The sequence below is a fragment of the Capra hircus genome, chromosome 3 (assembly GCF_001704415.2).
Source record: "Capra hircus breed San Clemente chromosome 3, ASM170441v1, whole genome shotgun sequence".
Lineage (NCBI taxonomy): Eukaryota > Metazoa > Chordata > Mammalia > Artiodactyla > Bovidae > Capra > Capra hircus.
Window position 1 is genome coordinate 12373712 of NC_030810.1, and position 138702 is coordinate 12512413.

The 138702-nt window shown below is 47.2% G+C and overlaps 5 protein-coding genes across 9 annotated transcripts; 2 read left to right on the plus strand and 3 right to left on the minus strand.

Annotated features, from left to right (window-relative positions):
- On the plus strand, window positions 23458-33835 carry ZC3H12A (zinc finger CCCH-type containing 12A). 3 transcript variants are annotated; one of them, XM_018041783.1, is made up of 6 exons: window positions 23458-23780; window positions 25367-25841; window positions 29906-30045; window positions 30971-31205; window positions 31705-31811; window positions 32215-33835. In XM_018041783.1, exons 2-6 carry the CDS (start codon window positions 25447-25449, stop codon window positions 33087-33089), a joined length of 1752 nt encoding a protein of 583 aa, XP_017897272.1. In that variant the 5' UTR covers window positions 23458-23780; window positions 25367-25446; the 3' UTR covers window positions 33090-33835. The 3 variants fall into 3 exon arrangements, with proteins under 3 accessions (XP_017897272.1, XP_017897262.1, XP_017897278.1); XM_018041773.1 differs by lacking the exon at window positions 23458-23780 and adding an exon at window positions 24362-24520; XM_018041789.1 differs by lacking the exon at window positions 23458-23780 and adding an exon at window positions 25133-25246.
- MEAF6 (MYST/Esa1 associated factor 6) lies at window positions 42161-66830 on the minus strand. Of its 2 annotated transcripts, XM_018041803.1 has the most exons (8): window positions 66692-66830; window positions 65380-65495; window positions 61859-61946; window positions 61625-61670; window positions 48759-48951; window positions 45120-45149; window positions 44301-44334; window positions 42161-43802 (listed from the first exon to the last, which is right to left on the minus strand). In XM_018041803.1, the coding sequence occupies exons 1-8, from the start codon at window positions 66779-66781 to the stop codon at window positions 43794-43796; spliced, it is 606 nt and encodes a 201-aa protein (XP_017897292.1). In that variant the 5' UTR covers window positions 66782-66830; the 3' UTR covers window positions 42161-43793. The 2 variants fall into 2 exon arrangements, with proteins under 2 accessions (XP_017897292.1, XP_017897294.1); XM_018041805.1 differs by lacking the exon at window positions 45120-45149.
- Window positions 80055-96063, minus strand: SNIP1 (Smad nuclear interacting protein 1). Its single transcript, XM_005678684.3, has 4 exons — window positions 95780-96063; window positions 93701-93803; window positions 81964-82568; window positions 80055-80853 (listed from the first exon to the last, which is right to left on the minus strand). Exons 1-4 carry the CDS (start codon window positions 96004-96006, stop codon window positions 80589-80591), a joined length of 1200 nt encoding a protein of 399 aa, XP_005678741.1. The 5' UTR covers window positions 96007-96063; the 3' UTR covers window positions 80055-80588.
- DNALI1 (dynein axonemal light intermediate chain 1) lies at window positions 97158-105815 on the plus strand. The gene is given in 7 exon segments (XM_005678683.3): window positions 97158-97186; window positions 97188-97302; window positions 97824-97969; window positions 100172-100341; window positions 101500-101678; window positions 101997-102161; window positions 104040-105815. Coding segments are annotated over 7 exon segments (840 nt in total). The 3' UTR covers window positions 104076-105815.
- On the minus strand, window positions 105777-129935 carry GNL2 (G protein nucleolar 2). 2 transcript variants are annotated; one of them, XM_005678681.3, is made up of 16 exons: window positions 129714-129935; window positions 127941-128025; window positions 126670-126764; window positions 124983-125122; window positions 121805-121989; window positions 118670-118736; window positions 117598-117756; window positions 116949-117062; window positions 113628-113756; window positions 112792-112896; window positions 111860-112018; window positions 111533-111646; window positions 108241-108695; window positions 107827-107912; window positions 106651-106736; window positions 105777-105969 (listed from the first exon to the last, which is right to left on the minus strand). In XM_005678681.3, the coding sequence occupies exons 1-16, from the start codon at window positions 129775-129777 to the stop codon at window positions 105817-105819; spliced, it is 2196 nt and encodes a 731-aa protein (XP_005678738.1). In that variant the 5' UTR covers window positions 129778-129935; the 3' UTR covers window positions 105777-105816. The 2 variants fall into 2 exon arrangements, with proteins under 2 accessions (XP_005678738.1, XP_017897302.1); XM_018041813.1 differs by lacking the exons at window positions 124983-125122; window positions 127941-128025; window positions 129714-129935 and having other exon boundaries at window positions 126670-126756.

Consider the following 138702-nt stretch of genomic DNA (forward strand, 5'->3'; position numbering starts at 1 on the left):
TTTGATTCCAATATCTCACAAAACTCTTTTATTTGTCATAGTTAATTGTTTTGAGTTAATTTTACCGGGTTTTCTAGCGATCAAATTGGGTTTTTGGCAAACGATGTTAATTTTCCCATAGCTGAGTTTTGTAATCATGCTTCCTGTCTCATCGCATTGGCTGTAACGTGTGTTCTTTGCTATGATTAAAGGTTTTGAGCAGCTATCAAGAAAAATGTGCTGGCAAGCAGGAAGGCTAGTGACTAAGTGGCTGAACAACAACAACAAAAACCACAATGGTGGTAATTAAAATGTGAGGTGATGGGACAAGGCCTGGGCCAGTATCATGCCTGCCAAAGGAGAGAGAATTTAGAGGCTGAAACAGCAATGAAGGCAGAAACTGAACACAACTCCAGGTCTGCATGCCTGAAGCCCAGGGGTCCACCTGAGTGGCCAGGTATGGTGGGTGCCCCTTCCACCTTCTCATGTCCCACAGTGATTGCTTTAGGGATGGACACTTGATCCAAACCTATGCCAAAGAGGCCCTGGCATTCCCCGCCCCCATGACCCAAGTTAGTCCAAACAGACATGATGCTCAGGAAATTGGTTGGATGGTTGGCCAAAAGGATGCCCCTTTCTCTCCCAAGATTTGGAGGAAGAGACCTAGAAAGTACCAGTATCCAACACGGAGAAACAGGCCTCAGCATCAGGATTAACAAACCCTGAATCAAACTCATCTTGAGGTTTGTGATACCTTTGGACTTTCACATCACATAAAAAATTACCCATTCCTTTTATTGGGTGCGCTGGCTTGCTCTGGGCCTTCTGTTGTTGTTTAGTCATTAAGTCGTGTCCAACTCTTTTGCGACCCCATGGAATGTAGCCTGCCAGGCTCCTCTGTCCATGGGATTCTCCAGACAAAAATACTGGAGTGGGTTGCCATTTCCTTCTCCAGGGGATCTTCCTGACCCAGGGATCAAACCTGCATCTCCTGAATTGACAGGCAAATTCTTTACCACTGAGCCGGCAGGGAAGCCTTGCTTGTTAACTTTCAAGAGTTACAAAGAGTTACATTGTTAACTCTGAGTATAAAGAGTTATATTCTGTTAACTTAATATAAAGAGTTCCAACTGATCTACCAGGAAATTGACAATATTTTTAATAGCTACTATAACTCTCTTACAGTGTATTCATCTGAAAAGAGGTGTGAGGGAGAAAAGTAATTAGCGTTCTCAGTTTACAAACATTGCATAAAATGTGAATTCAAGAGAGAAATTAGCAGATACTTTAATTGTCTACTCCATCGCCACATTCTCACACTTAATCTACCTACTCTCTAAATATATTAATTAACATTTTCACAAATACTTCCCAGTTTACAAAGCAACTTCACACACTCCGAGCCATTTGGTTCCCACGACAAATAAGAAAGCCGGGTGGTAACAGCAAGGCCTCTTTTTGTGTAGCACTCAATGGTTTGCAAGGCCCTCTCTCTTCCTTCAGGCTTTCTTTGGTGGCTTAGATGGTAAAGAATCTGCCCGCCATGCAGGAGACCCGGGTTCCATCCCTGGAAGGTTACCTGGAGAAGGGAACGGCTACCCACTAGGACAGAGGAGACTGGCAAGCTGTAGTCCATGGGAGTGCAAAGAGTCGGACACAGCTGAGCGACCAACACTCACTTTCTCTCTCACTTTATTTTGTTTGATACTTGGATGGCTAGCTCTTGCAAGTTCTTGACTCCAGGGAAACTGGTATATTTGTAGTTCTCTTGGCCCACAGAAAACTGTTCCACGTTTCTATGTCTCCACCAGTGTCACTCAGTCAATTCGGTCCTTCCCACCTTGTTCAGTAGGTGAGCTCCTATTCATACTTAAAAGCCCATTTCAGATAGGGCACACAGTGTCACTCTCCCCAGGAAGACGGCAGGTGCTGTGGTCCTCAAGAAGTGTGTTGCCTTTGCCAGATTGGTCAAGATCAGCCAGCTGCTTATTGGGATAGAATGGGGGTTCTGGTCACCTGTTTTTGTGGTTTGGGATAAATTGCATCCATCACCAAAGGAAAGGCATCAGCCTCTCCACCAGCCCCTGGGCCATAAGAACTCCCTGCAGTCTTGGCCAGATTTACTCTCTTTGTTCAATTCAGTCGCTCAGTCGTGTCCAACTCTTTGCGACCCCATGAATCGCAGCACACCAGGCCTCCCTGTCCATCACCAACTCCCGGAGTTCACTCAGACTCACGTCCATCGAGTCAGTGATGCCATCCAGCCATCTCATCCTCGGTCGTCCCCTTCTCCTCCTAACCTTCCTTCCAAGGAGTAAGCGTCTTTTAATTTCATGGAGGGAAAAGGGTCAATGTCACCCTTAGCCTCAGGCTGTTTTTATTGGTTTTACACGACTAACCTTCAGGCCAACCCAGTCTTTAGGCCTTCAGACAGCCTTCAAAGAGACTTGCAAATAAACCTCAGACTTCTCAGATTGATCTCAAAGGGACCCTCACCAGGATCCTCAGACTGGCCTCAGCGGGACCCTTCAATGGGCACAGATCAGAACAACACAGACCTGCATAAGGAAGCCATTTCCTCCAACCTCAGTGCTTAGTTGCCCAGTCATGTCCAAGTCTTTGCGACCCCATGGACTGTAGCCCACCAGGATCCTCTGTCCATGGGAATTCTCCAGGCAAGAATACTGGAGTGGGTCGCCATGCCCACCTCCAGGGGCTCTTCCCAACCCAGGGATTGAACCCAGGTCTCCACATTGCAAGCGGATTCTTTACCATCTGAGCCACCAGGAAAGTCCATGAATACTGGAGTGGGTAGCCTATCCCTTCTTCAGGGGAATCTTCTAACCCAGGAATTGAACTGGAGTCTCCTGCCTTGCAGGCGGAGAGGTTCCTTCAAAGACACTCTCCCTAGAGCCAGGACCCAGCCCCCACTGTCCACATGCCTGCTGGAAGTCTGTCTGGGGCCTGCAGAACTCTGTCTGGGAGAGCATTTGCGGGTCCAAAGGCCTAACTGGGGAAGACTAAGGATGCTGGTGGTGGCCATAGCAACCAGCTACATGTCCTGGCTCAGAGCAGGTGGGACACTCAGCTTTCCCTACCTTATCGCCACTCTGGGGATTCTAGTAACCAGAATGACTCTCTCCACAGAATCGGGGATCAGAGGGCAGAAAGGGTGGGGAGAAAGCTGTCCCAGTGTAGGACAGAAGGAGTCTCTGGGGAAGAGGGGGATGGTGGGGGGGCGGGGAATGGAAATGAAGGGAACCGGAGAGGTGGCCCAGGCCCTTTCTCTGAAGCTATGAGGCTTGTTTTCCCCAGGGGCCCCTAGGGGCTACAGCATCAAGGCCAGGAATTTACAGAATCGGGTTGTAAATGTCAGTGTGAAGTCTACCTCCTGTGTCTTCAGCACAGTCAGGTCCATGCCTGGGGGGTGGGCTGGCATTACCACACTAAATACCCCCAGTCTCCCCACCTGTTCCTCCTCCAGGGCTCCCCAGCTCAGAGGAGGGCCCCACCAGCCCCTTGACTCCCCAGCCTGAGGTCCTCAGCTCAACCTGAACCAATGCCAACCCAGCCAGCCTGGACTTTTCCTTTCCCTCCCACCAGCCTCCGGAATCAAGTCTCCCAGAAACCACCTCTGAGCTTTTGGAACCTGCAAGGGCTCCCCACTGCCCACGAGGCAAAGTCAAAGCTCCAACTCTTCACACCCTGGCGGCCTGTGACCTCCCCAGAGTCCTCTGCTTGCACACACCCTACTTTCTGGCCAGATTCAGCCGTGCCCAGCTCTCACTCCCAGACCTTTGGTCCTGCCACACCCCCGCCCCCACCAGCCTGCTGTCTTCTGCCTGGAGGAATTCATTCCATTCACGCCTTTGCTGGTATCATAAAGCCATTCTCCCTCGGTAGTGCCACCACAACGCCCCCTCCTGCCTGGGATCCTGTGGCATTTTCACCATTGCTAACAACAAAAAGAGTCCTGTGCTGGGCGATAAGCACTCTGAGTGATTCACTGTTGAGTTCCATTAATAGTGTTTGCCCAAATGAAGTCATCCGTGCAGTCACCGTGCATTCGTGGGGCGCCTACACCACTCCTGGCTGTCTGGGCCCTGGGGCACAGCTGTGGGTGAAGACAGGACTGGACTCCTGCTGTCCCGGGGGCGTTAATTCTCGAGTGGCCTTTCCGGACACCTTAACTACTTTCAAGGACACCTGTCCAGACTTGGTGTCCAGGACCCCAGGAATCCAAAGCAGCCATTCCCCAGCCCCGTCTGCTCATCCACACACTCGCCGGTCATGTGAATGCCCAGAGCAGGTGCGCACACAGGCGCCTGGGCATGGGGTGCTGGCGGCAGGGGCTGGGGGCTGAGGGCTGCGTGCAGACGTGTGCAGGCCCATCCAGGGAGCACAGGGGTCCCGGGTGGCCACCGCCCTCCACGCTGCCTGTCAGCACGTCTCCCCCGGCCCCCACCCTAACGGTTCCCAGCACACCGTGCTCCTGCTGCTTAATTTTGCTGAACACCGAGTCCCAACCCAGTGTTAATTGGTTTTACTCCAGCCTTTTGTGCCTCTCATTAAGTGAGGAAATGCCACCCATAAAATTTTAATTTTAAAAGCCAACTTGTTTGTTTTATATTGAAATTCCCCAGGCAGCTCCAGCAGAGGGAAACAGACACATTTTCATTTCATTAAAGCAACTTGAGTGAAGATAAAAAAGAAGCTGAAAAATTAGATTTAAAAACAGAGCAAGACACATTTAAAGAAAATGAATGAAAATGAGCCACCGCAGAGTGCGGAGGAGATCAGGCTCCACCTCTGCCCACCTTCTCCCTCTGCAGGGAGATGGCGGAGCAGAAGGAGGAATCAGTGAACACCTTTGGCTGGCACCCCCAGAAGGCTGGACCATGGACTCTCCCCCTCCCTGAAAGTTGTAAAGTGTTGCTCCCTGTCTGATGAGTACCATTAGGAGGTCAGTGACATCTGCTTCAGCCACCAACACAGAATTTCCAAGTTCTAAAACCTAGAGGAAGCAGGCTGGAGGGACTTCACCACTGGGCCAGCAGCTTCCTCTTCCTCAGGGGCAAACTGCATGATGATTAAGCCAACTGGGTGGCCCTGGCACACCAACTATGTAATGGAGGGCAAGGGGCCTCAGTTTTCTCATCTGTAAAATGGGAATCATAATGTTACTTAGTTCATAGGGTGGTTGTGAAGATGAAACAGGCTCATAAACTGAGAACACTTGAAACAGAGTCTGGCATGCAGTAAGTGCTTATTTAATGTTAGCTTTGGGACTTCCCTGATGGTCCAGTAGTTAAAACTCCATGCTTCCACTGCAGAGGGCACAGGTTCAAACCCTGTTTGGGGAAATAAGGTCCTGCCTGCCATGAGATGCAGCCCAAAAAAATGTCAGCTTTTACTATACTCATTTTGCCACTATGTTTCCACTCCCAGTTGATTATCCTTGTCCACCCAGCCCCTCATCACTCCAAGGTCCTTTTAATGATGTCCTTGAGCTAAAGACAGCTTAGGGAAATGGGGGGTGGGGGGAGAGGTCTGATGAAAGATGGAGGAACACCCACTCCCTGGCAATTCTTGTGGGCCAAATCAATTCATTAAAATGTTACTATCAATAGAATCTTCTCAAAGTAAGCCAGACTCCTCATGTTCAAATCCCAGCTCCATCACTTACCAGTTGTTTGTTTGGGGGCAAGAGTCTTCTGGGCCTCAGTCTCTCAATTAATAAAATGGGAACAATAAGTGGATCAGCCACAAGTTTTCATGGAGATCTAATGAAATAAGCTCTAAGGAGCACCCAGTGAATGGCCGCCATTCTGCTTCAGGTCTGGAGGTCTGAGGCTGTGAAGACGAAGAAGAGGCTGGGCAGGAGGTCCCATAATAGTGACCTCAGCTCCCTGTTCAGCGCTGCTGCCGTGAAGTCACTATTAACAGTGCTCCCTTTCATTCTCAAAAGTGTTCTAATCTGGATGACTAATTATGTGATCATCCTACTCCAAACCCCCACTCCAGTGAGGGGGCCTTGGAGCTTGCCCCTGGGGTTTTGGGAAACAGGTCCTCACTCTCGACCTGTTTTCTGCCCGATCACAGAATCCTACGTCTAAGCCCTAACCTCACGCTTGGCTCAGGCTGCTGCTGCTGCTGCTGCTAAATCGCTTCAGTCGTGTCCTAAAGAAGCTCATTACCTCAATAAGTGTGATAAAGAGACGGGGTGGGGAGAGGCCTGGGAAAGGCCAACAGTGCCCGGAAGGTACTGGGAATGGAGTCTGGGATCCCAGGCCTCCTCTCTGCCGCTGGGGCAATTTACGCAACTCCCGATCCTCAACTTCCTCTTCTCTCCGGAGACGGTGGGGGAGGAGGGATTAGCCACAGCACTATCTACCAACGGCGGCAGAGATCAGATCAAACCCACGACTGGATGTGAAACCATTTTGCAAACGGTAAAGTGTTGCTCACGGTGTGATGAGAACCATCGGGAGGTCACTGACATCTGCTTAAGCCACCGAAGTAGAATTTTCTGGTTCTCTTCCCGGAGGTGACCAGAGATGGGGACACAGAGGGTCACAGAGGGGCACAGGCAGGGAAGGGGGCGGTCGGGCCTGTACCTCCTCACACAGAGGTGGTGTAACTCACAGTCCCTGTCCTGCAGACCCTGATCCACCTCCCACAGGCCCCCAATACCTGCAGGGGTCCCTTCAGCCCCCTCAGAGGCCCATCCCCCAGGCAACAGCAAAACGGCTGGCCCCCAAGCTCCACCCTCCCATTGGCAGAAGCCACCTTCTCAGAAAAGCTCAGAGAGGACATCTAAGAAGCTGCAAAGAGACATCCTTTTTATTTTAGGCAGAATTCTTCCAGTATTTCCCAAATTGTACACCAAGAAACAGTCTCCCCCACCTCAGGATTTAATGACAGTTCCAAGAGTGGGACCAAGTGGGTGAGGCTCCAGAGCGGCTCTATTTTATATATTCTTTCCAAGGTTTTGCTTGCACAAAAATTTCCATTGTTAAAATACTTTTTCTGCTCCTTCTCTTCTCTTCTGTCCTTCCTGAACCTTTCGGTCCTAAAACCATCAGCAGCAGCAGAGCAGGGCAGATTCCAGCATAGGGGTGGGGGAAACACGGTGGACGAGAAGGGGCTTCACAGCAGAGCAAGGAGGGGTCCATGTAGGAGGGGCAGCCTGGTTCAGAGAGCGTCTGTCACAGAGGGACAGCCAGGCCTTGAGTGTTGGAGCACAAATGGGGTAAGGGGGCTCCACACACAGGGCAGCCCAGTGGGGGTGTCAGCAGCTGAGCAGAGGAAGGGAGGGGTCAGTCACGTGGAGGGGATGGGCCCAGGGTGGGAAATGAGAGGCCAAGCTGGATGAGGAGGGGGCCAGGCTGGGCGCCTAAGGTGGCATGAGGATGGGCTCTACTGGAGGGAGAGGGTAACCCTGCCTGAGAAATCAGGCTCTGAAACAGGGCCCTCCAGAGAGAGGACGGACAGCCCAGATCACTACCTCTCAAGCCTCCTCTTCTGCCTTCCCAAATCTAGTCTAAAGCCAAGGAGGAACTGGGGCCCTTCTCAAATCAACTGAAGTCATCAGGTATTCACTGAGTGCCAACCATGCGCTGGGCAGCATGCTGGGTGCTGGGAGAGAGGCGGGAGGGAGCACAACAGCCCGGCGGGGAGGACAGCCTGGAGCCGCCATCGCAGGAGAGGAGTGAGGGGAGCACCAGGGGGACTGGGGTGGGCGGGGCAGGCAGTGGGGCCTCTCCCGGAACTGTCTGGGGAAGAGGCAAGTTGAGTGGTGAAGGAAGATAACTTTGTCAAGTGGGGCAGCAGGGGGTCAGCAATGACTCTAAACCTTGATTTCTCCCCCAGCCCATTCTCACCTGCCCAGGTCCATCCTATCCCCAAGGGTGAGAATCACCAAGGACCTCATTAGAGGCCTTTCTACTCTGGGCCCCCAAGGACTTCACCCTAGGCACAGGCCCCTCAGACAGAGAGGTAGTTTCAGGGGCGCCACCTACTTTTGTCTGGACCCCACTTCACCTGGGGGCTTGCCTCCACGGTAAGGTCCGCCCCACCCACCCCTGCTTCTAATTCTGACGTTCAGCATCTCTCATCATTGTGACATTCTGCCTGGGGTTTAACGAGTCCCTCTTGCTTGCTTTATGAAGAAAAATGCCTCACTGAAGACCCTCCCCAATACTGCTGAGACACTGATAAAATCTGTCCCAGGAGACGGGGCAGAAGCAGACCAGGTCAGTGAGTTGGGGGCTGCACCAAATCCCTCCCTCAGGCACAGGCTCCCTTCCTAGTCCTTTTTTTCCTTTTTCTCAAAAGCCCTAAGCTACAATCCTTCCTTTGGGGCCCCTCCGTCCTTCCCTCAGCCCAGCTGAGATCTTCACTCATGCACCGCCCCCTCACCATCCCCCCCCAATACCTCCACCCCTCGTACCCACCCCCTCACCTTCGCACCCGCCCAGCACAATAATGCTTAGCCTGGCTCCCCAAAAGCCTCTTTCAGCAGAGACATGCTGGCGGGGTCCTCCTCCAGGTGGTTCCTTTAATTGGGGCCTCAAGGTGGTCGCCAGCCTAGCCTGGCAACGGGACTATTGAGCTCCCTATGACCTTTCTTCTTGCAAACGCCCCCCCCCCCGCCACGCCCCGCCCCCGGGAGAGGTCGAGGCTGGACCCCAGAAAGGACTTCCTTTGGTTGAAATGTGGCAATGACGTCTTCCGTGCACCGCCTCCCTGCCGTTACCGGGAGGGGGCGCCACAGCCCGGCCCAAGGGCCTTGTGATTAGAAGTCGGGCTGTGTTAGCCGAGGAGCCCCGAGGGTCTGGAGGGCCCCGGGGGGCTCTGGGGCGCGCGGACCTAGAGAGAGCTGCTGCGGGAGCCGGAACCACCTGGTCGGAGGCGACACCCCCGCGCAGAGCGGCCGGGACGCGGGAAAGGGAGTGGCGACGGGTTCTGCCTAGTCATCGCCTGCGAAGGCTCGCGTCATCTCTGATCTCAGGGCTTCCAGGGGCTTCTTTCCAGTTCTAGGCTCCAGGAAGGAGCGTCGCAGGGCGCGAGGTTACACAACTTCCCCCAAGGGCGCTGTGGAAGGGAGCCGCAGAGCCGGGATTCAAACCCGCGTCGGCGGGCGTGTGTCCGCCTGGGTGGTCCACAGGTGGCCCGGCTCGGCGTAGCATCCTTCCCAAACTTCCAGCACAGCCCGCGCCGGCCTTGACCTGACTTCCTTCTTTCTAGCCTCTCAAATGGTCTTTCATGGTGATATATCCTTGGCAGATTTTTTTTTTTTTTTTTTAAAGAGAGCCTCCTGAAACCACAAATGTTTTTAAATGAATTCAGGTCCCAAATTCCCGGAGTAGGGTGGGGAGGTAGAAGATGATGGAGAGGCTTTCAGTGTGAAAGTTAGTCAAGGGCGCGGGGGCCCTCCTGGACCTCCAGAGCTGGCGCTGCGGAGACACGAGGGCCCCCCCGCGCGCCTCCGCAAGTGTCTCCTTTTGAAAAAGCACCGATCCTTATGTCTGAGTGTTTTGAGTCCGATCCATTATGAGAAAAATCTCCTTTTGAGGATGGACATATTCAAATCCAGATGTTGTCCTCGCAGAACAAAAAGCTCCCTCCAAACTCCCTTTATGATGAAATAGTTTCTCATCCTTTGAAGGGATAACATCTCTTGATAAGTGGAATTTTTTTCCCCTAGCCAAGAACCTTCTGTTCTGAATCTGTTAAAAGCCGATTTAATAGCCTGTCTCACTTCCATTTCTGATGCCAGGATGGCAGCAACAAGGTAGAATGTCACCTGCTGCTGGATTCAATACATTTGAGTATGGCTTCACTAAGAAAGTTGGATTTTTTTTTTTTTCGTACACATCATTTATTTAGATAGATTTCTGTAAAGTCAAGACATGCATTCTAATAGGGCAAATGTAAGATGAAATACAGATTGTCAGAACAACTTCCCAAAGTGCACACTTCATTTTGCTGATTCAAAAAAGCTTAAATAACAACCTTTCAAAAAGAAGGATGCATTGTGCATGAAGCGTACACACTGATTTAAGACAGTCCCAGTTTCAGAAATATTCATTTTATAAAGTACACCTTAAAACAGGGAAAATATGGATTACATATTTGTTGACTATAATATGTATATATATAGCCAACAAAGGGTGGTTTTATCAGTACGGCCTAGTATTTTTGCTGAAACTAGGAGCTCAAAGCAGGAATCCTTTCCTCACTCCACTTGCATACTACCAGTGATGGGGTGCTCACTGCCTCCGAACACAGTCACTTTCACTGTGGGAGTTGGTTCTCAGTGCTTTGTCATCTCCACGTTCTGCCCTTGGAGCCAGGCAGGGTTACTATTGCTCCCACCTCTGCCCCTCTGAGTCTCTTCTTCAAAGTCATTATCTCCCATTCCTCACTATCCTTTGCTCTTGTCCAGTCGCTAAGTCATGTGCAACACTTTTGTGACTCTATGAACTGTAGCCCACCAGGCTCTTCTGTCCATGGGATTTCTCAGGCAAGAATATTGGAACGGGTTGCCATTTCCTTCTCCATGGGCTCTTCCCGATGCGGGGATCGAATCCATGTCTCCCGTACTCGAAGGCAGACTCTTTACCACTGAGCTACCTGGCATGCCTCTCGCTATCCTTTGCCCCTCCACAAACTGCACTCTGGTCTCTCCTGTACCCTCGAAAGTACGGCAACCAGAATTGAACCCAGCCTTCCAGTTGTCACCTCTCTCATCCTCAATCTGTACCACCAGAGATGCTGCCTGAGGTCACATTAGATTGGGGGCAGCCATCTTAACATGGGATTGTACTGAAACTTCAGCCAAAACCTTTTTCATGCAAAATCTTTTCATTTTACATCCACCCCTATTCTGTTTTACTTCAGGGGGTTTAGTCTTTCCTTTCATCTGCTTTAGGTGCTTTTGAACCCTGCTGCTGCTGCTAAGTCGCTTCAGTCGTGTCCGACTCTGTGCGACCCCATAGACGGCAGCCTACCAGGCTCCTCCATCCCTGGGATTCTCCAGGCAAGAACACTGGAGTGGGTTGCCATTTTCTTCTCCAGTGCATGAAAGTGAAAAGTGAAAGGGATGTCACTCAGTGGTGTCCGACTCTTCAAGACCCCAAGGACTGCAGCCTACCAGGCTCCTCCATCCATGGGATTCTCCAGGCAAGAGTACTGAACTGGGGTGTTATTGCCTTCTCCATTTGAACCCTACTATGGTCATTTAAAATACCAGCCACTGGAACTTCTTTGGTGACCCAGTGGCTAAGACTCTGCACTCCCAATACAGGGGGCCCACCTTCTATCTCTGTCAGGGAACTGGATCCCATGCGCCACAACTAAGATCCACCTCAAATAAATAAATGTTAAAAAAAAGAAAAAAAAACAGCTCCCGGACCTAGTTTTAAGTCATTTGCAAATCGAATAAGCATGCTTTCTGCACCATTACCCCACTGTTTACAGAATGCTGCATGGTGACCTCACCCAGCCAGCCAGTGGCTCTGGGACTGAGTTACCTCATCTACTAATGAAAAGTGAAGAGGCGATCTCTAGCACTAGAGTTTGTGTACAGTGTGGGAGATGCTATGCCAAGCCTTTAACCTTAATTAACCTCGATGTTGATGACTCACCAATTCTGTGAGGGAAACATTATCATCCTCCCCATTCTGCAGATGAGAAAAACAAGGCTTTGCCGGATTTGAACCTGGTTCTGTCTGGGACCCAGTCCAGTGCTCTCAGCCCCAGTGGTGCATTGCCTCTTCAGAGAGCTGGACCTTTGATATGATGCAGAATAGAGCCATTTGGGCCCCCAACAGCGGTCTTCTTATAAGTTATTAAACAGCACTCCTAGGGCACCCCTCCAAGATCCCCAAGTCCCACGCATGGATCAGAAGCAATATAGAGTTGAAAGTTGAAGGGGAATTCAGCAAGGAATAGCAGATGCTTCAGTTAGGACATGTGTGTATCTATGAGTCTGTAAGGGTGTCTGTGGAGGTATCTGTGTGGGTACCGATGATCAAAGACAAATGATGGTCACAGAAAAATAGTCCCCTCCCCCTCCTCTTTCAATATGCCTTCAGAGTGAGGTGGAGTAAAAGCTTCAAGAATGACTGACTGAAATGAAGGTGTTTGTCAGCTTGGTGGAATCGGGACGCTTGGCGTCAGAACTTCAGGCAGGTTTTTGTAAGTAAATAAAGTGATGCTTCTTACACACCTGAGTTGGTCTGGGAGTCAGGCCCACCATGCCCCAGAACCAGAGCTACATGGCCTCATTCCATATTTCCAACAGCCCTTGGAAAAGATGCTATTTTCAGAGATCTGCTGTGAAGCTAAAAGGTTTTAATCTGCAAGTGAGAGGCTCCCCCCAGAACCTACAGGGACAATGCTTCACTTCACATTTGTAGTTTCTAAGGGGTGCCCCCGCCTAAACTGCAGAAACTTCAGGCCCTACCGAACCTCCTCTTTTTGTTTTCCCCATTTTGTAGATGAAGAAAAATGTGGCAGAGAGATGTCAAGCAAGTTACCCAAGGTGTCAGGGCCGGAAGTCAGTGAGTCAGGATTTAAACTCTTAACCCCCTCAGATGAATCAACCAGGGCTTGAGTTTTCCCAGGGGATTCGTGTCTTTAAATGCAATACTAGCTTCTGTTTCAGGTTTTGTATTTTAATCGACTAAGGAATCGTTTGTAGGGACTTCCACTGACTCAGTGGCTAAGACATCATGCTTCCAATGCAGGGGTCCAGGTTCAACCTCTGGTCAGGGAGCTAGATCCTGCATGCCGAAACTAAGGCCCGGTGCAGCCAAATAAACATTAAAAGAAAGAAAGAAAGAGTTTGTATTGTTTAAAGGGAATGGCTTGAGTGACAAGAGGGTTTGTCAAATAGTGACTTGCAGTTATTCAGTCCTCTTATCACTTGGCTGAACACAGACAGCTCCTGGTGTAGCTTTACCTATGAAACGATTTTAAATTGTTTTTATTACAACAAAAAATTTATAGACTATACCCATGAGAGAAATCACTGGTTAAAGACAAAAATCCTAAAAAACAAAATTTGATGCTTAAATAGAAATAAAAGTTAATAGGGAAAAACTATTAATGAAATATTTCTGGGACCAGTGGTTAACATTCCAGCTCCCAATGCAGGGAGCATGGGTTCCCTGGTCAGGGAACTAGATCCCACATGCCTGCAGCTAAAGACCCTGGCATAAAAGATAAATAAATGAAAAAGAAAATATGTCTACAAATTCCTCTTGTCTACACAATGCTTACATCTGATCACAATTCTCAACTGTTATTTGGTAAACACTGTTGGGACCACTAAGTATCCATCATGATAACGAAATTGGGCCCCTACCTTACACCTGCACCAAAACTAATTCCAAAACATTTTTTTAAAAACTATATATGTGGGAATTTCCTGGCAGTCTAGTGGGTAGAACTGCACACTTCTTCTGATGGAGGTCCGAGTTCGATCTCTAGTTAGGGAAATAAGATCCTGCAAGAAGTACCACTTGGCCAAAATAAATTTAAAAAAATAAAAAATTTAAATAAAAGTATATATATATATATATATATATATATATATATATATAAATGTGTTAGAAAAATGGGCAAATTTGTGTCATAATCTTAGAGTGGAAAAGGCCTTCTTAGGTATCACAGAAAACCCCTAAACCATAAAAGAAAATGATCTGTTTCTCTACACAAAATTGAAAAAGTTTTCCTGAGTTAAGGAAAAAAGAAACACATATACAAAGTCAAATGACAACTGACTAATGGGAAAGGAAAATATTTGAAATCTATTACAAAGAGCTAATTTTCCTTATCTGTATGTAAAGCGCTCCTATGAATCAATAAGGATAAAAGACCAATAATTCAATAGAAAAATAGGCAAAGGATGTAAACGACTGGCCACCCCTCAAAGTCCAAATCCGCCTTAAATGTAAGAAAAGAGAACCTTCGTCTTCACTTACAAATAAGTGAAACACAATGAGGTACTATTTTGCATCTACTAGGCTAGCAAAGATCAAATGTCTGGTGACCATGCTGGGACAAGGATATGGTGACATGGGCCATTTTCATCCTTGCCAGTGGGAGGGCAATGGTACAGTATATATGAAGAGCAATTTAGCAATATTTTTCTAAAGGTCAGTGCTCACACACCCTTTGTTATGGGCTGACTTGTTTCCCCCACCACCAAATTTACATGCTGAAGTCCTAATCCTCAGGACCTCAGAATATGACACTGTTTGGAAACTGGGACATTACAGATGGAATTAAGATGAGATCATACCAGGTGGAGGAGGCTTCTCATCCAATATGACTGTTCCTCTTATAAAAAGGAGAGATTTGAACACAGACATACGCACACAGGAAGAATGCCATGTGAACATCAAGGCAGGAATGAGGCGATGCAGCTGCAAGCCGAGGGACACCTAAAAGTGTCAGCAAGCCACCGGGAACCACAGGAGCGACCTGGAACAGACGTCCCCGACAGCTCTCAGGAGGAGCCAAAAAGTGTCAGCAAGCCACCGGGAACCACAGGAGCGACCTGGAACAGACGTCCCCGACAGCTCTCAGGAGGAGCCAAAAAGTGTCAGCAAGCCACCGGGAACCACAGGAGCGACCTGGAACAGACGTCCCCGACAGCTCTCAGGAGCCACCCCGCCCCTATCTGATCGCAAACATCCTGCCTCCTGAACTGTGAAATACATTTCTCCTGCTTGAGAAATGTAGTACTTTGTTGCAGGAGCCTAGCACACTAAAGCACTCATTTTATTTTATTTTATCTACTTATGTTTGGCTCCCCTGGGTCTTCGTTGCTGTGTGCGGGCTTTCTAGTTGCGGAAAGTGGAGGCTACACTGTAGTTTCAGCGCTCCAGCTTCTCATTGCGGTGGCTTCTCTTCTTGTGGAGCACCGTTCTCGGGCAGGGGCGCTTCAGTAGTTGCGTCTCTCGGGCTTAGCTGTCCTGAGGCATTTGGAAGCTTCCCAGTGAAAGTGAAAATGAAGCTACTCAGTCGTGTCCGACTCTTTGTGACCCATGGACTGTAGCCTATCAGGCTCCGCTGTCCATAGAATTTTCCAGGCAAGAAGACTGGAGCGGGTTGCCATTTCCTGCTCCAGGGGAGCTTCCCGACCCAGGGATCGAACCTGGGTCTCCCTCACTGCAGGCAGGCCCTTTAACGTCTGAGCTACAAGGTAGTTGGGAGCCTCCCAGACCAGAGGTCAAACCCGTGTACCCTGCACTCGCAAGCAGATTCTTAACCACTGGGCTACCAGGGAAGGCCCTAAGACAATTCTTTGACCCAATAAGATGAATTCATCCTGCTTTGTATTTGCACAGTTGCAACGTGGTGAGCAGATGGCTGTCTACTTGCTGTGCTGTTTGTATAGCTAAAGGTCAGAAACCACCTAAATGTCTATCAGTCACATATAGCCAAATAAAGGATGGCACATTCTTACAATGGAAGCTTCTTCAGCTGAAAATTTTTTAGTAATGAGGCAGCATAACACATACTGATTGGAATTATCTCAAAGGTCTATTAGGAAGTAAAAAAAAAAAAAAACAAGGTGCAGTTGGTTATAGAGAGGGCCTCTTCTGTATAAAAATAAAGAGAAACAAAGTAGAAGGTATGTGAGCAAATATATGCTTGTAGCTACACAGATTCTATCTGGAAAGATACATAAGGAATTGCTAACTTCAGCTGTTCCTAGAGAATGGAATCACTTTAAGGACCATGGAAAGGAGATTTGGGTTCTACTCAAAACACACCTGTACCAGGACTTCCCTGGTGGTCCAGTGGCAAAGACTCCAAGCTCCCAATGCAGGGGGTAAGGGTTTGATCCCTGGCTAGGGAACTAGATCCCACATGAGCAATGAGAGATTCTGCATGCCACAACTAAGACCCAGCACAACCAAAATAAATAGATAAACATGTTATTTTTTAAAAGTAAAATGTCTCATTAAAAAAAAGCACACCTGTACGTTTTGAATCTTTTACACTGTTTATGTAACACCTGTTCAAACAAACAAACAAAATAATCTATGTACAACATCAAGATGCCTCTAATACTTCAAAAACCACAGGAAAAAGAGAAAATATAGCCATTTTAGCTTTTCATCTTTCAAAATAACAGCTATTCATACCTGAAATGGTTTATTTGAGGAGATGATATCTTCTCTCTTATCTCTTCATTTGGAAACAAGGCATAAAATGTGTTTTGAAAATAACCAAACAGATCACAAAAATTGAAGCACAAGATGCAAAAATTCTAAACTCCTCTGTATTGAAAACAAATATAGTTTTTAATTCATAGCACGTAGTTAAATTTCAATATATAATGACAATTTCAGCATACAGTCAGTCTCCAAACCAAGACTAACAAGATATTTTCAATGCATTTGTCTGTAAATCTCAATTTTTCCCCACAAAATTAATTTAAATTCTATTAAACAGTTGGCATCATTTATTAAATAGGAAAGGATCCAAAGTAGCCTTTAAAATAACAAATCTTGTTAAATATAAACTTTCTAATGCAATCTTTAGAATCAGATTGATCTAAAATAAATTTTCTCAAAATATCTCTTCATCTTGCAGAAAAATGAAATTATCTTCTTTATTCAAAAAAGGGTTTGCGAGTTCACTGATCACTATGAAACAATTTGAGTGTTCAAAAATGTTGAGAAATGTAACCTGGGCTCATTGTGTATGGTTGTGTAAGCTGCGAACTGGACAACTCCAGGAGATGCCATTCAGATCATAATTCAAATTGTGCAGTGCACTGCCTGTGCAACTGGGCATATCAATCCTGTGGCTACTGAAAACGATGGGGACCATGGAAGGCTTTCGAGGAAGGAATTGTAGGTGTCAGAGCTGTGGTCACATAGATTGGGAGGCCAGAAACTCATGCATGCAACCTCCCATCTCTCCAGACTAGCCTCCCTTTTGGAAGCTCTGGCAACAGAAATAACCGAAGTTTTCTCTGAGCCTCAGAGCCTTGGTTTTCCTAAGGTTGGGTGGGGAGGACCATCTGCCTGGGTTGAGAATCACCTCCTTCAAATATACAACTCAAAGTCTTCTTTAATCACTTTGCAGCTTAGAAGCAAGGCTAGAAGAAGGGGCCCCTTCATGCCCTTCATTTCACTCCTACCCTAAAGGAGGCAGAGGTGACTAGCACAAGGGGACAGATGGAAGCAGCTGACCCTGAGTGACATTCAGGACATTTGGCTTCTGGGACTAGTTCTACCCCCGCCTTTCTGCGTGATCTTGGCAAATCTTTAAGCTTCTGGGCTTCTGCCTCCTTATTTACAGCATGAAGAGGACTACTGCCATTCTTTCTCTGCCTTTTGGAAAAACAGAAAAAAAGGAAAAACATAAAGTCATGATTTCACAGGAAATGCACAGAAATTCAAGGATTCCAATTATTATCATTAAACATCAAGAATGAGTCTGGAGGCTCTACCAAGCAGCTATAAAACCTCAAGCAAATCTCATGACCTCCCTGGGCCTTCGTTTTACCATGTGCCAAGGAAATCAACCCTGAATATTCACTGGAAGGACTGATGCTGAAGCTGAAGTTCCAATACTTTGGCCACCTGACTCAAAGGGCCGACTCATTGGAAAAGACCCTGATGGTGGGAAAGATTGATGGTAAGATGAGAAGGGGATAACAAAGGATGAGATGGTTGGATGGCATCACTGATTCAACAGACATGAGTCTGAGCAAACTCCAGGAGATGGTGAAGGACAGGGAAGCCTGGCACATGTGCCGCAGTTCATGGGGTCACAAAGAGTCAGACACAACTGAGCGACGGAACAACAAATAGCAGAGGTTGAATTGGATCAGCAGTTTGCTGACCTTTTCACCACCATTTTATTATTTCCAAACCACCCCCACAGACCTCATACTTTGTAAGATTTTATCCCCTAAGCTGTATTTGAAGTGAAGTGAAGTGAGTCACACAGTCCTGTCCGACTCTTTGCAATCCCATGGACCATAGAGTCCATGGATGGAATACTGGCGTGGATAGCCTTTCCCTTCTACAGGGGATCTTCCCAACCCAGGGATCGAACCCAGGTCTCCCGCATTGCAGGTGGATTCTTTACCAGCTGAGCCACAAGGAAAGCCCAAGAATACTGGGGTGGGTAGCCTATCCCTTCTCCAACGGATCCTCCCGACTCAAGAATTGAACAGAGGTCTCCTGCATTCCAGGCAGATTCTTTGCCAACTGAGCTATCAGGGAAACCCCAAGCTGTATTTAGATAATTGTTATATACTTAAGAGCTATTAAGCAATTATTGTTACCATCATAAAGGATATTTTTGGTTGAGATTGACAGAATTTATGGATTTATACAGATAAAAAGTCTAGAACTTAGAATAGCTTCAGGCAAGGCTTGATCCAGCAGCTATTACTAAGGACCAGGTTCTTCCAGTCTCTTGTCTCTGCCTCCTCTGAAGTGTCACAAGGTGGCTTTCAGAAACTCTTGGGACTACTTGCTTTTATCATGTGTGACCGGTAAGAAACAGAGAGCCTGCTGCCCAGTTAACACAAAGAAAAGACACAGGATTGAGATTCATTATCCTGGTTGGCCTGATTTGGGTCACGTGACCTTTCCTGACCAATTACCATAGTCTAGAGGATAAGATACATTGATTTGCTTAAGCCAGTTAGGACCTGCTGCTGGAATGGGGCCTTTTGTTTGTTTGTTTTTAATAATTTTTTATTCAGCTTTTTATTTTGTTTTGGAGTATGGTCAATTAACAATGTTGTGATAGTTTCAGGTGGACAGCAAAAGGATTCAGCCACACATGTACATGTCTCCATTCTCTCCCAAACTGCCCTCCCATCTAGGCTGCCACATAACATTGGTCAGAGTTTGCTGTGTTATATATAGTAGGTCTTTGTTAGTTATCTGGAATGGGGTCATTTCTAACCAGATCACATGGCTGGGAAATTCCCAGCACTATTAGGAAGGGGGAATCGGGCAAAGTGTGCTGGAGAGACACCAGCCAGTTTCCTGTGGCAAGTTTATAAACCAGCGATATCTCAAACAGCCCATTAGAACTTCTGACCAGCATGTGAGCTGCACATTAGTGACTTCCAGGGCCTTGTGAACTGGTCTCAACGACAACCCCATAAGTGGGTGCCCACACTGGCCACGTGAACAGACGTCAACCTAGCTGTGGTTAGACCTGGCCCAAATGCAAATTCATCTTTGAAACTTCTAGTTCTCTACTCCCACCCAGACCTTCAGAGATGGCTCAGCTGGAGGCCCAGGTGAACCCCAGACTCCCCAGTCTATGCCTGCTTTTTTCAGATACAAGGGGACATCCATGAGCTGGACTTGACAAAGAGGATGAAACAGTGATGTCCACAGCAAAACATGCCCAGAAGTACCCCGGTTGCCTGGCTCACTGACTCACCACAGGTTTACCAACATCTGTGCCAGGAACTGTCCCAGGGACCTGTCAGTGGGGTGGGAGGCAGTGGCGCCCCAGAGTATTATGGTTCGGTATGCAAACACAGTGAGGTGGACAGCAAAGGACAGGAACAGGCCCTCCCCAGCCCGGGCCACAGGGCATGAATGTCCACACAGCAGGGTAAGCACCAGGACCCCTCAGCCTAGCCCGGCCTCTCCTGGCCTGAGGGAAGCTAGTTCTGGTATCTTCAAGAATACCACCAAAGTTGTCCCCCCCACCCCGGAAAAGACTGGGGAGGGTTCAACCACAGGACTGGAGACCCAAGCCTCTGCACACCGTCAGGGCCTTACAGGATTCTCTCTGGCCCTTTCCCTGCAATGGCTCTGGTGTCGGGGAAGAGTAGGCAGCGGGGAGGGGGGACAAGCCAGATCACGCTTTTTGCCTACCTTCAGCTCCGTCTCTTTCTGGAACTTCAAAACCAGGGAGGATTCACTGGTTAAGGGAGCACATGATGAGGCCAAAGGAGTCCCCCGCAACAGCTCCCTCCAACAGACACCTGAACAAGACCACTCCTTTGAACAAGACATTGCCCTTATCGGGTCCTTAAGTAAGTCACCAGTACTTCTGAGCACCTGTGTAGGTCTGACCTCCATTGTGTCTGGCAAAGGGGCCCAGGGATGCCTGGAATGGAGAAAGCCTGGCAGCCTTTCTCAGCTTTGCCGAAATTAACCTGCCATGTGGCCAGATGCAAATCTCTTTCCTGCTTTGTCTTTCCATCTATAAAACCAAGATTCTGGGCTAACCAGTCTCTTTGGGGCTTTCCAGCTCTAACAGTCCAGAATGCGAGCATTCAAGGTTCAGAAAAGAGGGAGCAGGGGGTGGCTGAAGTGGGGGAAGAGGGGTGGCAGGGGAACGGTCTGGCCAGGGCCTCATTGACCAAAGGGCTCTATGTTTAGACTTTGGAGGCTATCTCCAAATGATAATACTCAACCACAGGAGAGATAGACAGACAGACAAACAGACAAACAGATACCAACAGACGTGAACAAACCCTTCTGAACTTCTTACCAAAACAGACCACCTACAGTACCCGTGAAATTAGGGGGTTTTTTTTTAAATAAATTTTTAATTTCAGATTTAATTTTCAATTTACAGAAGAACTGCAAAGATAGTACACAGAGTTCCCTCATCTCACACCACTGTGGTACATTTGTCAAAGCCAGAAAAAAAAACCAACATTGGTACATCTCTATTAACTAAAATCCAGACCCTGGGACTTCCTTTGTGGTCCAGTGGTTGACACTCTACACTTCCAGTGCTATGAGTTCAATCCCTAGTCAAGGAAACGAGATGCTGCATCCCATGTGGTACAGCCGGAACAAAAACAAAAATGTCCAGACCTTACTTGGATTTTACCAGCTTTTCCATTAATGCACTCCCTGTTCCAGGATCCAACCAGGAGCCACCCTGCATCCATCTGGGGTGTCTCCTTGTGTTCTCCGACCTGTGCCTGCTTCTGTCTCTCCGAGCTTTTTGAGATCGTTTCCAGTTTTGAGGAGTCCTGGTCAAGTATTTTGCATAATGTCCTTCAATCAGCGTTTGAGGGCTTCCTTGTTGGCACAGTGGTTAAGAACCTGCCTGCCAGTGCAAGAGACATAAGAGACGTGGGTTCAACCCCTGGGTTGGGAAGATCCCCTGGAGGAGGGCATGGCAACCCACTCCAGTATTCTTGCCTGGAGAATCCCATGGACAGGGGAGCCTGGCAGGCTACCGTCCATACAGTTGCCAAGAGTGGGACATGACTGAAGCAACTGAGCTCACACGCATCTCATCACCTACTGACGGGGGCACATGATAGGGGGGTAACTTCCATCCCTCGGTCGAGGTGGTATCTGCCAGGTGTCTCCACTGTAAACTTACTATTGTTTCCTCTCCTAACTCTATTATTTAGAAGTCACCAAGCCCAGTGTGGGGTTTCCCAGGCGGAGCTAGTGGTAAAGAACCCTGTCAATGCAGCAGACATAAGAGATGCAGGTTTGATCCCTGCTTTGGGAAGATCCCGTGGAGGAGGGCATGGCAACCCACTCCAGTATTCTAGCCTGGAGAATCCCTTGGACAGAGGAACCCAGTGGGCTACAGTCCATAGGGTCGCCAAGAGTCAGACATGGCTGAAGTGACTTAGCACCCATGCATGCAAGCCCAGTGTACATTCAAGCGAAGAGGAAGGGACAATTAACCTGGAGGAGTGAGAACCTCCACATGTTATTTGGAAGATTTGTCTCTCCTCCTCCATTTAATTATTTATCCAATAATTTATTTCTATCAGTGCTAACTCAGAGATATGGATTTTTATACTCTGGGTTACAACCAAACACTCAGTTACCCATTTTATTGCTCTAATTGTTGCAGCTTTGGCCATTGGGAGCTTCAAGCTCCTGAGGCCCTGTGACACACCCTTATCCTTTTGAGTTTGGACCACTTCCTAACTCTGGCACCACAGGATGCTCCAAGCTCACTTTTTTCCCTGTCCCAGCCCGAAAATCAGCCATTTCTCCAAGGAAATAATACATTTTTAAAGACAAATCCTCCAATTGTCTTGTCAGTCATCCAAATACATTGCACTGAATTTGAACAGGTGATGAAAGAGTTAATTTGCTCAATGAAATGTTAAAACATACTTCAATTTTTACAGCTCGAGTGTGACAAGTCTTTTTAAAGTATATTAGGAGCCTCAAAACACTGGAGGGAACTGGCCCTTTCTGCATTTCCAGGAGGCCCTGTGGAACTGAACCTCTGCAGCCCACTGCCAAGGCTTCGTAGCAGCCTGCCCACCCTTCCTAGAGCATTGATCTAGCTCCTATGTCATTCCCAGACGGAGCTGCCCAGTGAGCTTCCAAGAAAAAAAAAAAATCATATTTGGTCCAGCCTCTCTTCTTCATCTCGGGTGGGCTCAGTTGCTCAGTCGTGTCCAACTCCTCGTGACCTCATGGACTGTAGCCCACCAGGCGCCTCTGTCCATGGGATTTCCCAGGAAAGAATATTGGAGTGGGTTGCCATTTCCTCCTTTAGGGGATCTTCCCAAACCAGGGATCCAAACCTCAGACTCCTGTGTCTCCCACATTGCAGGCAGGTTCTTTACCCGCTGAGCCATTGTGGGGGAAAGTTTCCAAAGGCCAAGGTAATTCCTGGGACCTTTCCCTCTCCAGCCTCTCCTCGTCCCCCACCCATGGGTGACCAGTCCTGAACCTCTGCAGACCCCACCCAGGCTGGCCAGGTGGCAGGAGAGCAAGAAGGCTCCAGGAAGGAAGTTGGCAAGATAGGTGTGCAAAGAATGGTTGGGGGAGGGAGAAAAGCTGGGCACATTAGATCCAGAGGGCTCCTGGGGATTGAGGCCATTCCAGCTACAACTGGAGCAGGGTTTCCCCAGGAGCAGTCCTGGGTTCTGCAGAACAGAGTCAGCTTCTTGGGAAAGAGCTGCCTTCATGAGCCGGAAGAGAGCGAGACTGCGGCTCACTCTGGGAGGACACAGAGCTGCGTGACTCATCGCCGCCCAGTACTGCCGGCTCCCTCTGGCACAGTGCTGGGGAGCACGGGCCCAGGAGTACAGGCGGAGTCCCATCCCAGTCCTGGCCCAGAAGGCGGTCCCTGGCCAGCGATTACAATCCAGCACGTAGGGACAGAGGCAGGATGCTGTGGGGGCACCGAGGAGGAAGCAACTCAGCACCAAAAGAGTCTGGGCAGGCCTCACAGAGGAGGTGACATCATCAAAAAGAGGAATAGAATTGGTCAGGCAGCAGCAGGGAGGGAAGAAGGGGAGGGCACTGCTGGCCAAGATAGGAGATGCAAAGGCACGGAAGTGTCTGCACAGCGTTGGCACAGTGCCCACCACCCAGTGAGTACTCCATAAATGCCAGGCATTATCGCTGTGGTTGGTTTATCTTCATTATGGTTATTAACCTGGACTCATTACTTAATATTTTTACTACCATAAAGGAGTTACTACAATGAATAAATGTCTAACTATACTGCACTTTTCACTGAACTTTTCTCAACTATAAAAGGGGCTGTTGTGAAGATTAGGTCTAAGGCACACACAGCACCGGGCAGGAGCGGTGGTGAGCAACATCAGAGGCGGCTTCATTTTCTCCCTCCCTTGGAGGCCAGCCCCTGGGGTTGCTGTGCCTGGGAGGCACAGAAGAAGAGGTATTTGGGGGGGTTTTAAAGATGACCAGTCAACAAAGCAGGGACTTGGCTAGGTGGAGTCATTGGGGGTTTCAAAAGCGACAAAGGTGTCACCTGGAGCCCTGGAATAGGAGATCCTGGCCCTGGATGCAAGTCTTTTCAGCTGGAACAAGGTAGGTTGTACCTGCCTTTCTATTCTGACAAGGTCCTGATTTCAGAAAAAAACTGTACCTGGCCCTGGGTGGGGCCCCAGTTCTGTGTGTACCTGTTCCAGTCACGCTGTACCTGTTGAGTGTTCCTGATTCTCAATGTGAAAAGTTACTTGCCTGGGTGTACCTGTCTTGATAACTATGGCTCTGCCTCCAACCGTGTGTGAACCAAACTGTATACCCAGTTCACTCGATCGTCCCGGACTGTACCTCCTGCACACTTAGGTCTGAACGTACGCGGACCTGTGCCTGCGTAGCCGTACACTTGGTCCGCCCGTGACTGACTCGATGTGCGTACTTGCTTTAGCCCGGGCTTACCTCACGCCTTGCGAGCCGTGCACTCCTGCCCTGCAGATCTCCCCACCGCCAGGGCCCAGAGGTTCAGAGGAAGGGGCTGCGGCCCACGCCCACGCCCCCGCCCCCATTCCAGGCCGGGCCGGCGGCTCTGGGGCAGCGGGGGCGGGGCCGGAGGCCAGGGCGGGGCGGGGCGGAGCGGCGCGGGGGCGGAGCAGGAAGGGGCGGTGGCCGCTCCGCCCCTCGCCGCCCGAGCCGGCTCTCGGCTCTCGCCTCCCCTGCCCGGCTTCCGCGTCACGGTCCCGGGCGCCACCTGCCCGCCCACTCGCCCCGTATAAAGTCGCTGGCGGCCTGGCCCCCGGGACTCGGCCCCATGGAGACGCCGCCGGCCGCGGCTGGCGCACGGCAGGGTGAGGCGCTCGCGGCTGGGAGGGGGAGCAGGCCTCCGGGGCGGGGGGAGGAGGGGGTGGGAAGGGCTCGAGCTGAGACCGGCCGGAGCGGGAGGGACGTGGGGCCAGTCCTCTCCGGCCTTGCCGATCCCCGGGGCCTCCTCCAACTTTGCCCAAGTCGGAGGATCCTGGGAGACCGAGGTCCGGAGTGGGAATCGGGCGAGAGCGAGGTTCTGGGCCGGGACGCCCTCCGCGTCACCGAGCCCGGAGGCCAACCAGAGTTTCCCAGCAACTTTTCTCGCTGGTGGGTCGCCCTGGAAACTTCCCCTCCCCCGGCCCGGGAGTCCGGCCACGGGCCCCGCGCCTCCCGGCCTGGGCTTCGAGCAGTGGGCAGACGGACGCGAGGAGGCGATGGCTTCAACGGGGAAGCCCCCGCCACCCCCTTCCAGCGCACTTCCAACCCAGCGGGTTTCCACATGAGAGCCCCGCCCCGTTTGCCGTGGGGGCGCGGTCAGGTCCTCGGAGGCCTCCCACGATTTCTGGGTCCCCTGGTTGGCGGGTGTCGGGGGTGGGTGCTGGGGATGGGATGGGAGGAGGGGTAAGACTGCCCAAGTTCAAATCCTTGCGTCACCAGCTAACAGCTGGATGACCTTGAGTATGTTCTTAATGTCTGTAGCTGAACTTTCCTCCTTCATAAGATGGGAGTGATGCTCTCTAGCTGGGAAGGCTTTTGAGAGGATAATACAGGTAAAAGGCCAAGATGGCTTTGCATACTGCCACCCATATTGTTGGATGGAGAGGGAGGGACAGGAAAGGAGGTGAGCAGGAAATCCAGTCCCATCCCTAACCCTCCTGGTTGTCCTACAGGAGCTGTGAAAAGTGCCTTCCACCAATCTGAGCTGTGAGTGGCCAGTGAAGAGAGGCCCAGGCAGGAAGCCAGCCCCACCATGAGCCTGTGGGAACTTGAAGACCGCCGCAGCTGCCAGGGGACCCCCAGGCCGGCCCAGGAGCCCACAGCCGAGGAGGCAACGACTGCAGAGCTGCAGATGAAGGTTGACTTCTTCAGAAAGCTGGGCTACTCATCTGCTGAGATCCACAGTGTCCTGCAGAAGCTGGGCGTCCAGGCAGACACCAACACAGTGCTGGGGGAGCTGGTAAAACATGGGTCAGCGGCCGAGCGGGAGCGCCAGGCATCGCCGGATCCCTGCCCTCAGCTGCCTCTGGTCCCCCGGGGTGGGGGCACCCCCAAGGCTCCCACCGTGGAGACTTCTCCACCCGAGGAAGACAAGGAGGGCAGTGACCTGAGACCCATAGTCATCGATGGGAGCAACGTGGCCATGAGGTACATGTCACTTCTGTGTCCAAGACTGTGGCCTCTGGCCGGGATTGGTGGCCATGTCTCTACCCCTCTTGTAGAGGGGACTTCAGGAAGGAGTTTGGTCTCTTCTCTAGACTGGTCTAGAGGAAGGGAAAGCCCTTTATGGAGGTCCTACTGTGTGCCAGGAGTCTTCCTTAATCCTCACAGCTTCTTGGAAGTGGGTTTTAGGGCTGTTTGAGGGGGCTTAAAGAGTTACTCTGGGGCCCACTTCTCATAAGTGCCGTTGCAAGGATTCAAACTCAGATCCTTCTGACTCCAGAGCTGATCCATGAGGGATCAGACTGTGGGCTCCAGCTTATTCACATAGGAGCCTTCTTCCTCCTCTATGAGATGGGGCTCACCACCCTTCAGGTGGTGCTTGTGAGGAATGAATGCCTGGAACCTGGAGAGAAGGGAATTGGTAGTTGTTGTTATCGTTACTGTTATTCAGGGTCTGGGACTGCTGGGGCCTTGTTGTCTCAGGCCTGGGCTCGCGTGGAAGCCGGCCCAGCTACTGAGGCCTTTGCAGCTGTGACCAAGAGTAACCTTGAGGATCTGGCGACATCAGGGGTGTGGGCGGGTGGCTTGATGCTTTGGCTCCAGGGGCTTGATGACTTGGGTCGCCTCTGCTTCTGCTGGAGCCACCTAGGCTAGACTGGGCTCTCAGGGTCCCCCAGGGACCAGAGCTAGGCCTGGGCCCCAGTAGCCATCCCCACCTCTTCCCCTATGCAGGCTCTCATGGAGGGGGGGGGTGGGGGGGGCGCTGCTGCTGACTCCAGAGAACCCAGACCTCCCTTCCATTCATCCCTGCCCTCTGGCCTCACTTTCTCCCTGTCCTTTCAAGGCAGGCTGGTGAGTCAGGGCTGGGTGTCTAGTTCATAAGGAAAAGTTCCTGCAGGTGCGGATGGGGAGACCCCAGACATGGGTGTGGAGTGGGAAGGACTCCTTCCCCTGCCTCCCTGAGGGCTCTCCCAGGTGGGCTTCATGAGGCCTCTGTCCTCTTCCTGCCCCCCATCTGCCCCTCTCATACCTGGCCGAGCTCAGCGGTCTGCCTGGGCCCGGCCTAGCTCAGTAGATATGCAGGTGGCCCTCCTCCAGCCACTTCTGGGTCTGTTTTCCCATCTCTGAAATGGTTTGAGCCTAGGTGGAAACTGAGGCAAGCTGGCATCCACAGGCCCACGGTAGCTGGTCACCCTACGTGCTTTGAGAGTTGGGGGACCCCTCTCGGGCTGCAGTAGCAGTTGACTGGGTCAGGAGTTGGGATCCCTTAGCGACTCCCTCCTCTTGGGGGCGTGGGCCGGAAGGCTGAGCCCCGGGGGCAGCCATGTGCAGTGTGTGTTTGTATCCTGGCCGGAGGAGGAGGAGCCGGGCAGGGGGAGGGGCAGGTGGTGGAAGGCCTGGCCAGAGGCCGAGCCGCTCGGGGTTTTCTGAGCTGGGGCAGTAGCAAAAGGGGAATTCCAGCCTCTAGCTTCCTGTCTCAGCTGCTGCTGGGTTCCTACCCTCCTGCCCCCTCCCGCCCCAGGGCAGGCGGGCCAGCCCCTACCATATGCAAATTGTGGGGAAATTCACCTCTTGTTTCCTTCTAAGGGAATTTTTCTCCACTTGCTGGGCCCAGCCCAGGCAGATCTTTTCACCTGGGTAGCCCTGCCCTCTACCCAGGGTGGGAGTCTGGAGTCTCCAGCAGAAGCACACGTCGTCCAGTGTCTCCTTAGGCTGAGGGGCCCTGACTTTCTGGGCCAGCAGGATTGCGGTGAGGGTGAGAGGATGTCTGTTTCTCCTCTGCCAGCAGAGCTTCCTCCCAGGCAGTGAGGACTGAGGTTAGCTGCAGACAGGCGCTCCTGGCTTGGGAGGGCAGGATCTGGGCTTGACTCAAGGGACCGCCACACGTGCTCGACTTCTGCCAAGAGTAAGGCTCTGTTCGCCTGCTTAAGGAATATCCTGGGGGCTGGGACGACTGAGAGCAGACTTGTCCCCAGCTAAGGTTTCTGATTCCCAGAAGCAGTGCTCTGTCCCGGAAGCCCCAGTGGACCCCGAAGTCCCAGGGCTTGTGGGTGCTGGCCTGGGAGGGGGCGTGTGCAGGTACACACATGTGCACAGAAGGCGGCAGGTAGATGGGGAGCTGTCAGGACACCCCACCTGGGGTCCTGACACAGGAGCAGGAGTTTGCCAGATGCATAATTTTCCCGATTCCCAGCCTGCCCCACCCACTGAACCCTTTTGTTCAAACTCAAGTTTGGAAGTTGTTGGGCTTTTTTTTTTTTCCCTCTCCTAAAGAACCTTAGCTCTCCTGTTAGGGGTCCGAAGGCAGTCCGATGTGGGTTCCAGTTCGACCTCTTACCAGTAGCCAGGGAACTTTAGATGCATCTCAGAGCCTTGTAAGGATGAAGCCAAGGAGCTATGCCATGCACCTGGGCTCGGTGCCTATGCATTCAGGCCTGCTGTGAGGGCTGTCACTTGTCTTTGTATGATCGGGCATCAGCACCCGTAGGGGTTAAGAGCACAGCCTCTGGGTGTGCACCCCTGTTTGACCATCGCTGCTTGTGATGCTGGCAACTGGTTGCCCTCTGTGGACCAGTTTCCTCACCTGAATAAAAGGGCAAAGGTCCTCTCATGACAGTCCCCTCCTCAGAGGCTTACTGATGATTCAGTACTGAGCACAGGGATCAGGGCCTGGCTCACAGCTCTCAGTAAATGTTAACTTTTATTATTACAAGTGGGCCGGCGGATGGCAGTGAGGAGGCCCCACCTGGCAGGGATGAGCTCTGCCTTCAGGTTGGACTTTGCCTCACTTACAATTTACAGAGACCTTCAGCCCTGGGAGCCCCAGCCTCACTCCTCGACAGTCTCCATGCCCGCCCCACCTCCCTTTCTATTTCTCTTGGGGCTCTAGCTGTCGCCCGCCGCCACCCCCCCCCCCAAACCCACCCACAGGATGTGGTCGGCCATGGAGTTGCCTCTTTTGCGTAATGCTTATTCTGTTTTATTTGCCAAATATGAGTCTGAGTTGTTCACTGAGGGGCAGGGGCTGTTGGGGAGGGAGGCCCATCTGGCCCCTTCCCATCCCCTCGCCTGGTCCTGGAGCCCTGCCATGACACCCGGTATTACCTGGGAGGCCCCATCCCTTCCCGTGAAGCCAGATGGAACCTCCACTTTGTTGGACTGTCTTTGGCCTCAAGCAGACAGGACCATTGTCCCACTGACAGAGGGCCCTTCTGAAGGAGGCTGCGGTCCCTCAGGCCCATTTTTCAGGTAGAGAAACTGAGCCAGAGCCACCTCAGGGCTTGCTTCTGGATCCAGCCGCGTTTGGACGGGCTGAGGTCTGGTCCACAGCCCATGGCAGTGGGGGAGGGTGTCCCCTCTCCCAGCTCGGCTGCTGGCAGAGTCCCCAGAGGCTTCCAGACCCATCTTTTGGCCTCGGGTCACGCCCTCCTGGGAGGGGTGAGGCGCTCGGTCTAGGGAATCAGGGCAGTGGGAGGGAAAGCATTCTCCCTTCACTTTCACACTGAAGGGCCCTGTGGCCGCCTCCTGCCCCGAACTGAAGGTTGACTCGAGGCTCCCCGCTCACCCTCCTCAGTCGCACTCCCGGCCGTTTGAGCAGGCCTGAACTCTAATCCAGCTTTAATCCAGAGCAACCTGGCTTCTCCTCCCCAGCTCCCACCCACAGCCCTGCGAGCCGGCAGGGGAGGGGTGGTGACTCAGTCCGCCTGTGGACATCTGGGTCCCTGTGGTCCCAGCGCCTTTCCCCCACCCCCAGGTGTGTTGTAAGCGGCCTGACCCTGCCCCACATGGGGAGCAGGTGCTGCCAGATTCCTGGGCGTCTCCTTGCTGTCTGTTGGGAGAGGAACCTCGGGGAAAAAAAAGCCCCAGGTCTGGTCATCACAGCCTGTGTGAGAAACAGCAGTGAATACAGGCGCTGGAGCTCCAGCCAGAGGGCGGGGGGCCAAGCCCAGCGGCTCCACCAGCCAGGACAGGGGCTGGAGGGCAGCCTGCCTCCCTCCTGTGCAGGCCAAAGCAACAGCAGGCTGACCCTGCCCTCCTCTCCTCCCCAGCCATGGGAACAAGGAGGTCTTCTCCTGCCGGGGGATCCTCCTGGCGGTGAATTGGTTCCTGGAGCGGGGCCACACAGATATCACCGTGTTTGTGCCGTCCTGGAGGAAAGAGCAGCCTCGCCCAGATGTGCCCATCACTGGTGAGTGGCACCTGGGATGGGGCGCGGTCTCACTGCTGCGGTTCTCCTCCAGAGAGACCCTCTAGGTGTGAGCAACAGCTTCCAGGCCCCAAGCAGGAACCAGCATTTCTTTCCCTGGCTTTTGCTGTCTTCAGCATCCCTGCTCTGAACAGTGGTCCTTGGTGGTCACCCTGGGCAGCCTCTACCTTTGGGTAATGGGCACCTCCCTCACCTAATGGTGGCTGGCTCGCGCCATATCCCCCGTGGCACAGGGTCGGGTGATATAGCGGCCAAGTCCCTGGCCTCTGTAACCCCGGCTCAGTCCCTTCTGGCTAGGCCACTTGCCCCTCATCTGAGACACGGGATGGGGTGAGGGCTAGATAACTTTGCGGGGTGGGTATCAGCATCACAGCAGTTAATCTGCCTAAGTGCTCAGCAGAGCGCCTGGCACATAGCGGATGCCAGCTGCTGGCACGTAACGGATTCCGGCTGCTACCATTGCTCCTACACGAGCTCCTGACCTTTGTGGGGAGAGCCCAGGTTTGTTTCTCTGGACGTCTTGATGTGGGGGCAGGCTGGCTAGGGTCGCCCGTTCCAGGAAAAGAGGCCCCTTCTGGGTGGGTCCGTCAGTCCTGGCTGAGACACTCATCTGGCCTCAGCTCAAGCCGGAACTCGTTGCCAGATACCCCTAGGACAGGCTGGGCATGACCAGGGCTGGCGTCCATGGGGGAGAAGGCAGCCCAGCTTCTTTGGCCAGCCTGTTCTTGGGGGTTCGAAACGAGGCGCCAGGCCCAGCAAGCTGCGGGGGTTGTTGGCCTCCACAGAGCCCCTTCCTGCTCCCGTGACCCTGGGGTTGAGAGCCTGGCTACTGGGCTCAGGGAGCCATGAGGGCTGGCTGCGAGTCCAGGCTGGGCCCTGACCTGCGTGCACCCCTGCTGCCTCCCAGACCAGCACATCCTGCGGGACCTGGAAAAGAAGAAGATCTTGGTGTTCACGCCGTCACGGCGGGTGGGTGGCAAGCGGGTGGTCTGCTACGATGACCGCTTCATCGTGAAGCTGGCCTTTGAGTCGGATGGCATCGTGGTCTCCAACGACACGTACCGGGACCTGCAGGGCGAGCGGCAGGAGTGGAAGCGCTTCATCGAGGAGCGGCTGCTCATGTACTCCTTCGTCAACGACAAGTATGTCCCCCCACTGCCGGAGGGGCTCAGGGGAGGCACCAGGCCGGGGCGGCTCTGTGGCTGAGCCGTGTGGCCTTGGGCCTGGGCAGCTCCGAGCGCAAGATTGGCAGGACCCCACAGGGGAGCAGCCGGGCTGGGAGAGGGCTAGGCTTTCTGGCTTAGGGGCTGGGTCAGGAGCCTTTGGGACAGGATGTGGTCAGTGCTTCAAGACAGTCTCTCCAGTTCCCAGCCCCGAGGCTCTGACCAGAGGCCAGTGGATGCAGCCTTAGATCCAGACTTCAGGCCTCAGCGAGCTCCCAGCAAGAGAGTCACCCCTGACTGTGGCCCTCTGGACTGGGACCTCCTCCCTGCCTCGGGACAATCCCCCCAGAGCCTGGGGGACCCTACTGGGTGGACACTAGTTTTCGGAGCTGCCCCCTCTTCGTCCGAGTGAGGCTCCCTGTCCAGCCCCTCCCCAGCACTGGGAAGTCCCCCATCACCTCTCCCCCGTCCTCTGCAGGTTCATGCCCCCTGATGACCCTTTGGGCCGTCACGGGCCGAGCCTGGACAACTTCCTGCGTAAGAAGCCACTCACGGCAGAGCACAGGAGGCAGCCGTGTCCCTATGGTAAGAGCCTGGGCCCCAGCCTCCCGGGCCATTCTCACAGCATCCCCTGATCTCGCCCAAATCAGCCTGTACCTGTGTTCTTTCTCTCAGGGATCCCCTACCCCCAACCCACGTTTCTTGGACTGGCCCTTCGGTCTTCCACCCCCTGGTTCTAGGTGAAGGTGAAGCTGAAGTTGCTCAGTCGTGTCCGACTCTTTGCGACCCCATGGACTGTAGCCTACCAGGCTCCTCAGTCCATGGAATTTTTCAGGCAAGAGTACTGGAGTGGGTTGCCATTTCCTTCTCCAGGAGATCTTCCTGACCCAGGGACCGAACCCGGGTCTCCTGCATTGCAGGCAGACACTTTACCGCCTGAGCCGCCAGGGAAGCCCTGGTTCTAGATCCCCCCTGAATTCTCTCCCAGGGAGGAAATGCACCTACGGGATCAAGTGCCGATTCTTCCACCCTGAGCGGCCAAGCCGGCCCCAGCGCTCCGTGGCCGACGAGCTCCGCGCCAACGCCCTGCTGCCGCCCTCCAGGGCCTCGAGCAAGGACAAAAGCGGCCGGCGGCCTTCACCCTCCTCTCAGCCCGGCTCTCTGCCAACAGAGCAGGAGCAGTGCAGCCCGGAGGGAAAGAAGCTGGGGGCTCAGGCGTCCCCAGGAACCCCCCGGGAGGGCCTGATGCAGGCCTTCGCCCCGACAGGCAGGAGCCTCCCTCCTAGCGGGAGCAGTGGCGGCAGCTTCGGGCCCTCGGACTGGTTCTCGCAAACCCTGGACTCTCTCCCCTACACCTCCCAGGACTGCCTGGACTCGGGCATCGGCTCCCTGGAGAGCCAGATGTCAGAACTCTGGGGGGTTCGAGGAGGGGGCCCTGGTGAGCCGGGCCCGCCCCGGGGCCCTTATGCCGGCTACCGCACCTATGGGGCAGAGCTCCCCACCACCCCAGCCTTCCCGGCCTTCAGCCGGGCCCTGGGTGCCGGCCACTTCAGCGTCCCCGCTGACTACGCACCCCCGCCGGCCACCTTTCCACCTCGGGAATACTGGTCTGAGCCATACCAGCTGCCCCCGCCCACCCCAGGCCTGCAGGAGCCCCGGGCGCCCGGCCCAGGAGCTGACAGGGGCCCCTGGGGCGGGGCAGGCAGGCTGGCGAAGGAGCGAGCCAGCGTGTACACTAAGCTGTGTGGCGTCTTCCCCCCACACCTGGTGGAGGCTGTGATGGCGCGCTTCCCGCAGCTCCTGGACCCCCAGCAGCTGGCCGCCGAGATCCTCTCCTACAAGTCCCAGCACCTCAGTGAATAAAGCTGGCCCAGCCGCCTCGGGGGCAGCACCTCCGAGAGCTGCCAGGCTGGGCCGTGGGCCCTTGAGCAGCCTGGCACTGAGGCCTACCACAAGAGGCTGGACAGAGGGAGGACTCAAGTAGGGAAGGAACCCCAAACCAAAGATCCTGTAGGATTGCTTCTGGCCCCTCCAGCCGCCCCCGGCCCAAGGGCTCAGGAGTGATCAGCCTGTTGATACACATTGTATCTGTAGTTTCAGGAGACGCTGCCAGTAACGGCTGTCAGTCCGTGGCTGAGGCCCAAACCCTCCTTTCTCTCAGAGGGCGGGGAGGGAGGCAGGGGGGAGCAGAGGCCTGGGCTGGGGGCCCTGTGCACGGCCCCTCCACCTCCGCCCCGCCCCTGGGACGCCGGCTTTGGCTGGCTCGTTGGGCACCGTGTGCCCGCCCTCCGTGGGCTCTCCTCTTAAGCCAATGAGGCCTCATCCGCGCTCTCCGTGCGGTACGCGGCTTCATGTTAGTAAGCAAGATGCTTCTTAATAACCCACCTCCGTCCCACTCTGTGCTCCTGTCCCCTGTGCCTGCGGGGGTCCAGGGCAGTCTGTCCTACCCTCTCCACCCCACCTTCCTCTATATTCAGAGCCGTCTCGCCCTTTCCCAAGAGCAGGGGGACACGTATACATGTGTGTACAGGTGTAAAACGTTAAATATTTTACACGGAAAGCCCTTGCCTCTCTTCATACTTCAATAAAGTATAATGTGAGTGCTCTAAGAGGTGATGGTCTTTGTTGCTCGGGGGTGGAGCTGGCTTCTGGGTGATGGAATGTCAGCAGGTGGGCACCCCGGATCTGCCTCCACACCCGCTCTCTGACCCTTCTCTGAAGGAAGGTTGCTGAGCTCCACGGAAAGCGCTCTGTCCCTTGGGGCAGAAGTATCCTTCCTGAGGCTTGGGTCAGGCCCTGGGAGGAGGTGGCTGTGGACACATGGGCAGGGAGTCAGGAAGCAGCAGTGTAGAGCTTGGAGTCCTGAGGCTACAGCGTGGGGAAGAGGTGCTACTGGGGGAGCTGGGAGGTGGGGCAGGCTGTCCGCTTTCCTCTGCCCTGCGACCAGGCCAAGCGTTCCAGGAGAGCCTGGGGAGTGGCTCTGGGGCTCAGCTCTGCCCTGTCCTCCCAGATGTTGCGCTGCTCCAGGCGAGGAGCCAAGTAGGAGGCCCTGGGGCAGAACCGTCCTGAAGAGGCCCTGGCAGGGTAACCACCAAGCAGGAGGTTAGGGGTTCTGGCCCCAAACCCAAGAATAAGCTCTGCCACCATGTATGTCCCCTGAGTCTGAGTTTCCACATCTGTGAAGTGGGGATGGTGATGCCTGCCTTCCAGGCTTGCACCTTACAGAGAGGACGTGAGCCCATGCACGCTGGTGCTCACTAAAGGGCTTCCCGTTGTGCTCACCTCCTGCCATCATCTCAACCTTCCCATCTGCCCCTGCAAGGAAGGAGGCCAGGCAGGAGTTTGTTTTTCATCTTTTGGTTTTGGGGGTTTTGTTTGTTTGTTCGTTTTTCCAGATAAACGAGGTATAGGGACGTCCCTGGTGATCCGGTGGCTAAGATGCCACGCTCCCAAGTGCAGGTGGCCCAGGTCCTATCCCTGGGCAGGGAACTAGATCCCACAGGCCACATCTAAGAGCTCACATGCCACAGCTAAAGATCCCACATGCCGAAATGAAGATCAAAGGTCAAGCATGCCGCAACTAAGACCCAGCACAGCCAAATAAACAAAACGTGTTTTAAAAAGGAGGTATAAATGTTAAATATTTTAAGTGAAAAGCTAGGCTTGTCAGATGAGCCCTAAACACTACCAGCAATTAGTAATCATATCTTCGAACATCTCACAAATTTGTACTCAGAATTTGTGAAACTTTCTCTTTTTCAGAGAAGATTTATTTATTTATTTTGGCCGTGCTGGGTCTTTGTGCTGCATGCAGGCTTTGTCCAGCTGCAGCGAGCGGGGGCTGCTCCTTGTTGCCGGGCACGAGCGTCTTGTTGCAGTGGCTCCTCGTGTTGGGGAACGTGAGCTCTGGGTGCACAGGCCTCAGTAGTTGCAGCACCGTGGACTCAGTAGCTGTGGCTCACAGGTGTAGTTGCTTCTTGGTGTGCGGGATCTTCCTGGACCAGGGATCAAACCCATGTCCCCTTGCTTTGGCAGGCTTAATCACTGGACCACCAGAAAAGCCCTGTGAAGCTTTTATACTTTTTTTTCTTCCCTAGAAATAGCTTTTCCACAGAACAACCATGCAGCCTATTACAACAGGAAAGGCGACACTGGCCATCTTTCTGCTTGTTAGCCCTCCCACCCCACCCCGTTGTTCTTGGCCCTGAACACCCTGTAGAAGCCTGCTCTTGAGGCGAGAATCCAGGCATGACATGGGAATGACTTCAGCAAACATGACTTCCAAGCCCCCACACAGTGCTCGTCCAGGTAGGCACCCTGTGCCCGTGACATCCAGCCACCTCGGGAGGCTATATCTGCAACCAAGAAGGGTTGTTGCCTTATTTATAAAATAGCTTTCCCAGTCAAGAACTGCATTCCAGATTAAAGGCCCTTTATGGGCCTTTGTGTTTAAAGATGGGAAGCTAAAATACCGGACTGTCCAGTTCATTATCAGCCAGTGACAAAGCTGTGACTTGCCCAAGGTCCCATGGAGGAAGACAAACCGGGGCAGGGCCTCAGCTTGGGCTCCCCTGGCCCCACAGACCTGAGGAAGGGAGGGTGCTCCAGACAATAGTTCGCAGTGACTCTCAGGCCCCGAGAAGGATAGAGGTGGGGGGTGCCCTCAGCCCTGCGCCTCACAACCACACAGGTTTACGTCTGCATGTGCTGGGCTTAGTCGCTCAGTCGTGTCCACCTCTTTACAACCCCATGGACTGTATGTAGCCCACCAGGCTCCTCTGTCCATGGCAGCAAGAATGCTAGAGTGGGTTGCCATGCCCTCCTCCAGGGGATCTTCCCAACGCAGGGATCAAACCCAGGTCTCCCATATTGCAGGTGGATTCTTGACTGTCTGAGCCACCGGGGAAGCTCAGGAATACTGCAGTGGGTAGTCTATCCTTTCTCCAGGGGATCTCCCAACCCGAGAATCACACCGGGGTCTCCTGCATTGCAGGTTCTTTACCAGCTGAGCTATGAGGGAAGCCCTTACATCTATGTGGTAACCTCTAATGTGAGAGCTGACCTGACACCCTCCCTGCCCAGCAGCTCCACCCACCCAGCCCCCCCAGCCCTCTGCATACCACAGGGTGGGGTGGGGGGAGTGTGAAGGCCCTGAGGCCCCAAGGGAGGTCTGGAAGAAGTAGGTTGCCTTCACCCCTCTGCCAATCCCACCAGCCTGCGTCCATAGCCTTGAAGGTGCACACTGAGCCCTTGGCACGGAGCTAAACTCTGACCATTCACAGCTTCTGCTCTGTAAGGAGGGGGTGGGGGAAGCAGATCTCACAGGCAGGTGGGCAGTGGGCAGGGGGCAGCAGGCCTGGGTGCTGGTGGACTGTCTAGGGGCCATGTCTGGCCTTGCTGTCTCTTTGGCAGGCACAGACAAGGGCAGCAGAGCCTGAACAGCCAGTGCCAGCTGGGGCAGGGCTCTCGGAGGACTGAGTCAGTTCAGTGCCCTGTCATCTGGACTTTCCCGGCAGCCTCGACCTGGCTGGGGCCGTCCGGGGTTCGGAGCCTCCCCTCCAGGCCTCTTTCTCAATCTGGCTTCCAGGCAGAGCTGCTTAGAGGCTGCCAGACCCAATGCCCAGCATGTTTCTTTCCCACGAGGTGGATTTTTAACTGTGAAGTTCTCCCCACCAACTCCCGCCCCACCCACTGAAACATCTTTGCTCACAAGGCTTCAGCGTCCCCTCCCATGGCAGGGACATGAGGGTCCCTGCTTCTCCCTGAAACTGGCAAGCAGACACCTCGGTCCGAGTGGCAGCAGCTTGGAATGAAGTGGCCCTGGGTCCAGGTCCACCGGCTCACCGGCTCTCCACCTCACTCACCTTTCTCACAGCCTGGCTTTTCTGGGGCACACACTATGTGGTTGTGAAGTGTGAAAGAAAGACAAAGACCATATGATGTCACTTGCCTGTGGAATCTAAAAAGGGTACAAACGCACTTATTTAGAAAACAGAAGTTTGAGTCACAGATGTAGACAACAAGCTTAATGGTTAGCGGGGTGGGGGGAAAGGTGGTGGGGGGGTAAATTGGGAGGCTGGGAGTGACATGCACACTATTATACATAAAATGGATAACCAGTAAGGAGCTACTGTGAAGCACAGGCAACACTGCTCAATACTCTGAATGACCTGCATGGGAAGAGAATCTGAAAAAGAGTGGGTGTGCCTGTATAACTGAGCCATTTTGCTGTACACCTGAAACCACCACATTGTAAATCAACTATACTCCAATAAAAAATAAAAACTTGGGGGGAAAAGGTGTGAAGTGGAGGGCGGTAGGGCCAGAACGTGATCCTGAGACAGGAGCTCAAGTCACTGAGGTGCTGGAGGGATCAAGCTTCGGGCACTGCCCAGCCTCCTCGTTCCTCCTTTTGTTTTCCTGGTTCCAGACACTGAGAAGCCAATGGGGAAAACAGAGCGTATGCAAATCCCTGCATTGGGAAATGATCCTGGGGCACTCACGGAGGATGGCCTCCCGCCAGCCCTTCCTGGAACCCTACAGGCCCCCCACCCCACCCCACCCCACCCTGGGGCTCTCACCAGCTGGGGCCTGACCCTGAGTCTTCTTGCAAGTTCTGTCCCGTGCACGGGTTAACCACACTCCGGGAGCGCACCCCTGGCAGAGAACTGGATGAAATTCCCCGCTTGGATGGATGTCCCTGCCCACTCTTGTCCCCATCCCACTGACCCCATGGGAAAGAATCCAGCAGTCCCTAAAGATCTGGAGACCTAAACTAGGTACAACTCCGGTCCCCAACCCCCAGGGCTGCTAACGCCCCCCAAACAATGCTGGTCTCCTGCAGGGTGCCGCGGGCCGCGGCTGGGAGAGGCCGCCAGCCGCCATCGCAGCTGCCAGCCCTCCCCTCCCACCAGTGATATTCTGAGCCCTCCCTTCTCGCCTCAAGTCTCCTGGAAAAGCCAGAGTGTGTGTCTCCCCTGCCTGCCCTGAAGGAGCTGCTGGGCGGGTCTCTATCTCAGACAGAAAGAGCAAGCCACAGAGAAACTGGGATTCAGTGTCAAAAAATCTAGAGTTGGGGGGAGGGGGAGGGGCAATAGCCCAAACCCTGGGCCCAGATGGTCACCGGGACCCCAGCCCTCAAGAAAGCGGTCCCAGGGTCCTAGCACTCTTGCCTCAGGGATCCTCAAACCTCTGGTTTGTTTATCAATTTATTTCTCCATAGACCATATACATAGTAGAGTGGGTAAAGGGTGGTGAGTAAGAGCCTGTTCTGGGGACCTCCTAGTTCATGGAAGGGTGTGGGAGATTTGGCTAAAAGGGACAGGAAGTAGAGCCCTACAATTAAGGAAACTGGAGCCCTGCCAGGCCACGGTATGTAAACCCTTCCGGCTAGTTCCTGAAGGGGGAGGAGGACCCGGCTGTCATTTTCGGGTGCGGCCTAAAAGCCCAGCTCAAGGTCGCTGCTGGTGATCTTAAACGGCTCACTCATTTAAGAAACGGCTGTAAAACTAGGTAGGGAGCGGGGGAGAATTGGCAACCCACCCACCACACAGTTAGGCTTGCTGCTGGGAGGCAGGTCCCTGGGACAGGTCCAAAGGCTCCTATCCTGGCTCCTCTCCAGGGAAGAGCCTCGCTAAGGCCAGGCGCGCTGGGGTGCTCTGCCTGCCACCTGCTGGCGCCTCCCGGTATGACAGTCTGGGGAGCAAGGGACCCCCAACTAGAGAAAGCCCATAGGCAGCGACAAAGACCCAGCACCGCCAACAATAAATAATTTAATTTTTAAAAGAGTATGCTACCACTTCTGTTATACATGTGAATGTTGCTCATATAAGTACAAAGTTCTTCTGGAAGGACAACTGGGAGCAGAGAGCAGGTGGCCCAACTTTCCATTGACTTCAGTACTATTTGAATACACGTCATTTGAATGTATTACTTATTCAAATTACATATTTTAAAGTATCCTTGGGTAGGGGCTTCCCTTGTAGCTCAGATGGTAAAGAATCCACCTGTAATGTGGGAGACCTGGGTTCATCCCCTGTGTTGGGAAGATCCCCTGGAGGAGGGCATGGTAACCCACTCCAGTATTTTTGCCTGGAGAATCCCCATGGACAGAGGAGCCTGGTGGGCTACTGTCCAAGGAGTCACAGAGTAAGACATAACTGAGTGACTAAGTACATCCTTGGGTAGAGAAATGAGTTATGGGCGTGGGGATGAAAGTCTGAGGAGAGCTGTATTGGCCAGAGGTCTCTCTTTTTTTCTCTTCCTGTCACTGTGTAGCTTATTGGATCTTAGTTCCCCAATCAGGGATTGAACCCGGGCCCACAGCAATGAAAGCTCAAAGTCTTAACCACTGGACCGCCAGGGAATTTCCAGCTATTGTTTACTTTTGTGCATGATCGGTAAAAACTTGGTGCACACTTACCCCCAACACATGTATGTTGTTAAATCATGATAACGGCCATTTTGGAAGATCAAAATGATTGATTGCTTGTGGTTCAACCCTAATACTTATAAATTCTCTTACAAGTACTAATAAATGAGTATTTCCGTATATTCTATAACACAAAGTGAAGAACTAAGTAAGACTGAGCCTGAAAGTAACATAAACCAAGGGTTCCTGTGTTCTTCCCAGCCCCCACCACCCTCCTTGGGGACCACACCCTTTGAAGTAGAGATCAGAATCAACTTTGTTACAGCTCATCTCAGTGGGAGAATATAGTTACTCCACAGAGGTAGTTTTTCAAAGGGAAAATTGTTTCAAATTATGGAGCTTGTCACTTAATAATTAATTCAGGCTTGATAACATTAATTTAGATTAACACAGGAATAAGGACCCCAACCCCTTCTTATCTCTGCATCTCTAATGCACATGGCCCTTGCAGGCACTGAGCAAGAGCCCAACCAGGGAGAAGTAAATGTGTACAGAATACAATCCAACTCCTTCTCCACACCACAGCCAAACCATAGCAGCACCCTGAGTCAGGCTGCCAATGTGAGGCCTTAGTTTTTGTTTATGTAATTGTCCGCACTGGGTCTTAGCTGCAGCGTGCAGGATCTTTAATTGTGGCATGTGGGATCCAGTTCCCTGACCAGGGATTGAACCTGGGCCCCTGCATTGGGAGCTCGGAGTGTTAGCCACTGGACAACCAGGAAAGTCCCCCCAGGAAAGTCCCCTCCATGTGAGTTTTTAAGTGTAATGATGCCTCAGTAATTTGGAATAAGGCTAAGGGGCAGAGGAATCAGAATAAAAGCAAAAACTAAGTCACAGTGTTTTAAAACGGCATCAAGCTTAGGCCCTGTAATCCTGGCTTCAGTTCCCTTACTTACCACATAGCTCAAGACGCCAACAATGCCTCTTTAGAATACATACTCACAGGGTACCCACGTTACCCCAGCACCCAAAGACCAGTCTGGGAATCAGAAGTAATGCTAATGCCTGCTTTCTCCTCTTCCATAATAAGGGATTTTCTTCTAAGTAAAGAGAATAAACTCCATTATCATGAAAACATTTCACCTATTTCTAGATCAATTTCCTACAGCACTCCGAAGGCCCCCAAGATGGGGACAGCAACTTGGACAGGCCGGGTGCTCCACCCTCACTGGCCCTCATGACACTTCCCTCAGTCTCTCCCCAGGCCCCAAACAGCTTCTCAGCTTCTACTTTGTGGGTTGTTCCCACTCTCCGTGTTCAACTTTGAGGGTCTGATGGTATTTACAACACTGTGAGCTAGTCCTGAGCTCCTGAAAGATATGCACTTGAGACTCCCTCGGAAGCTTTGTACAGGCACCATCCTCCCAGAATAAGGCATAAAGTGCTTGGGCTTTTCCACGTTTTATAACTACTGTGAGGAGCAAACGACATCCTATTCCCATCTTAGAGAGGAGAAGGTCAAAGACAGGAAACCAAGCAGTACTCCAAACACAACCAACCTGGTGAAGGGAGCCCCTTTTCGATGGTCCTAGCAGCCATTCCACGGCAGGGGTCACCGGTGGGAGTTGCTAGGATGGGAGGATGCAGGCCACCCAGCAGACCACCTCACCAAGTGTTACACAGGGGAGCTTTTAAAGGCAACTGCCACCTCAATAAACGTGTTCCTCCACTAGCATGGTTGCTGAGATCAAAGTCATGACCTTATCCTCTTTTTCTATAAAGTCAAACTTAAACTTAGCCAGTAACCAAAGTTACAAATACCACAGGCCCAGTAGACAGAGACCTCCTGATGGTTTTTTTCCTGAACCAGGGAACCTAGACAAACTCTCAGGCCCTTGTATCTTCAGTACGCCTGGCCAACTTACAGAAGTTCGGAGGTCTCCTAATCAATGATGAAACTTCACAGAGAAAATACGTATGAAGCTACCCATGTCTCTAATCATGACTTTATATACATACAGAGGTATTCATATACACAGATATGCTCTTAATAATACACCTTTTTAAAAGCAGGCATTCTACCTCTGGCTCCCCTGGTGGCTCAGATGGTAAAGAACCTGCCTGCAACACGGGAGAGCTGGAGTGGGAAGATCCTCTGGAGAAGGGAACGCTACCCACTCCGGTATTCTGGCCTGGAGAATTCCATGGACAGAGGAGCCTGGCAGGCTCTAGTCCATGGTGTTGCAAAGAGTCAGACAGGATTGAGTGACTTTCACTTATTCTGTCTCTAGCAAATGTAAAATTATGAGAGTCAAAACTATCTTCAGGCTTTCTGCATGCTGTCCTCTGGGTTAAGGAAACCACAGAGATCCCATCTTTTCCTCCTGGGAAAGGAGAAACAGGAAAAAAAAAAAAAAGGATACAGAAAGTTTCTGGTTTCTACTGTCTTTAGCTTAGTGGGGTTTGTCTGTGTCTTTTGGAAAAGTCTATATATAAGAAACGATTTCCTAAAAAAAAAATCCCTGAAGTTCTACTACCAAAGACATAAGCAAAGACATCTAAATAGCCACAGAGTCAAAAAAGGAAAGTTTATTTGAGAACAAGAGTGAAAGCGTCTGCAAACATTTGACAAGGTAGATGTGTCTTGATAATAGCCGCCATCCATATTTTAACTCTACCAATATTACCACAAATGGGACATATTTTTTCTAACAAAGATTTGGAAGTATGTAAAGGCCTATGACTAAATCGAGTCAAAGGAAAGGTGAGGCCCCACAGCTTATCCCTTGAACACAGGACTTAAATCAAACAATCCAGTCTCCTAATGCAGTGGTCACAACTTGGCTTCTTATCAGAATGCCAGGGACTCTTGGAAAGAATATCTCCACTATTAGACTACACCCAAGTAAGAGTCTTTACGGGGCGGGTAGGACCCAGGCATCAGTGTTTTTTTAAGCATCCCAGGTGATTCCAATGTGCAGCCAAGGTGGGTAGCCACTGCTCCAGAGGCAGGTAACGACCATCAGCAGGTTCCTGAGCCCGTCCACTCCATTAGGAAGGGGCGTCTGCTGGTGGTGTGGCCTGTCCGTGAACCTGTCATTTACTCTGCTCTTGAACTCCAGGCATTACCAGTTTTGCGTACAATTTGGAGCCCTTCCATTTGCCTTAGTGATTTTTACAGCAATATTTAACCAGGCAAATATCATCAAAGAGAGAAAAGTTGGAAAAAGAGAAATTTCCATAAGGCATGATACGAATAAATAAGTGAAAAAACAAAAAACAATCTCAGGTTTAAAAGTAAAGCATGACACAAAATTCTGTAAAGCAATTATCCTTCAATTAAAAAATTTTTTAAAAAAGTAAAGCATGAGAAGTCAAAGCCTGTGAAATTTTATTTATACAAAAGAATAAAAATATTTTAAAAGGGTTGATTTAAACTTATGTTTTTCAGTTTTTCTTGTTCCTTGAACATGAAACTGCTTTCAACTCAGAAAGATTTAAGGTAGGTAATTATTAAATAAACACTCTTTACCTTCCCTCTGCAGAAAAACAAAAAGCCAAGTCCCATTCTATTTATGGTAAACCAGATTATATTCAGTTAAGAATATTGGCAACTGCACAAAACAGATGATCAGATATGTCAGCAGGAAGGTATGAGCTGTACAACGGCATTACAAAAAGTCCCCAAAGAAAATAAGACGGTAAAAACAATAATAGAAAAATGATAAAACACAAACAAAATAAGAAAACGTCAGATATTTACAGCCTCCCTCTGAAATGTGACCTGTGTTCTACATTCAGCATAAAACAAACCCAGAGAACATTTCTCCGTGCGCATGACGGATGAAGCTGGAGCCAGCCAGTTGGGGGGGGGGGGGGGGGGGCGGCCGGGCGGAGACATTCCTGCCGAGAAGGGAGGAATGCAGTTAGCAACTTGTTGGGAGTATAACTGTGTCGTGTGTCTTCCTGCAGTTCTGTTACTAAAAATGACACAAAGTAAATGATCCAGTGTGGTCTTATGGAAATGACTTGTTTGTCACCACATTTCAGAACAAACGACTCTGAGTCACAGGCACTGGGGTCTGGGAAAGCAGAGGTGGATGGCCACGCACTCAGGTGAAGGATGCTCATCTTTGTGAGGTCGGAGGAGGGAAGCAGGACTCTACAGCCTGGAAGCATCTGCACTAATGAGTCTTCTAATAGTCCTGAAGAGAGAAAAACAAAAGTCCCAACTTACCCTCAGCAGAACATTGATAAATTCTCATCAACAACCCTGCCAGGCGACTGTTCTGTAATCAAAATTCTGTTTCAAATGCAATGGACATTTCACATCTGAAAGTGGCCTGTCTTCTGAGTCCCACAAAGGGACAGAAGCATCAAGTCTTCCTTATTAGACCTGAGAACTCACCAGTCAGAGGCATGGCGGGGGGTGGGGAGGATGAGGATGTGAGAAAGAGTAGTATGTTTATTTAATCAAATGGGAGTTTTTCTTCAGTTAAAAATATGTAACCCTTTCTCTCTTCAAAACGTAACAAAAGAACATCAATCTAAAAGTTGAACTGTGTCCAGATGGACACCCCAGACTTGTTAAAACAAGAACTGTGACCCCAGATTAGGAACACTCAAGCTCTGAAGGCAAATACATCTTTCTAACCATTTTCAAAATTTACCAGCCTCTCTGAAACGGTCTGGCTGATACTTACAGCTCGTGGTTTTTTGTTTAACTTCAGATCAATCCTGTGATGGGAAAGATAAAAGATATTTGCATTTTAATTTACAGAAAAAGGGTCCAAGAACCAGCTACTGCATAGGGCACAAGCTATAACAAAGACTATTTGGTTAAGTAAAACCCACATTCTTCATTAGACTAAGTCATATTTAGTTGTTTACCCAGATATTACTGAGCAAGTATTTATTAAAAACATGAGCAGATACTCTTGCCACAAGGTAAACTTAGATGACTCAAAAAGAAATATACAACAGCAGTTATGAAAGCCATACAATTTTTAGAAATTATCCCAAAATGACATGTTAAAGGGCTTGGATTAAGAGGTCATGCTCTATGTTAATATACTAGTTCTGCAACGACATCGCTGTCTGAGACACAGAGTAATTAAGAACAGAAAAGAGACTAGGAGTTCGTATTTCTGGACATGAAACACAAAAGAAATGAAACAAATTTCAATTTTTAAATCTTCCCACAGCAAAATATCAAGATCTTAAACTATTAACCTCATGAAGCAAAGCCGGGACATCAATTTAAATATGAATTAAAGTAAAGGTTATCTTATTTTTTCAAGAAAGCTAAATGCATAAAAGTGAAGTTTACTTAATTTTGCCTAACTTATTAAAAAAGTGTTACCTCCATCATGTTTTTGTTTTTAAAAAAACTTCCCAGCCTAACCTAATATACATACCTATAATTAAACAGATAAACTATGGGTTAGAAAGGTCTCAAAAAGGCATACTGGTCTCTACACACTAGACAACACAGCACAAAGACTAGTTCAAATCAAACTTACTCAAAGTCATAATCAAACATGCCAGACGGGCTGAGGGGCAGCATTTGAAAGGAAGAAAGCAATAGACGTTAATAATATACTAATTGAATAAATTAGTTGATTAGCCACCCTAGCAAGTTTGTAGAAACAATATCAGTTTTAAGAATCTTAAGCCACAAAGTTTCAAACATCAAAGCACCAAAGATTCTGGGGTTGGGAGACTCCCTTCCTTCAGTGGATTTCATATCAAAAGAAAAGACGATAATAAGAAAAGTTATTTCATTAGAAAACTATAGATACCTGCAGGCCTTCTATTAGCTGCTAGATTGAGGGTTAGGACTTTTAAAATATTTAATTGTAATGAAAAATAAACAGAGGATTAGAAGAAACAGAGAAAGAAGGGTTTAGTCACATAATGAAAGGTGCTTTGAAGACAGTACCAACAACTCAACATAATGTACTTTTGCTCAAATGAAAGATTAAAACATCGTAAATTTTTGGAGCTAAAAAACATTTCGCAATTTCTAACTCAGGTTTTATATTTGTGCCCAAACACGGTATTTCTTTTCCCAGCATTCATGCTAGAAGCCAAGGGTCGAATCAGAGTCTTATTCCATAAATCATAGAGCCATATTACCCTGCCCCTGAAATGGTGGAAGGCAAGTTAACTGTTTATGTCAGCACTACTATTATGGAACACCAAAGTCTGCAGGGAAGCTAACATCTACAAGCACCTAAGCCACAAGAGTCTAGCTGGCAGAAGCCCAGAGGAGCCACTTTGGGCCATTTCTGCTAAAGGACCGTGGGCTGGGGCAGACCTCTAAAGAAGACACTAACCAGGGGCATGACACCCGTCCTTAGTTGGCTCCAGAACCTTTCAGGCTATAGACAGATGGTAAAGCAATATGCAAAACGGCTGTTATTTCCTCCTAGCTAATGTTTGCAAGAGCAAAGCTGGAATAAAGCTTAACTTCAACATCCTTTATGCAACAGTTTCACTTAAGACATTTGGGAAAAGCATACAGTGAGTGTACACACCAGGAACTGTCAGAAATTTAACTTTCAGTCTAACTTTGACCAGAAACTAAAGAAGTAGACTGTACCTACTTAATGAAAACTTCATAAACTACCTAGAATTCTAGAGCTTGGTATAGTAGTAAAAACCTGTCAGAGCAGCTATAGGTTGTAATTTCAACTTTCTTCTTTAAACACACTGGGATTTACTGTTCTGATATCATGTAAAGCATAAGAATTTAGAATCCTGTGATCAATTTATGAATGCTAAAGATTATTTGATAGATTTTCATATTCTTGAAAAGGTCAAATAAAAGTTATTTCTTTTGCTAAGGTACCTATTTATTTCCACTTAGTTTACTCATCACTAAACAATGCCCTGCACATGGTGGGTATTCATACCTTTATTGAAATAATTTACCATTGACTTTTATCTGACGATATGGAGTGTGGAACACTGGAGGAGAAACACTGGGAGCAAACTCACAAACATGTGTAGACAAAGTGTTCCCCCTACCCCACCCCCCCCAATCTGCAGGACCAACTAAGACACTGGTCAGGGATGAGGGGTTTGGGCCAGACACAATTCCAGACTAAAGATGGCAGGAATCTGAGAAAGTGTGCTAAACGTGTTTTCTCCAGAAAGAAGGGAAATCAATTCCATTCTCTTCCCTTGGGGCAGATGAGTTGTCCCTAAGGCCCACAGAGAAATCCAGCCAGATACTAAACCAGGGGGATGACAAAAGGATTCTGCTTTCCAAACAAAAAGCCCCACTGTGAACGCAATAACTACCACCAAAGATCTTTTTAAATCCTAGTATTTTTCTGGAAGGAGTTAGCTTCTAAGGCCAGGAGAAGAAAGGCAGGAAAAGCTGTTCCTATGGAAATCTACTAGCAATCTGTAAGGAGAAAGTTGAGTTCAATGTCTAATTCCTTTTTATCAGCTGTTTGTATCATTAAGGAAAATAAGGTATAACCTGAAATACACAACAGCTATAGAGAGTCTGTCATACCAGGAATGGAAAAAAAAATGTCCCAGAAACTTTCAAGGAATTTATCCCCCCCTCTAGATACTCTGGAATAGGAAAATAAATTATTATATTTAAAATTACCCTGGAGTAAACTTTAAAAAAGCAACACAGAGCATAACCTTTTTATCTTGACAATTAAAAAAAATACTTTAAAGAGTACGGTTCTCTGCTATTCATGATAAACTGGCATCAGTCTTATCATAGTAATCAAATAACCTGTAGCCTTACTTAAGAAAAAAAAAGGGGAGACAAAGAGATGCAATTTTTGCTCTCTCTTACTATGCTTATAAGACTGGCCTGGTGATTTTTGGTTTGCAGAAAAATGTTAAGTTGCAGTCCTCAGTCACTCTCTGGAGTACATACTGCTCCTGCATCTAAAAACCACCACCACCAATGACAAGAAAAACTCTTAAAAGAATTAAAGAATCAGTTGATGCCAAGGAGGCTTAAACCTGTTACGAGTTAATTCTATATTATCCCTGCTTGCCACATCCATCAAGCTAACAACTGTAATGCCCTGGGTGCGAGAGGGCATGTTCCACAGGAGAGCACAGCCCAGAGGCAAACTGAAAGACAGGGGACCCCACCCATTCCTTGCACACCCCCTTCCATCTCCTCAGCATGCAGGCTCCTAAGAGGAGCAGGATAAAAGCCAGCCGGTTGGATGTCTGGTTTTCATACCTCCCAGAAGAAGGTTTGAGGCCAGGACAAGATTCCTTCCTGGAAAAACAGAATTTCCCTCTCTGAGTGCAACTGGACGGCTTTAAATTACCTAAGCTAAGAGGCCCCGGCACTATCATACAAACCCTAAGCAGAGTGAATGCTGAAATCCTGTCTGGGTAACACCTAACCTCTCTGTCCACTGGTGTGATTCCTAGCTCATTAGGCACTACAAAAAAACACAGTGAACAAACATTATCTAGGAAGGCGCTCTTGTAAATTACAGCCTTTATATTGTTCCTCTGACACTCAAATCAGCAATTTGTGAAGATATATAGAGAAATCATAAGCAATCACAAACCTTGTATTCAAAAAGTAAAAAGGCACATCAGCTCATTCTCTCCATTCTCCAGGGAATAAGGGTAGGCAGGGATCAGGACTAGGAGGCAAAAGGCTTAGCCCATTCTGCAGCTTCCCAACAGGCTTCCCAGGTGGCGCTAGTGGTAAAGAACCCATCTACCAATGCAGGAGACATAAGAGACATAGGTTCAAGCCCTGGGTCAGGAAGATCCCCTGGAGGAGGAAATGGCATCCCACTCCAGTATTCTCGCCTGGAGCATTCCATGGACAGAGCAGCCTGGCAGGCTACAGTCCATGGGGTTGCAAAGAGTTGGACACGACTGAGTGACTTTCACTTTTCACACTGGAAGCAGTAAGCAGGATGTCTGCCCCCACAGTTACTCTAATGCCCAGCAACTCCTTCCTTAGAGAAAAACTAGCCTGCTTCATTCAGACCAAATGAGTTTCTTCCCATCAGCAACAGAAAGACCACACCAATCCTGAAGAACGTTTATTCCAGTACAGACCCTTCACGGCCATGGTCAGTGGACGCTCTAAGTGGCTGGGGACGGGGCAGACGTGCAGGGCTTGGGGAAGTGTGGTCCCTGCCACTGACCTGTGCCGGTTTTTATTCTTTCGCTTTTTATGGCTGCTGTGATGACTCCCTGTGGAGGTGGAAGAAGCAGCCTTCTGAGGTTTCACTCCCTGCACAGATCCATCCAGATCCTCGGGGTCCTCCTGGTTGGGCTCGTTTTCCTGATTGTGGAAGTCTGGAGAAGTGTCACTTTCCGTCCCACTTCCTGGCTCCCCTGGAGTGAGGAAACACAAGGCCCCAAAGCATCATCAGTACTCCTCAGGCAGTCTGTCCATCAGTCTGGAAAAGAATTTTCAAGCACTGAAACACACGGTACTACCCTCAAGGACCACATATTCCAACTGACAGGAAGACACATCTAGTCAAAGCATCAAAGTTACCAGAGTGCTCAAAACCTTGTAATCTGAAACAGTGTAACCAGAGGCGACAGGTCTAAGAACAGCCGAGAGACTGGACCACACAAGACAGCCTCGCTACGCAGGGGCTATTGAAACACAGAATACACTAATGGGATTAATAGTTACACAAGAAGCATTATCAAAAACATTATATAAGTCTTCAGGAGGTGAGAGATGACCTTGGGAAAAGATCCTACAGCTGGCTCTGGTTCCTTGCCAAACTACACAGGAATCTTGACTTTCCATCAAGAAAAAGGGCCAAGGAAGAGAAGAGCTCCACCAACTAAGTTACTCTGAGAAGCCTTAAGAATATTATTTTAAAAGTGGTAATAATACCTTTCAGTTGACACATATCCCAGATTTTAAAATATCCCTCAGATACATTAAATAAGTAAATTTAACAAGAATTTGTATAAATAAATGTTTTTAAGAAAAACTACACATAGTTTGGTAAAGGTACACTTTTTCTTCCTGAAAGGAATTCTTTGAAACTCTTAATATAAAAGGATGGGGGAGAAGAAGACTATCACTTTACTGAACTGATGAAGAATCCCAAATATGTGTACATTACCTGTTTCTAAAAATTTTCAAAAGGAGTTAGGTGAACAGCAGAACCAAGGATTAACTTTCTTCTTGTTATGTCTTTGTAATATAAACTTCTAGGAAGAGATTTCAAATTGAGTAGCACAAGGATATTAGAGCTGAAACAAAGAGACAGTCCCCAAAAGAGCAGAAGGGAGAAAATAGAAGCAGATCTCAGCAGTGACGAATCCCTGCCTTTGAACACTTTATGAAAACAGAAGAGGGAGCTCTAACACTATGAAGCTAGAAAAAGTATCCTACCCAATCCTGTCCTGAAAGCAAAGTGGAATTCATGAAAAATCAGCACAAGAACTTCAAAGCTTACGACACAAAGCTACAGTAACCAAGACTGTGTGGTACTGGCCTAAGACCAGACATATAGGTCAAGAGAACAGAATTCAGAGTCCAGATATAAATCCTTACATTTGTGGTCAACTGATTTTCAACAAGGATGACAAGACAAGTCAATGAAAAAAGAACAGTCTTTTTGACAAATGGTGTTGAGATAACTGGATATTCACACGCAAAAGAATGATGTTGGAACACTATCTCACACCATATATAAAAATTAACTCAGACTGGACCAGAGAGTCAAATGCAGAAGCTGTAAAACTCTTAGAACTCACTGGATTAGGCAATGGTTTCTTAGATAAGACCACAAAACCAAGCATAACAAAAGAAAAAATAAGTACAGTGAACTATGTATCATTTATATACAATGCTTGAACTGCAAATTACACCCAAAAAGTAAAAACACAACCCACAGGAGTGAGGCGGGGCAAAATGGGCAAATAGGGTCAAGTATATGGTCACATATGGAAACTAAACTTTTGGTAGTGAGCACGCTGCAGTATACACAGAAGTCAAAATATAATGTTGTACATATCACACTTATAAATCAATGCTACCTAAAAAAAAAACCACAACCCACAGAATGGGAGAAAATATATTTGCAAATCATATATCTGATAAAGACCTGTATCTAGAATATATATTAAAGAATTTTTAGAACTCAAGAAGACAAAAAAAATTAAATACATCAGCAATGGATTTGAATAGACAGCTCTCATAAGAAGATATACAAATGGCCAAGGTCCACAGGAAAAGACGCTCAACATCATTAGTCATTCAGTTCAATCGCTCAGTCGTGTCTGACTCTTTGCGACCCATTGAATCACAGCACGCCAGGCCTCCCTGTCCATCATCAACTCCCGGAGTTCACTCAGACTCACGTCTATCGAGTCAGTGATGCCATCCAGCCATCTCATCCTCTGTCGTCCCCTTCTCCTCCTGCCCGCAATCCCTCCCAACATCAAGGTCTTTTCCAATGAGTCAACTCTTCCCATGAGGTGGCCAAAGTACTGGAGTTTCAGCTTTAGCATCATTCCTTCCAAAGAAATCCCAGGGCTGACTGATCTCCTTCAGAATGGACTGGTTGGATCTCCTTGCAGTCCAAGGGACTCTCAAGAGTCTTCTCCAACACCACAGTTCAAAAGCATCAATTCTTCGGCACTCAGCCTTCTTCACAGTCCAACTCTCACATCCATACATGACTACTGGAAAAACCATAGCCTTGACTAGACGGACCTTAGTTGGCAAAGTAATGTCTCTGCTTTTGAATATGCTATCTAGGTTGGTCATAACTTTTCTTCCAAGGAGTAAGTGTCTTTTAATTTCATGGCTGCAGTCACCATCTGCAGTGATTTTGGAGCCCAAAAAATAAAGTCTGACACGGTTTCCACTGCTTCGCCATCTATTTCCCATGAAGTGATGGGACCAGATGCAAAACAAAACTACAAGGAGATAACCCTTCCTAACACTAGGGTGGCTGTAACAGAAAAACAGTAACAAGTGTTGGTGAGGATGTGGAGGAACTGGAACCTTCCACTGCGGCCGATGGGAATGTAAACTTGCACTGCCACCTTGGAAAGCACCTCAAAAGGTTAAACACTGAGTTAACAAACCACCAGCAACTTTACACCTGAGTACATATCCAACAGAAATGGTGAACATGTTCACACAAAACTGGTCATCAATGCTCACCGAGGCATTATTCACCGTGGGCGTCCCTGATGGCTCAGTGGGTAAAGAAGCCACCTGCAATGCAGGAGGCACAGGAGACACGGGTTCGATCCCTGGGTTGGGAAGCTCCTCTGGAGAAGGAAATGGCAACCCACTCCAGTATTCTTGCCTGGGAAATTCCACGGACAAAGGAGCCTGGTGGGCTACAGTCCATGGGATCACAGAGTTGGACATGACCGAGCAACTAAGCACGCAAAAGTCTGTCAACTGATGAATGCATAAATAATTTAAAATGGTATATCCATGCAAGGAACACAGGCAAACCTCATGGATTCGGTTCCAGACCACCACAACAGGGCAAGCATCAAAATGATGAGAGTTACACAAATTCCTTGGTTTCCCAGTACATACAAGTTATATTTACACTACACTGTAGTCTACAAGTGTGCAAGAGCATTATGTCTAAAGAAATGTACATATCTTAATTTAAAAATCAGTTCAGTTCAGTCGCTCAGTCATGTCCAACTCTGCAACCCCATGGACTGCAGCACGCCAGGCTTCCCTGTCGATCGCCAACTCCCAGAGTTCACTCACACTCATGTCCATCGAGTCGGTGATGCCATCCAACCATCTCATCCTCTGTCGTCCCCTTTTCCTCCCGCCTTCCATCTTTCCCAGCATCAGAGTCTTTTCCAGTGAGTCAGTTCTTCACATCAGGTGGCCAAAGTATTGGAGCTTCAGCTTCAGCATCAGTCGTTCCAATGAAAATTCAGGAATGATTTCCTTTAGAATGGACTGGTTGGATCTCCTTGCAGTCCAAGGGACTCTCAAGACTCTTCTCCAACAGCACAGTTCAAAAGCATCAATTCTTTGTGACTCAGCTTTCCTTATAGTCCAGCTCTCACTACATAGTCCAACTCCATACATGACCACTGGAAGAACCATAGCTTTGACTAGATGGACCTCTGTTGGTAAAGTAATGTTTCTGCTTTTTAATATGCCGTCTAGGTTGGTCATAGCTTTTGTTCCAAGGAGCAAGCGTCTTTTAATTTCATGGCTGCAGTCACCATCTGCAGGGATTTTGGAGCCCAGAAAAATAGTCTATCACTGTTTCCATTGTTTCCCCATCTATTTGCCATGAAGTGATGGGACCAGATGCCATGATCTTAGTTTGCTGAATGTTGAGTTTTAAGCCAACATTTTCACTCTCCTCTTTCACTTTCATTAAGAGGCTCTTTAGTTCTTCTTTGCTTTCTGCCATAACGGTGGTGTCATCTGTGTATCTGAGGTTACTGATATTTCTTCCAGCAATCCTGATTCCAGCTTGTGCTTCATCCAGCCCAGCATTTCGCACGATGTACTCTGCATGTAAGTTAAATAAGCAGGGTGACAATATACAGCCTTGACATACTCCTTTCTCGATTTGGAACCAGTCTGTTTTTCCATGTCCAGTTCTAACTGTTGCTTCCTGACCTGCATAAAGATTTCTCAGGAGGCAGGTCAGGTGGTCTGGTATTTCTGTCTCTTGAAGAATTTTCCACAGTTTGTTGTGATCCACACAGTCCAAGGCTTTCGTGTAGTCAATAAAGCAAAAGTAGATGGTTTTCTGGAACTCTCTTGCTTTTTCCATGATCCAGCAGATGTTGGCAATTTGATATTTTACTGCTAAACAATGTTAAACCATCATCTGACCACACAGGGTTGCCACAAATGTTCAATTTGTAAAAAGTGTAGTATCTGCAAAGTGCAATAAAACAAAGTATGCCTGTATTATTCATCATTAAAGAGAGGTAGGACTTCCTGGTTGATTAAGAATCCATCTGCCAACGCAGGGGGGCACAGGTTGGACCCCTGGTCCGGGAAGATTCCACATGCCATAGGACAAGGAAGCCCATGCTGGTACCATACTGAACCCAAGAGTCTAGAGCCAGCATTCCGCAACAAGAGAAGCCACCCCAGTGAGAAACCTGTGCACCGCAATGAAGAGCAGCCCCTGCTCACTGCAACTAGACGAAGCCCGTGCAAACAACAAAGACCCAACGCAGCCCAGACTTAACAAATAAATACATGCAGTATGAGGAAAGTTATGACCAACCTAGATAGCATATTGAAAAGCAGAGATATTACTTTGCCAACAAAGGTCCTACTACTTCCCTGGTGGCTCAGATGGTAAAGCGTCTGCCTACAATGCGGAAGACCCGGCTTCAATCCCTGGGTCAGGAAGATCTCCTGGAGAAGGAAATGGTAACCCATTCCAGTATTCTTGCCTGGAAAATCCCATGGACAGAGAAGCCAGGTAGGCTACAGTCCATGGGGTCGCAAAGAGTCGGACATGACTGAGCGACTTGACTCACTCACTCAGTCAAGGCTATGGTTTTTCCAGTAGTCATGTATGGAGGTGAGAGCTGGTCTGTGAAGAAAGCTGAGCGCCGAAGAATTGATGCTTTTGCACTGTGGCGTTGGAGAAGTCTTGAGAGTCCCTTGGACTGCAAGGAGATCCAACCAATCCATCCTAAAGGAGATCGGTCCTGGGTGTTCATTGGAAGGACTGATGCTGAAGCTGAAACTCCAATACTTTGGCCACCTGATGCAAAGAGCTGACTCACTGGAAAAGACCCCAATGCTGGGAAGGATTGGGGGCAGGAGGAGATGGGGATGACAGAGGATGAGATGGCTGGATGGCATCACCGACTCGATGGACACGAGTTTGAGTGAACTCCAAGAGTTGGTGATGGACAGGGAGGTCGCAAAGAGTCAGACACAACTGAGCGACTGAACTGAAATGAATACATGCTGTGTTTAGGGTTTTTAAAGTGTAATTTACAGTAGAAAGAGACTACCGTTTATATAAGTATCATACAATCCAGTAATTCTACTTATGAGTATTTATCCAAAAGAACTGAATCAGGATCTTGAAGAGGTATCTGTGCTCCCGTGTTCACTGAAGTTCAGTTCAGTCGCTCAGTCGTGTCCAACTCTTTGCCACCCCATGGACTGTAGCACACCAGGCTTCCCTGTCTATCACCAACTTCTGGAACTTGCTCAAACTCATGTCCATCGAATCGGTGATACCATCCAACCATCTCTTCCTCTGTCGTCCCCTTCTCCTCCCACCTTCAATCTTTCCCAGCATCAGGGTCTTTTCAAATGAGTCAGTTCTTCACATCAGGTGGAAAAAGTATTGGAGTTTCACCTTCAGCATCAGTCCTTCCAATGAATATTCAGGACTGATCTCCTTCAGAATGGACTGGTTGGACCTCCTTGCAGTCCAAGGGACTCTTAAGAGTCTTCTCCAACACCACCATTCAAAAGCATCAATTCTTTGGCGCTCAGCTTTCTTCATAGTCCAACTCTCACATCCATACACGACTAGTGGAAAAACAATAGACCTTTGTTGGCAAAGTAATATCTTTGCTTTTTAATATGCCATCTATGTTGGTCATAGTTTTTCTTCCAAGGAGCAAGTGTCTTTTAATTTCATGGCTGTAGTCACCATCTGCAGTGATTTTGGAGCCCAAAGAAATAAAGTCTGTCACTGTTTCCATTGTTTCCCTATCTATTTGCCATGAAGTAATGGAACCGGGTGCCATTATCTTAGTTTTCTGAATGTTGAGTTTTAACAGCTTCTTCACTCTCATTGTGTTCACTGCAGCATCATTCAATAGCCCAGATGTGGATACAACTTAAATGTCCATCAGCAGATGACTGGGTAAAGCCATAACAATGGAATACAGTATTCAGCCTTAAAAAGAAGGAAATCCTGTCATATGCCACAACATGGATGAACCTGGAGGAATCACGCTAAGTGAAATGAGCCAGCAACAGGAAAACGATACTGCACGATTCACTTTTATGGGGAATCTAAAACAGTCAAACCCACAGAGGCAGAGAGCAGGCCGGTGGGCACTGGTGGCTGGGGGAGGCGGTGAGTGTGCTATCGTTCTTTGATGAGAGAGCTGCACTGCAGCTCTGCACACTTAACAAGAGCACGCTGTGCACTTAAAAAATCTGCGGATCTTATGTTTAGTGTTCTCACCACAATTTAAAAACGATCATTAGGAGACACATGGTGTACACAAGAAACAGGCATAGATTTCTGAGACTTTCAACATGAAACGGGGGTGGAGCTGAGGGCAGGTAGGGTGTGGATGAGACAGGACGAGCCATGGTGTGATGGTTGGGAGGCAGTGTGACGGGTTCACAGGGATTCATTATTTTGTCTCCATTTGTGTAGACTGAAAATTTACTCTAATAAAGAGTAATAATAAAATTTATCTTTTTCTCTCTTATTTTATCCCAATGATTTCTCCCAAGGTACACCTTTAAGAATGGGAAAGACACGATTCTTTTTAATGAGTCCAGAGTTGTTTCCCAAGACCAACCACCAATTCTTTGATTCCCCAGATGCCAACAATTCAACTTAATTCTGACCCTAACTACTGAAGTCCGGGCAGACCAACAGTTTCAGGGTTCAGTCCCATAGGAGTGTTCCCTACTTTGGACACAAGTCCTAGGCCTCCCATACCTCCAACAGACCAGCTATAAATCAGAGGTCGACGATTCACTAGAGTAGCTCACAAAACTCAGGAACACTACTTCCTGTCACTGGTTAATTATAAAGGATACAAGTCAGAAACAGGCCAAAGGACGAGGCACACCAGACCAGGCATGGGAAGGGGCACAGCGTTCCTTGCCTTATCTGGCTTGGGAACCTTTTCAGCGCCGCATCGTGTTCACCAACGGTAACTTCATCCTTTGGGGGTTTTCATAGGGGTTTCACTATGCGTGGTCAGTCGCTCAGTCATGCCAAACTCTTTGTGACCCCATGGACTGCAGCTCATTAGGCTCCTCTGTTCATGGGATTTTCTAGGTAAGAATACTGGAGTGGGTTGCCATTTCCTTTTCCATTCACTATACAGGTGAGATTAATTAACTCAGTCTCCAATCTCAAACTCAGCCCTCCCTAGAGGTTTCAAGGGTAAGGTTCAAAGTTCCAAGCTTCTAATCAAGGATTGGTCTTTCAGGGAAAAAGCCCTCATCTGAAGCTCTCTGACTGCTCTTTTGCATAGTAGTCATTCTTTATATTCTGGAGCATCCAAGAGGTTTAGGAGCTCTGTGCCAGGAAAGGGGACAAAGACCACATACACCTTGCCCTTTATGCCACGGACAGTAACTGGACTATATTTATGAATATCACTCTAACACAGTAATGCCACTTCTGGGATACTGTCATACAGAAATTAAAACTGCATTATAAAAAAGCATATGGGTACAAGGATGTCTACTTGACACCATTCACGTTGGGGAAAACAGAGATGATGGGAATACTCATCAACAGAGGAGGCAAAACCAGACTAGCAGGTATTTTTGAGCTTTTAAAAAGAATGCAAGATGCCTGGACATCCCTGGCGGTCCAGTGGTTAAGACTCCATGCTTACATTGCAGACAGCATGGGTTCAATCTTTGGTTGGGGAAGTTCCACATGTCGAGCAGTACAGCCAAAAAAAAAAATCTTATGGGACTTCCCTAGCTGTCCCTGGTCAGGGAACTAAGATCCCACATGCCACATGGCATGGCCAGAAAAAAAAAGACAGAGAATAAAAGACACTAACAATAGCTGACAGGACAGTCCTTACCGTAAGCCAGGTACTGTTGTACACACTTTAAATATGTTAATACGTGGAACCCTCACAAAAGGTCTGCGGTTACGATGTCCATTTCACAGAGAAAGGAATGGAGGCCTGGAGAGGTTAAGGGACCTGCCTAGAGTCACACAGCTCAGACGCTGCAGAGCTGGGATTCAAACCAGATGGCTGGGGTCCAAATCACGTTCTTTAATCACACTCAACACTGTTCTCAGTGTGTGTACTGAGCTGGCAGGGCCATGTGTGACAAAACAGTAAAAAGCAGACAGGATGCACTGATCTCTATTTAAAAAAAAAAACAAAAACTCCAGCTCTGCATGTGTGATTATGTCCAGAAATAGATGTTAGATTAAAACCAAGCTGTTAATGCTGGCTACCTCAGGAAATAAATAACCTTTTCCACATTCACCTCTGAATAGTCTGACTTATAATGAGAACATGTTATTTATCCAACTCTTTGCGACCCCACTGTAACCTGCCAGACTTCTCTGTCCACGGAATTCTCCAGGCAAGAATACTGGAGTGGGTGGCCATTTCCTTCTCCAGGGAATCTTCCCGACCCAGGGATCAAACCCAGGTCTCCTGCATTGTAGGCAGATTCCTTACCGTCTGAGCCACCAGGGAAGTCCAAAAAAAAAAAATCTAATGAAATATAAAAAGATGAGTGTAAGATGGAGAAGTATGGTCAGGACATTCTTTCTCTCCATTACCCATTTCTATTTATTCAAGTAAAAATTTATCGTCTCCCGGGACTTCCTTGGAGGTCTAGTTGTTAAGAATTCACACTTGTCTATGCAGTGGGTCAACTAAGCCAGCGCACCGCAACTAGGAAAGCCCACACACCACAACTACTGAGCCCACACCCCCAAGAGCCTGAGTACCAGGACAAGAGAAGCCCACTCTCCGAAGCGAAGCCCCAGAGCAGCCACAGTTAGCAACAGTAAATCGTCATCGCAGAGCACGCAAATGGCGCCGGCTGGGGAGGAAACAGGCTGACAGGGCGTGCGGTCGCAAAAGCATTTCAGATCCAGTGCTCTGCGATGACCTAGAGGGGTGGGATGGGGAGGGAGGTGAGTGGGGGAGGACGTGGCATACCTACGGCTGATCTGTAGTGATGGATGGCAGAAACCATCGCAACACTGTAAAATAATTATCCTCCAATTAAAAATAAAATTTAAAAAAAAAAGGAAAACTTTGGATCCCAGTATGAAAGAAGGGATATGGGACTAACGGAGGAGGGGCTGGGCACAGGGGAGAGAAGGTTTACCTAAAAAGGTGGGAGACAAGTAAGAAAAAGGCAAATATGATATGGCAAATTTTACCTATGTTGCAGTTCTATTCAAATACATTCGGGAGCAAAATCAACTGCTGACTCATTTGGGGGCAGTTGCTATGGGAGTTCTGAATCAGTGGATGCATGAGTTGGTCATATTCTATAAAGGCCGGTACACATGTATCCCCACGCGTGTGCAAACACATACAAAGCTGCCTTCATCAAGTCAAAGCCCTAAGAATTGAGAACCCAGGCAGTAAGTGATATTCTAAATGGCTGATATGGATACTAAGTATTATGGGAGTCAGAGAAGAAAGAGTGGATTATTCCGGAAAAGTTTCACTGCAGGTGGAATTTACACTGGACCTTGAAAGAAATGAGAGGGCAAAATAAGTACAAAAAATAGCACAAGCAAAAGCACAGAGGTGAGAAAACACAAGGTGTACTTGGAACAAATGAATCAAATCACACCTCTTAAACAGAGCCTGAGAAGTGACAGTTGAGAGGAGTCATAACTGTCAGGCTAGGAGATCTGATCTAAGGGGATGATGCAAGCTGATGTTAAGAGAACTGATTTGTCGCTTAACCTTTCTGAGCCTGTCTCCTCATCTGTAAAACAGGAATTCTATCTCTCATGTGTTGAGTATCTCTTATGATTAAGATACTGAGCTAGACACTGGGGGGCTACAGCCTGTTCCCTACTTACAAGGAACTTATAATCTACGTGTATCCTCAAAGAGTAGCTTTCGATTAAATGAGATAATGAAAAGTAAAGTGTTTCCTTCGTGTCCAGAACACAAGTAAGTGTTCAAATGTCAACATGTTTGAGATCTACAAACACACAAGTCAAATTCCAAACAATCAGTCAAGGTTATGTGCAGTAAAAAAGCTGCTAAAAGGAGATAACGAGAGGAAGTCATCCTGAATTTCAGAACAGGGAAGTAACACCAAACAACTAATATGTATTGCATTCTCCGTGCAAACCTATGTTTTAGGATTTTTAGGCTAGAAGCAGTTTGTAAGAGGGACTGGAGCTAGGGAGACTAGATTAACCACAGTTAAGGTACAGAATGAGACCACAAAGTAATCGTCGTTTTCTCCCTCAGCTCATGGAAGCAGAAGGCAAGTGACAGCAAGAGAACTGAGTTACCATATCTCAGGGCACAATAGTGAGGTGGGCAGTCGACTCATGCTGCCACCATGAAAAGACACATGAGTTTGCCTCTCACTGACATAAAACTGAGCAATTCACTCTTAGAGCAAGTAACGTCAGACTTTAAGTTACATAAATCTACAAATGAGACACTCCACTTAAAGGACTAGCTACTGAACAGTCTGAGGCAGTGACTTCAGATCAACATGAAAAGTTAAAAGGCAGAGCAGAAAGGAAGACGCGGAGAACCACACTCAAGCATCACTTACCTGCGCAATGATGTGGATGCCGGAGGGGTTTGCTGTGATGAAAGCTTCAGAGAAGCCCAGTAAAACAGAAAGGGGAGACTGCTGATCTTTTTACAGGAGAACTGGATAAAATCTGCCTGTTTTGTTTTTCATTATTTTCTTACTATACTCTTGTAACAAAAATATACAATGCTTCACTAATTAGCATACAATTCCCCTTTGGGACTATGCTAATCCATTCTCTTCCTAGTGAGGTACATAAGAAGGCAAAAGAAACAAAAGCAAGGTGTGTTTGAGGAAAATTTTCAAAACAGCTTAAATACAAATGCCCAAAATATAAAACTCCAAAATCCTTGAGATATGAAGACATAAAAGTACAAATTCTAAGAGAAAAGTTGTTTCCTCCATTGACCAAAGATCAAGAACACAGGGGTCATTCCACAGAATGTGTTATACAAAAATGTGGGGACAAGGGAGAGATTTTGTACCAAGGAAAAAAGAGTGAAAGGCAAAGCAAACCATTCTGACAATCATAGCAAAGGGGAAAAAAAAAAGGACTTAGTCCAACTGATGACGCTGGTAGAAAGGAGTCAAAGCCACCTACCAAGTTTTGAAGGTGGCAGAATAGAGTACTCTAACAAAATAATTGGGCAGACACACTTTGAAGAAAACGGCACAGCTCAGTTTTAGACAAAATGAGTCTGACTGAGTGGAAATATCTAGAAGACATTTTCTAGAATTTTCTAGAAATGCATGACTAAAGCTCAGGGAAATGAGTTAGAGACGAAGCTAAAAACTCAGAAATCTGTATACAGAGATAATAACAGAAGTCACTGAGTAGTTCTAATTCCCAAACTACCAAAATCCATTTTCCTCAAACCACTGCCCTAATGCAAACAAAACAACTGGACCCCAAGACAAGATATGCCATGGGAAAGTACCCAGCCACAGTGCAAAATGCAGGGTGAGCTTCAGAGTGACCCGACCCGCACGGAGAGCATCCAGTCTGTCTACCTAGAGTCTGATGCAGAAAGGCAAACCTGAAGCTCTAAGTCTCATTACGAGAAGTTAGAAAGGAGTCAGACTGTATGGCTTAAGTACACAGAATGATACAATTTCTCTACAAAGTAAATACAATCTGCTCTCCATTTTAAATTTAAGAACACACAGGTACATTCCCGTCATAGCATCAGAATTTCCTAAGAATGATCAAATTGGGTACACAGGGATTTATTAGATATGTCTGAAATGTTCCATGATAAAAGGGTTATTTTTAACTAAAAAAAAAATTTCCTAAGACTTAACAGGAGTGAAAACACATTTCTGTGTCTTTGAGCAGCTAAAGTCAATCTTCATGTGACTGAAAAGGCAGGAAGGACATGGTAGTTTCTTCCACCAGAGAAAGACATGATTAAGGATATCCAAAAGGGCGCCTAACTTCCAGAAAGAGGCAAGAAAAAGATATGCAGTCTTCAGATACACAGTTGGACAGAAGTTAAATATAGGAGTGATGGTAGCTCAAATATAAATTGATGAAAAAGTTAAAAAATAAATAAATAAACTTACTCTTTTCAATGAGCTGGTCCTGAACTCCTGCCAAAGCACTCACTGCCTAAAAGAAAAAACTACCAGTTACCAAAAAAATTATTACAGGTCTCAGGAGAGCACTCACAGACAGAAAGGAAAGAGACACCCTACTCACAGACAGACGGAAAAGGGAAAACTCACAGAAATGTAACTGAGGGCTTCCTTAACAATGGGCCACAGAAAGATCCTGCCCCCCACCCCCACCTCACTTACAGCTGCTGAAGTAACTGAGGATTTACTGAAGAGCCGCTCTGCTTCCTTAAACTTCCGGTTCCTTCTATCGTTTTTGCTATTGGAGTTTCTAAAACACACACAAGAAACTCATTGTAAGCACCAAGCTACTCCTATGGTTCAAGCTGAGGATGCCCCAGGACAAATATAAGGAAGTCTTTTTTTAATTATGAAGTTCATTACGGAAACACCTCCACACCACTTGCCTTGACCAAAATGACATTCATGCCGAATGCCTACATACATAGCAGTGTTTTCCAATGTATGGTATGTGATCCACTGTGACATATGGGATTACTTTAGCTTTAGGTTCAGAGTCATTTTCATGTATTTAATATGTATTTATTTTAATGCCTATTATTAAAAACATCTAGCACAGACTAGTGCTATGAAGTATCTCTGTTTAATAACCTGAGTTTAAAAGATTTAACGAAAGAACCAGGGCTCCTCAGAGAAATGACTGCTGCCAGGCCTGGGACAAGAAAAGCACAAAAGGACAGCAAACAGCCAGGTGCTCAGATCACAGGGTAACGTCAAAGGATCAGCTGGAGGGGCTCCCTCTGGCCATGTTTGGGACAAATGAGGCTTTCCTGGTGGCTCAGCTGGTAAAGAATCTGCCTGCAATGTGGGAGACCGGGGTTCGATCCCTGGGTCCGGAAGATCCCCTGGAGAAAGGAATGGCAACCCACTCTAGTATTGTTGCCTGGAGAATTCCGTGGACAGAGGAGCCTGGCGGGTGACAGTCCCTAGAGTCGCAGAGCTGAACACAACTGAGTGACTAATGAGCATCAAAAACAATAATGATGGGTGTGTTGGGGTGTGAAAAGCCAGTGGGTTGTAAATTCATGATTTATGTACTCCTTTGTATAGATTTCAATAAACGAATCTGTACTAAATAATAAAATAAACCTCTAGCATAAAAAAGTGACAGTACTAGACCCCAATACACTGGGGGGGGGGGGTTGGGTTTTGTTTTGTTTTTAAGTCCATGCATCTACAAGGATTCTAAAGAAAGAGAGAGAGAGACAGAATGAAAGGGAAAGAAGATTAAAAGGGACAACTCTGCTTTCGGAATGCTAGTAACAAATGCAGAAGGAACAGTGAAATTAGAATCGTCATTTTGCAGCCTCCTTTATAATACCTGATTCAGGTAAGAATCAACAATGGACACTAAACCCAGTGACACAAACTGGGGGAGGAGCATATTCACACTTCTAAAAAAGTATAACCTCTGAAATTAATTGTTAATTATGAAGAGAAAAAAATAACTTTTGCAATTGTGAAATTACATAATCAAACTTAGCAGCACCGACAATGGGCCAATCTGTCGTTTTGAGCTTTCTGAGAACAGAAAGGCAAACAAGGACTTCCCTGGTGATCCAGTGGTTAAAACTGCATGCTTTCACTGCAGGAGCACAGGTTCGATCCCTGGTCAGGGAACTAAGATCCGACATGGCATGGGGCAGTCAAAAAAAGAGAAAACAACTGGGAGGTAAACAAGAGGTACACCATCAGTAATGCAACATTTCCGCCAAAAGTATTTAAAGGATCCCTCATGAAGTCACAACAAGAAAAACCTACAGTTTGTACATTCTACAAGATAATGTCATAAACAAGCTCACCACTGAAAATGTTGCTGCTGCTGCTAAGTCGCTTCCGTCGTGTCCGACTCTGCGACCCCACAGACGGCAGCCCACCAGCTCCCCCATCCCTGGGATTCTCCAGGCAAGAACACTGGAGTGGGTTGCCATTTCCTTCTCCAATGCATGAAAGTGAAAAGCGAAAGTGGAGTCGCTCAGTCGTGTCCGACTCTTAGTGATCCCACTGACTGCAGCCCACCAGGCTCCTCCATCCATGGGACTTTCCAGGCATGAGGACTGGAGTGGGGTGCCATTGCCTTCTCCGTGAAAAGGTTGGGAAGATCCTAAATTAAGAGACTAAAGACACATAACAGCCAAATGCAATGCACAAACACTACCTGGTTGAAAACGAGCCAGCAATGCATTTTGGGAGCCATTAGGGGAAATATGAATAAAGACTGTATATTAGATAATACTATTAATGTAGTGCTAATTTTCTAGGCATAATTGTGGTTACGTTAAGAAAGATGCTCTTATTCTTAGGAGGTATCTGCTGACACAATTAGGGACGAAGTGTCCAAGATCTGCTTTTAACTTTTGAATGGTTTAGCAGAAAGTATATATACACATATATGGAAGAAAGGAGAGATACAACTACAGAGGGGTGGCAGGAGGCAGATCTTTGTGGTGACAGAACAGTTCTATATCTTGACTGCGGTGGTGGTTACAGGAAGCTACCCACGATAAAATGATAGAACTAAACTTACACATTGTACCAAGGTCAGGTTCCTCCTTTTACCATTGTACTAAATGGTTACATAAAACCCAACCACTGCGGAAGACTGAGTGAAGGATATATGGAACCTCTCTGTATTGTTTTTTGCCTACGTATCTATAATTATTTAAAAAAAATTTTTTTTTTAATTTTAAGTATAGATATGGGGATGTATGGGCTTCCCTGGTGGCTCAGATAGTAAAGCATCTGCCTGCAATGCAGGAGACCAAGGTTCGATCCTGGGGTCAGGAAGATCCCCTGGAGAAGGTAATGACTACCTACTCTAGTATTCTTGCCTGGAGAATCCCATGGACAGAGGAGCCTGGCAGGCTACAGTCCGTGGGGTCAAAAAGAGCTGGATACCACGAGGTGACTAAGCAGACATGCCCGCATAGAGTGTGTGCTTACAAATTACAGAAAGGGAAGAGAGAGAAAGCAAACGTGACAGCAAGCTAACTGGTGATCGGCGAAGGAGATCAAGAGATCATGAACTATTCTTTCAATTTTTCTCTAGATTCGAAAATTCTCAAAAATAATTAGAACATTTTTAAGAATAATATTACTAAATAAACCATGGCACGGCTGGCATATAGGTAGGGCAAATCCTGTGAGGGTGGAACTCTTGACTGATTAAAATGTACAAAATAGCAAGAGGCATGCTGGTATATAAAGTATTATATGCTGAATTCCATTTAAGCCTCACACAACCCTGCGCCATTGGTCAGACTTCCCCTACTGTGTAGGATTTGTCCAGGGTTACTCAGTGAGGCAGCGGTTGAACCAGAGACCAAGCTCGAATGCAGACCTCTGTCCACCCCACCTTACTACTGCTTCCCTCCAGAGCTACCGCCAAGGACATACATAGTCCTGATCACAAATACAGTTGCTGCTGTTTAGTCACAAGTCGTGTCAGATGCTTTGAGACCCCACGGACTGCAGCACTCCAAGCTCCTCTGTCCGTGGGATTTTCCAGGCAAGAATACTAGAGTGGGTTGGCACTTCCTTCTCCAGGGAATCCTCCTGACCCAGGGAAGGAACCCACACTTCCTGCACTGGCAGGAGGGTTCTTGATCATTAAGCCGCCAGGGAAGCCCCAAATGCAAACATTACTAGGGCACAAAGCAACACTACAGGCCTCTGTCACTCACTTTTGGTTGGTCAGATACCGATCCCAGCCACGAATAATGTTGCCGTACATCTGCGTGTCTTCCAGGTAGCTTCCTTCAAAAGCATAGATCTGCCTCTCTAAGTTTGCCAGTGTTTCCTGAGGTGAAAGACAAGGAAGCAGTTGATGCCTTTTACATGCAAGCATGAAGCCGGACCAAACTGACATCCTGGTATCAGGCTTAGAAATTCAAGTTCAACGACACCGAGTCAGCCTTGTGGAGAGAGGGATGACATGGGCAGGGGCAGGCTGTTTCAGACAAGACAGTCTAGACCAGTCTTGCTGGGTGCCTTTAAGAATAAAATGAAATAGACTCTCTCCCTAGAAAAATGTACACCCAGGCAAAAGTCTGCATATACTCAGAGGCTTCGTGGAAACCCAGCTGTCAAGAAACTCCGCGGAGGAAGAAGGGGAGCAGTCTCCACTCCCACACATAAAAGACACCGCTACCGGAGAGGGAAGGGTGAGCAGCCTTCCAGCGCCAACTCGCTCGCCTCCCTGCAAGCTCCGAAAGGCCGCCTGCAACGGGCGGCCGGTTGCTATGGAAACCTGGAAGGGCAGCTTCAGGTAAGATGCGCCTCCCGGTGCTCCAGCCAAAAACGCAAGGGGGAGGGAGGGCTTAGCCACCAGGGAGCAAGGGGCCCCAGGCGCCTGTCACAATTCCTAATTCCCTAGGCTGAGTCCGCTCCCCCTCACCTGTCATCTTCTAAGAAGTCCCCGAACACATCCCACGCCTGCCCATCAAAAGCCTCATCCAACGAATCTAATCCTATTCCCCGCAAAGACATTAACGCCCCTCCATCCTCCAAAGGTCAGAATGGATGTGTGGGTCTCCCCTCCCACATCCGTCTCCTACCCCACCTCCCCAGAGCCCACAGCCAAGCCGGAGCCGATCTCCTCCACCCTGCCGGCACGCTTGCCGCCCAATCGCTCCAAGAGCCCAGAGCCGCCCGCCCTCATCCAGCCCGCGGGGCTCGCGGACCCTCGCCGCCGCAGGCTCCCACACGGAAGCCCCCACCCACGGGCGCCAACCTCCCTCCACGCCTCCGCCGGCCTAGCCTCCCTCCCCTCCCCCGCTCCGCGCCCCGCCCCCGGCTCCCGGCGCCAGATCCGCCCGGCCGGGAAGCCGAGGCGCCGGCGGGCCGCGCAATGCGCAGCCGTCCTCAGGCCGGCGGACTCCCAGCCGCCGCGCTGCGCCCGGGGAGTAACGAACGGCCCGGAGCGGCTGGGCCCGGGCCCGGAGACGGGGGCAAGCGCGGGAGTTTCACCCGGGCACCCGCGGTGCCGGCCCTCACCGCCAGCTCCTGCTTCCGCTTCACGAGCTCCGCCAGCTCCCGCCGGGTGTCGGGGATTTGTGGCGGCGCCGCCTTGTTGTGCATCGCCATGTTGGGCTGAGGCGGGCGGCGGCGGCGGCAGCGCTAGGCTGGGGGCGGTCCCTTCGCGCCACCGCCCGCCAGGGGGCGCCCGCCGCCACACTGCGCCTGCGCGCGCGGCTTCCGGAGGCGCGCTGGGCGCCCCCCAGAGCTCCCGCCAGTGGGCTCGCAGGACCCCAAGGGTGGCCTCTGCCCTAGGTCCCGGCCGCATTTCTGCACTGCAGACTCACCGTGTCCAAAATAAGACTTCTCGGAAGTCTCATCAGTGAATGACTTTTAGTGTCCGCGGAATTACTCGAGTCAGAAACCTTTGTACCGGCCTCACCCTTCTTCACCCCCTTAATCCGATCCAAAACCAAGTCCTCTGGACTTGACTCGAGCAGAGCTCGTAAATCTGTTTTCTTTTGTCTGCCACCTCCCTCATTCATCCAGGCTCTCATTTTTGGAGACATTCCAACAGCCTCCTGTTTCTATCCTTAGCTCCATTTAATCCATTATCCAAAGTGGTGCCAGGATGATTTGTTTTTAGAAAACAAATGTGTCACCTTCTGGGTAAAACCCTTTCAGTGGCTCCCTATTGCCCTTTAGAGAGACAAGTATGTGCGGTGGTTAAGGGCACAGAGGAGCCGGAACAGACACCTGGCTGGAGGCAGAAATGGAGGAGGAGGAACAAAGCTGAGGTCTGGAAGATGATGATTCTGTGTGTTTTCAGACACAGCAAACAAATTTACCATTGCCAAAGGGGAAAGAGGGCAAGGAATAAATTAGAAGTCTAGGATTAATATGCAGACACTACTACATATAATATAAATAACCAACAAGGACCTACTCTATAGCACAGGAAACTATACTCATTGTATTGTAATAACTTATAAAGGAAAATAATCTGAAAAAAGATTCCATATATGTGAATCGCTTTTCTGTACACTTGAAAGTAATACAACATTGTGAATCAACAATACTTCAATAAAAAATTAAAAATTTAAAAAACCCTACCTCTACCATGGATGAGGCTGGGCCACTTTGAGCAGGTAGCTAAATTTTACTTGTCTCAATTTCCTCATCTGTATAATGGAGGTAATAATAGTGCATAGTTAACACAATTGCTGTAAGTCTAATGTTGTTATGGAAAGCTTGGCCTCTCTGTACACTAATGCCAAATCAAATCTTAGAAACAAAGTTTTGAGTGAAGTGGAAAAGGACGGCTCTACCACTTTGCCAGGCAAAGGGAGACAAACTGGGCTTCTGTCTCGAAAAACTATGTGTTCCACCCTGGGAGGATGTGATGAAGGGTTTTATAACAATAATTCAAAACTACCCTCTAATGGTGGTGCTAAGGCTTCTCCTTGCGGTGGCTCCACTTGCTGCAGAGCACAGGCTCTAGAGAGTTCAAGTTCCAGTAGTTACGGCACGTGGGCTCAGCAGCTGTGGCTCCCAGGCTCCAGGACACAGGCTCAGCAGAACCCGGCCTTAGCTGTCCTGCAGCATGTGAAATCTCCGTGGACTAGGGATCGAACCCATATCTCCTACATGTTAAGCAGTTTGAGCATAGGTTGGTAAAGAATTTCCAGACACACAGCATTCCAGCAGGGAGTGAGTATATTAAGAACAAAGAGCAGAGATAAAGTAGGCACCGAGAGCGCAGTGGGCCAACCTCCTAAGAGACCAGGGAGAGTTGACGGCTTTTGTGGGTTAACAGCCAATTTTTATAGCCTCAAGCCAAAGAAAATGCCTGCTGGAAGGTTGGTGTTAGGTGATTGGTTGGGGTGCTATAAGGTGTTTGCTGAAGTGGGCATCTTTGCCTAACTGGGAGTCAGGAAGTCAGGGAGTCTTCTGAAAACAAAAGGGGCTCAGTTACAAAGGGGCTCAGTCAGCTTCAGAGGTGGCCTTGGGGGCAGGACTCAACACTGCATTGGCAGGCAGGTTCTTTATCATCGAGCCACCAGGGAAGCCTCTATTCATGTTTGGCTGCACTGGGCCTTTTGCTGCTGCAGAGGGCTTTCTCTAGTTGCAGTGAGTGGGAGCGACTCTTCCTTGCGGTACACAGACTTCTCACTGCGGTGGCTTCTCTTTGTTGCCGAGCACGGGCTTCATAGTTTGGACTCACAGGCTCTAAAGCACGGGCTCAGTACTTGTGGCACACGGGCTTAGTTGCTCTGCGGCAATGTTCAAATCCTCCATTGGGACTTTTTAAAATAGACAGTCATTTCATCTGCAAATAGGGAAGTTTGTTTTCTTTTTTCCCTTTCCAATCTATGTGCTCTCTATTTCCTTTTCTTGTCTTACTGCGTTGGCTAGGCTTCCAGTACTCTGTTGACTAAGAATGGCCACAGTGGATATCCTTGACTTGTTCCTTAAGAGGAAGGTATTCAGTCTTACCAAGTTGAGGAAGTTCCCCTGTATTTCTGGCTTACTGAGGTTTTTTTTATTATTATTATCATAAATGCGTGTTGAGGTACTTTTCTGGTGGTCCAGTAGCTAAGAATCCACCTCCCAATGCAGGGAACACAGGTTTGATCTCTGGTCCAGGATGATTCCACTTGTCAAGGGGTAACTAAGCCCATGCCCCACAACTACTGAGCCTGCGTACTCTAGAACCCATGCCACACACAAGAGAAACCCTTGTTCCACAACAAAACAGCCCACGCACAGCAATGAAAACCCAGGGCAGCCAAAGAATGGGTGTTGAATTTTGTTACTCAAAATTAATTGACATGATTATATTATTTTTATTTATCTTTAGCTTCTTGATACAGTGGATTACTGCATCAGTATATTTTCAAATGTTAAATCAATTCACTTTCAGATGTTGAACCAGCCTTACATGTCTGGAATAAACCCCTTGGCCATCTTGCATAATTCTTATTATGTATTGCTAGATTCAATTTGCTAACATTTTACTGAAGATTTTACTAGCTAAGTTCATGAGATATTGGTCTGTAGCTTTTTGTTTTTACTGTCCAGTCTGGTTTTCATATCAAAATAATAACGGCATTATAAAGTGAAAACAGTAATGGCATTATAAAGTGAGCTGAGAGGTACTCCCTACTTTTCTAATTTCTGGAGATTGTACAGAATGGTGCTAATTCCTCTTGTAATGACTGGTAGAACACTTCAATGAAACTATCACCAACTGGGCTTGGATATTATTAAGTTTTTAATTATAAATTTAATTTTTAAAATAGTTATAGGATTATTCAGATGATCTATTTCATATCAGGTGAATTTTGGTATTTTATGGGTTTTGAGGAATTGATCCATTTTCTCTAAGGTGTTAAATTTATGTGTTAATAAATAGTTGTTAAATCATTTCTTTTGACCTATCTTCCAGTTCACTAATTCTCCCTGAAGCTTCTGTTAAAGGAGTTCATTGATGGATTTAGTTATTATATTTTTCATTTCTAAAAAGGTTCTAGTTGGTCTTTTGAATAACTCTCATTTCACTCATTGCCATTTCTTGTTCCCTGTGGGTATTTTTAAGTTTGTCATGTATTTCTTTGAAAACAGCAACCATGAACATTTTATATATATTACCTTGAGTCCAAGTATCTGAAGCCTTTGACAATCAGTTTATTTTATCCATTATTTCTGTTGGCAATAATCTTTACTTGTATACTTTAAAAAATAATTGGTTCTTTGCAGAATAGGATGTGGAAATAACTGGAGGGGAGATAAAATATTTCTTTCTCCAAAGACTAATTTATTTATTTATATCAGACATCTGGAGGCACGAATAGTACAGGGTCATTTTCTTTTCTTCTTTTTTTCCTTTCTATTTAGTACAGGGTCATCTTAAGCCAAGTTCAAGACTTGAGGTTTTCTGAGCTCCCAGCCTGAAAATCCCTGGGAGGATTCAATTTCTGACCCACTCTTTTATTCTGAAAGATATAGCCCTTTGGTGTGCCAACCTTTTTGTTGGAAAGATGTTCTATTAGACTCATTGTATGTGTGCTCTGGGTTTTGATTTTTGTCCCATTCAATCTAGCATGTTTGATATGCTAGAATAGAATATGGTTTGCCTCTATATTGAAAGTGGTTTCCAGGTATCTGTGCTCCATTTCTCTCTGGATTATTATCTTCACTTTGGGCTTGATAACTCTACTTGTCAGTTCCTGGATGCCTTAGAGTTTTATTATTATTTATTCATTTAAAATTTTTTTATTATTTTTTAAGTTTTTTGAGTTTTTGGCTGCACTGGGTCTTTGTGGCTGTGCACAGGATTTCTCTAGCTGTGAGCAGGGCATACTCTCTACTTGCAGTGCGTGGGCTTCTAGCTGCGGTGGCTTCTCCTGTGGCAGAGCACAGGCTCTAGAGCACTGACTCAGTAGTTATGTCCTCGGGCGTAGTGGCCCCTTGGTATGTTGGATCTTCCCAGACCAGGGGTTGAACCTACATCCCCTGAATTGGCTGGCGGATTCCTAACTGCTAGACTACAAGGGAAGCCCCAGAGATTTTTAAAATTTATCTTTCACTCAGAAATTTTAGCTGTTTTCAGCAGGAAGATTCATAAAAATAACTTCAGTCCAGTCACTCAGTGGTGTCCAACTCTTTGCGACCCCATGAACCACAGCACACCAGGACTCCCTGTCCATCACCAACTCCCAGAGTCCACCCAAACCCATGTCCATTGAGTCGGTGATGCCATCCAACCATCTCAACCTCTGTCGTCCCCTTCTCCTCCTACCCTCAATCTTTCCCAGCATCAGGGTCTCCTCAAATGAGTCAGCTCTTCTCATCAGGTGGCCAAAATATTGGAGTTTCAGTTTTAACATCAGTCCTTCCAATGAACACCCAGGACTGATCTCCTTTACGATGGACTGGTTGGATCTCTTTGCAGTCCAAGGTACTCTCAAGACTCTTCTCCAACACCACAGTTCAAAAGCATCAATTCTTTGGCAGTCATTAACAGAAGCCAAAAGTCTCAATCACCTTCTTTCCCCTACTGAACTTCAAGTGCTTCCAAAACCTCATTGAACACCTTAGGCGTTTCTGAGCGCTAGTCTCTGTCTAGAAATTGCTGGTGGTGTCAGTCATGTCCGACACTTTCCATCCCCACGCACTGCAGCATGCCAGGCTTCACTGTCTCCTGGAGCTTGCTCAAACTCATGTCCATTGAGTCAGTGATGCCATCCAACCATCTCATCCTCTGTTACCCCCTTCGCCTCCTGCCTTGAGTCTTTCCCATCAGAGTCTTTTCCAATGAGTTAGATTTTCACATCAAGTCTAGAAATTATTTTCCTGTTTTGGCATCTGCAAAATATAATAATAGAAGCCCCACTGATAAGGTTATGTGGATGAAATGAGTTAATGTATGTGCTTGTTATGCACATGTTAAATGCTCCATCTAGTCAAAGCTATGGTTTTTCCAGTAGTCATGTATAGATGTGAGAGCTGGACTATAAAGAAGGCACTGAAGAACTGATGCTTTCGAACTGTGGTGTTGGAGAAGAATCTTGAGAGTCCCTTGGACAGCAAGGAGATTAAACCAGTCAATCTGAAAGGAAATCAACCCTGAATATTCATTGGAGGGACTGATGCTGAAGCTGAAGCTTCAATACTTTGGCCACCTGATGCAAAGAGCCAGCTCATTGGAAAAGACCCTGATGCTGGGAAAGATTGAAGGCAGAAGGCAGCAACAGAGGATAAGGTGGTTGGATGCCATCATCGGCTCAATGGACATGAATCTGAACAAACTCCAGGAGATTGTGATGGAGAAGGCAATGGCAACCCACTCCAGTACTCTTGCCTGGAAACTCCCATGGATGAAGGAGCCTGGTAGGCTGCAGTCCATGGGGTCGCTAAGAGTCGGACACAACTGAGCAACTTCACTTTCACTTTTCACTTTCATACACTGGAGAAGGAAATGGCACCCCACTCCAGTACTCTTGCCTGGAAAATCCCATGGACGGAGGAGCCTGGTGGGCTGCAGTCCATGGGATCGCTAAGAGTCGGACACGCCTGAATGACTTCACTTTCACTTTTCATGTTCATGCATTGGAGAAGGAAATGGCAACCCACTCCAGTGTTCTTGCCTGGAGAATCCCAGGGGTGGGGGAGCCTGGTGGGCTGCTGTCTATGGGGTCGCACAGAGTCGGACACGACTGAAGCGACTTAGCAGTAGCAGCAGCAGGAGATTGTGAAGGACAGGGAAGCTTGGCATGCTGCAGTCCATGGGGTAACGACTGAGACACAACTGAGAGGCTGAACAGCAACAACACACACACAAATATATACATACACACACACGTATATATATCATCTTTTCAAGTTATTAGAAAATATTGGAGTATAGTTACCTATGCTGTACAGCAGGTCCCTGTTGGTTACCTATTTTATATGTGTGTGTACAGGTGAATCACTGTGCTGTGATCACCTGAAACTAACATTGTAAATCAAATACACTTCAACCAAACAAAAACTAAAAACAAATACCATCTCTTGTACAAGCTGCAAGGCACCCCCAAATTACTGCTCCGTTTCTAACACAGCTGTACACCAATTACTAGCATAGTAATTTTATACAATAATTGATTGGATTAATTTACTTTAACTTTAGTGTATAAATGTGAAAGTGTTAGTCACTTCAGTTCAGTTCAGTTCAGTTCAGTTACTCAGTCGTGTCCGACTCTGAGACTCCATGAATCACATCGCTCTCACTTAGTAGTGTCCAACTCTTTGTGACCCCATAGACTGTAGCCCACCAGGCTCCTCTATGCATGCAATTCTCCAGACAAGAATACTGTAGTGGGTAGCCACTGCCTTCTCCATGGGATTTTCCCAGTCCAGGAATCAAACCCACGTTTCCTGCACTGCAGCCACCAGGGAAGCCCCAACTTTAGAGTAATATAAACAAATCAACTGTCTTTTAAAACTGTCTCCCATTTGATAAATATACTAGAAAGCTGACCCAGGAGACTGAATGAAGCTTTAAATTCCAAACCTTTGATTTAAATCAAGTAGCCCTTTTACCTGATACAAACTCACACATCCAGGAACCTTGAGGGTCCAGGACATTCTGTCACAAGTAGGGATTACTGGCATGTTATGTTTATGTCACACTTAGACTCTGATTAATGTAGCATCCATTTTATTCCTCTCATCAACTACTAATTTCCACAAATGGAAGGGTGTTAACAAATATAACCATGTGTGTATACTAAAATAAACTCAAAATGGATTAAAGATCTAAACGTAAGACCAGAAACTATAAAACTCCTAGAGGAAAACATAGGCAAAACACTCTCTGACATAAACCACAGCAGGGTCCTCTATGACCCACTTCCCAGAGTAATGGAAATAGAAGCAAAAATAAACAAATGGGACCTAATTAAGTTTAAAAGCTTTTGCACAATGAAGGAAACTATAAGCAAGGTGGAAAGACAGCCTTCAGAATGGGAGAAAATAATAGCAAATGAAGCAACTGACAATTAATCTCAAAAATATACAAGCAGCTCCTGCAGTTCAATTCCAGAAAAATAAACAACCCAATCAAAAAATGGGCCAAAGAACTAAACAGACATTTCTCCAAAGAAGATATACAGATGGCTAGCAAACACATGAAAAGATGCTCAACATCACTGATTATGAGAGAAATGTAAATCAAAACCACAATGAGGTACCATCTCACGCCAGTCAGAATGGCTGCTATCCAAAAGTCTACAAGCAATAAATGCTGGAGAGGGTGTGGAGAAAAGGGAACCTTCTTACACTGTTGGTGGGAATGCAAACTAGTACGGCCACTATGGAGAACAGGGTGGAGATTCCTTAAAAAACTGGAAATAGAAAACTGCCTTATGACCCAGCAATCCCACTGCTGGGCATACACACCGAGGAAACCAGAATTGAAAGAGACACGTGTACCCCAATGTTGATCGCAGCACTGTTTATAATAGCCAGGACATGGAAGCAACCTAGATGTTCATCAGCAGATGAACAGATAAGAAAGCTTTGGTACATATACACAATGGAGTATTACTCAGCCATTAAAAAGAATACATTTGAATCAGTTTTAATGAGGTGGATGAAACTGGAGCCTATTATACAGAGTGAAGTAAGTCAGAAAGTAAAGCACCAATACAGTATATTAACACATATATATGGAATTTAGAAAGATGGTAATGATGACCCTATATGCTAGACAGCAAAAGAGACACAGATGTAAAGGACAGACTTTTGGACTCTGTGGGAGAAGGTGAGGGTGGGATGATTTGAGAGACTAGCATTGAAACATGTATATTATCATATGTGAAACAGATCACCATTCCAGGTTCAATGCATGAGACATGGTGCTCAGGGCTGGTGCGCTGGGATGACCCTGAGGGATGCGATGCAAAGGGAGGTGGGAGGGGGGTTCAGGATGGGGGACACACATACACCCATGGCTGATTCATGTCAATGTATGGCAAAACCCACCACAATATTGTAAAGTAATTAGCCTCCAATTAAAATAAATTAATTAAAAGTAAATAAATAAAATACTAAAAAAAAATAACCATGTGTGTGCCATATAAAATCATAATTATATATAAGAACATATATATAACTTCTAAGCCTTTAAAAACCAAGCTATAGTGTGGCACCTCAATACAATAATACAAAAAAATTTCTTTAATTTTTTAGATACACGCATATGTGTCACTGAATCACTTTGCTGTACACCTGAAATGATCACAACATTGTTAACCATCTATACTCCAAAATAAAGTAAAAAGTTAAAAAAATTTTCCCCAGTTATCTGAATTGATTACTTTGCTTTCCCTTATCAGGATACAATAAGAGTATTTAAAATTTACATACTTTTAAGCTTTTAAATAAGTAAAAGAGTATTTAAAAATACAATAAGAGAATTCCCTGGCAGTCCAGTGGTTAGGACTCTGCCCTTCCAATGCAGAGGGCACAGGTTCTCTCTCTGGTCAGGGAACTAAGATCCCCCATGCTGTGCTGCATGGTGGGGGAAAAAAGTTACATCACTGGTTACACTTAATGAGCTATCCTTTATCAGCCTCAGAAAGAGGAAACTAGAAGATGACTGGAAGGAGGCTTATGGGGGAAATCGGAAGATTCTGTCCCATACCTCGACAGAACTATGGACCACAGAGGACTTGAGGGAGGGGCTCAGAAGCACAGAGCTGTTCTGCAGATGGCTCGATTTTGACAGCTATGACTTGCAGACAAGTCAGCCAGGGTGGAGAAAGGGTGGGGAGTAAAGCAACTGTAAACAGCTAAAATGAACATGAGTTTCTAAGCAATGAATTAATTCAAGAAGAAAGCTTCAGAATTGGGACCTCCCTGGTGGTCCATCCTCCAATGCAGGGGTGACGGGTTCCATCCCTGGTCGGGGAACTAAGATCCCACAATGCTACACCTCAGTTACTGAGCTCACACTAGAAGCCTGGCACTGCAATGAAAATCCCATGTGCCAAAACTAAGACCCAGCCAAAACCAAGTTGTGTGTTTTTTTCTTTTTTTAAAGAAACCTTTAGGATTAACTCATCAACTTCAGGTGAGAAGTCTACTTGGTGATACCTGGCCTGGCCTCAGAGATGAGTAGTTTTTGTCTTTGACTCTCTTTAAAAAATGTGAGTGTGGGCGGGAAACACCATCCCATACATTTGGCAAGAAAAATCTCTTAATCCAGGAAGCAAAAGTTAACTATACAACTGGCACCTCTAATTGAAAAGCATAGGCAAAGTGGTCATCTATCAGTGTCCACCAGGATGGTGCATGAAGTCAAGCCAAAAGCTGCCAGGGAGCAGGAGTAGCTGCACAAACTAAACAAGGAGGCCCTGGCATGGGATGCCAGGTAAGTACCTCATTCCAGGAAGAGAAAACCATTCATCTGGATCAAGAGAAAAACTCGTCCAAATGTAACCTTTTAGATGTGCACGTATATACTATGCACCTCCACGGGCCAAATTAGAGCACTTTGGGTGAGGATGCTAATTGCTCTTACATTGTTTCTTCCCTCAGGTAAGCTTCTACCCAATTAACCCTTAAGTATTCACTCTTCAAAGGGGATTTTTTTTTTTTTAGTTTTTGCCTCAAGGCATGTGAGATCTTTATTGTGCCCATCTTTGCATGAAATAAAGCAACATTTCATGCAAAGATGGGCACCATAAAGGACAGAAACAGTGAAAATCTAACAGAAGCAGAAGAGATCAAGAAGAGATAGCAAAATACACAGGGGAACTGTACAAAAAAGATCTTAATGACCCTGATAACCACAGTGGTGTGGTCACTCACCTAGAGTCACATCCAGGAGTGTGAAGTCAAGTGGGCCTTAGGAAGGACTGCTGCCAATAAAGCTAATGGAGGCAAGGAAATGCCAGCAGAGCTATTCAAAATCCTCAGATGATTCTGTTACAGTGCTGCACTCAAGGTCAGCAAATTCGGACTGGAAATTTGGAGACTGCAGTGGCCACAGGAAAAGATCAATCTTCATCCCAATTCCCAAGAAGGGCGGCACTAAAGAATGTTCAAACTACCGGACAGTTAGTTGCACTCACTTCCCATTCTAGTAAGATGCTGCTCAAAATCCTTCAAGCTAGGTTTTAGCACTATGTGAACCGAGAACTTCTAGACGTCCAAGCTGGGTTTAGAAAAGGCAAAGAAACCAGAGATCAAATTGCCAACATTCACTGGATCATACAGAAAGCAAGGGAATTCCAGAAAAACATCTGTTTCATTGGCTACACTAACGTCTTTGACTGTGTGGATCATAACAAACTGTGGAAAACTCTTAAAAGATGAGAATACCAGATCATCATGCGGGTCAGGAAGCAACAGTTAGAACCTTATATGGAACAACCAACTGTTTCAAAATTGAGAAAGAAGGACAAGGTTTATTTGTCACCCTGTTTATTTAACTTATATGCAGAGTATGTCATGCAAAATGCCAGGCTGGATGAGTTACAAGCTAGAATCAAAGTTTCTGGGAGAAATATCAACAACCTCAGATATGCAGATACACTTTAATGGCAGAAAGCGAAGAGGAACTAAAGAGCCTCTTGATGAGGGTGAAAGAGAAGAGTGAAAAAGCGGGCTTAAAACTCAATATTAGAAAAACTAAGATCACAGCATTCAATCCCATGACTTCATGGCAATTAAAAGGGGAAAAGGTGGAAGCAGTGACAGATTTTTTCTTGAGCTCTAAAATCACTGCCAATGGTGACTGCAGCCATGAAATTAGAAGATGATTGCTTCTCAGAAGAAAAGTTATAACAAACCTAGACAGTGTATTTTAAAAGCAAAGACATCACTTTGCTGACAAAGGTCCATATAGTCAAGGCTATGGTCTTTCCAGTAGTCATGTACAGATGTGAAAGTTGAACCATAAAGAAGGCAGAGTGCCAAAGAATTGATGCTTTTGAACTACGGTGTTGGAGAAGACTCTTTGAGAGTCCCTTGGGCTACAAGGAGATCCAACCAGTCAATCCGAAAGAAAGTCAATCCTGAATATTAACTGGAGGGACTGATGGCGGAGGCTGAAGCTCCGATACTTCATCTACCTGATGTGTAGAGCCGACTCATTGGAAAAGACCCTGATGCTAAGACTGAAGACAGAAGACGACGGAGACAGAGGATGAAATGATTGGACGGCATCACCAATTCAATGGGCATGAACTCGGGCAAACGCCGGGAGATGTGGAGGGACAGGGAGGCCTGCAGTGCTGCAGTCCATGGGGTTGCAAATAATTGGACACGACTTGGTGACTGAACAACAATGCGGGATCTTAGTTCCCCCACCAGGGATAGAACACATACTCCCTGTAGTGGACAGGAGAGTCCTAACCACTGGACTGCCAGGGAAGTCCCCAGAGAGCATCTTTTCATTTCTTTTGAATAAAATTAGTCAGCTGCTCCTCCTCACACTAGGTACCAGTCAACATTTCATGTTGAGTACATACAGGTATGAGACCTCAATGGAAATACAATGGTAAGCAAGACCAGCTAACGTTACTGTTGTCTAGTCACTAAGTCACTGTGTCCTGACTCTTTCTTTTGCAACCCCATGGACTCTATAGCCTGCCAGGCTCCTCTGTCCATGGGATTTTCTAGGCAAGAATACTTGAGTGGGTTGCCATGTCTGTCTACAGGTGATCTTCTCAACCCAGGGATGGAATCCGAGTTTCCTGCATTGGCAGGTAGATTCTTTTACCACTGAGCCACCAGAGAAGCCCAATAATATCATAGGTTTCCACCCAAGGGGACCAGCTAGCAGCAGCACTGCCTGCCTTGCATCATCTCTCCTTCCCATCTCACACCCTCATCACCACCCGAGGGTGAGGAAGCAGGGACAGGTATGAGGCCCACAACGGATAACCTGCCCCAACTCTGACTCTTCTGGGAAGAAAAGCCCCTCCACTGCCAACTCAGAAAGCACTGCTGCTTCATCAGGACCACCACTCAAGTCACCGAGATGTGAAGATCTGGATTCCAGGACAGGTGTGGGCCCTATCACTCCCATTCCCTCGACGCCCTCCACAACTGTCAACTTCTACTCCCACAATACTGATTCAAAGATTTCCTTAGCACCTAAATATACCTGTGAACACAAGGTGTTCTGTGCTAGCAAAGAAGTACATTTTGAAAGGGGGCTATATTTACAATTTTATTATTTTTTATTCCAAAAATACATATAAATGAAAACCTGCTCCTCAAATGCAGGGAGGCCTTTGCCTATAATATTGTATTACATTTACGTCACAAAACATTCTCATAGGAAAATCAGTATGCGGCTCTTTCACACACAATTTTTTAAATATGTACATATATACATACACACAACAGATGTAAGCAGTTGTGACTTTTCTACTTACACATAGTCCTCTGGTGGAAAATTAGAAAATTGGGCAATTCCCATTCCAGCCTTGGGAAGGTAAATACAACCTCTCTGAATGTTGTTTTAAAAAGATGAAACATGTAAACCACACAACCGTCTTTTGACATGTATATGTTGTTAGGATAAAGCAAAGACCCTGCTACATAAATGACTGTTTCTCTCAAGGAAGAAAGAATGGAGATAACCTCTAAATAAAAATGTGAAGTTGAAGAACAGCTACGATGGTCAAAACTGTTCCTGTTCTGTGGAGAAATCAGAGTTCTCTTCCAGGAAACAGATCCACGACCCATTCCGGCCTCCTGTGACATGCAGCCAGCACCCGCTGGCACCAGCCATGGTCCTCCTGTACAGTCGTGAGCTGAAGCAGGCTCCATAGAGCATCTGTTTGAGTCCAACAGTCAATAATGAGGTCATGTGGTAAATCCCACCCACCCACCCACCCAAACCAACCAAGTGCAAAATCAATTTCTATGACTCAAGAGCTCAACCAGGTCAAAGCTTTGGTATATTCTGGAGGCTATTTTGGTGATAACCAAAGCTTAGTAAGATTCTCTGTTCAGGGGTTTGCCCCCGAGATAAAAACAAACCCGGTCCACAAAGCTTAACAACTATATAAATAGGGTAACTGTACAAAGAAAACAAGCCACAATTCCCCGTTAACCAAGGGTTGATAGTTTCCTAGGCAGCAGTTCTGAAAGCACCAACTCAAGCCATGATGCTCCTACTAAAACACGATGTGTCGGTGGGACTGTTCAGAAAATAAATGCCCACAGGCATGTGGCCAACATGTCACAGAAAGAAGTTCAACCAAAGATGAGTCATTTTTTTTTTACACTGAAACATAAGCTGGTCAGCAACAGAAGAAAGACTTAAGGCAGTAAGAGGCATTACAGAGAGCACAGTGGTGCCCCGTGAGTCAGTCCCAAAGCCTTCGCACAAAGAAAAGGTCTCTCGAGAGCCTGGGCTGTCTTCAGTCTGCTAGCTGTCAGACACCTCCTCCTCTTCCTCGTCGTCCTCGTCTTCTTTCCTGTCTACTTCAGAGGTGTCAGAGGACTCGTGGAGCAGAACATACTCTCTGCTGCTGAACCCAAACTTAAGGACATCCTTTTCCTTCAGTTCATAGTATCTCTGTGGCTCAATTCGCTTGTTGTTCAGGAATGTTCCGTTGCCTGAGCCAAGGTCAATGATGTAGGGCTTCACCCTGCGGCCAACTGTCCCATCAGCGCGGGTGTGCTCCACAAGCCTAGCGGAGGCAAAGGAGAGAAAGCTGTGAGCCGAATCCAGCCCCAGAGCCTCCAGCTCTGTGCTAACAGTCTGCACCATGTAAATACCTGGCTCAGACTCAGTTCAAGTGCAAACTGTAGAAATCAATGGGAAGACACAGTTATGGATTTCAAAATCGGGAGCAAGTTAAATCGGTGAGAACTGGTCACTGGGAAAGAGGGGTTCATGGTAGATCATAGCTTAAAATGCAGAAAGCAAGGCCTCTTGCCATGGTTAAGAAATACATTTTTTTTTGGTATTTTTAAAAATTTTACATTTTTTGTATTGTTAATAATCAACATAATGCTTTTTACCTATATTTCAACATATTTTAGCTTCTGTTCCAATAGGAATAAACCAGTATATTTGGACTTCGGAGTCAAGGGAACAGGTAAGATGATCAAAATTATTCAAATCAAAACTAATTTGAGCCAGCATGCTACCTCAGTGATTATTTATTAGGCAGGCCACCTGGCTTTGCTGAGCTTCATGGGCTCATCTGTTAAATGGGGTATTAAGACTAGTCCTCGCCTCCCCACAGGATTGTTGTGAGCATCCAACAATAACAGAGGTATTACAGAAATTGCCAAGATACACGATACACCAGGCATTCTCAGCTTTATTTTCATTCTCGGCTTTACTTCCATTTACCTATCATAACAGCCCTGCGAGGGACGTAGAAACTGAGGCCCAGAAGAGCAGCTGGCCCCAGGTAAGTGGCACTGGCAGGACTCAAAATCTGGATTTCGGACACCGACGTCCATCCTCTTACACAAGTGTTGGCAATTATATATATACAGTGATTATACATTAGAGGAATAATACTCCTTAAATTAGAAGGAATTCCCTGACGGTCCAGGGGTTAGGACTCCATGCTCTCACTGACAAGGACTTGGGTTCGATCCTGGGATGGGGAATTAAAATCCCATAAACCATGCAGGTTCAGCCAAAAAAAAAAAATTAAAAAAAAATACTATTAGCTATGAGGGATATGGGCTTCTTGTACACACACAAGATCTCAGTAATCCTAACCAGCCGAGACGTCGGGCTTCTGCTGGCACCTTGGTTTCCTCCACAGATGGACACTTACCGGTACTGAAAGACGGCGTGCTGCTTTGAACAGGAGGGGTGATCGATGGGAATGTCTGCGATGCGGCGGTGCCGGCCCAGGAGATAAGCGCTCTGCCGGTGGATGTACATCACTGGAAGCACTTCATCATTTTTAAAGGGGTAGAGACGCCACCTTTTTTTGGGGATACGTGCTTCCGGGGGCTCGCTGTATTTAATAACTACACCCCGGAAGGTATTAGTGTCCTCAAGAAGTGCCCCAGAAAGTTCGAAGCTTGGCTTCTCTTTAACAGGCACCTCTCTGTCCTTGTTGTTGCCTCCAGGTCCAGGCCGAGGCTGCGCGTCCTGAGACGCGTTACTGCCAGCGCTAACGTCGTTCTTCTGGCGGTGCTCGCGGCGCCGGGTGTTGTGGAACTCCCGCTCGGCTTCCTGAGCCTGCAGGTTCTGAGCATCTCGATCACGTCCCTGAGGCTGCCCGCTGCCAGGCCTCTCGCCTGAGCTTCTCCTCTGGTGGGAATGGCCGCGGTGCCTGTCTCGGTCACTGTTCCGAGCTCGCTTGTGTTCCTGTCCTGAGGGTTCTCGGTGTGGCCGATCTTCCCGGCCTCTCCGAGGATGGTCCTCACGTTCCTGAAATTCAAACAGATTCAGGAAAGTAAAGCCAGTTCATGGTCTCTAAAGAGAGCTGCATTCGAGAAGTCATTTGTGATTTGGCGTTCAGAGCAAAATGTCCCACAGAAATAAGGTTACCAGTGGTGGTCATGTTCGCTTGCAAGGCTACCACCCAGTCAAAGTGTTAGCCGCTCAGTCGTGTCCGACTCTTTGCGACCCCACAGACTGTAGCCTGCCAGGTTCCTCTGTCCATGAAATTTCCCAGCCAAGAATACTGGAGTGGGGTGCCATCTCCTTCTCCAAGGTATCCCAGGCTGCTGCCCAAATATAGCTCTAACTGTACACGCCCAGGTTCAGAGCCTGAGAAACAATACCTACAAGCAAACTTAGGGAAAACACAACTCCCAGAGAGAATTAAGTAGTCACATACAAGATAATTCAGCTCAGTTCGGTCGCTCAGTCGTGTCCAACTCTTTGCGACCCCTTGGACTGCAGCATGCCAGGCCTCCCTGTCCATCACCAACTCCTGGAGTTTACTCAAACTCATGTCCATTGAGTCAGTGATGCCATCCAGCCATCTCATCCTCTGTCGTCCCCTTCTCCTCCTGCCCTCAATCTTTCCCAGCATCAGGGTCTTTTCAAATGAGTCCACTCTTCGCATCAGGTGGTCAAAGGACTGGAGTTTCAGCTTCAACATCAGTCCTTCCAATGAACATTCAGGACTGATTTCCTTTAGGATGGACCGGATGGATTTCCTTGCAGTCCAAGATAATTACATAAAGAAAAAAGCTACCTTTCTCTTATGCCAAAAATGAAAATGTATTAATAGTAATTTTGAAAGATCTTATTTCAACAGTAACAAAGATTACTCAATACCTAGGAATAAAATTAAGAATTATATAAGAAGAAACCTATAAAAATTTACTGCAGCTGACCTTTGAACAATGAGGGGGCTGGGGCACAGGGGAACCAACCCTCCAGGCAGCTGCAGTCGCCCCTCTGTATAGGCGGTTTCTCTATATATGTGGTCCCTCTGTATTTGAGGGTCTGCACCTGCAAATTCAACCAACTCAGGACACGGAGTACTACAGCCTCTACTATTGAAAACAATCTGCGTATACGTGGACCAGTGCAACTCAAACCCATGTTGTCCAAGGGTCAATTGTAACAGATATATTTTTTAAACATTTGAAGAAATGAAGAAACATACCAAGGCTTCTTTAAAAACAGTACTGAAAATCAGCCTAGTAGGATAATGGGCTGCTACTGCTAAGTCGCTTCAGTCGTGTCCGACTCTGTGCGACCCCAAAGACGGCAGCCCACCAGGCTCCCCCGTCCCTGGGATTCTCAAGGCAAGAACACTGGAGTGGGTTGCCATTTCCTTCTTCAATGCATGAAAGTGAAAAGTGAAAGTGAAGTCACTCAGTCGTGTCTGACTCTTAGCAACCTCAGGGACTGCAGCCTTCCAGGCTCCTCCGTCCATGGGATTTTCCAGGCAAGAGTACTGGAGTGGGTTGCCATTGCCTTCTCTGAGGATAATGGGCAAAGGATAGTAATAAGAAATTTTCAAAAGAAGTATTAGTAAATACCTAATGAACACATGAAGATAGGTTTATCCTTACTAATCTTATAGCTAAAGTATCAGAGTTCAAGAGGGGGACCTGCCACTATGAAGTGAGGCTCCCCTCCTGGGAAGGGGTAGAGAGGAAATCCCGAGCATCACGACTGGGACCTTGTCCCCACTTCCTTGCCAACCCTCATCCCTAGCCCTTGCTTCAAGGCCTTCTCCCTACCATCCATAGAGGTCAAGTAGGGGTCTGCTTGCTCAGAGCCAGATCCAGTTTTCCTAGACTTCCTAACCTCCAAAGACAACTACCAAGAGGGAGGGAGCCTCAGACACCCATCCCTCCTACCCCAAGACATTCACAAGCTTGACACCATCATCTGCCTTGACTTCACCAGAACTAATCTCATTATCCCCTTTCAGTTCACTTCAGTTCAGTCGCTCAGTCATGTCCGACTCTTTGCAACCGCATGAATTGCAGCACGCCAGGCCTCCCTGTCCATAATCCACTCCCAGAATTTACTCAAGCTCATGTCCATCGAGTCGGTGATGCCATCCAGTCATCTCATCCTCTGTCGTCCCCTTCTCCTGTCCGCAATCCCTCCCAGCATCAGGGTCTTTTCCAATGAGTCAACACTTCACAGGAGGTGGCCGAAGTACTGGAGTTTCAGCTTCAGCATCAGTCCTTCCAATGAACACCCAGGACTGATCTCCTTTAGAATGGACTGGTTGGATCTTCTTGCAGTCCAAGGGACTCTCAAGAGTCTTCTCCAACACCACAGTTCAAAAGCATCAATTCCTCAGTGCTCAGCTTTCTTCACAGTCCAACTCACATCCATACATGATCACTGGAAAAACCATAGCCTTGACTAGATGGACCTTTGTTGGCAAAGTAATGTCTCTGCTTTTTAATATGCTGTCTAGGCTAGTCATAATTTTCCTTCCAAGGAGTAAGTGTCTTTTAATTCCATGGCTGCCGTCACCATCTGCAGTGATTTTGGAGTCCAAAAAAATAAAGTCTGACACTGTTTCCACTGTCTCCCCATCTATTTCCCATGAAGTGATGGGACCAGATGCCATGATCTTTGTTTTCTGAATGTTGAGCTTTAAGCCAACTTTTTCACTCTCCTCTTTCACTTTCATCAAGAGGCTTTTTAGTTCTTCTTCACTTTCTGCCATAAGGGTGGTGTCATCTGCATATCTGAGGTTATTGATATTTCTCCCGGCAATCTTGATTCCAGCTTGTGCGTCTTCCAGCCCAGTGTTTCTCATGATGTATTCTGCATAGAAGTTAAATAAGCAGGGTGACAATATACAGCCTTGACATACTCCTTTTCCTATTTGGAACCAGTCTGTTGTTCCATGTCCAGTTCTAACCGTTCCTTCCTGACCTGCATATAGGTTTCTCAAGAGGCAGGTCAGGTGGTCTGGTATTCCCATCTCTTTCAGAATTTTCCAGTTGATTGTGATCCACACAGTCAAAGGCTTTGGCATAGTGAATAAAGCAGAAGTAGATGTTTTTCTGGAACTCTCTTGCTTTTTCCATGATCCACCGGATGTTGGCAATTTGATCTCTGGTTCCTCTGCCTTTTCTAAAACCAGCTTAAACATCTGGAAGTTCACAGTTCACATACTGCTGAAGCCTTGCTTGGAGAATTTTAAGCATCACTTTACTAGCGTGTGAGATGAGTGCAATTGTGCGGTAGTTTGAGCATTCTTTGGCATTGCCTTTCTTTGGAATTGGAATGAAAACTGACCTTTTCCAGTCCTGTGGCCACTGCTGAGTTGTCCAAATTTGCTGGCATGTGAGTGCAGCACTTTCACAGCATCATCTTTTAGGGTTTGAAATAGCTCAACTGGAATTCCATCACCTCCACTAGCTTTGTTCGTAGTGATGCTTTCTAAGGCCCACTTGACTTCACATTCCAGGATGTCTGGCTCTAGGTGAATGATCACACCATCGTGATTATCTTGGTCATGAAGGTCTTTTTTGTACAGTTCTTCTGTGTATTCCTGCCCTCCCTCTTAATATCTTCTGCTTCTGTTAGGTCCATACCATTTCTGTCCTTTATCGAGCCCATCTTTGCATGAAATGTTCCCTTAGTATCTCTTAATTTTCTTGAAGAGATCTCTAGTCTTTCCCATTCTGTTGTTATCCTCTATTTCTTTGCATTTATCTCGGAGGAAGGCTTTCTTATCTCTTCTTGCTATTCTTTGGAACTCTGCATTCAGATGCTTATATCTTTCCTTTCCTCCTTTGTTTTTCACTTCTCTTCTTTTCACAGCTGTTTGTAAGGCCTCCCCAGACAGCCATTTTGCTTTTTTGCATTTTTTTTTCCATGGGGATGGTCTTGATCCCTGTCTCCTGTACAATTTCATGAACCTCAGTCCATAGTTCATCAGGCACTCTATCATATCTAGTCCCTTAAATCTATTTCTCACTTCCACTGTATAATCATAAGGGATCTGACTTAGGTCATACCTGAATAGCCTAGTGGTTTCCCTACTTTCTTCAATTTGAGTCTGAATTTGACAATAAGGATTCATGGTCTGAGCCACAGTCAGCTCCCGGTCTTGTTTTTTGCTGACTATATAGAACTCCATCTTTGGCTGCAAAGAATATAATCAATCTGATTTCAGTGTTGACCATCTAGTGATGTCCATGTGTAGAGTCTTCTCTTGTGTTGTTGGAAGAGGGTGTTTGCTATGACCAGTGCGTTCTCTTGGCAAAACTCTACTAGCCTTTGCCCTGCTTCACTCTGTATTCCAAGGCTAAATTTGTCTGTTACCCCAGGTGTTTCTTGACTTCCTACTTTTGCATTCCAGTCCTCTATAATGAAAAGGACATCTTTTTTGGGTGTTCTAAAAGGTCTTGTAGGTCTTCATAGAACCTTTCAACTTCAGCTTCTTCAGTGTTACTGGTTGGGGCATAGGCTTGGATTACTCTGATATTGAATGGTTTGCCTTGGAAACGAACAGAGATCATTTTGCTGTTTTTAAGATTGCATCCAAGTACTGCATTTTGGACTCTTGTTGACCATGATGGCTACTCCATTTCTTCTAAGGGATTCCTGCCCACAGTAGTAGATATAATGGTCATCTGAGTTAAATCCACCCATTCCAGTCCATTTTAGTTCAGATTCCTAGAATGTCAACGTTCACTCTTGCCATCTCCTGTTTGACCACTTCCAACTTGCCTTGATTCATGGAATTACCCCCTTTATCCCTGATTAAATGAGTCACTGTAAGAAGTCACAGACTCCGGGCCATCACCTCCACCTCCCTTGGTAGTCTAATTCCCATAAGTCTCTGTATATGATGGATTCTGCCCCCAAATTCCACCCTTTTTCAACTCCTAAAGCCACTGTACTTTCTATTTCCTCTGGAAATGGAAAGCTTGGCAAAACCAACATACATCCTCCAGGTCTTTTCAGATAGTTCCTGTCTCAAGTTCACTCTGCCTGAGCACACTGTTCCCCCAGAGCTCTCTCAAAGAAGCTGGTTTTCTCCTTCTGACCTCCCCTCAGCTCCCACCATCTTCCGGCCTGCACATATGGCAGGTATTGCCCTTTCTTCTCACTGCCAATCCTAAAACATTCCCCATCTTTTTCTTTTTCCCTAAAAAGATGCAGCAGCGAATCTCATGTAAGACCCATTACTCTTACCGTTGCTGTCATTTACTAATCCTAAATCACGTCCCTTCACTTCATACCAGTTTTACTTCTAGCTCGTCATTCTCTCCAGCACTACCCTTGCTGATTTCAATACCATGCTGACCTCTCCATTCTTTGCGTTTCTCTCTTCCCATTGTCTTATGTCACCTCATTTCTCCTCAGCCACTCACCTCATGGTTATACAGACCTTTTCACTTCTAATAACTGCAGCCCCTCCATAATTTCACTTTCAAGCAGTCCTCTTTCTGCCCATCTTTCCAGCTCCCATTTTACCCAACTCTAACAATCATCCCAGTAAGACGCATCCATGCCTTCGATCCTTTCCCTCACTCTTTTGATGCACTCTCTTCCCTTCCCCTCTAACTGAAATTGCAGGGTCAAGCAGTGTGATCACTCCCTCAATCCCCTGTCCCATGCCATTCATGTTGCACTGTCCTGGCAAAACCACAACCAGCATCAAGCACATCGAAGTGGCAAGAGAAAAGCATAAGCCATTTGGACGGGTCCCACCTTGGTCCCACCTTAGGAGCATGACCCAAGCCTCCTCAATGATGCCAGCAACCATCCTACATTTTCTTGATCTATTGCTCCTCCAAGATGGCTGTTTCACCCCTTCCCTCTCTTCCTACACAGCCCTCTCCACCTCTTACTTACTCAGAAGGGGTTTTCCATGTCTGCCCACCTGCCAGCATCTACACCCATTTACTGTTATCCCTTCCTATGCCCGTAAGGAAACTATCTGTGCTTCTATCCAAAGCCAGTTCCCACACCTGGGAGCTTCCCTCTCATCCGGAATATCTCTGCAGTGATCCCTGCCTCTCTTGCACACAATCTACTTCCCTGATCTGCACTGAACCATTCCTGTCAGCACAGGCATCTGCTGTTTTCCAAAGCCCCTTTCCCATGTTGGCTTCCACTCTATTTCTTCACTCTCTGAGTAAAATTCCTTAAAAGAGTGTGGTGTTAATCAGTCCCCAATTCTTTTTCCATCTTTTTTGAATTCTCCAATTAGGCTTCACCCTTACTACTCCACTAAAATTGCTGGTCAAGGTCAAGAATGACCTACATGTTGCTAAATCCAATGGGCAATTCTGTCTTCGTTTCTAGTACATGTATGTATACTTGGCAAAATCAGTAGAAGCTCTGGAGAGAATATGACAAATTACATAACCAGACAACACAAAATAACATTTCAACATACACTCTCAACTACTGATAAGTCAAGTAGGATACCAGATACAATATGATTCTTTTTGTTAATTAACATCTTTGCACAGAATACACACACACACCAAAATATAAAGGAAAAGAAGAGAACATAAGCATTATAGAACGCTGAAGTATAAATACCAAACTATTAAAATGGTGACCTCTGGGGATTGAGGTGGTTTTTTTTGTTCATGGGGAGGGGTATGATTCTGGGGCTAATGACAGAAGTAAACCATACTCTCACTTTTTATTTTACAGACTTCCGTGTTATGATGATAAATAAGCAACTGACAATTTTTTTCCTCAGGTTTCCACAATCCTGTCCCCCACCCCCTTTAACAAAAAAAAAAAATCAAAATATAGTTGATTTACAACGTTGTAGTCATTTCAGGCATATACAAAGGAATTCCGTTATACACAAAGAAACATTCTTTTTCAATTTTTTTTCCATATTAGGTTATTAAATTATGTTGAATATACCTCTGTGTTGAACTTTTTTTTTTTTAATGGTGGCTGAGTAGTGCAGAAAAGAATATCTCTAAGTACAAGTCAGAGGCTATGTGTACTCTTATAATCCAGGTGAAAGTCAGTGATTTTCAACTGCCTATCAAGTCCTCAATCCCCTCTGCGTGAGAACCATTTCCAAGTTTCTAGCTGATACAAAGAAAATCAGCTTTTTAAGAGATTTGAGGTCAGAAGGGAAGTTAACATAGATAAGCAAACTAAGACTCTCCAAAGTAACAATAATTACAAAACAGTTCCATGTGATAGGCCCCAGGATTTACTATAAGTTGCTGATTTAGAAACCAGAGGCAAAAAACTGCAAGCTGAAAAAAAGAGTGTAACACACACACCTTTCTCCAGGGGATCTTCCTGACCCAGGGATAAAACCTAGGTCTCCTACACTGCAGGCAAAGGTTTGCTATCTGAGCCACCAGGGAAGCTCCTTTATCTATCTCTCCTATATATATATAAACAATCAGGGAGTAAAACGGTGGTCACTGGGAGATGGGAGGTGGGAGGATAAGACTGATGGTATTTAAGGGTACCAACAGTAACAAATAGTAAATAAGCCATAGATAAAGATTTAATGCCCAGACAAATGCACACAGACAGTAGCACTACGCTATAATGATGTGACTTGGCAAATGCTGCTTCCATGGCAGTCGTATTACAATATATAAATGCATCCAACTAACAGGCTATGTATACTGTACCTTTTAAATCTACAAAATGTTAACATGCCAAAATTATTAAATCATAACTGTGGCAAGTTGTACAAACACACACACAAAGCTACAAGTGGTTTGAGAGGTTTGATCTGGGTATTGTGGTTCCAGTGGCTGAATTCTGAGATAATGAAGGTGATGGCTGACCAACTCATACAAAAGATCATCAGGACTGGCTTTGAATCTTTTTAGGTAGCAGAAGTTGGCTCAAATTCATAGGAAAATCCATTTTCTTAATGCCAGTGTCTCTATTTGCACGTTGTAACCTAGAGGCTCTTTAAAAAGAGGACTGAGGACTTCCCTGGTGGTCCAGTGGTTTAGAGTCTGCCTGCCAATGTAGGGGAACATGGGTTTGATCCCTGGTCCGGGAAGATTCCACATGCCACAGGGCAACTACGCCTGCATACCACAACAAGAGTGTAGCCTCTGCTCACTGCATCTAGAGAAAGTCCACTGCTGATGCTGCTGAGTTGCTTTAGTCGTGTCCGACTCTGTGCGACCCCATAGACGGTAGCCCACCAGGCTCCCGCGTCCCTGGGATTCTCCAGTCCACACACAGCAACAAAGACCCAGCACTGTCAAAAATAAAATAAAACTTAGAGGAAAGAGCACAAGACGATGACTGAACGCCTGTCCCTCAGGACTGAGGAAAGGGCAGGAGAGCCTGCTCTGACTGCTCTTGCTCCACTCAGTGCGAGAGTCCCAGCCATGCAGCAAGGGGCAATAAAATGAACATGCACTGGAAAGGAAGACAGACAGAACTGCCCTGTGCAGACATGACTATCTATGCAGAAAATCCCAAGTTTTAGGTTGGGATTTACTTAGGCCAAATAAATGAGTTCAGTAAGGCCACAGGATGTAAGATGAACATACAAAAATGGATCATATTTCTATGCACTAGCGATGAACAAGTAAATACTGAAATTCAAAATATCACTTGCTGCTGCTGCTAAGTCACTTCAGTCGTGTCCGACTCTGTGCAACCCCATAGACGGCAGCCCACCAGGCTCCCTCGTCCCTGGGATTCTCCAGGCAAGAACACTGGAGTGGGTTGCCATTTCCTTCTCCAATGCATGAAAGTGAAAGTGAAGTTGCTCAGTTGTGTCCGACTCTTAGCGACCCCGGACTAGAGCCATCATTTAATGATAACTTAAAAAAATTACTTAAGTGCAAATCTAACAAAACACAGACAGGACTTGTACACTGAAACACTGATAAAAGAAATCAAAGATCTAAATAAACAGAGATACACCTATATTCAAAGACTGGAAGACGCTACATAATTTTTTAAAAATTCTCAAAAAGTACAAGTTTAACACAATTTCAATCAAAATACTAGCAAGTTTTTTCAATAGATACAAACAAGATTGTTCTAAAATGTATGTGGAAAGATAAAAGCACGAGAATTCCTAAAACAATTATTTATTTATTTGGCCGTGTCCTGTGGCATGTGCCTCCTTAGTTCCGCCCAGCCAGGGACCAAACCTATGCCTCAGAGTCTTAACCACTGGCCTACCAGGGAAGTCCCAGCAATTTTTAAAAAGAAGAAAGTGAAAGAACCAGTCTGTTCAATTTTAAGACTTATTACATAGCTCCAGTAATCAAGACTGTGGTACTGGCAGAATGACAGATCAATGGCACAGAACAGAGGACCCAGAAATAAAGGCACACACACACACTTTTGATTCCTGACAAAGCAAAAGCAATTAAAGGGAGGAAAAATTGTCTTTCCACACCTAGTGCTGGAGTAAATGGATATCCACGGGCGAAAAAGGAAATTTGATTTAAGGCTCCTTCCTTAGATTAAAACAAACTCAAAACAGATCATGGACTTAAATGAATATTAAAGAAAAACGTATCTTCAGGTTCTAGGGTCAGGGAAGTTCTTAGACATAACACCAAAAGCATAATCTGTAAAAGGAAAAACAGACAAGCTGGACTCCAAACAAATCAAAAACTTTTGCTCTGAGGAAAACTCTTTTAAGAAAAATGAACAGACAAGATACAGACGGAAAGAAAATACTGGAAAACCTCTCACTCCAAAAAGGCCTGGTATCTAAGAATATATTACAAAAAAAAAAAAAACCTCTTAAAATTCAGTAGTAAAAAAACCCCAAACAATCCAACTAGAAAATAGGCAAAAGATCTGAAGAGACATTTTGCCTCAGAGGAAACACAGATGGCAAATAAACACATGAAAAGATGCCCAACATCGTTAGCCACCAGGGACATGCAAATTAAAATCACAGTATCACTATCACTTATCAGAATGGTCAAAATGGTCACAATACCAAATGCTGGATCACTCACATTATAAAAAGGGATAGCCACTGTAAGGACTGAATTGTGCCCCTTCCAAATTTACATACTGAAGTCTCAACCCCCACATCTCAGACTGTAACCAGATTTTTTGCAGGTAAGGTCTTTGAAGAACTGATTGAGTTAAAATGAGTAAGCCCCTAGTCCAATAGGGCTGATGTGGTTAAAGAAGATGTGAGTCAGAGATGGGAGCGCACAGAGGGAAAGACTATGAGGACCCAACAAAGAAGGGAAGCCAAGGAGAAAGGCCTCAGGAGAAACCAAACCGCTGAAACTTTGATCTCTGACTTCTAGCCTCTTAGTTTCCGTTGTTTAAGGCAACCAGTCTATGGTATTTTGTTATGGAAGACCTGGCAAACTAACACAGCACTCTGGAAAACAATTTATTAATTTCTTAGGGAAAAAAAAAAAAAAAAAGGCACCTACCATACCATCTACAAACTGCACTCCTGGGCATCTATCCCAGAGAAACGAAAACCTATGTTCACACAAAAACCTGTACAGAAATGTATACACAGCAGTCTTATGTCTAAAAGCCAAAAACTGCTAACAACCCAGATATACTTTAATGGACAAATGGTTAAATCCATACCATTGAATACCGTTCAGCAATAAAAAGGAAGGAACTACAGACAAAAGCAACAATATAAATGAATTCCAAAAGAACTTAGCTGAGTGGAAAAAGCCAATCCAGAAAGGCTACATACTGTGTGATTCTATTTACATAGCATTCTTGAGGAAACAAAATAACAGAAATGGAGAAGTGACTAGAAGCTGCCAGGAGTTGGAGGGGTAAGGGTAGGCGGGAACTGGGTGTGATATAAAAGAACTACTTGAGGAATCCTGCGGTGATGGAAATGTTCTGTATCTTGACAGAACTGACGTCAACATTTTGGTTGGGATATTGTTCTATAATTCTGTAAGATGGTACTATTGGGACAAACTGTGGCTTTTGCATTACCTTTTACAACTGCATGTGAATCAACAATTATCTCAAAATAAAAAGTTTAACAAAGAAAGAAGAAAAAAGAAAAAAAAAAGCCCAGTTTTTGGAGAAGCCCACTGCAGGTACAGGAAAACACACACACACCACTTGAGCTATGATGGAGAGGCTCTAGGTTTGGAGCCAGTACGAAAACATCTCAGTCCACTTACCTGCTTTATTTTGATTGCTGAGTGGTGAGGACTTCGGCTTCTCTTACTCCGGGGAGACTTGCTTCTTCTCCCTGAGGATTTGTTTTTCTTTTTGGCTGGGGACCTGTTCAGAAAATGGTACATACATTTATCTCAACTTTCATTCCCTCATACAAAACAGCTCCAAGCATCAGGCATACCCAACTAACACAAACACCATGTCTTTGCTGATCACACTAAAAGAATCAGGAGCTTCACTTTTCTGGTCCTATGTCTTCCACATACGTAACTGCCTACTAGAACTTCTCACTTAGATAGCAACTCTAGATTCCCAACCACCCAAGACACTTTCCTCTGTTTTCTGCCAGCTGGATAACTAGTGCCACCATCCACCCTGTTCCTCAGGCAAAAAACCGAGAAGTCACCCTGATTCTTTTTCTCCCCTCGACCAACAGCCCTCCATGCTCCTTCCCCACACAATCACGATCTATCAGCAAAGTCTCTGGCTCTATCTCCTCGCTCTCCAATGTCATTCCTACCACTCTCGTTGATTACTATACTGGACTTCCCCTCTCACCCCCATTTCTAGAACACAATTAATTCCACTTCAGGTTCTGTGTATGGGTTGTTCCCTCTGCCTAGATCTTCAACAAGGCAGATTATTCCTATCATTCAGGTCTTAGGTCAAATAGTAGACATTTCAGACAGCAGCTCAGGGAAAACCACCTCCCTCAACTCTCTCACTATCACATGAACCTACCCCTAAATACTTGTTACTAACTGAGACTACTTTTCCAAATTTGCTTGTTATTTTGTCTCAGGGCTAGAGCACCATCTAGGAGCACCATCTAGAGGCAGACCATTTAAGTTCACCCTTGCAGCCCCAGAACCTAGGATGCTCTTCTTCCCCAACCCTCCACCATTTTCAATTTTATCTGCATATAATTCTACACTATTTTAAGTCAAATTCCACATATACATTTGTTTGTATTTTTTTAACGTTGCATATTTTCCCACATTATTTTATAACCTAGAATGGTCTTTAGCACATAATAGGTACTCAGTCCAAAACCACTGCAGATGGCAATTGCAGCAATGAAATTAAAAGACACTTACTCCTTGGAAGGAAAGTTATGACCAACCTAGATAGCATATTCAAAAGCAGAGACATTACTTTACCAACAAAGGTCTGTCTAGTCAAGGCTATGGTTTTTCCAGTGGTCATGTATGGATATGAGAGTTGGACTATAAAGAAAGCTGAGTGCCGAAGAATTGATGCTTTTGAACTGTGGTGTTGGAGAAGACTCTTGAGAGTCCCTTGGACTGCAGGGAAATCCAACCTGTCCATCCTAAAGGAGATCAGTCCTGGGTGTTCATTGGAAAGACTGATGCTGAGGCTGAAACTCCAATACTTTGGCCACCTCATGCGAAGAGCGGACTCATTGGAAAAGACCCTGATGCTGGGAAAGATTGAAGGCGGGAGAAGGGGATGACAGATGAGATGGTTGGATGGCATCATCGACTCGATGGACATGGGTTTGGGTGGACTCCAGGAGTAGGTGATGGACAGGGAGGCCTGGCGTGCTGCGGTTCACGGGGTCGCAAACAGCCGGACACGACTGAGCGACGGCACTGAAAACTACGTCGAATGAATGAATAAATGAAGGTGTCTATCAAGAGATATTCTCTCCCCGCAAGAATATCAGGTAGATTGCCTAGGCCCTCGATATGTAAACTTCTTGGGACAGATAATTAAACAGATAACGCCTGCACTCCATTTGCAAGCAGATGGGGAAAATCTTTCAACTTAAATTATCACTGCTATCAACTGAACTATATTCGGTGAAATGCTGGGTACACAGAAATGAAGGGGCAAGAGACTGCGCAGCAGGCATTGAGCGCTTAACATCCAGCTGCAATCCAAGTGTTAGGTACCGGAGTAAACATTCTTCCACATAAGCACAACTGGTCACTTCTATCGCTTTAGTTTTAAGTCCAAACTGCCGCGTTCCTCGTTCAAGGTGTGTTTCTGGCGCTAGCCCTGTCCTCTCTTCTCAACGAGCCCTATCTAAGACCCACCCCGGGATGCTTCCCACTTACCGGCTACCTCCTCGGGCTCGGTTCCCGCGGTGACTTGGGCGGCCCGACTCGCCGGCCGGTGGGGACGGGCTACCGCCGGAGGAATCCGGACGGCGGTGGACGGGAGGCGCGGACTCCGGGCTGAGCCGCTCCTGCTTCACTACTACCGCCGGCGCGATCCCCACCATGTCCCCTTCCCGGTGCCTTCGCCGGCTCCCCCGCTCCCGCTCGCTCTTCACCTCCTTCATGCCGAGAGATCTGCGGAGCCAAGGAAAATAGGTCCGTTGCCCTCCTGTCCCAAAGGAAATGACGGACTTGCCTCCAGGACTTCCGCTTCCGGCTGCGCGCTCTCCCAGAAGCCCTTGCAGCGGAGATAACGCGACAAGATTCCGGAGTGGGCGGGGCCTTAGTGACCCTACTCGAGAGGCGGGAGATTCAAGTTTCAAAAGCAAACTTAGGGAAAGCTACTCTCAAGGACGGCTTCCCTGGTGGCTCATATGGTAAAGAATCCGCCTGCAATGCGGAAGGCCTGGGTTCGATGCCTGGGTTGGGAAGGTCCTCTGGAGAAGGGAACGGCTACCCACTCCAGTATTCTGGATACTCCAGTCAGTATCCTGGAGAATTCCATGGACAGAGGAGCCTGACCCGGATACACGACTCAGCGACTTTCACTTCACTCACTTTCAAGGATGTTTAACTACTAAGTTACTAAACAGAGACAACCTGCACTCCCAGCGGTAGGAAAGATGTTCTGTCGCCATTCGCGATGCTATTTACAAGAAAAGTGAAAATGTCCGACACGGCAGGAAGCTTCTTTACCGCCGCCACCAGGGAAGCCCATTTGATTTTTTTTTGCTATTTACAAATTATACGACAAATGGGGAAAAAAACCGCACCTGACTTGTTAAACAAAATTGTACAGATTGTGATTACATTTACGTTTGGAGACACCAAGGAAAGAGGAAGAAAATGCAATCACAGATGGCAGCCCGTGGGCAAATCATTAGCATTTCCCCTCTGTTCCTCCACTGTCTGATATGTTGTCATTTCTCCATTTAATTAAAAACAAATACCTTTTAAAACGTGGGAACTTTAGATGCTTTCCACTGGGAATCTTTCCCAACCCTTCGCTAAGAAGTCAGACGACTCCCTATTTTGCAGATGACAAAATGGAGGGTCAACGAAGGCGGTAAGCATCTAATTCAAATTGCGAGCTAGACGCAGCACAGGGATTCAGAACTGATGTTTTTCTCCCTACTTCCAAGAGTACCGAGGCGACCTGTTGAGCCGGTGGTCTGATAAGCACTGGAAAACTTTCATAAGGCTGAGTTTGAACTCGCGCGCTGCTGGCCCCACCCCGAAGCCCCGCCCAGGCCATGAGGGCGGAGCAGAGGTTTCCATGGCGACGGCAAACAAGGCCCTGACTGGAGGGCGGCTGCTGGGCTGCTTCTCCCGCCGCCACCATGATTCCCCCAGCGGACTCTCTGCTTAAGTATGACACCCCGGTGTTGGTGAGCCGGAACACTGAGAAACGGAGCCCCAAAGTAAGGACGAGTCTCAGAGCGTGGGGGAGCACGAAGCTCCGTTGGGGCAAGACAGGGGCTGCGCTGAAGGTCGGGAGTCCCGAGGGACAGGGGCTGCAGTCACTGGGAGTAATGGGAACTGGGACCTGAGGAGAGAGGCAGAAGAAAACCAAATGCTGGGTGATCCCAAAGGGCAGATTAGCATGGGGAAGAAAGTCACAGGGCGATGGGACAAGTCTTTTTAGGGTCGCAGGGTCCCAGAATAGATCTGATAGTGATGTCCCATCACTAGAGTAGAAGCCTGAGCAGCTGGGCCAGAAACATCTGTTCAAGGAGATGCAAGCATTGGGTTGGGGTGGAACCAGAGATGCTACATGGCCTCCTTCAGCTCTGAAACATAACTTCTGCTGAGAGGACAGATGGGAAAAGTGAGCTGGGATAGGGGAGGGATGTGCAGGAAACCTAGAGCAATCCAGGGGCCCAGGGAGTGTGGAGCTGAGTGTCTGAGTCGCCTCCTGCCCCAACTTGTCCCTCCTTCTCAGGCTCGGCCACTGAAAGTCAGCCCCCAGCAGCCTGGACCCTCGGGTCCCGTCCCACAGCCACCCAAGACCAAGCTCCCTTCAACTTCCTGTGTCCCAGATCCTACAAAGCAAGCAGAAGAAATCTTGAATGCCATCCTGCCCCCAAGGTAAACAAGCAGTGGCTAGGAGGAGGCCCAGGTTTTTGCTTCCTGGAACTTGGGAATGTGAGAGGAGGCACCCTGACTCTCTGACTGAGATTTCTTCCCAGCATCCCAGAGTTTCTAGAACTTGTAGATGGCTAGATCCTGGGAGGGTCCAGGGAGACCTCTTCTCTGTTCGCCATCATTTCCTGAGTGCTCTCACCCAGGCTCGTTCGTGGCTTTAAATATCATCTGTATACTGATGGTTCCCATGGGTCTTTTTGCAGCCCTGTCCTCTCCCCTAAACTCTTAACGTATATATTCTACTACTTACTCATTACCTTCATGAAGATGTCCAAGGAACATATCAAACTCAACGTGTTCAAATTAAATCACAATGTCTTTCTTCTCCTAACCAGCTCATTCTCAGTCTTCTCCTTTCCACTAGGGGCTCAGGCCACTTTTCATTCCCTTTGATCTCTCCCTTCACATGTCTGGGAATGCTCACATTCTCTTGTCTCCATTGTTCTTTTTTTCATTACTAAGTCGTATCTGATTCTTTGTAACCTCATGGACTGTAGCATGCCAGGCTCCTCTGTCCTCCACTATCTCCCAGAGTTTGCTCAGATTCATGTCCATTGAGTCAGTGATGCTATCTAACCATCTTATCTTCTGCCACTCCTTTCTCCTTTTGCCTCTACCTTCAAATTACTTTCCAAATCTGACTGCTTTTCATGCTCCTTCCACCGTCTTATTCCTAGTCACTGTTACCTGCACTACTGTGATGGCCTTCTACCTGAAAACTCTGCTTCCACTCTGTGCTCCTACAGTCTATTCCCCACACAGCCCCCAAATCACACGTCAGATGGTGCAACTCTTCTTATAGAAACTCTACTGGCATCCCATCTCACTCAGACTAAAATTCAAGTCCTTACAACAGCCCAGAAGACCTGGCAGGACCTGGCCCCTGAGGTATCCGGAATCTTCTCTCTGGTTATTCTCTTCCTATTTCACGGGGCTAATGCCACGAGGGCCTCTGCTTGCTGTTTCTGAAACACATCAGTGACTTTCCCACCATAGGACCTTCTCACCGCCAGGGATCCTCTTCCCCTGATATCCTCCTGATTCCCTTGTTCCTTCACTCAGTTCAGTTCAGTCGCTCAGTCATGTCTGACTCTTTGCGACCCCATGAGCTGCAGCACGCCAGGAGCCATCACCAACTCCCGGAGCCCACCCAAACTCATGTCCATTGAGTCGGTGATGCCATCCAACCATCTCATCCTCTGTCATCCCCTTCTCCTCCTGCCTTCTGTCTTTCCCAGCATCAGGGTCTTTTCAAATGAGTCAGCTCTTCACGTCAGGTGGCCAAAGTATTGGAGCTTCAACATCAGACCTTCCAATGAACACCCAGAACTGATCTCGTTTGGGATAGACTGGTTGGATCTCCTTGCAGTCCAAGGGACTCTTACGAATATTCTCCAACACCACAGTCAAATCTTGCTCAAATGTCCTCTCCTCAAGGAAACCTTCTGCAGACTCCTTTATAAAAGGAGAGCTTCCTTCTTCTTACCCTGCTGCCTTGTTCCACAGCTACATTGATCACTAACATCCTTTTCAACTATTTTTATGTAATAAGGTGATAGAAGTTTTGAGGGTGATTTTCACTTGCTTCCCTCTCAACGACGCATGGAATCCTCTCTGTCAAGGTGGCTCTGCCCTCAGACTGCCCCTTGTGATTCCAGAACCTGGCTGTGTCTCTGACATGCGGTTCACTATGGGCATCCACATAGAGACACTCCCCCCGCCAGTACATATCTTTACCTCTTTTTGTTGACACAAGGCTTATGTCTCCTGTGTCTCCTACCCCCCAAGTCAGTGGGTATTGTCGCTGGGCCTCCCATTCAGATCAAGCAACATCCACCATAAATCTGTGCTCAGCATGTTAGGAGTGGGAGCTCTGGAACATGGGTGATGACTTCACAGAGGACTGTGGAAGAATGAAGACTGCCCAGCCCCAAGGAAGGGGCCCCATGGAGGTGGCACCGTGGGTGTGGCTTTGGAGCCACACACTCTTCCAGGAAGAGAGAGATGGGGGATTCTGGTGGGTCGGGGACAGAGCCGCTCCTCCCTCCTCTCAGGCAGAGAGTGCCAAGGGCCACCTCTGCTCAGGTCCTGAGGACCTTGCATGGTGGATGGGGCTGGCTAGGCCTGGCTGTGTGTGTCCCACAGGGAGTGGGTGGAGGACACGCAGCTATGGATCCAGCAGGTGTCCAGCACGCCCAGCACCAGGATGGACGTGGTGCACCTCCAGGAGCAGCTGGACCTGAAGCTGCAGCAGCGGCAGGCCCGGGAGACCGGCATCTGCCCAGTGCGCCGGGAGCTGTACTCACAGTGTTTTGGTGAGTGGTCCGAGAGGGAGGCTACTCCACCATCTACTGCCTCCTTCCCCTTCCCTTCAGTAGAGACCCAGGCCCTGAGTCCCCCCGAGCTGAGCCCATCCCATCCTGGAATGTCTCCCCGCACCTACCCCACCCAGGAACTGCTAACTGCACCGTCTTCCCCCTCCTGCCCATCTCTCCTACCGGTCCCCACTTTGTCAGTCACCGTGTTCCTGATGACTTGCTTCCTCACCCCTCAGCAGCTGCTTAGAGTAAGATGAGAACTTCCCACCTCCATGGGACCCCTTCCATTTGGTTCTTTTCAAAGGTTTCTATAATAAACATAGATTAATTTTTCAATCAGAAAAATGTCATGTTCTATATTTATATCCATCTATCAACATCAGGCCTTGGTCCAGAAAAGTATTTCAGGGTGATTTGTTGTGACTCAACAGACACAGGGCCTTTTTGTTTTGTTTCTTATAGCCCATACCATTTGGCATGTGGGATCTTAGTTCCCCAACCAAGGATCGAACCCAGGCTCTCTGCGTTGGGAGCATGGAGTCTTAACCACTGGACCACCGGGGAAGTCCCCAGACCCAGGGACTTGAGATCTCCCTCCTTGGGTGCTGGTGTCAGACAACTGGCCCTCAGTCTAGTCTCACTGGCCCACGTGGACACAGATGCAAACGCACCCAAACCCTGTGGCAGCTGCTGTCCAGGGGCTGGCAGGGTCCCTTCAGCTTGAGGGCAATTCTGGCTTGTGCTCTCTGTCACCATTTACAGAGGAGATGTTTCCAGCCCCAAACCAGTCCAGCCAAGGGGGCACAGAGGATTTCCCAGCTGCTTTAAAACAGCCACCATCTTTATATTGAAAAAGTCAGATTGCTTTGAATAGCACGCAGTTTCTGCCTTACAGTGGACCAGAAGAGCCCCCAGGCTGTAGACACACCAAGCTCTTGTCTCCGTTTGCCCTGGCCAAGCCAGACTTGCTGATGGCCTGTACTCCCAAGTGCCGAAGAGAAGTCCTGACAGGGCCCCGAGACCTGCCTGTCTCCAAGTGAGGAGGACACACCCTCCTGCCCTTCCCAGTAGGAAGGCGGTTTGTAGTAGGACGGTTAGCATTTCCCCTCCCTCCTGCTTTCTCCGACCTCGACCTCGCTGTGTGCACCTTGGCAGATGAGCTGATCCGCGAGGTCACCATCAACTGTGCGGAGCGAGGGCTGCTGCTGCTGCGGGTGCGGGACGAGATCCGCATGACCATCGCCGCCTACCAGACCCTGTACGAGAGCAGCGTGGCGTTTGGCATGAGGAAGGCACTGCAGGCCGAGCAGGGGAAGTCAGACATGGAGAGGAAAGTGAGTGGGTTCACCAGGAGCCTCCGAGCCTCTGCGACTCTCCTGTCCACCTCAGGGCCACAGCCTGTCACGCCAGCATCCAACTCCGGCCTCCGAGGGTGTTCTCCCGTCACCTCAGTGTCATGGCCAGTCCTGAGGTGACGGAACTGGCTCCCCTTGGACAAGCCCTGCCAGGCACTGGCCTCCCACTGGGTGGCAGCACAGACTCTGGCAATGCCTTGGGTCGGGCAGCTGTGTCCCGAGTCCCCTCCACCCAGGGACTCACACCGCCCCATCCGCTTGGCGACGTCGCAGGATGACTGGGGTTTCTGTCCGCAGATTGCAGAGTTAGAAACGGAAAAGCGAGATCTGGAGAGGCAAGTGAACGAGCAGAAGGCAAAATGCGAGGCCGTTGAGAAGCGGGAGAGCGAGAGGAGACAGGTGGAGGAGAAGAAGCACAACGAGGAGATACAGTTCCTGAAGCGGACGAATCAGCAGCTGAAGGTAATCGTTGCGCCGGCTCAGGTGGAGTGCCCCCAGCCCCAGTTCCAGGCCCTGCCAGCCAAGCAGAGCAGCCCAAGCACTTTGTCCTACACTGACTTTCAATACTGCCAAGGAGTCAAGGAAGCTGACTCTTGGGGAGAGGTGAGGGATCAGAACGCAGATTCTCTGTCCTTCTGGTTTTGGAGACAGGTTCTGTTCTCAACTCTGAACCCCCATGACTCCTCAGCCTGGCTCTCCAGTGGATTTTTGTTCCCCTTCGGGTAAAAGTTGCCTATCTTCTGGGACTTCCGTCCTGTGGCAGCTGGCATTTTGGAGCCTCCTCAGAGGGGGCTGCGTCTCTCCAGTGGGCTTTCGGGGATGTGCTTTCCTACTGCAGTTGACTAGAAAGAGGCACTGCATTTGTGGGGGTGGGGGGTAAGGGAAGACCCTTTGAGAGGGAAGAACCAATTCAAATCATGAAACTTCTCCTGGTGCATGATCAGAGGAACTCAGCTGTAGGTGTTTTTCATCAAAGCCCTTTTGCTGACAGTATACTTTAATCCGACTGAGCTGAAGGGAGGGAGGGGGACTAGTGAAAAGGGCTGGGCAGGGGGCCAGGCCTCTGAAACTCCAGGCTGTCTGTCTGGTCCAGAGGTTCTCAGAAGTTGGGCTCCAGACAGCATCATCCTCATCACCACAGCTTTTAGAAATACAAATCGCTGGGCCCGGTCCAGAGCTGCCCAATCAGAAACTTTGGGGTTGGGGGCCAGCAAGCCAGTCCTACTGGGTCTCCAGGTGATTCTGATCCTCGCTGAAGTTTGAGAACCACTGCTGTAGACATATGGCTATTGGTGTACAATGTCCGTCTCCCATGGCCCTGGCTCGGAGGAGCCCCTGGATGTATCTCCCTCCTCCCTAGTTTCACAGAAGCTTACATTCTTGCGATTGGCAGGCTTGTGGGTGCTACAAGCCAAGAAGGCCAAGCCTTTGAGATAAAGGGCTTGTGTTAATTGCTAGTGGAGGATGACAGATTTTCTCCTTGGCAAGTTGAACAAAACAAACTTTCGCAGCCAGATGTGAATCTGTTTACTTAGCAGTCTCTGAGGCTGCCTCCCTTATCTGCCATATTCTTTCATCATAAGCCCAAGTTCCCCAGTGCCTCCTATGGTACTGGCGGCAAGAGCAAAGCAGAATACCTTGGCATCTTTCTAACATTTACAAGCAACCTTGTTATCCCCGGGGCGAAGGACTCTTTAGAAGTGAGTTATTTTTATTGGCTCAAAGCTGCACTCCAAATAAAGCATTGTTTGCAGTCCCCAGGATAGACCTACTTAAAGGTCTGTCCACACACCATGATAGTGAATTATTTTACTGGCTGCCACAGGAGCAGAGTAAGTAACTCCCAAGTGTCTGAAGCTTTACATACAAGATGGACAGCTCCCTACTCACTGGTAGCAATTTTCTCTAATTGGGTGTCAAGTTGTCTCAGTGGCTGAAAATCTGCTGTTTCCCAAACCTCTTGTCCCAGCACAGAGCTCCCAGGCTCCCAAACGAGAGAGCCAAATGTTTAACTTAGCAGAAGTATTCAGGCCTGAAATGTGAGCCATGTAAAAACCACTATTTCAACAACTTTTATTCAATTTCCTTTTCAATGCCTTATATTATACACTGAGCAGCTATTGTATGGAAAGCAGGCCAGCTCTGATTTCTCCTAATGCAGCAAGACTGAATGCCAAGCCAGAAACCAGCTAATCTAGAAAACATGGAGTTGGGAATGAAGGGAAAAAATAATTGGAGTGACAGCATTTGGATCATTCTTCCAGGAGACTTTTGTCACCTTGGCTATTTGTGTAAGGCTGCATGTTTCAAATACTAATGGAGTTTGTTTCTGTTTTTCAGGCCCAACTGGAAGGCATTATTGCGCCAAAGAAGTGATAATTTCCATGTGGGTCTCAGCAAGCACTAACGACCCCATCATAAGCCCTCTGTAATAAAAAGCTAATTTCTTGAGTGAAGAAGCCATACCCCCACCCCTCAGCACCACCTACCTGTCAGAAGTCACACCACTGCCCCCAAGTGTGTGCAGCACCTCAGGTCTGACAGCCAGGCTCCAGGCTGGACAACAGAAGGCAGTGTAGCCCAGGTAGTCTCTGCACGTGGCCAACCTTGGCACTTGCCAACTCTGACAGCGAGGCTTAGAACTCACCCCTTGGCTGTGCCCGTCTCAGGTGGAGCGGCTGCTTTCTCGTTGTCTCTCCACCCTATCACTTATTCCCAGTCATAGGAAGCTGGTTCTCTGCCCCATTTCTGGTCAATAGCTCGCCTTGTCCCTGAACCTTGCCCTGGGTTCCTCTGGACTGTCTTGTCCTTATTTGATGTCTTTTCATCGTTCCTACTCCAATGAAGTTCTAACACCTCATTTTGGAGTTTTCAGTTGATACCGTTTCATCTTATCCCTGCTCACCAAGTCACTGGGCCCTTTCCTCCCTGCCACTGCATACTGCTGGGTAAGAGGCAATGGCAGGGAGTCAAACCCACGAGTTTCAAAAAAAAGTGTCTGCTGGAAAGAAATACAGGTCGAGGTGTCCACAGTGAGCTGCCTGGACCTTGCTCCTCCCCCACTGATTGGATCTTTTCACCTTACTCTGCAGAAAATCAAACCTCAGCCCTACAACCCTCTGACTAGCCCACACCTCACATGCAGTTCTCATTATTATTAGTGACCAGGCCATGATGAGGGGACAACTGCATTTTACTCTTCCTCATAAGCTAGACTCAAAGTTTGGAGGCTCAGAACTCTTCTGGTTTCACAGACCCAGAAGACTAAATTAGCAACATAAATCTGATTCAGGGCAGACTAGCAAAATGCCTAAGTTCCATCATTCAAACTTCCCAAGTAGCATAACTAAGAAGGCACTAACATCTTCCCTCGCTGGAAGGCGTTAGATGCTCGGTGCTTCCATGAAGAGGTGCTCGGACCTGACGCCTGTCTGGCGAGGGCTTCCAGGCTCCTTCAGAGAACTGCAGGCCAAGAGCTATGTTCCACTGAGTCCAACAAGCCCTCTATACTTTCATCTCCAATCTGAAGTCACAGCTTTCACCCTCATCCAGGTGTCCCAAGGCATCAGCCCCCAGACTGCAAACAGCCAGGCTGTGCCCCGTCATCTTCCTGGGAAAGAGCTGTGGTCAGAGAAACGCTAGATCCACAACTCGTTGACTGTAAAGCAGTCATGCCCTAACCGGGTTCTCCTAACAGACCCAGTGAGGAATATCGCAAGCTGATTTTAAAGCCTAGGCTCTGTACACAACATCCATAGTATTAAAACAAAGAACAGTTCTATTCCAAACTAAACCACTCATTGCTAGTACAAAAGAAATACCACACTCCGTATTTTCTCGACCTCAGCCCTGTTTCGGTCAGACACTTTCATGCCAGGGTTATACTCTTAGGAACTCAGAGGACTGACTCATTTGTCAGGAGTTCTAGTGGACTCCATCACTGAAATCCTTGGGGGTGAGGAGCTCTCTTTACTTTCACTAGTACTGGTGGGTGGTTTCAACTGTCCAATTTCAGAACAGATGCATCATGGCCTTTGAAATGCCAACTGGGCATGAAGAAAATGAACAGTTTCTAGCTGCATATTTTTGTATAATTTAATAGACAGCTTTTAACACGCTACTGCTTATGTTTGGCCTTCTTGTGTCTGTGTTTCTGCCCTTCTGAGTCGGTGGTCTTCTTTTTGTTCCTGTTCCTATTTTTCACGTTGTGTGTTTCATAGTAGCGTACGCCAACTTTTCTAGATCGCTGCTGCCGTGCTTCTCGCCGCCTCTGTAAAAAATGGCACACACACCAAGAGGGAAAAAACCAATCAAACCAACGCTGAAAGTCATGAAGAGGCCCCTCTGTTTCTCTGTGCTCCGTTCCCACGTGGCTCCCGCAAGTACTGGCGGCAGCACTCACGAGAGGCTTTACCAGACTCAAGCCTGCACTTCCACTGCAGCTTGTGACAACTCCAAGTGACAGGCTGCGACGTGGCCCAACCCTCAGCCAATGCCTGCACCTTTTTTCTGCACTCCTGCCGAGTGGTCCTCTGGTCTAAGGCTGGACACTCATTACAAGCTCTCCACCTCCCAAAGGGGACCCCTCCAGCTCTCGAGAGCCTCGTTACAGAGCTGAGCCTCACAGACGGCAGCCATCTGTCTGCCTACAGAGCTCAGCTCGTCATGTGTCATTTCCCTGAGGCCACATACACCCAGCACTCTTTCCAACAGTACTCCGCGAGTTTGAGGACAGCAACTGGCATTCTTGAAACAAGACATACACTCAGCTGACCTTCATGCAGTCAAGGTCAACTCTTGATCCTATTTCACTGACCTCAACCAGGTCACTTAGGACTGGGGTTCCTTGACTTAAACGCTAGAGCATTAATTTCATAAAGTGTGAGTTGTAAGAAAATGGACTTCCCCTCTCTACTCTACACTGGGTGATGCTGAGGACCAAAACACGTGCCTCCTTAGATGTAAGCGTCCTGCGAGTTTTGTCTGGCTGCTCCTCTTCCCTCTGTGCCTTCCTCTTCTTTCCCTTTTTGGGAGGTGCTGGAAACGAAACACAAACACACACAGAAAAGAAATGGGAAATTTTATTTAAAATGTACCTGTGAATCCTAAGGTGGGAATGAGCTTGATATGCTGCAGGAGGAAGGCAGAAGGCCAGTGTGAATACAGTGTGGTGTGAGACACAGATAAAATCAGGACAAGGCCAGGAGGCTGCCAGATCGGGGGTAGGGGTGGGGGTGTGCTCCCAGGCCTCCAGTTTATCTTGAAAACTGGATGCAGAAGTTATTAGAATGACTGCATAAAGAATAAATATATGAACCATCTGCCCGCCCGAAAAATTTGTCTTTGGATCCACACTTAGATTCCAAGTTTAATAATGTATTCTTTTTAGAGGAAGTTTCTTGAATTACCAATTTAACCCCAAGAAATGTGCAGAATAAAAACACAATAAGGACTCCCCTGAGAGCTCAGTTGGTAAAGAATCCGCCTGCAATGCACAAGACCCATTGGATTCCTAGGTCAGGAAGATCCACTGAAGAAGGGATAAGCTACCCACTCCAGTACTGTTGGGCTTCCCTTGTGGTTCAGCTGGTAAAGAATCTGCCTGCAATGCGGGAGACCTGAGTTCGATCCCTGGGTTGGGAAGATCCCCTGGAGAAGGGAAAGGCTACCCTCTCCAGTATTCTGTCCTGGAGAATTCCATGGATGGTATAGTCCATGGGTTCACAGAGTTGGACATGACTGGGTTGAAGGGTTCAATCTCTGATCTGGGAGGATCCCACAGGCCACAGGGCAATTAAGCCTTGCCCCACAGCTACTGAGCTGGAGCTCTGCAATAAGAGAAACCACCAAAATGAGAACCTGCGCATTGCAATGAAGAGGAGCCACCGCTCGCCACAACTAGAGAAAGCCTAAGAGCAGCAACGAAGACCCAGAGCAGCCATAAATAAATAGATATTTTTTTTAAAAAGACAATTTGTGTGATAAACAAGTGGAACCAGGGTAATCTGCCAGATGTGATAAATATCAGGATGACAGTACAAGAGATAATTCCCGAGATGAAACTTAAATTTCCCGAAGTTTTGAAGATGCATATCGCATCTACCTGATTTCAGTAATTTAACTGTACCTGTATCATCTACATCTTCTTCAGCTTTTCTCTTTTTTTGTCCTTCGGATTTTGCAAAAACCATTTCACTCAGTCCCTTGGATATCCTGAAAGGGAAGAGTCGGTTAATGAAACCGTCTGACATTTCCCTCCACTGCCCACAGCCCACACAAACGTGAGGACGGTGACAAGCTCCCAGGTGAAAGAAACCTGCTCCTCTTCACATGGTTAACGCCACTGGCAGAAGCAACACCATCTCTGCAGCCCCTGGATATCTGTGAAAGACCCAACTACTACGCTTCTCAAGGTTCAGGCAGCTGTACATTTTAAAAATGTATAGCAACACCTTCCCCTACCCTGTAAAAAATTCCTTATGGCAAGTTTCTGGCAAAACGAATAAGCACACAGCAATCTGTGAGATCAAGAGGACACTACCTGATTGCTGAAAACTTCTTAGCTTTGGCTTTGTTTAAAAACCTCTGGTACTTGGCGATCTTTTCATCCAGGGCTTGAATAACGGCCTTAGTGGTGTGTCCCGCATGTTCCTCCTGGGACTCTGTGTAAGACTCGTCCTCATCGTCTCCTAGGTGCTCCTGTTCCTCCTCCTCCTCCCTCTCTGCAGAAAGGCTCTCCAGCTCGTCATCAATATCGGACATCTCCAAAGGAACCAGGTCATCCCCAGAAAACTGAGGCGCAACGTTGATCTTGCCAAAGTTCTGCCGGACCCGCGCCAGAATCTGCTGCATTTCTGAATCGATGCCACAATGCTGGGGCTCCTCCTTTTCCTTCTCGAGGATGGATTCCGACTCCTCACCTACTGTTTCTGCGACTTTCTCTCCTGGGTTGTTCTGGGTTGTTTCTGCAGCAACTTCCAAAGATGAGGACGGAAGCTAGTCGGGACAGAACGGTGGGGGTGGGGAGAGAAATAGAATCAGAAAATGAAAACTGAATTTCTTTTTTTATTTTGTTACATTGGAGTATAGTTGATTAACGGTGTTGTGTTAGTTTCAGGTGTAGAGGTGAGTGATTCAGTTATACATATACTTGTCTCTCTTCTTTTACAAACATTGCCCCCAATTTATAATACTGCGCGGAAGTCACTGCTGAATTTCTGAACTTACACATCATGCTCTCAAACAAAGCAGTCCTATTCTCAGGACTAAGGGAAAGTGTCAAAAACATGCACATCTCAGTCATGTTGTTAACGTATCATTTAGTCAATGTGCATTAAGCCCTGAACGCAGCATGGAAGGATGAGAGGAATACAGCTACGATCCGAAAGGGGGCGCCAACTCAGAGTACTCAGCCATCAAAACCAAAACCACCAGACACTGTAGACACAGGAGGCTGCCTACACCATCCCTGAGGACTGAAGGAACAGGGGCTGCTGAGAAAGCACGCCCCCAGGCACCACACCCCCCGGGGGAAGAATGGAGGCCCAGCAGAATGCCGAGGGCCAAGGAGGCGCTGGTTTAGAAAGCGCTGAGGGTGGAGGAGAGGCACCGAGGAAGCGCCACGCAAGAAGGGTGGGAGGAAACCGAAGATTCAGAACCAGCCCTGATGCCAGGCGCGTTTTGGAGAAGGGGCAGAGGGAAACGTGGGCTGGCAGTGTGAGGCCTCACGTAGTGCCACTGGGCACTCAGAGCTGAGGCTGGAAGAACCCACGGAATTTTCCAAAGGTGAGGTGGCTGAACAAAGCACTAAATACATCAGGAATCCATGAAATTCAGGAAACAGTGTAAAAAATTCCTACGTATGTTTTCATACATTTTTCTGTTAAGGTAGTTTTTTAGCTTTGAGATTCTCAAGGGAGTTTCTGCCACCACCAAAGAGAGGGAAGGGCGAGTCACAGAGCGGGAGAAACTCTCAACAGCTAGACATGGAGAAAGAGTTAAGAGAAAACCCCGCCATTTCCCCACAGGGTCACAGGGGGGCAAAGACAGTCTCCTTGGACCAGAGGCCTCAGCCCCACCAGCCACAGTGCTGCCTACCCCATGGCCTCCCTCCAGAACCGTGGCACATCAGGCTCCCATTGCCTCAGGTGTTAGGGGGTATCGCTCCCGACACCTGGAACCTCTCCTGTGACATCCATGGAGCTCCTGCTTCAGGTTACCAAGGTCTCCCCTAAAAGGCCACTTCCCCAGAGGCCGTTCCTAACCACCTCACTTACAAAGCACTCCTGTCTCCCACAAACCCTCAACCTGGTTTAGTTTCCCTCATGGCAATCAGTACATCCTGACATCACATATTTATCTGTGTACTACGTGTCTTCCAATAGTGTAATAAAAACATGCATTTGGCCTCTGACACCCAGTTGCTGGGCACAAGAGCTCCTAAAACCTTTGGTGTCTCTTGTTATTCTTAGTAAGTCCCTCTGCCCCAAATCAGTTTATGCTAGTGAGATGACTGTGCTGGGATCCAGCTTCAGATTAGGAGCTGGCCACTGAGAGCCCAGGCAACGGCTGAGAAGGCTGGAAATTGAGTTCAATCACTGACGGCTAATGAGCCTGTCAACTGCACCTGTGTAAGGAAGCCTCCAGGCTGGTGAGCACCATGACATGCTGAGAGGGTGGCCTGCCTGGAGAGGGTGTGGACACCCCATGCCACCTTCCGCCCCACAGGTGCCCTGTGCACCTGACATTCGGCTATTCCTGACTTGTATCTTTTGTAACAAACCAGTAATCACAAGCAGATCACTTTCCTGAGTTCTGCAAGTCCTTTTGGCAAATGATCACAATGGGAAGCCCTGAATTCGTAGTCAGCTGGGCAGATGTGTGGGTAGCCTGAGAACGCCATCTATCCTGGCACGTGAAGTGGGGGCAGTCTTGACCTGTGGGGTCTGCACTAACTCTGGCAGTTACCCAGCGGGTGTCTGCAGCCTGCGTAACAGGTACAGAAAGATGAAGCTTATCTGAGATCTGAAAACACCAGGTACTCCTCCACTGGCACATGGACATGGGTGTGTGCGTGCGTGCACAGGAGGGCAGGGCCTTGTCCTGCAGTACCAGTTGTCTGGTGGTTTTAGGGGAAGAGGAGAAAAGGGTGAGTAACATCAGTTTCAGGTATGTTGATTTTGAAATGCTGGAGAAAATATTCAAATGGAAATTTCTAGCTGACAATGGAAACTCTGGGACTGGAGCCAGGTGAGAGGATATCAGAGAAATATGGACCGAAAGGACTAGCATGAGAAGACCCTAGCAATAGAAAAGCCAAGTGCCCAAGTTGGAGTCTTGTGCAGTCCACTGCCGGGAGAGACATGCAACGGTTGGGAAGCTTCTCAGGGTAGCTCAGAGCCCCTAGACCTAAGATTTGCCCTGAGCATCCACTGTACCACTCTCCTTTCCCGCCTGATCATGAGCTTCCTGAGGGCAAGGACCATGCTATCTAATCCTGTGCTCCCAGTGCCCAGCACCTGGTTGGGTTTGTGAAACAAAACAAACCTTGGAAATGCCTCTGTTCTTCAAGCAGAAGACAAGACACTGAAACTGTAAGTGAGCACTCGCATGTAATGAGCTCTCCATTTCCAAAGCCCTGGAGACTGGCATTTACACTCAGTCTCCTATCATACCTCTACTTCCAGGTCACCCCCCACAAGGTCACAGCCAGTGGCACCTGGGATGAGAGACACCGCAGTTGAAAGTTATACCCCAAAGGAAGATGACTGCAGTCCAAAGACATGCGGGTCAGTAACCCCACTTCGAGAGAGGTGGGTCCACCCTTGTCTTACCTCAGGGGCTGCTGGGGGTTCTGCATTGGGTGGCTTGACAAAGAAAGGAATCCGGCCCCTCTGCCAGTCATTGAGGACCATCTTCCCCACAGTCCGCAGGTCGGGCTCTCCACCCTGAAACGTTGCAGAAAGATGCCTGATTCAAACAACAAAGCCGCCCCCCGCTTTGGTGGCACATCGCTGTCCCAGCTGTCTGTCACCACCCTGCCAAGGTTCATACTTCACACTGCTCACACACATGTCCCCCCAAAAAAAGGTCCACATCACACACCGCGCACTCAGGCCTGAAGCAGGTCCCAGTCTGAATTCTCACAAACCTTGGCTCACCTTTAATAACTTCCCTGTCCGGAAAGCTAGCTTCTCCAGAAAGTCCTCAGCATTATCCCAAGAATCAATCTTGTACGTCTTGCTGATATATTCTGGTTTTGCTCGTTCAAGTACAGCACCAACGTGGTCTTCAGGCGTCTTAATTTTTTCAACTTGAACCTAAATATTGATAGGAAAGCTCCTGCTTACAAACTTGACTATGGAAGGAGTGAAGCTCCAAGTGTTCTTTGTAATCGTGTCTGAAAATAGATTTCAACGCCTCAAAGCAAGCGGGCCTGGAGGTGATGAGACACGGTCGGCTGGAAGGAGCACCATGGAAAGCCAACCGCAGCTGGGAACCCAGAACCCCGCTCTAATCTGGCTCTAATCCGGCTCACCACAAAAGGATGGCACGGCTTCCGCAAGCACCTTTAACTTGGAATGCTTTGTGCTACTGACTTGCAGAAATGGTTAAAAGTCTGCCGATCCCAGGACACAAAGAGAAGGGAATAAATGGTTTAAGGAAGGTGGGGAGGAACCACCCAGGACGTACATAGCCAGAAACACTGGTGAAGGTTAAGTGGAATCATTTAAAGCTCTCAGTTGTCTTCAGAAACAAGTGAGGAAATGACCGAGTTCCAAAATGACTCAACCCATAAACCCACGAAGATGAATTACTGCTAAACATAAACAGGCCCTGCTTCCCTCAGGATCCCGTGCGTAAACGACAAACGCTTTTGTGGGATGACGTTGACCAGATATGCCCTTCAGCCTCCTCCAACAGGCTGAAGTGGAACAGACAGGCCGCCCTGTTCAGTGTCATGTTCCTCCAGCCTGGCCAGACAGGCTGACCCCAAAGTGCCTGCTGAACGAGTAAAAAGCAGAGGTCTCCAGAGCTCCCCACAGCACGCTCCCCTCGAAGGCAAAGAGCCTCCCGGGACCAAAATACTCACGACTCCTTTCAGCACAATGTCCGTCTCCGAGTCCTCGGAGGGGTAAACCACACCCGGACAGTCGATGAGGAAGATCCGACGCATCAAGGTAATGTACTGCCAGACCTAAAAGCAGAGACTTCCGTTCCTGACTGCTCCGGGTCAGTCCCGGAGAGGGGTTTCACAAAGCGCCGATGCTCACCTAACGAGAGAGGGGGCTGGGGCTGCGGGTCGGGTATGGAGGCGGTCATAGGGGTGCAGCCTGCTAGGTAATGAAGCTCCAAAGCCCCTCCTCTATATGCCATGCACGAGGCACTTCCATGAGGCATAAACTATACATCAGCTAAGGGTCTAAAAATAATGCAGAGGCAGGCTCTTCATCTAGGATTGTGCAATGATGTCCAGTAAAGCTTTCTCTGACTTCTCTGCAAGTGCTTCTGGAAGCTTAATGCTCCTTGGCCCCAGTTCCTTTCAGCAGAAACATGCTGCACCCCACACTCCATGTTCCACGGTAGGCCCCCTAACCAACACAATCTCTCTTAAACTTGAATTTTCTTTCTTAAGCCAGACACCAAATTTTCTCTAGTTTTATCAACGCCAAAGGTTGGAGTGACATGAAAACAAGACTCAAGCGGCACACGGCAGACCATGCCACAAGCAGGCGTGGCACACAAAGTACTCTTAGTCTTAGCAAAAGGGCAGAAACAGCTCCAGGACGTTGCCACCTGCGACAAGGAGACTAAGCTCCCAACGGGAATCTTCATCCAAGGGAGGCAGACAGACATCCCCGTGTCCTGAATTAGCGCCCTCCGCGGGAAAGAAGTCAGAGTGGAGAAGACCCCTCGAGCCAGATGTACCTTTGTTTCACCTGCGATGGGGGCCACGTTGCAAACCTTCTTGGAGCGCAGTGTGTTTATCACAGAGCTCTTGCCAACATTCGGATAGCCAATGAACCCCACGCTGATCTGTTTCTTGTCAGTGTGCAACTGTGCAAAAAAAAGAATACACACCACACACACCTGGAGTGAGGATCCCGGGACAAACAGGCTGTGTTACTTTGCTGCCATAAAGAATACAGCACAAAACTACCACTACGACTTGATTTAAGGCCCAGACACGCATCACCGGCCTAGTCCGAGTGGGCTGCACACACGTCCTCATGAATAAATCAGAGGTGAGTCAGCGCCTCAGTCACTCATGCGAAATTATTCTTGAATGTTTTAAGGTTCAAAGTATGTAGGTTGAGAAAGAAAGAAAGAAACAGCTCATTAGTCACCAGTTTAGAAGAATGCTGTCCACTGATACAATGTCTTCAGGGAGGAGAACCTTAGCAGATGTACCAATCCCATGACCCACCCCTCCTCTTCTCTGCACACCACATTTTGCATTTTCATTGCCAACGACAAAAGACAAGAAAGGCAGTCTCAAAAGCTAGATAGCTGGGTGAGAGTCTCAAGGAGGCAGAGCTCAAGCAGAGTCTACAAATCAATGGGGGCTTCTGTCTAGAGGCAGAGGACTGAACATCCACGATTGCCTCCCTCCACAAACCCCCCGGAGCCACAGCAGTGAGAATTCACACCCCCCACCCACAGAGCCAACAGCAGTGTGAACGCACATCCCCTCCAGCCCCACGCCTGGTCCCCAGAGAGCCACACACATAAAACAGAAGCATGAGCTAGAGATGAGACAACACAAACTGATGTGAGATGTTAACAGAATATTACAGTTAAAAAGTAGTATCTAACTTGACCCACTACAAAATATGAAAGCTACCTGGCTGCAAAGGTAGAAAAACTAAAAACGCAGCAAATACACTGCAACACGCAGTGAATACAGGCCTTGGGAATAGGCAGTACAGTCCTCTCTAAGGCTGGGACTGAAATCCAGAGGACTGACCAGTGGACTGTCTGCAAATAGTCACACCTCTCCTTCCCCTGCCCAGCACGGGCGTCCCAGCTTCTCTGCCCTGGAGGCTTAGGAGATAATAACTGTTTTGGAACCCTGGATGTCTGAAAATATTCCTAATTTTCAGGCTTGACAAGGACCCTAGATTTAGACATAACAGTTGCCGAAAGCAAGTGTTCAACGTCTAAATACTGAATAGGGCAACTCCAGGCTCCTACTCCCACTGCACTCGTAGAATCCTGGCAACCAGGTCCACACACCCCCGAGCTCGAGACGGGAAGGCTCCCTTCTAGGGAAACTCACAGGTCCAGGAGTAAGACCTACAGACGGGGCCTTCCCTGATGAGTCAGTGGTTAGGGCTCAGCACTTCCACTGCAGGGGCACAGGTCTGATCCCTCGTCAGGGAACTAAGATTCTGCATGCTGCATGGGGAAGCTAAAATAATGAGAATAAGAGCAGACCTACAGACAGCAACATCTAGAGTGTCCCCCAACAAAATTCTGGGTTCTTCCCAGTCACCCTACAGTAAAGCCTCTCAACAAGCCTACCCCCTGCATAAAGCTTCTGTAGCCTTTTGTGTGTGCGTGGCTCACTCTTAAAAATGAATGGAGATCCAAGAATAACCAGACACTGGAAGTGTGACTCTAGTAGAAAAGACAGGAAAACAGCAACTTGGAGGAGACAGTGTCAATGCAGGAAAACGTAGAGGACAATTCCCAAATACCACTACCCTCATCGTCCTCAGACACAGAAGCTAGTGAATCCGTGAAACAAAACAGGCTGTTAAAGGGGGTAGGGCGACTCGGAGTTAAACAAGAGCTTTTGGAACTTAAACATTAAAAGCGAGAGGCAAAACATTTCGTGATAGAACAGCTAAATGACCGAATCAAGGTAACTGCCCAGAAAATTGGACAAAATGTCATAAATGTACTGAAGCAAAGAAAATTCAACAACTGGGACTTCCCTGGCAGTCCAGAGGCTAGAACTCTGCGCATCCGCTGCCGGGGACGTGGGTTCACGCCCTGGTCGGGGAACTAAAACCCCACAAGCCACGTGGCAAGGCCAAAATTAAAAACAAAGAAGGTTCAACGTGGTACCTTCAACATTCTAAGAACAAATGGTGTGAGGGTAGAATGAAGAAATTTGCAGAAGGCAAGGTCTCAAAAAAATGTTCCCCCGAAGTACTCTTCTTCAGAAAGCTTTTGGAAAACACATTCCATCAAAAGAAAGGAGTAAACCAAGAAAGGAAAGAGATTCAATGAACAAGGGAGCCAACACAGGAAACAGCCATATGAATTCTCAGATGATAGTGAAAGGAGACCCCAGGAAGACCTGGCAGCAGTCTGGGACGTGGCCCCACCTGGACGGGAGGTGCTGGACACTCTCAAAGTTCCCACGTTATCGAGGATTTGGTGACACGTCAGTGACAAATAAAGCGGAGCTACTTAACACCAGATAAAACTGAAGGTCCTATTAGAAAGGAATTATAATCATAGCATTGTGGATCAGCAGGGACTGACACTTTGGTCATAATACTGTCAACACTGAACAAATAGTAGTTTAACCAAATGCCATACAAGGACACAGGAAGTGGAGAGAGAGGACGGGGGTAAGAAATCTAACTCTCACTTTCCATAGCAGGAACTTAACAAATACGTAAAACTGAGCAGGGTGGGGAACGAAAAAACAAACTCATAAGCATGTACAAAAATACGGGAGAAAATGCCAGAAGTAACAGCCATGAATTTCTTCTGGGAAGCAGGGAAGGGTAGGACAGAGGTCATGCATTCTTTGATAGAAGCCAGGTAAGATGAACTGAACTCACGAATACAGAGTCGCGGGTGCAGAACAGGAAATTTCGAGAAGGTCTGCTTTCAGAGTCCCCCGGAAGAACTAGTGTCTGACCAGGGATCAGAGGCTGGAGTCCAGCAGGGTCCCTTCTAGGCAGAGGGGAGAGAACGCATGGCCCAGGAGCCCAGAGTGGAGAGAGTGTTGGGAGGGGGCAGGTCATCAACCCGAGCAGAGGGTGGACCATTCGATGCCAGGGACATGGCAGAAAGCAAAGTGACTCGTCGGGGAAGGGGGTACAAGCTGAGCTAGAGAGCATCTGAGGATCCCCTGTAATCCTGAGGCTCCGTGAGTGTTTACATCTCTGGAACACACCGTTCTCTCTACCGAGAAGATGTGGGAGGTGAGACACACTCTGGGAAGAGAAATTCTCACACCAACCCACAGCCTTCCAACTCCAGGAGGGGCAGGCCAGGTTTCGATACCTTTCCAAACTGCCGCAGAAGCTGAATAAACGCTCCTTTGCCAAAGGGGTTAGTAAGACTCGCGTGGAAAGCAAGTGTCGGGTAATCCTGGGAGAGGACGGCAACCCATCGTTTCTAAAGGGAGACAAGAAAGAAGCTGGTAAATTGGAAGTTGTTTATCTACACCACAGGAAGAACCAGAGAGTGAATGACAGGACGGTACTTCACGTACACAGCTGTCCAAGGAAAATGTTAGCTGCATTTCTTTGAAATATTTTTTTCAAGTATGACGGTTGATGCTGTTTTTTGCCTTATAAACACAAAAGAGTATTCCCAAAATGCCTTCACTGTTACTAAATGCAATTAACCTAACATAATGTGAAGCGGGCCAGGGGCCGCAGCTGCCGCCCCTTCTAAAGGGCCCACCCCAGTCCTCCTGTGGGCACTGCAGCTGTACCACTGCCAACCATCAGGGATCAAAGGTAACTGCCCATCATCACTGAAGCCCATTTTGGTTTTGCTTTCAGTATAGACACCTCAGTGACTACAACCTCAACAGTGCAACACTTTATCTGCTGCCCCCAATACTAGTAATCACGACACCTACTTATTCATGGATAACGAGCCTCATGGCCTTGGTTATCTGTTTTGCATTAGCAGCTGTACTTACCGTTGCCCAGGTTGGAACAAGGTCACATTTGTTAAGAACAAAAATGAGATGTTTCCAGGGTTTCTCTTTTTTCAAGTAAGTCTCAATGTGAGGGGAACGTGTACCCATTGGATCTCTAGCATCAAGAACTTGAACCACAACATCTGATGAATCTATCACCTGCAAATTCAAAGAGGCAAAAGTGATTTGCTACAGTAGTACAAGGGCAAAATGAAAGAGAGAAGGCATTTAAGGGAACCTGGGAAAAATAAAGCAATAACAGGGATAACCTCTCAACAGCGTTATGAGGAGGGCAGGTTGTAGCCAATCTCAGAACCCAGCAGTCAGTATTCTAAAAAGTGTTCTTCACCCTGTGGGTGTCTGAAACTTGTCAAAATTTCAAACAGAACTGGCTTGGACGAAACCAGTCTATTTCATGACTGCCATGCAATAGTGAGTAGAATCATTTACTTCTTAAACCTCTAAGTTTCCATGTTATAAGTGTTGTGTATTTTACCAAAAAAGTAAAAAATTTAGTTTGCCTTCATGATACTAGTCTCCTATTATGTTACCGTTTAATTACGTGACTATACTTTAAAGATTTTGTTACTGAGAACATTATTCAAATTCAACTCAGCCAGCTGAATAGCACTGGACCAGGACTCAGGAGACACAAAGGCTCCTGCACTAACTATCTGGGTGAGTTGGGGAAGGGACTCAAGCTTTCTAGACCTGCATTCTCGTCTGTAAAACAAGAGGGCTGGACTAAGGAACTCAAAAATTTTCATGCAGCTCTAACATGTATAATAAATCTCAGTAGGAATATCATTTTAGCAGGCAATCCAAAGAAATATCAATATAAACAGAGAATATATGAATCCATGTAATGTGGCTGTTACTATCATGTGAGTAATAAAGAAAAATGCAGTTATCTAGAACAACAGTAGTATGTGCAAAGCCATATCCATCCTGCTTTCTCCATGGAGAAAAGATGGATGGATGGACAGAGCGTCAGTAGCTCCAAGTCTGTTGTCTCCCATAAGATCATGAAGGCCAAAGGAACCACTCAATGAGAGAAAATTTAAAGTCCTACCTTGTACAGCTCACCCCATATTCTTTTAGACTGTCCTTTTTTAAATATCTCTTCTTGGGCTTCATTTCTAAATAAGAAAGCAACCTAAGTGAGCAACTGATGCGCTGTAACAATTAAAAGGATATTTTAAGGAAAAATCAATCATGTGCTCAGGGAAAAGGGTATCAAAACTAGTTGTTATCAACATTGCTAATGATTAGCGAAATGTAAATCGTAACTACAATGAGGTACATCTCAACCAGTCAGAATGGCCATTATCAACAAGTTTACAAAAAATAAATGCTGGAGAGGGTTTTGAGAAAACGGACCTCTCCAACACAGTTCATGGAAATGTAAATTGCTACAGCCACTATGGAGAACAGTGTGTGGATTCCGTGGAAAACTAAAAACAGAGCCACCACAGGACCCAGCAATCCCATTCCCAGGCATGTATCTGGAGAGAATCGCAATTCAAAAGGATGGATGAACCTCAGTGCTCAATGCAGCACTAGCCACAAGAGCCAGGATGTGGAAGCAACCTAAATGTCCACTGACAGAGGAACAGGTAAAGAGGAGGTGGTACATGTATACAGTGGATTACGACTCAGCCAGAAAAAGGAACCAAACAGTGCCACATGCGGAGATGGGGTGTACCCAGAGTGTCATACAGACTGAAGTAAGACAGAAAGAGATCAATACTGCATAATATTGCTTGTGTGTAGAGTCCAGAAAAATGGTACAGATGAGTTTACTTGCAAAGCAGAGACAGTCACAGAAGCAGAAAACAAACGTACAGTTACCAAGTGGGGAAAGGGGGGGGTGGACTGGGAGACTGGGACAGACATATATGTACCGCTATGTATAGTACAGGTAACTACACGAGGACCCACTACACAGCACAGGGAACTCGACTCAAAGCTCTGCGGTGGGACTTCCCTGGTGGCCCAGTGGTTAGGCATCTGCCCTGCAAAGCACGGGATGGGAGTTTAACCCCTGGTTGGGGAACTAAGATCCCACATGCTGTGGGGCACCTAAGCCCAGGTGACACAGTCACTGAGCGAGCCGGCATGCCCTAGAGGCCACTCTCCACGGTAAGAGAAGCCACCGCTCCGCAACGAGAGAGAAGCCTCTGCTCGCCACACGAGAGAAAGGCCAAGCGCCGCAACAAAGACCCAGTGCAGCAAAAATGAGTAATAAGTATATATCTATGAATTTTAAGAGGCAGCTATAATTTAGGCAGTCTGTCACAGAGATTTATGAAAAGGAAATCAGCAGGACCTGAAATGTAATTCACACGCCAAAGCTCCAAAAGAGAGTGACACTTTGCTGGTAAGGTTGAGAATTTGTTTATTAGCCTCAAAGATATCTACCCAATGTCTCTGACTCAAAAAACTAGTTTTATGTCTCCCCTATTGCTGACTGAGGGCTTCCCTGGTGGCTCAGACAGTAAAGAATCTGCCTGCAATGCTGGAGACCCAGGTTCAATTCCTGGGTGGGGAAGACCCCCCCTGGAGAAGGGAATGGCCATCCACTCCGGTATTTTTGCCTAGAGACTTCCATGGACAGAGGAGCCTGGTGGCCTACAGTCCATGGGGCTGCAAAGAGTCGGATATGACTGAGAACTAACACCACTGCTGACTGTACCTTTTCGAGGTGGAAAAAATTCAAATCAGCAGAGACATACAAAGTTCAAACAGCTCTAGGAAAAAATGAACTCGCTGCCTCTTCCTGCTTGGCCTCAAGTGGCTCGATTTTACCTCCAGGAGTCCCAGGGTTAGTGGTGGGCTGAGGACAGCATCGAGGCAGTGGCGCTGATGCAGGGACAGCACGTTTCCACCAGGGCGCCTGAGGGACACAGGACGGGGGACCAGGAGCACCAGACCGGAAGACCTTTTCTGGAGGGCAATGGGGCAGCCACCGATCAAAAACCTGCCTACTCTTGGACACTGTCCTTTCCCCTAAGAATTTATCCTTGGGGAGCAATTCAGGATGAGAAAAAATTAGTCACACTGACATTTTACCCTACAATCATCTACCACAGGGGAAAACTTTGAACAGTATGAATGTCCAAATGTGGAACTGGCCACAACATAACCTACTCTGACGTGAAACACTGTACTGCTGCTGACTAAGTACTGACATGGAAATATATTCTTAATAATTGAGAAAAATACATTAAAGTAAAAGCAAGTTAAAATACAGTCTTAAAGTATTGCATTTATAAATAAAAACACGTTAGAAACATCCAGAAGAGTGTGTGCGTGCGCGCGTGTGTATGATAAAAACTCCATGTTAGAAACATCTAGAATAGTGTGTGTGTGTGTTTCCCAGGTGGCACTGGTGGTAAAGAACCTGACTGCTAATGCTGGAGACATAAGAGATATGGGTTCAATTCCTGAATTGGGAAGAGCCCCTGGAGGAGGGCACGGCAACCCAACCCAGTATTCTTGCCTAGAGAATCCCCATGGACAGAGATACAACTTAGCGTGCACATGTGTGTGTGTATATATATGTATACACATATATATACACACACACACACACATATATACACACACACATATATACATATATCCTTGAATGATTCTTGATCTCCTTTTGGCTATGAACCCCTATGAAAGTATGATGAAAGTTATGGATCCTTTTCCTCTCCCTCCTCTTCCCTAAAAACAAAACCTCACTACTTTTATGTATGCACAAGTTTTCCATATTATCTTCAGAGGGTCACAGAAACCTCAAAGGCCATCCATGAACCCCTCTCAGTGATCCAGAGACTCTGGTTAAGGAAATCCTGATAGTCACCAAAATATTAATAACAGAGGTGGTGGAATTAGGAGTTCTTCTTTTCTTTCTACGGTATTTCCAATTTAACTATATTTTTAAAAATTGCCTGTGACAGAATGTACTGCTATTATTATGAAGAAAGTGTCACTTATTTTTATTTGGGGGGATTAAGAGGCCAATAGTAAATCATCTACCTTAAAATATCTTCCATCTGGCCCCAACCAATTTCACTAATTTTTCTAGTATAAAAGAAGAGGCTAACTCCATCTATGAGATAAATCACTGAGGTTCTTGCAGGTAAATAACTGTACAGAAGATGTTTGTTTTACAAAAGAGCAAATGATGACATGTGCATGAACTTCGAAACAGTACCTCACACCAGTGTCTTCAGCTACCAAGTCACGATCCTTGCCCTGGTCATAGCTCTCAGTGGATGTTTCCGCATTTTCTATAAGTGACTGCATATCACTTGCAAATAAATTTGGCCGCTTCCTCTGCGCTTTGGGGCCAAATGTTGTTTCGAAGCTTTCAGTATCAAGGATGTGCACCTTTGCATTCTAAAGAGAAAGGAGAATTATAGGTAACACTAACAATGCACAGAGAAAAAGCAGAAAGTTCAAAACCTACCCAGGAAAGGCTTTCTGCTCTCATTTTTACAAAGCTCAACCTATACCAAAATATACAACATGAATACAGCCTGACTTCTCATCAGAAATGCTTATTTAAATAGCAGACACACTTGTTCCCCTCTGTAAGCTTCCTTGGAGAAATACAAAATACCAATAATCAAAGCAAATATGAATAGCTGTGTGTAAGACTTGCCAAAACTCAGCTTTATTTCATTTATCATAAGCTTTCAGTCAAATGTAATTAAGGCTACAATAATGAAAATTAACTTCTCTTTTCTAACCCCCTTTTCTTCTTAAAAGTTTTCAAAGAAGTGCATAAAATTCGCCAAATTCACAGATTTCGTCAAGGACAATCATACTCATATTTGTGTGTTTTTTTTAAACCAACTATAAATGCCAACTTTTTCTTGGAAGTTAATTTCTTTCATGGCTAAAAGGAATTGCTTGTTTTGTAAGATGCAATTTAGTTTCAGATAACATTTTCCCTAATTTAGGTAACGTTTTTTATTAAATGCACATGGAAAGTCTTCAGATGAAAAACATCTAGCAAAACTCCAAAATAATAGTTTAGATCTGATAAAAGGAACCTGATCCTAACTAGAATTTGATGTGCCTATAAAGGAGTTACGAGCAGAGGAATTTTTGAAGCAGGATGAAAGTCACAGTCTGAGTTAGGATCTATCACGTAACAGTATGTTGTTAATAGCCAGCAGAGAATATCCTCAGTTAAAAAAAAAAAATCACCTTCTGCCCTCAGTACAGGCTCCCCTGTAAGCACCAGCTACTAAATTCAGAAGACAGAATAACCCCATGGCTTCTAAACAGAATCCCCTCCAACTCCTAGAGATCCTTAAGACATTATCATTTTCTCAGAGTCTCTAACCCATCTTTTAGTTTACTTTTACTCGCTACACTCCAACAGGGGAACATCCCCACACAAAACAGTCACATTTCACATGAAAACTAGGTTCTAAAGTCACTGGGAAAATTATGACCAAGATTATCCTTGAAAATCTCTTAGCCTATAAAATACAGTATACCTGGATCTGTGTCTGTAAACCTATACCTCAGGAAGTACAGTGTAGTAACATGCAGGGTACAATAAAATACACAAAGTAAGTTACAGTATTTTGACTGTCGTATTGCTATAGAAACACAGTAATTATTATGCACATACAGGTGAATGTGCAAAAGTTAAAAGTGTACCTGATTTGACTACGTGTGTGCGTGCATGTGTGAGCTCAGTCTGCAACCCCAGGGACTCTAGTCCACCAGGCTCCTCTGCCCACGGAACTTGGCTACACCGCGCAGCACATCTCAGAATCCCATTCTACAATGAGCAGTAGCACAGTGGCAAAGAATCCGCTTGCCAATGCAGGAGATGCGCAAGACTTGAGTTTGATCCCTGGGCTGGGAAGATCCCCTCCCTGGAGAAGGAAATGGTAACCCACTCCAGTATTCTTGCCTGGGAAACGCCATGGACAGAGGCGCCTGGAGGGCTAGAGTCCATGAGAGTCAGACAGGACTGAGCAACTGAGCACACACACACACAGACACACAGACACACAGACACAGACACAGACACAGACACACACACACACAGACACACACACAGACACACACAGACACACACAGACACACACAGACACACACACACAGACACACACACACACAGACACACACACACACAGACACACACACACACACACACGTTTCCAAGGCCAAAGCAGGAAACCTGCCAGTTACTTGAGTGCCTGCACCAAAACACAAGCTGGCCGCTGCCGTCGTGGGCCCTCGGACCCACACCAGCAGGCATCTAAGCGCCGCGTTTTAAACGCACTGAGCAACTGGCATACGCAACAAAGCAATAAACCCACATCAGAGCTGCTTCTCTGTTCTTCTCGTGAACAGGATTCAACAGCTTGTTAAAAGATGGCTTTAGGGAGAACAGACAGAGAGAACAAGAGAAATGAGCACCTTGTCTGTGTTTCACGAGTTACACTCATGTGCTTCCCTGACAGAAAACAGTCACTCCACTAACAGGTGCCATTCTTCGAGTCCATCATAAAACAAAGCATAATTGACAAAACCTGAGGCAATAACCAGGCCCTGGGTTTTATTCTGTTCTGCAAGTAAACACTTCTCTTCGAACTCTTTAATTCTTGTATGTATGTCAATGTTTTCTTCCCCTCCTGATGCTGGAACCAAAGCTCTGTGCTGTAACTGATGGATATTTGGGGAAATTATTATTCAGTTCATGTAAAAAAGCGCAGGCAAGCTTTGGGCCACTTCTCTGGTTCCCTGTGAAACTCACTCCACTCAAGCCAGATTCAGTCCTTACTGCACTTTGAACTTCATTGGTTTTAACAACCAATCTGGCAGGTACCCCTTCCTTCAGGGGACAAGACTCTTCAAGGAACTCACTGAAGCTGAAAGTACTCAACACCAAAGTCTCCCTTCCTACCAACCCAGTTCTAATTCTACGTTTCCCCAAAGTTTGATGCAATTACCACTTAAACAAGTTTGCCTGCAAAAACTTTTAAAAATGGTATTGGTGATAGCCATGATCTATTTAGCTGTAATTAAGTGGTGGCCTGAGTGCTTGCTTTGTGCCAAGAGCCTTAATAGATGTTTCATCTGCATCCCATCACCCAGGAAAGTGAAAGCTCAGAGACACCTAAGGCAGCAGAAAGGGCCAGAGCAAAAAGGTTAAAAGTAGGGCCTGTACTCTGGTCCACCATGCTACTGAACCTCTCTGACAGAATTCGGTTCATGCAAAAGGCGAGATCCTTAATAACGGCGAAAGAAGTCTCAGAAAGCTCATCGGTACTGCATTAAGCACTATTCTCTACAGAAAAAACAAGAGCTACATATGGTAGAGGGGGATCTGTGTGGTCTGCCAGGGACACCCTCTGTCTTACATGAGGCCGGATTCGATCATGGAGAAGAGACATGGGTAACTTGCTTTGCTTCATGACAACTTTGTATGGATCCTTCAAGACTGTGTCCATTTCCTCTTGAAATTTTTGTAATGATGACTGCTTAATCACACGTGTATTTCCTGTTTTACAAAAGAATGTTGCCATTTAATAAATTGCTCCTTATTGCTTTCGCTTCCACCTTCCCAGCGACACAGTGAACGGCAAGATTTTTAAATTGCCCTCACTTACCCAAACGCCCGACACATCTACCCTTCAAACTTAAAAGGAAAAAGCCAAAAAACACAAAAACTGCCTCTCCTGCACTCATACACAACGGACTAAATCACCAACCCAGACACACAGAGGGTTTCAGTAGTTTTCCAAGTCCAATTTCCTGACTGGACAAAACTGAAAAATAAACATCACTAAATGGAACTGAGATTTGACAGATGCCCCTCTTCCGGCTAGACGTGGCAAAGAAATTTGCAGCCCATCACAGCTGATCAGGTAGCATATGCAGAGAATCCCGAAGCACAGCACCTCCTAAGAGTCATAGCTCCTGTTTTGAGGATTAGGAAAGCTTGAAGGGACTGCTATATTAACCAACCAAGCCCTGCAAGGAAACAAAATGAAACCATGTAACACCTCCTGGAGTACACCTTGGAAGTGAGAGACTGTTCACTAACAGGCACGTTGTGGCCCACATGCCAAACTCCAGGGGAAGGCCACAGTGGCAGTAGTTAATGCTTCCACTGTACGACTTACTGGACACTATTCTAGACTCTTACACATCACCTATTAACTCATTCAATTACCACAGCAGACCTACAGACAGGTGCTATTTCTGTCTTCATTTTGCAGATGGAAAACTGACGAGCACCCTTAAGAACTTGCTCATGGTCCCAGACAGGGAAGAATGAGGACTCACACCCAGGAGGTCTGGATCTAGAGTCACAGGACCTTGCCACCGTGCTAAAGGCCTCTTGAAGAAGTTCTCTTGGACACTTTCCTGTACTGCAGTTTTCTAGAGGATACCCGTCCCACCCAGAGATGTTACGAGATGGTCAAGGACAGTTCAAACAGCAGGCAAACAATGGGGTCCGGCCACCTGACGTGTCCACACAGCTGGCAGTACTGAGGGAAAGGCTGAGAGCCCCAACGGAGATGAACGTGGGGTTTCCAAAGGAAGAAATCCTGCCTCCCCACTGCCTCTGGAAACAGCTACTCGCTCTAGGGAAGGACTAACGAGAGGTCCTTTCATTGCCACTCAGTCCAAATACAACTGCACTGAGATACAGGGCTTCAGAGGAACTTCAGGCTAAAGGCAGGAACACACCTCAAGGCACCGTTCAAACAGTCATCTCTCCAGGCGATCAGAAATTAGAAGAGGAGCACAGGAGCGCTCCGAGGTCTGTGAGTGCTAGTCATTAAGGATGATCTCGTCTAAGAGGTTCACTCCCAGTGAACAATGATGAGCTCTTTTCAAAAGAGGAAGTCATTTATGAAAGCCACCAGTACCACTTTTCTCTGCATTCTTCCCACGGCAGGGGCTTCTTATCTCATTCCTTTCTCACATTGTCCTTGACAGTTTCCCAAAACCTCAACACCTTTCAGATACCTGAACATTCTGCCCTTTCCCACACAGTGCACATTTCCTAGGGCAAAAGTAGCAGAGGCTCATACTCACCAAACCACTTAATGTTCGGCTCCACTCTTGCCACTGTGCCAGGAGCCACCGTTGACTGATACTGCAGAGGCTTAATCACTTTACCACGGCTGTTCCTAAATGAAGGAAATAACAGATTTGGGTTGAGGACAGAAGAAAGACAAGGGCAAATTTCAGTTTACAGAATATCCTTCCCATCAAAAGGACCTCTCTTTTTTTTCTCTTTCCCGGTTTTAAGTGATCATGAAATACAGATTTTGGTAAACAAAAAGTCCTTTGACATTCAAAACAGATTGCCCCAAGCCATTTAACCTCTTGCAACAGAGCACGTAATGATTTTTGCTCCATGAATAACAACTAATGCCCAGGTTTAAAAATCTGTTTACTGTTTGTTTGCTTTTAAATAAAAAATCACATACTTGAGCCTTTTGGGGATCATTATTTAAAGGCTGGTTTAAATGAATTTTAAGTAGAGGGTGATTTATGCTGGAACACAAAATACTAAAACAAACTGCAGAGTAGGTGACTAAAGCAGATTAAGTTCACTGACGTTTGTGTTTTAGACACATCTTTTAGAACGGATGAAGAATCCAATTACCAACAAATTAAGACCAGCTCACACAAAATGTCACACTCAGCAAGTCCCTGTGGTCGAAGCTGCCTCAGCAGAACTCAGAGTTGTGATGAGTGTCCAAGTGCCACAGTGTGGTGATCTAAAGTCTGGCCTTAAAAAACAACTTTTTTTGCTGCTTCCATGACACTGCCCTATATGCTCTGTTCAAGAAAAGCAGACTTCTATCTGATGGACGTTCACTGAGACGTAACACGATTCATGGAGGCCGAGGCTGTGAGGAGCAGGGCTATTGTAGGGCAAGGACTATGACACGATCACTATTTCACCACTCACTACCCATGTCTCTAACTCGAAACCCACAGCTGATCATGTAAAACGGCATTTGAGAACACGCTCAGTTGAACAAATGTTGAGTGCCTGCTCCAGGCAAAGCATCAGGAAAGTTCTGTATGTCTGACACATGACTGTTCCTAACATACCAGTTTCTTAATCTCTTAATGCTTGATCTTAGTTTAATCAATGGCAGAATAGACAGTAATTCTTGCTTTACATCTCAGAGAGAAAGAGGACAAATTAGGATAGCAATGCTGGCTTGGTGTCACATTTGGGGATGCCTATCTGGGGAGAGTAGGGGTGGGAGTATCAAGGGCTTCACAGGTGCAGCTACAAGTCCAGGGCAGGAAGGGAAGGGGGAGGGGATAACAGCGTCCAGGCTCACCTGCGCTCTTTCTGTCTGTACATATTCAGGCGTCGAATTGTGGCCCGGTCCCTCATGTTGTGGCCTCCTGCTCCCTGCACTCGATCTAGGAAACACAAAAATAGTCTGCACACTATTTGATAACCAACAGGTCTAACTATAGCCATTGCTTTAAGCACACCAACCAGTTCATTGAAAGTAGGCAAGCTGCCAACTCAGCACAAAACCTCCACTTTCTCCACGTGTTGCTCCAACAGAATCATTCCTGGAAGCTACATGGTATGACAAAGCTGACCTAATCTCGAATCCTCCATAGGATTGTTTTGAAAATGATAACAGGTAATGTTTCTGAGTACTAGTTATGGCACTGTGCTATCCATATTAGAGGCATCATCTTGTAATCCATACAATCCTATAAAGAGGGACACATTATCCCCATTGTGCAGGTTAAGAAACTGAGGCAGTGGGCAGCCATCCTGTACAAAGACAAAGATGGCACAGACAGAATTTGAACAAAAACACTGGATCACCATCTCTACTCTTAACCATTAAGATGCCTACCTCTACCTCTGGGTCTCAGCTGAACAAATATTGAGCACCTGCTCCAGGAAATGCACTGTGAAGGTTCTGTACAATTCTGATACCCAAGTGTTCCCAATGTACCAGGTTCTTAATTTCCTAATGCTTGATCTTAGTTTATTCAACAGAAAAATAGACGGTAATTTTTGCCTTACATCTCAGAGAGAAAGAGAAGGACAAACTAGCATAGTAATACTAGCTTCACATTTGGGGATGCCTTCCCTGGTGGGCTACAGTCCACAGGGTTGCAGAGTCGGACGTGACTACCAACTGAGCATCAGGTCGCCTGTCTACTCCTGAAGTCATGCAGGAGAAAACAGGCTGAAACCACAGGGCTGGCGGCTCTACTGCTCACTAAGGTGTCAACTGTGGGAAGCCACTTCCCCTATTTGGGCTCAGTCTCTTCACCTATAACATCCTGATCTCTAAGGGCCTTTTCAGGCTTAATACTGTAAGATGCCAGTCTACACAAATTGAATAATTTAGCAGCAGTCCAGGGGAAACATTCAACATGAATTAAAACCAAAACCTTTAAGCCATATTTTAATATGTTTTATTAACTAAACCCAAATGAAAAGGACTCTCACAAGGGCTATCTTGTTCACTTCGTGGTGGAACCTCAAAATTCATACACATCTCCAAAAACATCTTTACTGACACAACCATATTTATTTATCTGTAACGTTTTCTATGAACTTGGACGACTCCAACAGCCAAATCTACAGTCCTTTTCTCATTTAAACGGCCAAAGCTAAGGTGGCAGGCAAGTGTGGCCAAGTATAAAAGGCCAGTTGGGTCGGTCTACATCACTTTTATCTGACTTTATCTAACTTACTTCTAGCAATTCCTTGAGCTGGACTCATACAAGACTGACCTATATTGGCGGAGGGGCTTCAACACCCGACACAGAGGAAAACAAGAAGGTCAAATTTAAGTGCCCCTTCCAACTCTGAGCTTCCCAGTCTCACCTTGGAGACTCCCCAAGGCTGCCAGGCCTGAGAGTTCTCTTTCCCGGCTTTAGACCTGGTTCCCGGCATCTACCCTTAACAGGCGCGCAAGACAGCCCTCCTCAGTGCCTCTGAACAAGGAATCACCTTCTCCTTTCTCATACCCAAAGGCCATAGCGCTTGAAGTCACTCCAAGCAAGGCCACTCGGAGTCCCTAACCCCAAGCTTCCTCAAAGACCCCACCCTCCGCAACCCCAGCCGCCCGTACCGGGATTTGTGCTGGCATTAGAGGGGTTGATGGTGCTCCGTCCTTTGTACTTGGGCTTCACCATCTTGCCGACAGGACTGGTACCAGACCGCTGGGCCCGGCCTCCGTGGAGTACAAAAGCTTGTAACTTCCCGAACCGGACCGAGGAAACCCGAGCGAACCACGCTAGACCGCGTGTGCGGGACGACGTCACTTCCGCTCGCACCCCTTCTTTGCCCCGCGCGACTTCCTGCGATCGCGAGGAGCGCGCCGCCGCACTCTTAGCTCCGCCCCCACCCCGCCTCTTAGACATTTCCCAGCGTCGAGCCCCGCCCCTCTCACTCCATAGCAACCGCCAAGCTGCCCTCCGTAGCAACCACGCAGCTACCCTAGACTTGCGGCCCAGAACGTAGGAGTTCTGCCTGAAAACGTAGATGCCCCTTCCTAAGCCAATGAGGCAAGCTTAAGTTTAATTATCTTCTGAATTTGTCCCCTGCTGCTGCTGCTGCTAAGTCGCTTCCGTCGTGTCCGACTCTGTGCGACCCCATAGACAGCAGCCCACCAGGCTCCTCCGACCCTGGGATTTTCCAGGCAAGAGTACTGGAGTGGAATTTGTCCTCTAAGCCCTTCCAAAAGTGGCCAACTACCCAACAGCCAAATACCAATCAGATCTTGTCATCCCTCCGAAAACTCCACTAGCGTATCATCACTCTCAGGGTTAAAGGAGAGAAAGAGAAACTCAAACTCTTTGTTATCCCTACAGAATTTTGAATGATCTTGTCCCTGCCTACTTATTTAACCTCATTTGTACCTTCCTCCCTCTGGTCATTTTCGCTGAATGTTCCTTGTGCCTGAATCATTATTTCCCTAAACCTTTGCATGGCTACTTCCTTCTGGTCATTCAGGTCTCAGCTCAAATGTCACCTACAGGTAAGGTTGCAAGATTTAGCAAAAAAAATACAGGATGCTTAGTTAAATTTGAATTTCAGACACACAATGCAATAATACATTTTAGTATAAATCTGTCCCATGTAATATTTGGGACATACTTGTACTAAAAAAATTCATTCTTTATGTGAAATTCAGATGTGGTTGGGAAGACTTCCTTGGTGGTCCCAGTGGCTAAGAATTCGCCTGCCAATGTCAGGGACACAGGTTCAAGCCCTGGGCTGGGAAGATTCCACATGCTATGGGGCAACTAAGCCCATATACCACAACTACTGAGCCTGCACTCTACAGCTCACGCTCCAAAACAAGCCACCGCAATGAGAAGCCTCCTCTCAGCAACTAGAGAAAGCACATGCAGCAATGAAGACCCAGGGCAACCAAAAATAAATAAATTAATTACATTAAAAAAAACATGGCATGATTAATTAAAAAATATGATAGGGTTGTTGTTGTTTAGTCGCTCAGTCGTGTCCGACTCTGTGATCCCATGGACTGCAGTATGCCAGTCTTCCCTGTCTTTTACCGTCTTCCAGAGCATGCTCAAATTCGTGTTCATTGAGTCAGTGATGCCATCCAACCAACTCATCCTCTGTTGTCCCCTTCTCCTCCTGCCTTCAATCTTTCCCAGCAGCAGAGTCTTTTCCAATGAGCTGGCTCTTTGCATCAGGTGGCCGAAATATTGGAGCTTCAGCTTCAACATCAATCCCCCCAATGAATCTTCAGGATTGACTTTCTTTCGGATTGACTGGTTTGATCTCCTTGCAGTCCAAGGGACTCTCAAGAGTCTTCTTCCACATCACACTTCAAAAGCACTGAAGTTGTTTAGCTTTCTTTGTGGTCCCACTCTCACATCCATACATGACTACTGGAAAAACCAGAGCTTTGACTAACAGACCTTTTTCAGCAAAGTAATGTTTCTGCTTTTTAATACGCTGTCTGGGTTTGTCATAGCTTTTCTTCCAAGGAGCAAGCATCTTTTAATTTCATGGCTGCAGTTACCATCTACAGTGATTCTGGAGCCCAAGAAAATAAAGTCTGTCACTGTTTCCATTGTTTCCCCATCTATTTGCCATGAGGTGATGGCGAATGATTGGGTATCCTGTATTTTATCCAGCAACTCTTCCTCCTAGGGTAAGTTTCCAGTCTAATCTGTCTAAATCACAATCTCTCACTCTTCTGCAGTTATTCCATTATGGCATTCTGTTTTGTTTACTTCATGGCATTTATTACTAGCTGAAATTATTTTATTTACAAGTTTATCGGTTGCTTCCCCAAAACTAGAATGTAAGTGTCTTGAGGGCAGGGACCTTGAAAATTTGCTCACCATAGTATCTTCAAGACTTCGAAAGGCATTTGAAACATAGCAAGGACTAGATAAATATTCACTGAAGTAAGGAATGAATAAGTGGCATCTTAGCTGGGGCTGCTGTAGCAAAATACCACGGACTGAGTGACTTAAACCACAAACATTCATTTCTCACAATTCTGGCAGCTGGGAAGCCTAAGGTCAGGGTGCCAATACGGTTGCCTTCCGAGTGAGAACTCTCTTCCTGGCTTATAGACGGCTGTCTTCTCACTGTGTCCTTACATGCTGGGGAAAGGAGGAGGGCTCTGGTGTCTTTCTCTTCTTCTTATTTTTTAAAAATATTTCTTTGTTTATCTGACTGCATGAAGTCTTAACTGAGGCATGCAAGATCTTCATTCTTTAGCTCCTGCATATGAACTCTTAGTTGTGGCATGCAAACCCCTTAGTTGCGGCATGTGGGATCTAGTTCGCTGACCAGGGATGGAACCTGGGGGCCCCTGCGTTGGGAGTGTGGAGTCTTAGCCACTGGACCCCCATCTTTCTCTTCTTATAAGGGCACTGATTCCATCATGGGGGCTCCACCCTCACGACCTCATCTAGACATAATCATCCCCTCCTCCTCCAAATACCATCACATTGGGGATTAGAATCTCAATGACATGAGTTTTAGGAGGACGCAAACATTTAGTCAATAGCAGATGGAAATGTTTCTTCATTCCTGGGGGAGAATGAGGGCAATAAGACCCAGCAGTTTCTGTTTTTACTAGTCAAAATAAAGTCTCTAGATGTCTGTGCTGCGACCAAGAAGCCTCCCTCTCTTTTTGGCACCACGAGTTGTCAGGAAGTGTCTAGATGTCTGTGCTGTGACCAAGAAGCCTCCCTCTCTTTTGGCACCACAAGTTGTCAGGAAGTGTCCGTCACTCTGCCTTACAGGAGGATTACCTGTGAAGAGGTGGTTAGGCAGGAAGAAAGTGGGTCCTGGGCTGTGGGGTAGCTCCTTCTGTAAAAACAAACAACTTGGTATAAAGCGAGGTTCTCTCATTGTGGGATGGATGATTGAGTCCTTATTTCTCTGAGTCTGAAACAAACAAACCCCAAACTATTCTTTCTAGAGGAAAGCCAGGCCATGTCCTAGACAAGAGTGGGAAATATCTCCTCCCTTGAAACTCACTTTTATTGCCCCCAGGGCAAGTATCATGAGCTTAAACACAACTTTGCTAGAACATTCCTACCTCTGCCATGGTGTTTGAGGAAAGTCTCTCAGAGCTGGTCAGAAGCAACTTGACACCCAGTGAAGACCCAAATGTGTCCCCATCTGCCTCACCCTGTCCCTTTGGTCCCTCAAACAGAGAGGCCAGAGCCCACTTCCGGAGACGAGACTAGGATAATGTGTTTCTGATGCCTCAATTTGGTTCAAACCAGAATAAACACGAATGGCAAAAATCAGCCCATGAGCTCATTCAGGCTTTGATCAGAGACATAATTTCATTATGAAATTTTGAATCAGGCTGTTGTGAAGTCTTGCCAAGGAGTTTCATTTTCCCAGATGATATGGTGGGTTGTTTCTCTCCTGTTCTCATACTCTGCTTGCGTTTAACATATGAACTTTCCATCTATTTTTATCATGTGATCCATCAATTCTTTTACAGCAGTATTTGCTGATTCTGACAACCAACTGCAGTTCTACCAGCAGATAAAAAGCCTCACCAAGGAAGGTCAGGCTAAAGCTGTGGGTTTGGTGTGCCTGCTTTGCTCCCTGCATGTGTAATGCATTTTTCACATGCATCCTTCCTGATGTCATGGTGACCAGACGAGGCACGGCATACCTCCAGGCCTATAATTTCTCAGCTTTAAAACTGACATGTTCATTTAACTACCCAGCAAGACTGCAGCGTGATCATACGAATTATAACACGTGAAAGCATTCTGTACCCAGCACATGCCGTGTAGATGGAGGCTTTCTCTTTCCCTCCGGACCCACGGTGAGCACCTCACTCCCTGGAGTCTTGCTCCGAGTAAGCACAGGTTTACGTGAATGGGAAGATCCCAACAGGAATAGAGTAGGAAAGGTGGTTCAAAATCAAGCTTTGTGCCAAGTGCTGACAGGAAGAAATGGACTGGTGTTTTCATGGGAAGCAGAGAATCTTTTTTGGCTTTTGTCATTTAATTTTTTTTATTGGAGTTTAATTGCTTTACAATTTTGTGTTAGTTTCTGCTGTACAACAACGTGGATCAGCATATGTATACAAATCCTACCCCCACCTCCCCACCCCCCCACCCCGTCTTGAGCCTTCCCCCCATACCACCCCTCTCCGTCATCAGAGAGCACTGATCTTAGCTCCCTGTGCTGTCTACAGCAGGGAAGCAGAGAATCTCGACCTCACTTCCTGCTTCATTCTGCAAAAACTTTTCCATTGGGATCTAATGGACAAGTAGCAGCAGCTTTGCAAGAGGTGTTTTTTTCAAAGCGTGATCTGAGGACCACCAGCATCAGAAACACTTGGAGTTGATGAAAAATGCAGACTTTTAAAAAATTTATTGACTTATTTATTTGGCTGGTCTGAGTCTTAGTTGTAGCATGAGGGATCTTTAGTTAAGGCCAGCAAGCTCTTAGCTGTGGCATGTTGGATCGAGATCCCTGATCAGGGATCGAACCTAGGCCCCCCTGCACTGAGAGCATGGAGTTTTGGCCACTGGACCACCAGGGCAGTCCCCAGACTCTTTTTTTTTTTTCAATTGAAGTACAGTTGATTTACAATGTTGTGTTAGTTTTCACTCTACAGCAAACTGATCTGGTTATACACACACACACACACACACACACACACACACACACACACACGGTTCTTTTAAAATATTCTTTTCCATTATAGTTTATCATGTGTGCATACGCCAGTCGCTCAGGCAAGTCTGACTCTTTGGGACCCCATGGACTACAGCCCTCCAGGCTCCTCTGTCCATGGGATTATCCAGGCAAGAATGCTGGAGGGGTTGCCATTTCCTCCTCCAAGGGATCCTCCTGACCCTGGGATTGAACCTGAGTCTCCTGCATTGGGATGCAGATTCTCTACCACTGAGCCATCTGGAAGCCCATTTTGGCTTATCACAGGATACTGAATATCGTTCCCTGTGCTATACAGTAGGACCTTGTTGTTTATCCATCCTACATGTAGTAGTCTGCATCTGCTAACCCAAACTCCCACTCCTCCCCCACCAACCCCTTGGTAACAACACATCTGCTCTCTATGTCTGTGAGTCCGTTTCTGTTTCATATGTAAGCTCATTTGTGTCATATTTCAGATTCCACATATAAGTGATATCATATGGTATTTGTCTTTCTGATTTACTTCACTTAGTATGATCATCTCTAGGCATTTCTTGCTGCAAATGCCATTATTTCATTCTTTTTAAGGCTCAGTAATATTCCATTGTGTGTGTGTGTGTGTATGTGTATATATATATATACACCACCTTTCTTTTATCCATTCACATGCTGATGGACATTTAAGTTGTTTTCATGTCTTGGCTATTGTGAATAGTGGTGCTATGAACATAGGAGTACAAATATCTTTTTGAATAATAGTTTTCTCCAGATAGAAGCCCAGGAGTGGAATTGCTGAATCATATGGCAACTCTAAAATATGCAGACTCTTGAGTTTTACCCAAGAGCTACTGAAACCAGACCCTCTGGAGGTGGGGTCCAAGAAACATATATCTTAAAAAACTTCTGTAATGATCCCTGTGTACATAAAAGTTTGAGATCTGAAAAGCAAAGTCTTTCCCCAAAGTCCCCCTGGGGTTTTCTGATGAACTGACCGGAACTGGTAAGACCAGTGCAAGTAAGACCTAGTTCCTTTCCCACCTATCTTAAATCCTGTCTTTTTTCTCAGCAGAGCAGGGTGAGAAAGGCTGCAGCAATGTCTCCTGCACTCTGAAAATATACGTCTTGGCTCTGCCCCAAATGGCTTGATATTTATGCTGCAGCCAGAGGGTCGGTATCCTCTGGCAATGCTCCATTTTAAGGCTATTAGCTCTTAATTAGTGCCAGCTTGCTGGTGTAGGCTTCCCAGCTGAACTGAGAGCAGAGGCTTCTCTATTCAGCCTCCCGTGTCTCTCTGGCAAGTCCTGATGAAGTGACTCCGGCCACGTGGGGCCAAGAGTTGGGCTCTTGAAGTGGCTGCTCCTCACTCTGAAAGAGTTACCAGCCCCCCACCCCACGCAGAGTTTCTGGGACCCTGGAAGAACAGAGAAGCACTCTACATTTTTAGGGTTTTGTTACATTTGCTGAAAGCAAAAAGGGAGAGTCTTTCTTCAGACACCCTCAACAGTTTACAAGGGAATATAAGAAAAATAAAGTGTGTTCAACTGGAGCTTTATGGACCAAACTTCCCCCTTACCCCACTTTCAGTCTAGAGTTCCAGGGAGGTTCTAGATAAGCATATAGCCAGCTGATGAGCTGGGTGGCTATGGAAAGCTATTAAAAGCTGAGAGATTCACCTCTGGGAACCCCAAGAAAATTCTCTTCATGGGTGATGTATCTGGTCACCACTTCTAAGTGGGAAAAACAGAGTCTATATTGTTCTTGGCATTCATCTCATTACTCGGTAAGGAGCTCTTCAAAAAGATCCCTAGATTAAGCTTTGGAAAAATAACTAGCAGCATTTTGCTCCTTCCTATCAGTGAGTCCCTGTGGTCCTCAGCATATTCCACTGAAGAAAAGCCGAGAAGCAATTTTTTGAGATGCTATTAATGGCCTCTAGTTTGCAGCCGGCTTTAGATAACTCAAGATTGCTGGCTGCATCCTGAGAAGTGGATCCAGAACACACACTGATGTGGGAATCTGAAGGATAATTCCAAGTCGTAGATAATTATTTAAGCTCCAAGGAGGCTGGAGGGTCCATATTAAGTCATCTCCCCAGGATCAGTGTGTTTCCTATTACACTTGATATCTATCTGTCCAATGATCCTTTTGATTTTTAAGCTGTTAGACTAAATCTTTGTGTAATTCTTCCCCCCCTCTCCTGCCCACCTCCCCCCTTTTCCTTAGAAAAACACGTTTTAAAAATGTTAACCAGGTACCTTAGATTGTTTCCAGAAGAATAATGTCACGTTGAAGCATCTGAAATCTACTTCTGAAGCTGATGTGTCAGGGGAACCTCTGTCAGTCAGGTCAGCCTTGCCCTGGGGGAAGGTTCTGCTCAGCAAGACACTGAGGTTTTCCTTGGCATTCTGCATCCCTCTTGCTCCTTTGTCTAGTCTAGACTGGGAACAAAATCTGACTTCCAAAGGAGAGACACAGACTGAGATATGGAAGAAAGTTAGGACAAATACTTTCTCAAGCAGCAAAGGAAGAAGTGGTCAAAACCTTGATTTATGTAATTTTTTAGAACCTTGATTAGAAAAAGACAGATCTGCCAACTTCCTCATTTCAGGAAAAATCGATCCTTCCAACTCACTGTATCAAGGTTGGAGGAGTCTTCTAGATGCTTTCCATGTCTATCAGAGAGAATTTAGAAATGTAAGTTTCACTTCCAGCCAGGGATGGACAAATCCCTCAGATGCTTGGCTACTGTGCCCAGCACCTAGGGACTCAGATTTCTACTGTGCTCAGCCGCCCCTCGCCTCACCAGTGCACTGGGCATAAACCAAGTAGCTTATGTCTGAGGGCAGGGATCTCCTGTCAAATCCACCAAATGCCTGTTTTCATAGGGCTCACAAGCTAAGAATGGTCTTCACATTTTTCAGTGATTGAAAAAAATAAAAAATAAGAATAATATGTTGTGACACGTGAAGCTGTTAAGAAATGCAAATTTCAGAGTTCATTAATAAGGGTTTATTGGAACACACAGCCACCCCATTTTTTAAAAAATGGTCTGGGGACTTCCCCGGTGGTCCAGCGGTTGGGATTCTGTGCTTCCACGGCAGGGGCTGAAGGTTTGATCCCTGGTAGGGGAACTTGGGTGCTACACGGTATGGCAAAAAAAAAAATTTTTTTTTAATGGTCTACAACTGCTTTAGCACTACATCAGCAGAGATGAAGAGCCGTCCTGCAAAGCCTATTTACCACCTGGGTCTTTACAGAAAAAGCTTGCCCACGTCTCTGTCCTGGTCTCTGGTGTGTGTTCTGTGCATTGAACAAGTATGCAATTGACTAGAGCTGACTGTTAGTTTCCATTATCCTCCGAGAGTGAAAGTTGCCTGTTTCAACATGCAGATAGTTCTTTTTTTTCTGCCCTGGAAATTCAAACGATGGGGTTCCCTACACATCTGAGTGTAGCTGATGCTTTAGTGGGCCAGCAGGGGGCTCTCTGCAGAGGTTTACATTTCAAGGGGAGGGGGCAGAGGGAGCCTGCATGGAGGTGAAACCAGAGTCTGGGAAGAGCGATGCTGGCCGTCTGTCAGTCTAAAGCAGAAGCAGCTTCAGGCACAGATCCAAAGAGCCCCTTTGTCCAGAGTCTTTATGAGATTGGTTTCAGCGATCTTGAGGCAACCACCACACAGGTAGAGAAGTGAGAATCTCTGCTTTGTCCAGCGAGATTTAGGTACTTTGGGGTCTTCAAGGTCTGCAGCTAGGGTGGGCAGTTTCAGGAGCATTCTGAGGAAGCCCCCCTGGGGCCCAAGGCTGGTGCACATGCTGCCAGTCATGCGGTTTAAAGCTGCCCTGAGCAGCTTCATAGCAATGACTGCTGAGGGTATGGCCGGGAGAGGCAGGGCCTGGTGGATGCCTGTGAGGACCCTGTGGTATTGCTTGTGAGC

Excerpts from the sequence above, each read along its gene's own strand:
- ZC3H12A (XM_018041783.1), top strand. The coding sequence starts at position 25,447 with ATGAGCCTGTGGGAACTTGAAGACCGCCGCAGCTGCCAGGGGACCCCC. Across the intron at positions 30,046-30,970 it reads CCCAGATGTGCCCATCACTG|ACCAGCACATCCTGCGGGAC; the intron begins GTGAGTGGCACC and ends GCTGCCTCCCAG. Across the intron at positions 31,206-31,704 it reads TACTCCTTCGTCAACGACAA|GTTCATGCCCCCTGATGACC; the intron begins GTATGTCCCCCC and ends CGTCCTCTGCAG.
- MEAF6 (XM_018041803.1), bottom strand. The coding sequence starts at position 66,781 with ATGGCGATGCACAACAAGGCGGCGCCGCCACAAATCCCCGACACCCGG. Across the intron at positions 61,947-65,379 it reads CGGTATCTGACCAACCAAAA|AAACTCCAATAGCAAAAACG; the intron begins GTGAGTGACAGA and ends TGTGTGTTTTAG. Across the intron at positions 44,335-45,119 it reads ATGTTTGATTATGACTTTGA|GATTGATCTGAAGTTAAACA; the intron begins GTAAGTTTGATT and ends TTCCCATCACAG.
- SNIP1 (XM_005678684.3), bottom strand. The coding sequence starts at position 96,006 with ATGAAGGAGGTGAAGAGCGAGCGGGAGCGGGGGAGCCGGCGAAGGCAC. Across the intron at positions 93,804-95,779 it reads CGAGCCCGAGGAGGTAGCCG|GTCCCCAGCCAAAAAGAAAA; the intron begins GTAAGTGGGAAG and ends TTTTCTGAACAG. Across the intron at positions 80,854-81,963 it reads CACGCCGTCTTTCAGTACCG|GCTTGTGGAGCACACCCGCG; the intron begins GTAAGTGTCCAT and ends TGCCTCCGCTAG.
- GNL2 (XM_005678681.3), bottom strand. The coding sequence starts at position 129,777 with ATGGTGAAGCCCAAGTACAAAGGACGGAGCACCATCAACCCCTCTAAT. Across the intron at positions 126,765-127,940 it reads TACAGACAGAAAGAGCGCAG|GAACAGCCGTGGTAAAGTGA; the intron begins GTGAGCCTGGAC and ends TCCTTCATTTAG. Across the intron at positions 121,990-124,982 it reads ATGATCGAATCCGGCCTCAT|AATGCAAAGGTGCACATCCT; the intron begins GTAAGACAGAGG and ends CTTTCTCTTTAG.